Source organism: Sinohyriopsis cumingii, chromosome 10 (genome assembly GCF_028554795.1).
Source record: "Sinohyriopsis cumingii isolate HCF-2022 chromosome 10, ASM2855479v2, whole genome shotgun sequence".
Classification (NCBI taxonomy): Eukaryota; Metazoa; Mollusca; class Bivalvia; order Unionida; family Unionidae; genus Sinohyriopsis; species Sinohyriopsis cumingii.
The window spans coordinates 56,677,327-56,821,505 of record NC_142970.1 but is presented as its reverse complement, the minus strand read 5'-3'; the positions used below and the strand labels follow the sequence as shown (position 1 = coordinate 56,821,505).

Here is a 144,179-nt window from a genome sequence, read left to right as displayed (position 1 = left end):
AAAATGTATAAATTTCAGCGCTTTACTCGACATAAACCTCGAAAACACCGATTTGACTTGTAAAATAAGACGATTTTCTGTACCCGAGTTACGAGTGGATATTTTCATTTTGTTATACCATGATCATCATTATTTTGCTTATAGCTCTTACACAAAGAAGTATTTGTTCTACCTACGAATAGCTTATAGTACTTACATAAAAGAAGTATTTGTTCTACCTACCATAGGTTATCGATCTTATGCTAAGAAGTATTTGGTCTACGTACCATATATTATACCTCTTACACACAGAAGTATTTGGTCTACGTACAATATATTATACCTCTTACACACAGAATTATTTGGTATACGTACCATATATTATACCTCTTACACACAGAAGTATTTGGTATACGTACCATATATTATACCTCTGACACACAGAAGTATTTGGTCTACGTACCATATATTATACCTCTTACACACAGAATTATTTGGTATACGTACCATATATTATACCTCTTACACACAGAAGTATTTGGTATACGTACCATATATTATACCTCTGACACACAGAAGTATTTGGTCTACGTACCATATATTATACCTCTTACACACAGAAGTAATTGGTCTACGTACCATATATTATACATCTGACACACAGAAGTATTTGGTCTACGTACCATATATTATACATCTTACACACAGAAGTATTTGGTCTACGTACCATATATTATACATCTTACACACAGAAGTATTTGGTCTACGTACCATATATTATACCTCTGACACACAGAAGTATTTGGTCTACGTACCATATATTATACCTCTTACACCCATAAGTATTTGGTCTACGTACCATATATTATACCTCTGACACACAGAAGTATTTGGTCTACGTACCATATATTATACATCTTACACACAGAAGTATTTGGTCTACGTACCATATATTATACCTCTGACACACAGAAGTATTTGGTCTACGTACCATATATTATACCTCTTACACCCATAAGTATTTGGTCTACGTACCATATATTATACCTCTGACACACAGAAGCATTTGGTCTACGTACCATATATTATACCTCTGACACACAGAAGTATTTGGTATACGTACCATATATTATACCTCTTACACCCATAAGTATTTGGTCTACGTACCATATGTTATACCTCTAACACACAGAAGCATTTGGTCTACGTACCATATATTATACCTCTGACACACAGAAGTATTTGGTCTACGTACCATATATTATACCTCTTACACACAGAAGTATTTGGTCTACGTACCATATAATATACCTCTTACACACAGAAGCATTTGGTCTAACTACCATAGTTCTTACACTCAGAAGTATTTGTTTTCCCTACCGTAGCTTATAGTTATTACACTCAGAAATATTTGTTCTACCTACCATAGCATATACCTCTTACACGCAGACTGATATGTTCCACCTAACATAGCTTATAGCTCTTACACCCAGAGGTATTTTTTTTCTACTTACCATAGCGTATAGTTCTTACACCCAGAAGTATTTGTTCTACGTACCATAGCTTACATCTGTTACACATAGAACAATCTAATCTACCTATCATAGCTTACAGTTCTTACACCAGAAGTATTCGTTATGCCCACCATACCTCTTAAACACAAAAAATATTTGTTCTACATACCACAGATTATAGGTCTTACACCAAAAGCATTTGTCCTACCTACCATAGCTTATACCTCGAACACCCTGAAGTATTAATTATACCTCTTAGACCCAGAAGTATTAGCACTACCTGTCATAGTTTATATATTTTACACACAGAAGTATTTGTTTTTCCTACCATAACTTATAATTTTTACGCCCAGAAGTACTAGTTCTACCTACTATAGCTTAGACTTCTTAACAACAGAAGTATTTGTTATACCTACCAAAGCTTATAGCTCGTACACCCAGAAGTATTTGTTCTACCTACCACAGCTTATGTCTTACACTAAGAAGTATTAGTTCTACCTACCATTTCTTATAGCTGTTACACCCTCAAGTATTTTTTCTACCTTCCATAGCTTATAGTTCTTACACCCAGAAGTATTTGTTCCACACACCATATCTTATAGTTCTTACACCCAGAAATATTTGTTCCACACACCATATCTTATAGTTCTTACACCCAGAAGTATTAGTTCTACCTACCATTTCTTATAGCGGTTACACCCTCAAGAATTTGTTCTACCTTCCATAGCTTATAGTTCTTACACCCAGAATTATTTGTTCTACGCACCATATCTTATAGTTGTTACACACAGAATTATTTGTTCTACACACGATATCTTATAGTTCTTAAACACAGACGTATTTGTTCTACACCCCATATCTTATAGTTCTTACACACAGAAGTATTTGTATTACACACCATATCTTATAGTTCTTACACACATAAGTATTTGTTCTACACATCATATCTTATAGTTATTACACCCAAAAGTATTTGTTCTACACACCATGTCTTATAGTTCTTACACACAGACGAATTTGTTCTACACACTATAGCTTATAGTTCTTACACCCAGAAGTATCTGTATTACACACCATATCTTATAGTTCTTACACACATAATTATTTGTTCTACCTACCATAGCTTATAGCTCTTACACACAGAAGAATTTGTTCTACCTTCAATAGCTTATAGTACTTACACTCAGACGTATTTGTTTTACCTACCATAGCTTAGAGTTCTTACACACAAAATTTTTTGGTCTACGTACCATAGCTTATAATACTTCCACACAGAAGTATTTGGTATACCTACCATAGCTTATAGCTCATACACCCAGAAGTATTTGTATACGTATCATAGCTTACAGTTCTTTCACTATTGACGGAATTGCTATATTGGATGGGCACCTGCACATATGGGCAAAGGCGGGAGGGATTTGACCTATAACTATGTTTTGGCCTACATTTGTACAATTTAATTGTTGCCACTACATGTTTGCCACCACCTTCCCACGTAAAATGAATTCCGCGGGCGTCCCTGTTTATGTATAACTCATAACTGTAACACACATTGTAGCTTTAATGTAATTATTCTACGTACCATAGCTTATAGCTCTTGTACTCATGGAAGTACTTGAAATATGTACCATAGCTGATAGCTCTATCGCTCATGCAAGTACTTGAAACATGTACCATAGCTGAGAACTCTGTCGCTCATGCAAGTACTTGAAACATGTACCATAGCTGATAGCTCTATCGCTCATGCAAGTACGTGAAAAATGTACATGGCTGATAGCTCTGTCGCTCATGCAAGTACTTGAAACATGTACCATAGCTGATAGCTCTATCGCTCATGCAAGTACGTGAAAAATGTACATAGTTGATAGCTCTGTCGCTCATGCAAGTACTTGAAACATGTACCATAGCTGAGAACTCTATCGCTCATGCAATTATTTGAAACATGTACCGTAGCTGATAGCTCTATCGCTCATGCAAGTACGTGAAAAATGTATCATATATGATAGCTCTATCGCTCATGCAAGTACTTGAAATATGTACCATAGCTGAGAACTATATCGCTCATGCAAGTGCTTGAAACATGTACCATAGCTGATAGCTCTATCGCTCATGCAAGTGCTTGAAACATGTACCACAGCTGATAGCTCTATCGGTCATGCAAGTACTTGAAACATGTACCATAGCCGAGAACTCTATCACTGATGCAAGTACCTGAAACATGTACTATAGCTGAGACCTCTATCACTCATGCAAGTACTTGAAAAATGTACCAAAGCTTATAGCTTTTGTACTCGTTGAAGGAATTGAAATATGAACCAAAGCCTATAGTTATTGTACTCATGCAACGTACTTGATACATGTACCATGCTTATAGCTTTCGTACATCCCGAAAAGGCGTAAAGAGGCATTTAAATGAGTACAAATTTTACAGCCGTGACAGAGACGATTTCTATAAATCTTTCAAAGACTTCATAAACCCTTATCGAATGAAATTGTAATTATTTTTGTAAAACCTTTAGTTTGGTTCTATATACGTTCGTCTAGAGGTAACTATAAGAATATTCAAGAGAACACCACTAGACCGAGAGAAGAGTGAATACCTAGATTTTTGTCACAGGATACGGTTTGTCAACATAATAGCAGAGTGAAATGAATGATGATGTCCTTCAATGCTTGTTTGACAATTTACATTGTATATGTGGAAAAAACGACATTTCCAGAGGTATTAAGAGTCATTCAGTTTGACAAAGACTAGAAGAACATGAACTATAATAACATCATAGCCTGTACGTTGATGTCATGGGATACATAAATCGAGAATATTGTACATGTATCTGTGCGTGTTGTCCTGTTTCAATCTTTTAAATGTAAATATGTTTTACTGTAGTTACTTGTCTTGAAAATCAAAACATTAAACTTGTATAAAAATGTGTTGTGTCCTTCGTGGTAGTTTTAGAATTCTCAAGGCCACGGTTATGACTGCATGCTCCTGTTACTCCGCTTAAAAAAGATTGACGAAATTTAGATTGCCAAGGTTGGAAGGCCTTGTACCATTACCATCGCTTTAACATGTCGATTGCTGGACCCAGTGGTTCATGCAAAACCGAATTTATTGTTAAAAACGTGTGATACAGCACAAGTAACACTTGTCTGATTGTTCATCACACTGTATCGTCTGGTGTTACAGAGAGTGACTGGAAGATGGCAGCGTCGGCTTTATTCGAAGAAATGCTGCTTGGCTCGATTCACTAATTTGAGACTACAAGACTCAGACTCATTAGTCGGTGGTCAATATTGTGTGTATATTCTTCATCGACACAGTCTTGGACAGCACTTAAAACATTTAGCTACTTGTTTTGATCGTAAATGCTCTAGAATCAACAGTATTTCTTATCTTTAACTTAGAAACGAAGTGTGAATCGATGGCACATTTACAGTGCCTTAGATCATTGGAAGTTAAGCTTGATTTCACAACATTGTCATAGTGGTAAATATGTTCATGCTTAACAGTATTTGTTTGTATTCCTATTTTGTGTTAGAGAAGTGTCTCATTATTGAAAATGATGCAAAGATTTGAAGCGAAAATGATGTTGTCTTGTATTTTTATTGTTCTAAAGCCAAATGTATTGCAATGCCCTGTTAAATATCTCTCTGTCGTGTGGGACATGTGTTCCTTCTGTCCGCATACCGAACATAGAGAGATGTATTTAATCACACCAATGCTTTTTCAATGTAAAACGTTCACTAATCTGGCCGCTCATAGTTGACTCGTCAACCGCCTAACAAAACCTCAAAGAATCTCCGATTAATCAAAGAAATGATATCAATACACAGTTTTAGGCATCACGTGATCCGGAAAGGCTGCGACAAGAATCATTTAGTTTTACTGAAAAATGACGTATGGCTTAGTCGAAGACGAAGTTGTCATGCGCAAGGAATTATTCAGAAGAAAGAAGACTGGGAGAAGAGACAACGGGAACAGCAGAGGCAGATATAGAAACATCAACAGGAACAGCATCATCAACAAGAAGTAGAATGCAGATTCAAGATGGACGACCCAACGTCTTATTATGTATTGAATCTCTGTTCGAACACGTATTGTGCTTCTAAAATGTTTTTGCGTTTCTCGTTTAAGTTCTAAGCCCTGCGATTTTGCTAACCTAGACATTACCATTTAGTCAATAGCATTTAATATATTGCCAATTTGCACCCTCATCACCATAATCGATTTCAAATGATTTTTCCCTAAATATCTCTAGTTTCTGGTTATCACCTTTTCTCAGTAACAGTCTTTAATTTACTGCATAAATTAATGTTTCAAGGTTACATGTATTGACTATATGGTTATTACTGAGACCTAAGTCACTGCTAATTGTTTGATACAATTTCATTACTTATGTTTCCGTTTTAGTTTCGAAGTTTAAAGGTTAGCCAAAAAAATAATATACTTCCATACATTCTATAACTATTCTACGTGGCAAAAACAGTTAAAATCCATTTTTTTCCATCTTCATTTATTACGTTATAATCAGTATGTTTGTTATCTGTAATTGTTTCAAACTGCTTAGGCATTGTGCGAAACAAAGTTTCTGTGTAACTCATTGTCAACTGACAAAAACTTAAGTAAACGGGAATAATGGCCACTTGAGAATGTTTTGTGCTGCTGCTTCAGTCTAGGGCAATTTCACATTTGTTTCGCTTTAAAGCCCCCGATAGACTGTATCCAATTCAGCGCATGCGTCTTTATTGACTACTGAATCCTAGCAATTAAGTATTGTGGTATGTTATGTAAAATCTGTAATTGCTATTAAATGTAATTTTAACTTTTGAATAGTGTTTTAAATATCGAACATCAACACTTTCTTCGTTTTTTAAGTCATTTTTGATCATGCAAACTTCTGGAAGGTGGTGTGTTATCGTTTTGCTCATCTAACACTCTATTTACTTAACCTAAAATCTGCTATAAATATTGAGCAAACATTTTATCACGTAAAGTTCTACTGACTATCATGTAGTCTATTGTAATTTGGGCACAATAAACTGGAATAACCAGCTTGGACTCATTCCTAATATCCGTTCTTAATGGAGAACCGATTGTAAACTTTAAGGGTACAGCTGAAGTCGCGTGGCAAAGTGATGTTTTTGTTTCGCTCCACATCTTACTATTTCTATTGGAAAACAATTAACAGACTACGTTTGTTGACAGTGTACGTTTGCTTTTTTAAAATTAAAGTATACGATGCTAACAATTTCTTTAAGTTCATGTCCATGCGCTATAAGATATTTGTGAACTGGCCGAGGTTCGCAAATTATTCATTGTTTATTTTTAATGGTGGATCAATTGACATGTTAAATAGTTTTGAAAAGCATGAGGTAGGCAACTGTGAGAACAGACCTAAGAGTTGCGTGGTAAATTGTACTGATATTTTGTTTTTGTTAGGCAAAATATTATTTATTAAGCATAACAGTAAGCCTACTGGATACAGACTTGTGCTTTATATGATACCATTTCTATCATTGATTCGTATGTTACCGTCATGACTGAATTTTTTCCATGCGAGTTGGTTGATTGTTCATTTAAATTTCCAACGTCTTTAACTACTGTATCTTTAAGACAATGAAAACTCAATATTACATTTGGAGTAAATACTTAAAATTTACAACGTCTTTAACTACTGTATCTTTAAGACTATGAAAACTCAATATTACATTTGGAGTAAATACTTAAAATTTCCAACGTCTTTAACTACTGTATCTTTAAGACAATGAAAACTCAATATTACATTTGGAGTAAATACTTAAAATTTCCAACGTCCTTAACTACTGTATCTTTAAGACAATGAAAACTCAATATTACATTTGGAGTAAATACTTAAAATTTCCAACGTCTTTAACTACTGTATCTTTAAGACAATGAAAACTCAATATTACATTTGGAGTAAATACTTAAAATTTCCAACAGTTCAACCCTACTATATATCAATTAATGTTATTCTATAATATATATTATAACATTATACTGTTTAAGCTGCCTTTCTTCACTTCGTATTGTATTATTCACTTGCTATTACATGTACAGAATTGTGTTCCTTCTTCAATTGTTCAGTTTCGGCTAGTTTGAATGTATGTGGACGTGTGATTACTTGTCTTACAAGTTCAGCTCTACATAAACATTTTGTTGTGAAGTTTATCGTTTTCGGAACCGTCTCGGTTTTCAGAACCGTCTCGCTTTTCGGAACCGTCTCGGAAGCGTCTCTTCATCATTTTTGTCTTGCCCATCTTCAAGTTATGTTAGGGTTACATTCTGAAAATAGATAAACATAAATCTACTTGTGAACAAAATGAAATTACAAGATGACTCGATGACTACTTAGGAGTAGATGAATACTTTGAAATGTAAATAGATAAATAAAAACACAACACGTACTGTATGTAGAACTGAAAACAAATTCATGTAGGTGTACAGAGCTATTGCGAACATTGTCAAATGGTGTTCCTAATATATTGGTACAGAGAAAAACAGCGACACAAACATACGACAACAAACAGGAGAAAGGAAAACAAAGATTAATTTAAAAAATGGACACATGAAACAGAGAGTACTTCAAAGGATGCAAAGATGATAACAGAGAATGCATACTATCACGTGACTCTGATAAGGGCATGTCGAGGTGGAAAATTCCTGTGAAATATATATTTCCATTGAATTTCAAGTAGTCTTGTTTCAATACAATGTGCATAATGCTCCATGTGTATAATGGAACAATTCTGATTATCGGTGATGTCACTTTGTAAATTATAGTATTTGAAAAGAGCTTGGACATTTTCCATCTCTAATATTCATAGGCACTTTTAATTTCTTTTATTTTGCTCGTTGATTATTCGTACTATTCATTTCTTTTCAATCAAGCTTTAATTGGTTATCTGTTTGTATTTACCATATGCTATTGCTTTTTAAGTTCTGTATGTATCACGCAGTGTCAGGTACAGTACCAGGTAATGGTAAATGATAAATGGGTTTATATTTCTCTTGGATAATATCCGTATTATTTTTCCAACTGTTACTTATCCTCTTCGCAATTTAAATAGAAGACCCTTGGGTGAAGATTGTTATGATCTTGAATTGAAAGAACTTGAAAATATTGAATTTTATGACATTGATATAGTAGATATGCGTGCTTAAAGAGGAATTGATGATTATGTTATCTCGTCAGTGCTTTTGAAGACAAAAGTATGGTAAGTGTTAATCACGTACTATATGCAAGAAAACCAAACAAATTAACTCCAAACAATGAATTAAAAGAAATTAAGTCATATTATAGATATTATTAAAACATACTGGCTACGATGTAAAATGAGATTTTGCAAGTAAATACTCGTATACTATGTCTATAGATAGTAATGGTGAATATGACGTAAATTCCATGGACATATACGATAATCTAGTTCAGTTAAAGGTCACTCAAAATCGTGGTGAAAACGTTTCTCACGCAGTTAAACAGAAAGAAAAGGCCAAATGCTCAAGACTGTTTTTTTCAATTTAGAAAATAAAATATGAGAATTTTATTAGAGAATAATTAGAAAATGAAGGTCATATACGAGCCGATAACAATGTAATATATTCCTTGCCATATTTTGCTTGATTAAAACAAAATAAACAAAAGCTAGATCGTGGGGAAATTCCTACAATGCCAAATGTTTAAACTAATCCAGTTGTCTTTGCATCCACAGAAGCAGATATATTTCAGTATATGCTAATAGTCTTAAAGGAAACTGGAGAATATTGGCACGGTCACCTGCCTAGCAGCAGCGAGGGACACTATCCCATTGAACCATACAACCAAAACAAGTACCCGAGGAAATACAAATGCATAAACAATACTGACACAAATTAAAAGTTTGACCATCAAGTAAGAGAGACAGAGACAATGATTGATGATTCCCAAGAAAATAATTAAATGTGAACCAACGCTAACTGTCCGATATCTGATACAGTTAGAGAGAAGTTTCAAAGAAACAACTAAAATAAAATTAAACACAAAAACAATTTTAAAACTATTTTTAAAAAACGATACTATTCAATAAAGACAATTTAAACAATAGCACAAATGTGACATGTATTGCAAATGCAATATCAAAAGATGCCTGTCAAGATAAAAAGTGGTAAGAAGCATTGATTTTCTTACTCCACGTACCCCTTCAACCACAGCTTCAACTATTCCTGGCCATTCCTGCTTTGAAATGATTAATAATGACTTCAAAAATGTACCCAATTATTTGGTTGGCTTCACCAAAAAGGCTACGTCATCGTCATCTAGAGTTTTGATAGGGTGAAAGGCAGGTTATTAAATAAAGTTTTACAGCTTATTTCTTTTCTTGCCGAACGCATTTGCTTTTTCTTTTCACTGCATTGTAGTTTGTAAATAAGCATTTGTAGTCAGAGGTCTTCCCAGAGTGACTAGAAGATTTTAAAGTGATTAAAATATGTCGAAATGTCGAATATAGCACCTTCAGCAGCACCAAGTATCCAAATAACCGATTTTAATTTATTTCATTGTAGATGTTGCTTTTGACATTTCTAAGCAACCACGTGTCTTCTGAATCCTTATAAATGGTGTCAGACTAAAAATTCTCACAACTTTGAATGAGCCTTTTCCCTACAGTAGATCTGAAACTGACATGGGTAGCGGAAGTAAATTTGATTTCTTGATATCATACAATTATTAGAAAAGATAAATGATGAGAGAGAAACGCATATGTATAATTAACTAATATATATATATATATATATATATATATATATATATATATATATATATATATATATATATATATATATATATATATATATATATATATATATATATATATGTGTGTGTGTGTGTGTGTGTGTGTGTGTGTGTGTGTGTGTGTTAGTTAATTAATGATCGTGTCAGAAGCTTGACATTGGTAGCTTCACCAAAATCAACTCAGTCGATAAAAATAATGAATGTATTAATTACAATTTAAGTTAGTTGTAATTAACTGAGTAGAGAAATCGAATTGTGAATATTCCGTAATTATGTAAAGCGTTTCGTATCCTTTGTATATCTTGGAAAAAATAAAAATGAAAATATTAATATAAAACGCTGTAAAGTCGGATGATCCTGATAGCAAATCGTCAACGGTTTATAAATCAGTTTTCAGTACATTATATATTTTATTTCGTAACTATCAATAGATGAGAATATCAGAGCGATATCATCAGCAAAGAGTCTCGCTGCACTCAGGAGGTCATCGACTATATCGTTAATATACACAATAAATAATAATGGACCTAAAATAGTACCCTGCTGTACACCAACCTCAACATATTGGTTATTAGATCCGCTACTATTTATAAATATTGAAGTCTATTTCATTGGAAGTCAGAGAACCAATCAATAAGAGAGATATCAATGCCATTGCATCTTAATTTATATATTAAACCTTTATGTCATATAGATACATCGCTAAAACCACACACGTCATCCTTGTGATCAAGCGCAGTACATATATTATGGTACATATCTACGAGCTGAAATATTGTACAGTTGTTGGGAAGAAAACCGGATTTATATTTAAACATAGGATCGTTTGAGTGAAGGTGATTATAGAGATGCTTTCCCAGCCCAACTTGATAGTGCATCCCTTTTCAAACAATTGTATTACATTCGCGGCTTTCCTTACAGATTATAAGATTTTTTAGTAAGGAACGTATTGAATAGGACATATAATCGTTTGACTATGAATGCAATGGTTCCTTTGAGCATATGGTGACTTATTTTATCCACGCCACAATCTTTGTTGGTTGCATCATAAGAGTCTTGTTCTTTTATTAATATATTAGTTAATTTGTTATATGTTGTCAAGCGTATGTCTTGAACATTGACAACGGTGTGATCAACTTTCGCTGTAGCAGAAGAATAACAATTAAAAAGTACTGCTTTTTCGACCTCTGAAAACGCAAACACATGTAGCATCCATCCACATTAGAGCCCTTTAATGGAGGTATTGATGTTGAAAACGTTTGTAAAACAAAGTGACGCAGAAGTTTCCGATAATTTTTCGAGTCTACCCCAGAAAATTAATAATGTAAAAATCTCCAAGGTATATGCTTGTTTACTCTTTTTTTTATACTTATTCTTGATTTCATACGTAATTTTGTATGTGTTCTCCAATGATTATTATTAATTTGTTTTCATGCAGTCGCGCTTCCTGCTTGTTCTTTGAATTGTGTTGTCGTACAAAACATCTGTTCCACATCTCCCTTATAAATATAAATATACATATAGATTTTATAAATATTGATGTATAGATAGGATTTGTAAGTATAGACCTATAGCCAAACAACATTTGTTCGCAATCGTTGAATGACTCCAGTCCAAAATACATATTTGAGCTCACCCATGTGTACAATCCATCTAGACAATTACGCTCCTCTTCATACACTCGCATTCTCAATGTTCCCACTGTTAAACCGAAGCCACACGGACAACGTTCTTTTCCGTACCAGGCCCCAGCTACGTGGAACGAATTGCCAATAGATTTTAGACACAAGAATACTGTGATCTCATTCAAGAGCGCTCTTAAAATTCACCTAATTTGACTTAAAGAACAGAATTTAAGACTTATTAATGTTTGCTTCCTTAATTATTGTCCTCGTGTTTTATTTTGTAATATGGTGTTTTGTTTCTCGCAATCTTTTTTGTGTGCGTTTTTATGTGTTATCTAATATTCTAAAACACTTAGAGCTTCTAAAGCTTAGGCGCTGTACTATGTCCACATTATATTTCTTGTTACAAACAAGAGATATTTGCTCTGACCGAGTGGTGTCAAACCCTGGCGCAATTCCGATAGAAGTCATAAGTTTACCCTAATCCAAAGACTTCTTATACAACTTCTGTTGTAAATTAGAAAGCCTAATGTGTCCATTCTATAAATAATTTTAATCTAATCAATACAAGACCACAGTTCTCACAACTTTCCAATTGTATATCAACCGCAGATCTGCATGGTTTCTCTTCATCAACTTTCTGTACTGTCAGCAGTTTACGCCGTAACATTATCCCCTAACCCCTAACACAGGGAACTATTTTTTACCACGCCAGCTCAGTCCAGTCAATTCATGGTTTAGAGCCACATTTTGCCTGTAAAATTACATCACATTTGCCACCATGGCGACATAAACGGTATCTGATCTGCGAGTCCCTTCGTGTTTATTGTATTTTTGTAATTTACCAGTCTCCAACTAAATACTGCACCTGCAGTCACACAACCAATGTACACCACTAGATTTTAATAGGGACTATGGAACGACAGGGACAAGCATGCGGTTTTGACCTGAATTCATCAAAAGTAAATCATGTCATCATGAAAACTCATTAACACTTCACTCCGTGATGTTTGCTCCTAGTAATTGGCTAATTATTTCGGGCTAAGGAATATTTCCACTGGACCGAGTTCCAATAATAAACAAATAATCACAAAAATATAAGAATTCCTTACAACGGGTGCTATAACTAAATGCGCATACTCCTAATTTACTATGTTACCCCCGCCTTCAAAAGATCACTCGTCCTCGAGTAGCACAAACGTCACACTTATGTGGGCAAATTGATATTGATTACATTCCCTAAAATCAACCACCAATCCGAGTAAGGATTCCTAAATATGATAATATAAAACTCAAAATCAATGGGCTTGTTTCTAATAACCCATTACTCACATCCTTCAATAAATTTTTATGCGAATTACTGATTACTTATAAGTAAACTAAAGGTCAACAATGAATACAAATTAACCAACGTGACAATGTTCCGACCCTATCTGGTCTCAGACTCTCATACGAATCCTCGGAATACGCCGCAGAAAAGACTTCTCTACACATAGGCCTTTAAAAATATAACAAATGTAACACAGGACCATTCCTGTTTATCCGAAAAACAAAGGTCCGGAGTTTGAGTTTCCAGCAGGATAACGCGTCTCCCAATTAACCTTAGCGCACCTGCGCAAAATATATATATTTCAACTCAGTCTTGGTCAGGCGATCTTATCTTCTTACAAATAACTCACTGCTAATGGACCAATGCTACAGCGACCGAAATAGTTCTAAGAGAACCCACTCCCGAAAGCAAGAGGTTGAACACCATCACATAATCGATTCAACTATTCGGTGGTGTGCAGTAGCACCACTTCATGCAGCTAATTAATTGTCATGTGCTATGAATTATCCTTCCGAACTTCCCAAATGGACACTAATTTTTCAAGCAGACAATTCAAACTATGCATGAAGGAAACCATATTGGACCATTACAACTGTCAAGATGTTATCGAACAGTTTTCAAAATACACTGTATGAAGCAATTTCAAGCTGGCGAGACGCACACATGTCAATGACAATGTCACATGTGAACTTTCCTATTTAAAACGAGGTTAGAAAATGCGTTCTTCAAAGCATAACACGTCTCTTACGAACCTCAAAAACACAGACCAATACTAGACTCGACACTGCCTTCCTTCAACTATTCACCACTCGTACTGACTCTACTGGGACAGAATAAGAAAAAAAACAACAGTCCACCAACATCCAAACAATCATACATAAAACCACCACCATCCCATATCTATTTAGGTCTGTTTCATTCACAGCACAAAGCAAACAAATATATTTAATTTACCAAACTCTGGTTCCAATCAGCAAACAACTTTTAAAAGCTTTTCTGATCTAACATTGCACACGATCAATCTACACAACTTAACCGTACGAACATAACAAGAATTAGACATGTCATTACATAATTGACTCAGCTAGAATCACACTATGTATACAGCCGATGGACGCATATCAATCGGATTTTAAATGCGCGTCTTTTGTACCTCAATCACTTAGACCCTTGGTCATATACCCAACCAAATATTAATAATCACGGGAAAACAATTATTGCCACCTATATTAATTTGTTTTTATCACTCCTCAGTGCTATCAGCACATGAAACAACTGAAATCAGCTTAAAATAGTGTCCGAAACTGAAGACAACATAGTAGTGTTTCCTCGAGGCGCCTCTGTTTGCTCCATTAAATTGGTCCTTTGAGCCGTAATTTGATATGGCGACACTTCTTCCTTCTCGGTTTCATCACCGCTATCGTGTGACTCTTCCTGGCTATCGGTGTGTTCACTCTCAGCTGGCAACAAGCATAGTTTTAGTCGGTTGAAGAGAACAATCTGAATCGCCTTACGATTGCTCCATTCGATCAGGTATGTAACATCCGTTACTTTCTTAACAATGCGCAATGAACCAGTCTATTTGACCTGAAGTTTAGGTTATGTCCATTTCTTTCTAAGACTATGGTGCAACCACACACGGTCTTGTCACTGAAAGATTGACCACGAACCTTGAGATCATAAGCGGCCTTCTGAGGCCGAACAGAGGTGCCTATATTTACCCGTACTTCCTCGTTGACCTCCCACATTGCCTTACTATAATCCAACACAAATTGAGGTAGATTCTTTGGGACCTCGTCTGGTGTTTTGCCAACTAAAGGATCCGTAGGGAGAATCCCGTCTCGAATAAGCATCAGCTTATTCGGGGCGAATCTGGAGGAAGTGTGCTCAGGTGCACGATAGGCCATGCTCGTAAGAGAAAGGTACTAGTCCCAGTTTTCTGGTTTATCATCCACCTATGCTGCTAGCATCTGGTACAAAGTTAGGTTATACCATTCCACCATCCCATTACATTGTGTATGACAAGGGGACGTTCGCGTGTTCTTAATGCCTAATGCTACACAAAGCTATTTGAATACGGCATTTTCAAATTGTTGGCCTTGGTCAGATAACAGTACACGAGGCACGCCAAATCTACAAATAAAACCGTGGTTGCTTCAATATTAGGCAGAGACTCCGCCTCAGTCCACTTAGTGAAATGATCTCCAATCACAATGATGTACTTTTTCCGCCTTTGTACCCAGAACATTGAGGGCTATGGTGCAACGACGAAATTTTTAACTGGCTTGACCGACCTAGCGAAACTCGCACAAGCATCTCGTCTGACATCTCAAATAATTTTTTATGCCCCCATAACGCCTTAATGGTTGCACTATTCCAAGAGATTTCTTTCCAAGTTGGGCATTGCTGTGCCTCAACCCAACTAATTACTCTTGTTAAATTACCATCTTTCCACTTATCTCTCTAAAAAAAAATATCTCACCACTGCCATCAGAAATGTTCTTGTTACAAACCAGGAGTAATTGCTTTGACCGAGCGGTGTCAAACCCTGTCGCGATTACGCTAGAAGTCATATGTTTACCCTAATCCAAAGACTTCTGTACAACTTATGTTTTAAATTAGAAAGCCCAATGTATCCGTTCTACAGATAATTGTACTCTAATCAATTGTCTATCAACCACTAATCTGCAAGGTTTCTCTTCATCAACTTTTTGCACTGTCAGCAGTTCACGCCGTAAAACTATACAAATATCCCCTAACACAGGGAATTTTTTTTTACTATGCCACTTTAGGCCAGTAAATTCATGGTTTCCAGCCACATTTGGCCTGTAAAATTACATCTCATTTGTCACCATGGCGACATAAACGGTACCTGCTGAGTCCCATGTTGTTTATTCTATTGTGTCATTTACCAGTCTCCAACCATAAATACTGCACCTGCAGACATACAACCAATGTACAGCACTATATTTAAATAGGGACTATGGAACAACAGGGACACTAATGCATCTCTGGTCTGAATTTACCAAATGGAATCCAGGTCATCATGAAAACTCACTAACACGTCGGCCAAGTCTGCGCATTGGGTAATTCTGCTCAACAATACGTCATTTCTGTAAAGATTGGATCATGTGTTTTTTTGGAGACAAAATCCATTTTGTTTCAATAAAAAACGATCGCACTTTAATTAAGAAAAGTTATATTCATAAAGTGTACAAAAATATCCCACGCTTCGACTCGAAATGCATATGAAAATGTGATTTCTAAATGTCAACATAAAGACCTACTCCATGACCTTCCTGAACCTGTAACCCAGAACATCCTATTTACTATGTATCTTTAAGAATCGTACCAATAAATACATTTTTTTAAAAGACAGAAATGTATACCATAAACAAAATTTGCGTCCTTATCCAACTTTCCAATTTTGCAAGAAGTCGTCCCATACGTACAAAATCGGCTGCTACCCAACGTGTCAACTTGCCGCTAGAACGGGATTCTCAAGAAATTTCCCGACGTATAGTCTGTTTTTAAATTCTTTAGTAATTTTCACCATATACAAGACACTGTAAACACATTACATCCTATTCATTGTTGTTTCGTAACAAAAAAAAAAATACCATAGTGTCGACAGGATATTGCCACTTTGTATCGTTGATTATATAAACATTGTAGATAAATCCCAAAGAAAGTGCACACATACCGTTAAGGCGAACCATATTATTGTAGGTTACATGGTATAAGTTCAGTTTCAAAGTTTTCATCCAGCCCAAATTCTTTTTTTTTTTCTAACTCCAGATTTCTGCGTATTTTGTCCGTTATGCATGAGATGGGAAGGGGGAACGAAAAACAAAATGATTGCGATGAAATTGTGTACCATGTTAAATTCTTTAAAAAAAAAACGGGCATTGTTAATACTTTTTATCGTTATTTTTATACGTCACTAATGAGTAATAATTGGAAATTGATCATTGATCTATAGGCCTAGAGAGATCGTGGGTTCGATCCCCCGCCGAGTCATACCAAAGACTTACAAAAAATGGTACTAACAGCTGCCTCGCTTGGCGCTCAGCATTAAGGGGTTAGTGTTTGGACTGGTCGGCCTGGTGTCAGGATAATGTGACTGGGTGGGACATCATGCTACATGTCTGCGATGTGATGCCCCAGTGCTAAGCAACACTATAAACTGCCACACTGCAGACACCGTAGCGATATGACTGAAACATTGTTAAAGCTACGTAAAAATCCAAATCACACACACACACACACACACACACACTATAGGCCTAGAATCGACAGAACACAGTTACAAGAATGTTTACATATGCGTATTATTGCGCCATTTGCAGATCACAATTTGTTATACCTATATTATTGGTTTATACGAATACTGTAAACGCCATTTTATTTTTAATGTGTGTGTGTGTGTGTGTGTGTGTTTATATATATATATATATATATATATATATATATATATATATATATATATATATATATATATATATATATATATATATATGGGGGTGGGCGGTGGGGGTGAGTATATGTGTGTATCTGTGTGTACGTTCGTCGTGTGTGTGTGTTATACAAATAGATATAGATATGTTGTTGGATAGGCAGATGTAAAATTTAGGATATGACATATAACAATAATTCTTAGAATTTAGAGGATAGCCCCCACATCATAGGTTAAACGGTTAAATGTAAAACTAAAGAACACGCATAATCCAAAGTTTTTATGGAGCTTAGCGCTATCCGTGATATTAGTAAATTCAAACAGGATATTAATTTTCATTTCTTGGAATAACATCATTTGTAGGCAATACATGCTACCAATAACCGAAAACAATCCGTAGTAAACATTAGGAAAGAAGTTTAGTAAACACAAAGAGGTCGGGTAAAATTTGAGAATGTTCACTTTACAGAAATCAGACTATCAAATTCCTAAAAGAACCTTTAGCATCACATGTATGGAAAAGAGGACATTGCTAGAAAAGGACCAATGAATATCGTGATAAGTATAGCCCGTTAATATTTCTTATGGTATCATTTCTAATTCATATAAGACAGAGGCAACGAAGCGTTTTCTTTCAAAAAGTGACATCTATTCGCTGCTTTATTACTTAATTATTTTTGTTTTCATTGTCTCCTACGTGCCATCAGTATTCTTAACGAATTTTTGAGCCTTCCACAACTTCAATTAAGGAACATAAAAGTTCCTAACAATGGAAGCAATATATAATATATTAAATTACCTCCTATTTTGTGCTGCTAAACGATCCCTAATGGATTTTAGTGCGACAAGATAACGGCAAGAACGATAGTCTGACAATGTTAAAACCATCCACAAGCAATGATAATTTTTCATTCCTGTCATCGATATGCTAAATCATGGAGACTATTCAATTGTAATAATGTATGTGTATGTCAGACAGACTTTTCCTTGTTCCTGTATCTCTCTGCGGACTCGAGATGTAGAATAGGTCATACACGCCCTCCTGTATATCGTAATCACGTAGAACTAACTGGTCCTTTATGACTACCCGTATATCATAACGGGGATGCAGAAAAGGCACTCTAAGTCCTCGGGTATATCGTAATGGGGGTTGTAGAACAGGCCTTACACGGCATAAGGTATATCCTGCTGGAGGGTGTAGAATGGGCTATATACGTCATCCGGTATATGCTAATGGCGGACTTAAAATAGGCAATATACGTCATTAGGTATGTCGTAATGGGGGACGTAGAATAGGCACTATACATAATATGGTGTAACATAATGGGGAGGGGTGGGTAAAGAGAAGGAGTGTGATAGAAAAGGTCATATACGTCATCCGGTATATAGTATTATGCGACTAACACGAGCTGCAGTTGTGCTGTAGTTAGCAAGCCAAACTCGTGACCGAAAGGGTGCGAGTTCGAATCCTACATTAGGATCAGCTAGGGTCACTACCGTGGTATTTTGCTTGGATAAGGCACGTTGTTCCAATTGCCTTGGCAATCAATAACCTATATGTGTTGTTTTGCTTTGAAACACCCATGTAAGCCAATCTTCTTGTGAACAAGGAATGCTTAAAAGAAATGCATTTCTATAAATAAATAAAAAATGAAAACAAAACAATATTATTTTTTAAAAAAGTTCGTAAGATAAGAGTACCTAAAGGCCGCGACTCAAACATTCGTATGTCTATTTTGCCCAGATACACGCCGCTTCTTTCGAAAATGGGATGCTGGGATGAATTATTAAAAAAATTAAAGGAATTAATCCAGTTAAATTATATTCAGATGAAAGACTGCTGCTTTCCAAAGGCTGTTATAGACTGCTGCTTTTCTAAGGCCGTTATAGATTGCTGCTTTTCTAAGGCTGTTATAGAATGCTGCTTTCCTAAGGCCGTTATTGACTAATGCATTACTAAGGCCGTTATAGACTGCTGCTTTACTAAGGTGTTATAGACTGTTGCTTTACTAAGGCCGTTAAAGACTGCTGACTGCTGCTTTCCTAAGGCCGTTATAGACTGCTGCTCTACTAAGGCCGTTATAGACTGCTGCTTTACTAAGGCCGTTATAGACTGCTATTTTACTAACGCCGTTATAGACTGATGCTTTCCTAAGGCCGTTATAGACTACTATTTTACTAACGCCGTTATAGACTGCTGCTTTACTAAGGCCGTTATGGACTGCTATTTTACTAACGCCGTTCTAGACTGCTGCTTTACTAAGACCGTTATAGAATGCTGCTTTCCTAAGGCCGATATATACTGCTGCTTTCCTAAGGCCGTTATAGACTGCTGCTTTCCTAAGGCCGTTATAGACTGCTGCTTTCCTAAGGCCGTTAAAGACTGCTGCTTTCCTAACGCCGTTATAGCAAGAAGGAAAAGCACGTTTTCTACTGATATCAAATGTTCGACTTCGATGAAACTCCCCACTTTTGTATGCACAGTTCTAAATAAATGCGACATTTAGCGTGAGTTTGTTACCTTGTGGCACGTGTTGCTTGCTAATCGAACAGACAGTACCAATAAATAGAATTCGATACGAGTGTAAGGCGTATATTAGTATGAGTCACTCACGCTTCGGCTTTTACTTCGGTGCAGTAGAAAACCAGGCAAACACACCCCAGGGTGGGGGTGGTGAAGGCGAGACCAAAGTGAAATGTAAAAATTGTGCCCTATATTTTGCGGGGCTAGGTAGGGTTGCGAGTGTTGACTAAGATTAAATACAATTAATAATCAAAACAAAGCATGCTAGTTCACACGTTTATGGCAAAGAGACGTAAATTTTATATCAGTTAGGCAGAATGTTGTTGTAAGAACAACTTATAGTACAAGTCACATGGGTCATATATGCGCATTTACTCATTTTATATTAAATAGAAATTGTTCTTTACAAATTTAACACTATTTTTTAAAATACTAAAATCTATTAAATCCTGATTATTGAATGCTCTGCACCTTAACTGTCACTAGGAAACTTCCAGACGAATGTTATCTATCGCTATGGACTTTCACAATGGTGGCTATGTATTAAACTTGGGTCAAAACCAGGGCGGGTCGAGTGGAATCGTCACAGTCGAGGGTAGTACGAATTTGTTTATCAAAATGCGCAGTTTTCATTATGACATCACAGAGCGCGAGATTCAATCCGGATGGTACTGGATCATACCTTTAGGTTCATTTTTCGTCCAAATATGGCTACGTACTTTAACATGGATTTTGCCGTATGGTATCTCTAGGAGCGTCTACATAATTACCTTCCAAAAGAATATGGATCTATACGAATCTAAATGCAGTGAATACTTGCCACTTAAAACTATTTAGAATCAAATTATAAGAAATGACACCCGTTAATGAAATAGTCGGTGTGACTTGTTCTGTATTTTGAATACAACGCGAATCTCTGTTTAACGTCATTTACATTATTACATCATAATGCTGATGATGTCAGCACTTTGTTATGTGATCAGATCAACGTATCCGGCTGATGTAACCTTACTTGAAATGGTGCGAAGTTCTGCCGATTTTTTTCTCCCCTAGTTATTTACTATTTATACTAGGTTATGTAATTACATTGATATACGTAATGGGTGTGCCCAGTTGTCCGTATAAATATCAGGGCAAATTCATCTCGTTCGTTATGTACACAGTTCACCGTTGCACTGATTGAATGAATGCTAAAATACTTGTGACGTCATAATGTTTGCCCATGCTTTAAAAAAAAGAGCTTCGAATAGTGGAAATCCTAGTAACAAACAACATGCTAAGAGTGGTCAATGATGAATCAGTTTTAAAGGAAATAAATCATTATATTAAAGGTTCAATAAAATGAGAAAGAAAATTCTTTCACATCAATATACCAAAATATATGAGTTATTTCTTTTTCATGAGTACCTAAAGGGGAATAAACCTTGCTAGAATAAACGTATAAAGATTTCCTAATAAAACCTAATGTCGTTTTGTCAGCGAAAAGGAGATATTATAGTCAACGTAATGAAAGATATTCGAATAATTCCACCATTTCGCATTTATCGAACACTATGACGTCAGTTTTTGCTTGTGACGTCATGAGATGGTATTATAGTTGTTACATACCGGAAAAAGTTATGACATATTCACATTAACCTAAATAACAAATTAGTCATGTGATGAACTTGTGTGATGCAAACAAAATATCACCATCCCACGTTAAAGGCATTTGGATTACTTCGGTGGCATTAGCAAAAATCATTGCCGATACGAGCCGATTAAAAATACAAGGAAGTGGTTGAAAATCAGTTGATATAAGTCAAACGTTTGGGGGATCTGAGCATTTGGTTGAGTTTATTACTCTGCAGTTTTTAAGAGTACGGGTCAATAGGTCATCATTCTGGGTTTAGTGTAAGTCTGTCTGAGAAATTTGTTGTAACATTGGAAATAAATGTCCTTGTGGTAATCTTGCAAATGGATGCCCTTATTTACGTTGACATTTAAGCATTGTTTCATATTTCTATCCATAATTTAGTGATTATGAGCTTGTCAGCTTTGTTTGATTACATGTGAGCCCACAATGATGTAAAATGATTCGCTTCCCTCCCCGTCCCCCTCCCCGCCCAACATTGATAAAGCTTAGAGAAAATAAACGTATCAGTAAGTTAATTAGAGGACTGAAATGGAAATCTGCATTTTCTTCTAGTTTTAAGCAACCGCGGGAGTATCGTTATCTCGAATTGGATATTAATAAAGATTATTTTTTTTCTTTGCAATAAAATAGTTTTTAATGCAGTAATTTGTGTTAAAACATAAGTAATTTATGCAAATCCCTTTGAAACATATATTATTGTCTCACTGATTTGATGATTACTGAGTTCTACCGTCAGTGAGTGAGTAGTCAGTAACTTATCGGAATAAAGTTTTAATATTTATGCAGATCCAATCGGGATTTACTCACATCACGCGTGTTATAATGAGGTCATCATACAGGGTTTTATTCACAAGTGTTATGATGAGATCATCCTACAGGGTTTTATTCACACGTGTTATGACGAGGTCATCCAACAGGGATTTATTCACACCTGTTTTGATGAGGTCATCCCACAGGGTTTTATTCACACGTTATGTTGAGGTCGTCCTACAGGGATTTATTCACACGTGTTATGTTATGATAAGGTCATCCTACGATTTATTCACACACGTTATGACGAGGTCATCCTACAGGGATTTATTCACACGTGTTATGATGAGGTCATCTTAAAGGGCTTTATTCATACGTATTATGTTATAAGGTCATCCTCCGATTTATTCACACGTGTTATGATGAGGTCATCCTATTGGTTTTTTTTTCACACATGTTATGATGAGGTCATCCTACGATTTATTCACACGCGTTATGACGAGGTCATCCAACAGGGATTTATTCACACCTGTTTTGATGAGGTCATCCCACAGGGTTTTATTCACACGTTATGTTGAGGTCGTCCTACAGGGATTTATTCACACGTGTTATGTTATGATAAGGTCATCCTACGATTTATTCAGACACGTTATGACGAGGTCATCCTACAGGGATTTATTCACACGTGTTATGATGAGGTCATCTTAAAGGGCTTTATTCACACGTATTATGTTATAAGGTCATCCTCCGATTTATTCACACGTGTTATGATGAGGTCATCCTATTGGGTTTTTTTTCACACATGTTATGATAAGGTCATGCTACGATTTATTCACACCTGTTTTGATAAGGTCATCCTACAGGGATTTATTCACATCTGTTTTGATGAAGTCATCCTATTGGGGTTTTTTTCACACATGTTATGATAAGGTCATCCTACGATTTATTCACACACGTTATGACGAGGTCATCCGACAGGGATTTATTCACACCTGTTTTGATAAGGTCATCTTACATGGATTTATGCACACACGTTATGATGAGGACATCCTACAGGGATTTATTCACACACGTTATGACGAGGTCATCTTACAGGGATTTATTCACACCTGTTTTGATGAAGTCATCCTACAGGGATTTATTCACACGTGTTTTGATGAGGTCATCCTATAGGGATTTATTCACACGTATTATGATGAGGTCATCTTACATGGATTTATGCACACACGTTATGATGAGGACATAAAGTTACATGTTTTAATTTTTACTCACGATATTGTTTTGTATCGGTGGTTAGATTTTGTAGTGCCGTATACGTTACAGGGATATTACCGGAATCCTCAACGAAGCATGTTGACAAAGTGTAAATATTTCGGTACAAGTAAAATAAATTTTAATAAAGCGAAGAAAACAAATGAAATCAAGTGCAACATTGGCACTTTTTTAAAGTATCTTTCTGTATTTGTTTTTTCCCAAATATGGTAAATTTTTCACAACATAAGAAAACCCTGTAGATTTATTGCTTAATACCCGTATGGCATGCCGTGAAGTTTCATATAACCGGATACTTACTGCTCGTATGCCATGCTGTGAAGTTCGATATATCACATTGCATTATACTTTGGGGGGGGGGGGGGGGGGGGCACCGTAGTAAAATGCGCTCGTCTTTACCGATCATTGCCATCTCACCACTATCCGCGTGGGTTCGAGTCTCGCGCTTGGCCAATATGGATAAGTAATAAAGCTGGCAGTAGCTTCACATGGGTCATTAGTTCTTACCCGAGTTTTCCCCGGCTTCTTCCTCCACCAGTTATACTTGCCGTCATATATAGCCTATCTTGCGCTGGCACTATGCATTAAACCCCAAGCAAGAACTTTCTACTCGTGTTCCATGCTCTAACGTTCCACATACCACATTGTGGTCAATAAAACTTACCATCATTATGTTTGTATTCCCACTTTTTCCGGTGAACCTTTAAACGGTTATCGCTTTTCTCCCTAATTGATTGTGAAACGAAAACAATCAGCACGCTTGCATTCCGTTTCCTGCCATGGACATGCAAGTAAATTGTGCTTGGAAGTATCGCTAAGACACTATACGGTCTCATATACGTGATACACCGCACGGAACATTCAACAGAGCAAAAGTTTTAAGGCTTTTATTAGCCCCATGCACAATATCCTCCCATTCTAATGTGCCCTTTTGGGCTTACACAATATTGCCCAACAAAATTTTCCCATGAGAACAGATCAGTAGGGAAAGAGAGGGTTTTGATGAGCGTTGTGTGTATCATTTATTGAATTGTCTCCTTTCTTTGAAGTTTTATATTGGGACTTTATCAGATCCCGTTGTATCTGACAATACCCAGCACTATCTTGTATTAGGTCCTTTATACAGCCCATACAACGATACAGCGAAGCGATGTCGACGAGTCTCTAAGACGACAACCTACTCTCTCTTCCAGAGATTTATCATAACAGAATGACTAGCAGGACATGGCCTGTCTCGAAGAGTTGTGACTTTTTTGCTGTACCGACATGATACGTAACACATCTTTGTGGTAAATTGTACTTTGAGAAACTTATTGCATACACAATTTTATAATAAGGTTAATCTAGGATTTTGTTTGACCGCTCCGGTGGCCTAAGTGGTAAAAGCGTCTGCCTCGGATGATATATGTCGCGAGTTCGAACCTCGGCTGAGTCATACGAAAGACTTATAAAAATGGACGCTCAGCATTAAGAGGTTAGTGTTAGGACTGGTTGGCCTGGTGTCAGGATAATGTCACTGGGTTGGGACATCAGGCTACATGTCTGCGGCATGATGACCGAGTGCTAGGCATCACTATGAACAGCACACTGCAGACATCTTAGAGATATGACCGAAAAATTGTTGTTGTTGTTATGTTTAACGCCATTTTTCAGCACACGATAGGCTATGCAAGGCGGTCAGTAATAACGGTGGAGGAAGAACCCTGGATAACCCCGGGAAGAACCACCGACCCACGAGAAGCTACTGGCAAGCTTTCTCACATAGACTCAAACCCACGCAGACAGAGGTGAGATGGCAGTGATTCGTAACAGAGAGCGCTTTAGACCAATCGGCCACTTGGGGCCCCCTGAAAAATTGTTAAAGCTACGTTACAAATCAAAATCACACACACACAATTTAGGATGCTGAAGGAACAACGGACACACACACACACACACACACACACACACACACACACACACACACACAGTGAACCATATCTAGCTTTCTTTGAGGTACGCTTGACATATACTATGAACCTACGACAGCCAAAAAATTTATTTCGACTTTTGATCCCTATGTCTGTATGAAAAAGTCTGTCTTAGTGTAATATTTTCAGTAAACGTTATACAAAGTCGACATTAGCAACTATGACTGTTTGTTGTCCAAAAACTAAACTGTCCATGTAAGGCAAGGAAATAAATGGAAATCTACTGTGTATTTTTATTTCCCGCAGAAATTTTAGAAAGGAAACAGGTTTTGCGAAAGTATTATTCACAGCAAACGCTCTGATGCAGCATAAAATCTATTCCGATCGCCAAAAATTGGCATTTTTAAAATTCGCAATATACCAGACTAATAAACAATATGTCTTAACCGGAATATGCTAAATATAATACACCAAGAAATAACATTTTTATTCTGAATATACTAAATATATTAGACTAATAAATAACATTTTATTAGGAATATACTAAATATACGTTACCAATAATTAGCATTTTATTAGGAATATATTAAATATACTAGACCAAAAAATAACATTTTATTAGGAATATACTAAATATAATACACCAAGAAATAACATTTTTATTCGAATATACTAAATATACTAGACCAATAAATAACATTTTATTCGAAATATACTAAATATACTAGATCAATAAATAACATTTTATTAGGAATACACTAAATATACTAGACCAATAAATAACATTTTATTAAGAATATACTAAATATACTAGACCAATAAATAACATTTTATTAGGAATATACTAAATATACTAGACAGGCAAACATTTAATAACGTTAACCATTTTAACAGGTACAGAACCTAGTGGTAAAAAGGAAGTATTTCTCATTTGACCACAGACCTAAACACATTCTCTTCAACTATGCAATCTATCAAATTCGAATTCCTCCACAATGAACCGAGTTTACGTGCAGGATATCGATTAGTGGTTACAAATAGAATAACTGAACGCAAAACAGAAGGCTTGTTGCCGACAGCCAGATTCCTTAGTTTGTGGTTTTACATTAATCTCGTACGAATATTTGCATCTTTTATAAATCACGTTTATAAAATACATAATACGACTGCAAGGTCAAAATGCCAGAGGTACGCTATAGTGTTAACAAAGAAATACATTCTATACCAGCAGGGTGTTGGACCCTGCTGCCCTTCTAGTTATCCCTTCTGCCCTTACTTAGTGAGATAAAAACATCTTCATTTTGTTTGCTTTTTTCAGATACATATAAATCATTACATGAAAATATATGCAGTTTATCTCAGACGTATTAATATTGTCAGTTGTATGCATGCGAAATATATTTGCTTCTCTGTAAGTAGCAATGTACAGTAATGTCTACATGCCCAGCCGTGTCTCTTTAACGCCATGCCCTGCCGTGCCTTTTTAAAGCTAGCCCTGTCGTGTTTGAAAGCCACGCCCAGCAGTGACTTTTTAGCGCCACTCTGTCCTCTTTTAGAATCTGGAAGAGATCCTACAAATAAAATCCTGTCCTTTTCATATTTTAAGTATTTTGTAATTCGCTCGAGTCAAACTTATATATATATATATATATATATATATATATATATATATATATATATATATATATATATATATATATATATATATATATATATATATATATATATATATATATATATATATATATATATATATATATATATATATAATACAAAGGAATAATTTCCGTAACGCAGTTCACACCTTAATTAAAGCAGATTTTAGATTTCTATTGTTCTCCGCCATTTGTAACGGGGTGACCGACATATACGACCCGCTCAAAGGTAGACGAACACACAAAAAACACAGTGAACATAAATGCTATTCGTTGCGTGCATTTTCTATTTTAGCACAGCGATCATATTACGGTGTTCCTGAGTGCACACGTTTGCCCTTGCAAAAGGGAGAATTTTTTATCCGAGGGTTTCAAAGTGATTCTTGAGTACGCAGGTAAACGTTCCCACAAAGCTAAGCCCTGTGCTATCATAATTATCGAGTACGCAGGGAAGCGTTCCCACAAAGCTAAGCCCTGTGCTATCATAACTATCGAGTACGCAGGGAAACCTTCCCACAAAGCTAAGCCCTGTGCTATCATAACTATCGAGTACGCAGGGAAACCTTCCCACAAAGCTAAGCCCTGTGCTATCATTATTCTTGAATGATCAGCAATGCTACTGAGTAATTTTCAGTAACACCTTTAAAAAAGCAAAAGGAAAACATATCGATAATATTCAAGTGTTCTAGCGCTGTTGACATATGAAATTAAGTTCTTAAATACACGCTGTTCTGATCAGCTTACTGGACAAACGCTACTTTAAATCGTGACCAAGTTGTAACCTATCAAATTCTCCTCCTCCTCCTACAACAACGAGATCATACATTCTTCCAATTTTAGTCTTCTGACACCGCATCCATCGTGTTTACTATTATATACCGTAGAGTCAGTATAAGCAAAGGAACAATGTCCTCACTTTGCAAACTAAAAATATAAATTCCATTCTCGAGTATAGACGTCATAAAATGAGCATGTGTCTAAACATACAAAATGTCACAAAAAAGCATGAGTTTAACCCTACAAAACGTCCCAAAAAGAGCATGCGTCTAAGCATACAAAACGTCACAAAAAAGCTTGCTTCTAACCATACAAACGTCACAAAAAGAGCATGCGTCTAACCATACAAAACATACAAAAAAGCATGCTTTTAAGCATACAAAACATCACAAAAAGAGCATGCATCTAACCATACAAAACGTGCCAAAAAGAGCATGTGTCTAATCATACAAAACGTCACAAAAGAGCATGCGTCTAAGCATAAAAAGCGTCACACAAAAACATGCGTCTAACCATACAAAATGTCACAAAAAGAGCATGCGTCTAAGCATACAATACGCCACAAAAAGAGCATGCGTCTAAGCATACAAAACGTCACAAAACGAGGATGAGTCTAAGCATACAAAACGTCATAAAAAACATGCGTCTAACTATACCAAAACATCCCAAAAATAGCATGCGTCTAACCATACAAAACGTCCCAAAAAGGGCATGCGTCTAACCATACAAAACGTCCCAAAAAGAGCATGCGTCTAACCATACAAAACGTCATAAAAAACATGCGTCTAACTATATAAAAAGTCCCAAAAAGAGGATGCGCCTAACCATACAAAACGTCACATAAACAGCATGCGACTAACCATACAAAACGTCACAAAAACAGCATGCGTCTAAGCATACAAAACGTCACAAAAACAGCATGCGTCTAAGCATACAAAACGTCACAAAAACAGCATGCATCTAAGCATAAAAAGCGTCACAAAAACAGCATGCGTCTAACCATACAAAACGTCCCCAAAAGGAGCACCATACAAAACGTCTAAAAGAAGCATGCATCTAACCATACAAAACGTCCCAAAAGGAGCATGCGTCTAACTATACCAAACGTGGCCAGTCATATTAGCATCTTATTTTGTTTCTCTTTGAGGACGGCTACACGGTTAATGATTGCTTTAATTTTTTTTTTTCGTTCCAATACCTATTTCTGTAATTCTACTCTCCGTCTGTCTGTCTGCAATTTTATGATTACCATATATCGATGGGTACAAATTAGCTAAACTTTGGAAATTCATTATCCCTGCAGTAAACATCTCGCAGGACGGATACAAATAATTTCTCCCCCCCCCCCCCAACCTTAACTATATACCATTTAATATTCTGAGAGGTTGGGTGGTGGACTAGATTTGTTTCTAATAGCTTGAAAAGGAAAATATTCTTGACCTAGTTTGTGAAGAAAAAAATTATTAAAAATTATGTGAGTTTTAAACAATAACACATGCAAAGGAAATCCTAACTTTCTCCATGGAAAATTAAATGATCAGTCTCGGTGTAAATGGTTACAGGATAAATCTAATTTTAAGGTGCGAAAACATCACAAGTTCAACTTACACCGAATTTCAGCTGGATAATTCCTTATTATATTAACCTCAACGTCTGGACCTCAAGCAGACGAAATACGTCAGAAAGCGAAATTTGTGAGTGATCTGTGTAGGCCATAAACCACTCGTCCACACAAGGTTGCCGTTTTGGGAAGATATTCTAAAGTATTTCTATTAATAGTGATGCTTTGAATATTTGACATCACATAGGAATCGTTTGTATATGTCTGACTGGCACTGTTGGTAGAAATCAGACTGGCATTGTTGGTAGAAATCAGACTGGCATTGTTGGTAGAAATCAGACTGGCACTGTTGGTAGAAATCAGACTGGCATTGTTGGTAGAAATCAGACTGGCATTGTTGGTAGAAATCAGACTGGCACTGTTGGTAGAAATCAGACTGGCATTGTTGGTAGAAATCAGACTGGCACTGTTGGTAGAAATCAGACTGCATTGTTGGTAGAAATCAGACTGGCACTGTTGTAGACATGAGATTGGCATTATTTATACAATTGAGATTCGCACCTTTTGAAGAAATCTCGTTAACATTATTCATAAAAGTCAGACTGGCATTGTTTGTATAAGTCAGATTAAAATTGTTTGTAGAAGTCAGATAGGCAATGTTTTGAAGAAATCTGATTAGCAGTCTCTGAAGAAGAGATCTGCATTATTTGCTCAAGTCACATTGGTATTGTTTATAGAAGTCATATTGGCATCACATGTAGACGTCAGATTGGCATTGTTAATATAAGTCAGATTGGCATTGTTTATAGAAGTCAAATTGGCATTGTTTATATAAGTCAGATTGGCATCATTTGTAGACGTGAGATTGGCATTGTTTATAGAAGTCGGATTGGCATTGTCTGAAGAAATCAGATTGGCGTTGTTTGCAAAAATCAGATTGACATCATTTGTAGACGTCAGATTGGTATTGTTTGAAGAAATCAGATTGGCATCATCTGTGGACGTCAGATTGGCATTGTTTAAAGAAGTCAGATTGGCATTGTTTGAAGAAAGGATATTAGCCACATCTGTAGACGTCAGATTGGCATCTTCTGTAGACGTCAGATTGGCGTTGTTTATAGAAGTCAGGTTGACATTGCTTAAAGAAATCAGATCGGCATTGTTTGTAGAATTTAAACTGACATTGTTTGCATAAATCACATTGTTTATAGAAGCCACATTGGCATTGTTTAGATAAGTCACATTGGCGTGGTATTGTTTACGTTAGTCAGATTGGCATTGCTTGTATAAATCACACAGGCATTGTTTGATTACGTTAGAAATTCCTTTTACTTGATACGTTCCGCCAAAATTGGTTAAATTCGGTTTAGCCGTTTCCGAAAATAAATTGTGGCGCCAATAATAATCAAGCATGACTGCATGATCAATGCAAATAATGATGCTGGCCTTAATGTGGTCATTTTCATAGCAATACATGTCTCACAGTTGAACAACACAAATAATGACGCTGACCCCTATGTACATTTTCCTAGGACTGAAATTTATCACAAGGAACAACATACAAATAATGACGAACCGAAATTTATCACAATTAAACAATACAAGTAACGACGCACAGAAATGTATCACAATTGAAGAACATAAATAATGACGGTTTGAAATATATCCCAATTAAAAAGAGATAGCGTGTTATACAAGAGGCTTGGAAGTTTTAGAAAACTATATTTCATCCTCCGTTTTGCTTGCATTGACATTTTGTATATTTTTATCCTCTTAGAATGGCAAGAGAGCAAATGAACAGTATTTATAAAATACCACACATTCTAATCTTATGAAATTACTTTCTAAGCATTACGTTCCTTATTATCCCTCTACATCTGGTGTATAAATAATATATGCGTACAAGTGCACTAAGCTAATACAAAGATAGAAATGGTCTCTGAAAATCCCCATTTTCTACGTTAATTTTCTTACAAATATATTATAGTGCAAAATCTGTATTAGTAACTTGTAACTTTTGGAACAGACGTGCAACGGACAGTATTTAACTTTTTTCATTTGAAAACTAGGGAAATCTAAATTATAAACTGATACTTTTTTTGAAAACTAGGTTGCTTAGTAAATTATAATGTACACTTATGAAAATTAGTGTACTCGATAAATTATTTTATTATACTCTTTCAAAATTCCTAACATTATTACACTTTGTAGGATTCAATATATCAGGAGTAGTTAAGTGGGGCACTATACGTACAATGGAAATTAGCATTACGGAGACCCCTGGGTGAATATACGTACAATGGAAATTTAACATGGCGAAAAATCGTGGGTTAATATACGTACAAGGGGAATTAACATGGGAAAAAATTGTGGGCCGATATACGTACAAGGGGAATTTAACATGGGAATAGAGTTTGGGGGTTGTTTAGGGACAAAGGGGAATTGAATATGGGATTTTTTTTTAAAAAAAATTATTTTTAAAAAAGGGGTAGGCAATGGAAAGGCTATCTCTTTTCGAGAAATATGGCTGGCCCCGAAAAGGGCCTTTGGGTTTATGTTAATGTATTCATTAACATAAATGGTACCGCATTGGTCTTCTTCTTGTCCTTAGGCTACGTCTCACTGTTGGTCCGTAAATCAGCACTCTTTTCAGGCATCCTTGTCTTTCAACGTAGATCCTACGTATCCACAGGCTGGTGTTTGTCCTGTGGACAACGGTCCACTTGGATCGGACATACATGAGCATGTCCGTCCGGAACATCATGGAAGACACAAGCGTAGAAGACTGCACATCGGTCCACATCTTGAAGCGACGAGAACAAGTGAATCAATGCAGTGAACTGCGCTTATTTATAGGTACAGGAAGGATTGAAACGGATTGAATTCATTCACCAATCCGAGCACGCGTTACAAAATTCAGTCAGCTCGCATCCAATCCGAAGAGAGCAGTCTGTGACGTCACGTGGTCTATATAGATTCGTTAGCGCTTGTGTGCAGTCAATCTATGCGACAGTGATTCAACATGACGGAAACTCAGAAAACGATCCATTGGGGTGCACCAGCAGGGGAGACTGCCCAAGGGAACCCGGACTTACTTTCAGAAGAGGTGAATTGGGATTTTGTGGATTTTCTTACCTCGCAAGAATTTGTTCCGGAACCTTCGTTACCTTCTTCATTACCGCAAGTGGAGAATTTTAGACAGAGACAGAAAGAAGAATTGGAGAAATTTATGCAACGACAAAAGGAAGCGGAACAAGCTTTTCTCCTACAGCAACAGCAACAGCAACAAGAAGAGGTAAGAAAAAAAACAACAGCAACAACAGCAAGAAGAAGTAGCAGCAAAGAAACAAGAGGGTGAAAATCAAACGGCTACGGTACTGTTGGACATTTTAGCGGAGTTAAGAAGTCTGAAACAAATGTATCAGACTTCTTTATCACGACCGAAGAGAATACGACCTTCCCGAGCTAAACACGCCAACCCTGTGACTGAGCCTGTCGTACCACCCTTAGTGATTTCAACCCAATCATCAGAAGTAGGCCTTGGCCGTGGCAAAGGCTTAAGGCAGTTAAAGTTGATTGGTTAAACTCACCCCTACACCAAAATAAAAAGGCCCTTTTCAGGGCCACCCACATTTCTCGAAAAGAAATACAATTTCAATTTGCCAATAACTCAAAAATAAACCCCACCCATTTTACCCTTATAGTACGTGTCTGTGTATGAGTGCGTGAGTGTAGCTTATTTTAAAATCAAAACTCAAAGACACTTACCTTATATCATTCATGTATTCTTTTATCCATTTTTTACAATCCAATTCACAACACAACACTTTAATTAAAAGTTCATTGACTTCTTCTTTCTCCTTGTTTAGTCTCTCTGTTTTTTGAATTTCTTCACCGTTTTTTCCTCATTTTCTTCCCTTCTTTTATTCTCCTGTTTCTTTGCTTCTTTTAAATAGAATTGTCTTCTTTCTTCCTCTGAAGAATCCCTCTCTTCTTCCGAAGAATCCCTCTCTTCTTCTGAAGAATCCTTCTTTTCTTCTGACTCCTCTTGTTTCTTTTTTGGGCAATCTGGAGACCAATGTCCTTTTTCTTTACAATAATAACAGGTATCTTGACTTTTGTCTTTTTTAGCCCCTGTTTTTTTTTCTTTTTTGACGGTCTGGACACTCTGAAGACCAATGCCCTTTCTTCTGACAGATATAGCAAGTATCCTGACTCTTATCTCGAAAGGAAGGAGAGTAGTCCGTCGGCTGGTCTGAAGAGAATTTTCTAATGACCCCTCGCAAAGCTCTGACGAAACGTTCCATCTGAGTAGTCTCTTCCATCGTTCTCCTCGGTTTGAGAGTGAAATGAATAGTGAAAGGACAAGACACACCCTTTTTATATACGCTGGTTTGCCAAGACTATAAATTAGTCTATGGTGTTTAAACTTGAGTCATTTGACGTTTTGCACTCAAGATGAAACGATCCCATTCATTCGAGAAGAAAGAAGAAGAAGAAGAAAGTAAGAGGCAGAAACGTGATCTATCGCCTCGTACCAGGGCTGAAATCTTGGCACAAATTCATGCCAGTGATTTTGAAGAGGACATGAGTGAACCAGAATCCGAACCCTCTAAACCAAGTTCACCACCCTTAGTCAACCCTGAAAAGTACTATTCCATTCGAGAGACGGAAAAGCGCTCCTCTAGAAAATTTAGAACCACGGCTTACACCTACACGGTGAAGTTTAAAGATTTCAAGGCCGACGTACCCTTGGAGAAAGCAGAAGGGTTTATCACCGAGATGTGGGATTCTTTGCTCACCGCACTCAAGCGACAATGTCAACCCAAAGAAGACGATCGCTTGACACTATCCATAGATCACGACGGTTTGAAATCCCCTGTTTGGATCGAGTTTAGCAGACCCGCAGAACTAACCCCTTCCAAAATCATGGACAAGATTCAACACGTACAACAATCTAATGACCAGTTTGACATCACCGATGGTAAAGCCACGCTGAAAATGGCCCACGTCTCTCTTCCTCAAGGGACAGGACGCAAAAAGATGTTATTGGTGAACGAGCTTCGCAGCATTAAGCGTAGTCTTGTCCAAATTCACAATCCTCATGACCAGATGTGTTTAGCCCGTGCCATCGTGGTGGGACGAACCTATGCCAACAAGAACGACACGACAGAATGGAAAAGAACCTGGAACACTATTCAACGATCCGATCGAGCCAAACAACGAAACGAAGCAGAACTCCTGTTGCAACAAGCTGGCCTGTCCAAAGACACACCCTGTGGCATTCCTGAGATGCAAAAATTGCAAGATGCCCTAGCTCCACGCTACACCTTGAAAGTGCACCCTCAAGAAATGCGCGGGTCTCTGTTGTTTCGAGGCCAGGATTTTAAGGACGGAAAATACATTCACCTTTATTATCACGATGACCATTTCGATACCATTACCAGTATCACCGGATTCCTGGGATACAGTTATTATTGTGAGAAATGTGATTATGGTTATAACAATCGAGAGCAACACAAGCATTGTGGATTGAAATGCCCAGGATGTTTGGCCTCTCCACCCTGTCTGAGCGAAGAACCAGTGCCTTGTTCAACTTGTCTGCGCACGTTTGTCAGCCCTGCCTGTTACCAGCAACATTTGAAAACACAAGGTTCACAGAAGAAATGTGCTTGTCAACTCCTGAGATTGTGCCCTACGTGTGGACAAGGCATACTTACCAACAATGCCAAGGCACACGTATGTCGAGGAAAGAAAAAATGTCACATTTGTCACCACATCGTGGACTTGGAACACCAATGTTACGTGCAAAAATACCAACCCCCACCAGAGAAAGAGGACGGTCACAAGAAGAAAGGCAATTTCATCTTTTTCGATTTCGAATGCATGCAAGAGACCGGCATTCACATTCCTAATTTCTGCGTGGCTCATCGAGCGTGCGAGAAGTGCATTCAAGAACCTATCTTCAGTCATTGCCCTCACTGCAGCAAGATTCCCGGAGGGCGTGAAAAAATCTTTCGGGGACCAAACACGTTAGCCGATTTTGCCCGATGGGTCTTAAACCCCATCGACAAGACGTGGAGCCAAGAGGACATCGAACGTTACGGAGATTGTCATCGTCATGCCACGGTGATGGCTCACAATTTCTCCGGATACGATGGACAGTTTCTTTTGAGGTACTATACGGAACATGGCACCGAACGTCCTAAAGTGATTTTGAACGGAGCCAAAATCATTTTCATGCAAGTGGGACAAGTGCAGTTTAAAGATTCAATGAGTTACTTGGCCATGCCTTTGAGTCGAATGCCTAAAACGTTTGGAATGACAGAAATGGCTAAAGGGTACTTTCCACACTTTTTCAATACGGAAGCCAATCAGCACGCCGTTCTACCCCATTTGCCTGAGGCTCACTATTACGACCCCGACAACATGCGTACCGAACAACGAGAAGCTTTCTACGCTTGGTACCAGGCTCATGCCTCGGACCCCTTCGACTTTCAGGAAGAAATGTTAAAGTATTGTCGTTCCGACGTGGACATTTTACGACGTTGCTGTGGAAAATTTCGAGAACTGTTCATGGAACACGGAGGGGTCGATCCTTTGAAAGAAGCTTGCACCATTGCCAAAGCGTGTTCCTTAGTGTACCGCCAACGATTCATGCCTGAAAACACCGTGGCTGTCATCAGTCCTCAAACGACCCACTATGTCAAGCGTCAATACTCGGTCAAAGCCCTACGTTGGTTACATTACTTGTGCGACAAGGAAGACAAATGGATTCAGCATGCCCGCAACGGAGGAGGCGAAAAGACCATCGGAACGTATTCGGTAGATGGCTGGGACTTAGAAAACCCCAAGATCGTGTACGAGTTTAACGGTTGCTTATTTCACGGATGTCCCATCTGTTACCCTGACCGTGACACTAAAAATCAGTTTTTGCAACGAACCATGGAAGACTTGTACCAGGACACTTGTCAGCGACGCCTAAAGTTAGAACAGCAAGGATACCAAGTGGTGGAAATGTGGGAACACGAGTACGATCACCGTTTGAAAACCGATCCCGAGTTTAAACGCCTCGTGGAAAGTTACCAGTTCATGGACCCGCTGAACCCGAGGGATAGTTTGTACGGAGGAAGGACCAATGCCACCTGTTTGCTGTACCAAGCCGACGAAGAGAAAGGAGAAGAAATCAAATACTTGGACGTGTGTTCGCTGTATCCCTACGTGTGCAAATATTGTCGCTTTCCTGTAGGGCACCCGCAATTGTTCACGGAACACATCGACCTGAAAAACATTCGACAATACGAAGGCTTGATCAAGTGTAAAGTTTTGCCTCCCACGAACCTATACCATCCCGTCTTACCTCACCATTGTCAAGGCAAACTGATGTTTCCCTTGTGCCGTACTTGTGCCGAAACGTGCAACCAGGACCAACCTTGCCATCACAGCCAGGAAGAACGTGCCTTGACGGGAACCTGGGTTAGCGTGGAATTGTTCAAAGCTCTGGACATGGGATACCAACTGTTAGAAGTGTACGAAATTTGCCACTTTCCCAAGACACAACAGTACCACAAGGGTGACCCTACTCAGAAAGGCATTTTCGCCGACTACGTGGATGCCTTTTTGAAACTGAAACAAGAAGCCAGCGGCTATCCTTCCTGGTGTCACACTCCCGAAGACCAAATACAATTCAAAGAGAAATACTACGCACAAGAAGGCATCTCTTTAGACCACATCGAGAAAAACGAAGGCAGGCGATCGTTTGCCAAAGTGATGTTAAATTGATTGTGGGGTAAAATGGCACAACGACCGTGTTTACCCAAGACGGAATATTTGACAGAACCTTCCCGCTACTTCCAGATGATTCACGATAAAACCAAATACATGAAACACGTGGACGTCGTTCGAGAGGATTTGATCTTGGTCATTTACGAAGAAGATCTGGACTTTGTACAAGAAGATCCTTTTGGAAATGTCATCATTGCGGCTTACGTGACAGCTCATGCTCGCTTAAAATTGTACGAAGCTTTAGAACTGTTAGAAGAACGCGTCCTGTACTTTGACACGGACAGTTGCATTTACATCCATCACCCGATTCAACAGCACCCTGACATCGAAGGAGACCGTTTAGGAGCCTGGACAGACGAGCATCCCGACGACAAGATTCTAAGTTTCGTCAGTGGTGGTCCCAAAAATTACGGCTACGAATACCGGGACAAACAAGGAGAAGTGCACACGACGTGCAAAGTGAAAGGACTGACTCTGAATCATCGTACCAGTCGAGTGGTCAACTTTGGGGTATTGAAAGAAGCCTTGCAATCGGGAGAGGATGGAAACTTTAAAGTGACCACCTATCAACCGAACAAGATTGTACGTTTACCCACTCACCACATCGTCAGTCGACCCTTGGAAAAAGTCTATCAAATTGTATACCAGAAGCGAGTGCGACTTCCCAATCACTTCACCTTACCGTACGGTCACGTCGGTATTGGTCTGTATATGAGTTCATTGAAGTAACTTACCATGTCGTTGACGAAGAAGAAACCAGATTGGTTAGGAGTCAAATGTTGGATATCACCGAGACCAGGGTTTTGAGGCTTGGACACAAGAGGTGGCCCAGTATGCACGAGAGTTATTCAAGGAAAAAAGTTACTTTTCAACCTGTGCTAGTGACGGTGCCAGAAGAACCCGTCACCCAGGACAGGACTGTCGTGGACAGGCCTGAAAGACCCTTTCGGGAGGACACTTGTGTGACCTTACCCCTACTATAGAACTGGTTAGAACTTTACCCAAAACATGTTGTACAGACACTTGTGTTTATTCCACGTTCATGGTTATCATGTGCCTTTTATTCTTGTACTTAAGCCTTTGGCTTTTATGCATTTTTGTCTTTCGTATTCATGTTTGAAAAAAACATTCAATAAACGTGTTCTGAAAAAGTATATAAACTCTTGTCTTGTTTGTTTTTCGTGTCACAAGTGACATTTCTCACACCATGGCTACCTCTGCTGTCTCTGCTCCCTCTTCCTCTACTGTCAAAGTCATCGACGAACACTTAGATCGTGCCAGTTGGGAGGCTTTGTATCTTCGCCATCCCTTTACCATGCTCATTGCTGGACCTAGCGGTTCAGGCAAAACCGAATTCGTCAAACGTTTGATTGAACATAAACATCATTTGATCGATCGACCCCAACGAATCGTGTGGTGTTACAAAGAGTGGCAATCGGCGTACAGCCTCTTGCAAGAAAGTCAAGGCGATTCCATCGTGTTTGTGGAAGGCATTCCTAAAGAAGACGATGGGATCGTCTCTGACTCCCGTCTAACCCATTTGGTCATTTTCGACGACATGTTAGGAGAAGACGAAGAAGAAATTAAACTGTGGTTCACGCGTAAAGGGCATCACCGTAATGCCAGTGTCGTTTACATCACCCAAAATTTGTTTCAACAAAGTAAAGCCCATCGCACCATCAGTCTCAATGCGCATTACGTGGTCTTGTTTAAAAGCCCTCGAGATAAATCGCAAGTGCAAGTCTTAGCCAAACAGTTAGGAACGCCTTGGTTGACTCAGGCGTACAACGATGCCACTCAAACTCCACATGCCTATTTACTCGTCGATTTGAAACCTACGACTCCCGAGGATTTGCGATTTCGTACCCACTTGTTTCACCACTGGTGCCAAGACGGAGGGCCTGTCCTGTACACGTCTCCGTCCTCGACTTCATTTCACTCCCCATAAAAAAATCTATAAAAACCTCAGACCCTTTTTCGTCTGTCTCACTCTCAGTGCGAACATGACGTCCCTTCAGTCGCATCTTCCCGTCAAATTGATTCGTGCCTTGTATGGCATCAGTCGAGAAAAAGATCCACAAACACGAGCTCGTGTCTTAGAAGCTAGTCTCAAAGAAGTCTTACGATGGTTCACGGTGACGGCACGTCAATTACTCCAAGGAATCATTCAGATTCCTCATCAAACCCAACGCTTTTTCGATCGAAACAAAGTCGCTTTGGTCCAACTGGCCGATCCCCGCATCGACACTCAAACCAAAAAACAAATCATTTTGAAACCTGGAGGGAGCGGTACTCTAGGAGGGGTCATCATTCGCTCACTCTTAAGATGGGATCCTAATGCCCCCAAAGTTATCCCCAAGACAAAAGTCCAACGAAGCCCCAAGAAGAAAAAGACCAGGTCCCCAAGGAGAACTTCTCCAGTGGCAGGACCCTCTCTGACCAGACACCACCACCACCCCGAAAAAAGAAAAGAAGCCCCCAGAAAAAGAAAAGTCGACAGAAAACTAGTCGCAAGAGAGGCACTTCGGCCAGGACGCAACCTTACACTCGCAAACCACGACCTGCCACGGCGGTGACTGCGTCTCCGGCAGCTTCACGTTTGTCCACCTCTCCGTTAATGACACCCAGAACTGAAGAGTACTTGGAGACGTTGATCACACCAAGAACTTCTCCGTTGAGGACCCCCAAAAGAACTTCCCCAGTGGCAAGACCTTCCAATTTAGTGGCAGTGGCTGCTGCTCACAAAGTACCTTCTCCCAAAATCAAAGTTCAAGAAAGATCGGGTATGTTACAAAGTTTACTGGATTTGTCCAAGCAAGAACTGGCTCGATTTAGTCCGTTACGTACCCCTGCACGACGTGTCATGCCTGTCCTCAAACTAATACGACGTAAAGACAATCAGTGGCGACGCGTTCCAGTATAAAAAAGGCCTGTGACCAAGTCGGGTATCAGTGTTTTTTGGTGCTCCTGAAGACTCAAAGATGTCACCCTCCAGAAAACCCCAAGGAAAGAAAAGGAAAGGACTGCCACCACGTTTAGCCAAACATGGGGACATGTTATCTGTCCTGTCCAAAGCTTCTCCACCCCTACGAAAAAAACTCATTCAAACAGCCTCCAAAGAGGTCATCGATACCGTGTGCGAATGTTGTTTGAACGTTTTGAAAGTCACGATCCCTTTGTCCAAACAGCAGAAACAATGCTTAAGCAAACATCGTCACGTTCTTCGCCAAATGGTTCAAAAGAAAATTCCCATTCGTCAAAAAAAGAAGATGTTAGTGCAACGTGGAGGTATTTTACCTCTCTTGTTAGGCCCCATACTGAAAGGAGTCTTGGGAACCATGTTGGGAGGACTGGTGGGAGCAAGATAAAAAGGCCTCGGAAGTTCCAAGATCTCAGAATCGACCCCTGACAACCCCATGGAAGGACGAAAACTAGCTTTAGTGCCTTACAAACGATGGATGGAATACCATCGGTGGCAAGAACAACACACCCCGCATTTACCTCCCAATCCCCATTTGAGCGAGATGTCCCAGTTACAACACGAATTGCAGTCCTTGATGGATCGCCAAGATTTGTCCGAAACAGAAAAATCGCAAAAGTACGGTCAACTCTTGCAACGACTGCAACTCTTTCACCAGAAAGCTTTAGACGAAACAGCTCTACCCACTCTGAAAGATTTTAAGACCTTGATGAAAAGTCCAGCACCATCACCAGTACCAGTACAAGTACCAGTGCCACCAGTACCCGTGACCAAGACAAAAAAAGGAGAAGAAGAGGAAGGGTTTCAAACTCCACCAGAAAAAGTACGCAAGTTAACAACACCACCTACCTCCAGAATTGGATGGATTAAAAAGATGATGGCCACCCCTTCTTCCTCACAAGAGAAAAAGAAAGTGAAGACAGAAGTGAAGACAGAAGTGAAACAAGAACCGATATCCCCCGCTCAGACATCCTTCTCCTCTTCGACACCTATTGCTGGCCGCACATGCAAAGCATTGCAATCCAAGAAAATACCCCAAGAGAAAAAAAGTAGCATCCTCCAAGAGTGGGTGTCTTATTAACACACCAACCAAAAAAAAAAAAATGGAAAAAGTCTTAGCCAGCATTTACTACGATCCCTCCCATCCTGCAGGATACGCAGGAGTTCAAAAATTGTATCGTGCTGCCAAAACGCGACTGAAAAGTCTCCGTTTACCTCAAGTGCAACGATGGTTACAAGAACAAGCTACCTACACTTTACACAAACCCATTCGACGCAAGTTTTCCAGAAGTCGCACCCGAGTGGAAGGCATCGATCATCAATGGCAAGCCGATTTAGCCGATGTCTCTCATTTGGCCAGCTACAATCGTGGCTACAAATATTTGTTTTGTGTCACCGACGTCTTTTCCAAATTTGCCTGGGTCGTGCCCTTGACTTCCAAATCGAGCAGCGAGTTAGTGCGAGCCCTGCAACGGGTGTTGAAACAAAGCGGTCGTCACCCTCCTCGATGGCAAACGGACAAAGGCACCGAATTTCTGAACCAAGCTTTCCAAAAAGAATTAAAGAAACGTGACATTCATTTTTTTACCACTGAGAATCCCGAAACCAAAGCCAGCATCGTGGAACGTTTTCAACGCACTTTGAAAGAACGCATGTGGAAATATTTTACGCATCACCACACTCTGAAGTACATCGACATCTTACCGCACCTGGTGCAAGCGTACAACCAATCTTACCATCGAAGCATCGGACGTGCCCCGCAAGACGTGACTCCCGACAACGAAGTGTTGGTGTTTGAGCGTCTGTTTGGTACGTCCCCGACAAGGGCTGTCCCCGAGAAAAGTGGAATGTTGCCGTAGGAGATTGGGTGCGCATTGGCAAAACCAAACGCACTTTCGACAAAGGTTACTTACCTAACTGGACGACCGAATTGTTTCGCGTCACTGGACGAGTGCATGGCCGTCATCCTGCCGTCTATAAATTGGAATACATGAACGGAGAAGTGCTCAAAGGAACGTTTTACTTACCCGAGTTACAACGTGTCACCAAAAAAGAAGACGACGTGTACAACATCGAAAGCATTCTCGAACGCAGAACCCGTAAAGTGGGCAAACGACGTGTCAAAGAAGTCAAAGTACGTTGGAAAGGATATCCACCCAGTTTTGATTCTTGGATCGACGCTTCGCAAGTCATCGACTATAAAAAGAAGTGACCATCATGCCCTTTCACACAGCAGACGCAGCTACGTCGACCACTCCTCCTTCACCTAGTTCTTCTGTGCAAGATTTACAAAAACAACCCTTGTGGGTGTGGTGTGGAGAACGTGTGCCTAAAACGCAAATCGTCTTTTTCTGCCAAATCTTCGTGGAGTATTGTGTCATCGGGGCAGCCATTGCCAATTTGAGTTTGCAACAAGGAGACAAACAATTGTGGACCATTTTATTGAGCAGTTGCATCGGTTACCTGCTTCCTAATCCCTCCCTGAAATTCGCCTCGAACGGGAACCCCGGGAACCTTGTGTCCAGTGCCAGTGCCAGTCACCACTTCAACCACAATCAGAACCCCATTTTAGACGGAGACACGCCTCTGACGTCCAGTAATATCCCCTCGGACAGCCACAGAACTCTGGAATTATGAGTCACCAAAGCCAATTTTACTTAACTTTACCCAGTGACAGTTCCATGGAGGTGTTTCCCAAGAACACGTTGTGCTGTTACACGGCCAAATTACCTCAAGCCATCCAGTTAGATCACGAAGCCCATTGGGAAGTGGCTTTAGTAGAAATGATTCACCCGAGCCAAGTCCTCAATGTCCTTCCCAATCAAAATTTTTTTGATGTGGAAGTTCATGACGAGCAAATGCAACAGTGGATGGATAGCAATGTCAAATATGACAAGAAAACCCGTACACAAAAGTACACCACCTATCACTTGTTCATTCCCCCAGGCTATTATTTTAGTGGTCAACATTTGGTCAGCACCATAGCCTCCAGGTTTAATGTCGTGTTTCTGAAAGCTTTGGAGCATGTCAACAAAAGTGTCACCATGGAGTACCACAAAGCAGCTCGTCGCTTCTTGATGAAATTTGAACGAAGTAAAATCGTGTCCATTTTATTTTGTCCTGAATTGTTTGACATGTTGGGCGGAGACATGGACATGAGAAAGGCCATGCTCAAGAAAAACGAATTACCCATCGTTTACGACAACGAGTATTTTAGCAAGTTATTTCGTGCCCCGGTAGAACTGAACCAAAGACTGAATTTGATGTTCGTGTATTCCGATGTGGTGGAGTACAACGTGGTGGGACACACCTCCGTACCGTTACTGCGTGTCATTCCTTTCAAAGTGGATTCTGCCACGAACACTGACGAGGAAGGTGGAAACACTTACCACGTCCACCGCGAATTTGTACATCCTCACTATTTGCCTGTCAGTAAGTCGTATTTGGACACGGTCAACATTGCTATAAAAGGAGATCTGGGACAAAATATTCCATTCACCAAAGGAAAAGTCACGGTAAAACTCCATTTTCGAAAACGGTTCTCTCACGACTCTTAAGTCATGTATCCAGTGTACCGAGGGGTTGCTCGACAGCGAGGACACGGCTTAGGAGATATGTTAAAATCGGCCTTTCGTTCGGTGGCCCCGGTGTTGAAACCGATGGTGACACGCGGATTGCACGTCTTGAAAGATGCGGCACTGACGCAAGGCAAAGAATTTCTCCAAAATGTCATCATCGACAAACAAAACCCTAAAGAAGCCTTCATGAGGGCAGGCAAAAATGTCTTGCTGCAAACGGGCAAAGACATTTTAGGCCAACGAGAAACACCTATAAATGCCCTGCACGCTACCGAGTCAGGCATTCAGCAAGGACAAGGCAGAAAGAGACGACGAAGAAAACACCCTTTCACCAGACTTCAAGCGAGAAAGGCCAAGAAAAGAAGAACCGTTCGAGACTTAGACGTTTTCGATTATTGAGAAAAGAGACAAAAAAATGATGCACCGAGAATCTTGCGCTTGTTCCAAGACGGAACTGGATCTGTTTGCCATGCCCCCCCCCCCCCACGATGATGACGATGGAAGAATCCCAGTGGGTGGAATTTCACCCCGTCTCCTCACTGACCGATTCCGCTCCCATCGAGTTTGAAATCAAAGGACAGCCCGAAGATTACATCGATCTGAATAGCAGTTACTTGTACCTGAAAGTCAAAATTCTAGATAAGACTGGAGGTGCTATAGACGATGAAGCAGTAGCTCCCGTCAACAATTTCATGCATTCCTTGTTCAGTGGAGTGGACTTGTACTTGAATAACAAACTGGTCAGTAGCAGCATGGATACTTACCCTTATCGTGCCTACCTGGAAAATCTCTTGACGTACGGAATAGATGCCAAGAACACTCATCTCAATGCATGTGTGGTATGGGAAGCTGACGAACCTACCAAGTTTGAAATATTGGAAACTGATGAAAAGAAAGACAACAATGATGGATTTGTAGAACGAAGAAAGAGAATCACGGGAGCCGACACAAGTTTAGAACTGATGGATCGTTTGCATCTGGACATGTGGTTGCAAGAAAAGTATTTGCTGAACGGGGTGGATGTCCGCCTGAGACTGAATCGTAGCAGTGCCGCTTTCCATTTGATGGCTGATAGTGACGGTTACAAAACCAAAATCCTAGAAGCCAGACTCTACGTACGCCGTGTGGAAGTGTTACCTAAAGTGGGAAACGACATCAGTCAGACGTTGAGCAGAACGACTGCCAAGTATCCCATACGACGCGTGGAAGTGAAAACCTTCACCATTCCCAAGGACAGCGATCCATGATCGAAGATCATCTGTTCCAAGGACAGTTACCCAAACGTTTGATCGTTGGTATCGTCGAGAATACAGCCTTCAACGGAGCTGCCGAACAAAATCCTTTCTACTTTCAACACTTTGGCGTGTCCAAAATCGAAGTCAGTCGCGATGGCAAGACCTTGTGTACCCGACCTTTCGAACCTGACTTTACCAAGAAGAATTACTTGAGATCGTACTTGTCCCTGTACGAAGCCACCGGACAGTTAGGAACCAATACCAGTCACGGTATTACGTACGAGGATTATGCAGGAGGCTACGCTTTGTGGGCTTTCGATTTCACTCCAGACCAAGGCAGCGACGAGGGACATTTCCACCCTATAAAATCCGGCCAGATTCGTGTGGAAATTCAGTTTAAAGACCGAGGCCCTGATGAAACGGTGAACGTCATCCTGTATGCAGAATTCGATAATACCTTAGAAATCAACAGTTTGAGAGAAGTCATCCTAGATTACTAGAAACCATGGAAGACTGTTATCCCTCTTTACCTAGTGGAGAAACTTTTAGTGTTGCATTGTTGTTAAAAAATGTTAGAGTTGTTGTTTAGTGTTAAGTGATTTTTGAATAAAAAATGTTGTGTTTTGAAAAAAAATGCCTTTGTCTTTTGTTTAGCTATAAGAATGTTGGATTGATGCTCTTTCATTTCTTACTATCCCTCTCATGACACTCACTAAACGTTGCGACTCAAAAACCGTGTGGGGATGTTTTCCTTCACGTCCGCGCTTTGACTTTAAGAACCGGGTTGTTTCCAGTCTAACCATCCATTGTCGACTCATCCTCCTAAGAAGATGTGCTCCAAACTAGCTAAACTCAACGAAGCCTACGTGAATTTGCATAGGGTCAGACACAGTCTGATACCGAAGCCAGAAGAAATAGAGAATGTGAGAATGTTAAAAATCACTGAAGACCTGATAGAAGAGCTCTTCAATGAAGAAATGAACAGGGAAAAAGAAGAATGGACAGAGAAGTACAGACATCAGAGACAGCAGCAACAACAACAACAAGAGCAGCAGCAGCAACCTGAAGCTGACAGAGGCTTTGTCGATTGTCGTATCGACACCAAAGAGTTCTTCTTCTCTTTCCGAAGAAGCAGACCTATCGCCAGAAAGTCTATCCTCAGAGGACATCGCATTCTTAGAAACTAAAAAGAATGCCATAGCAAACAAAAAAAACAGCCCTTTTCAGGGCTACCCAATACTCTAGAAAAGAAATAACAATCGATTTGCCAATGTGTGTAGGTAGAGTAGTGTGAAAATAAACACTAACTCTTTTTTAAAAAATGTGAGGGTATGTGTTTGTGTGTTTGTGTTTGTAAGTGGTTAAGTAAGTTGGTATGGATAGTAGATTAAAATGATGTCTTTTTTTGGTGATTGAGGTGTAAATTTGGGGTTAGATTGGATTGCTTTGCGTATGTGGATAGTCTATTGAAGTGATTTATAAAAAATTTTAAAATAGTGATGGGTAGCATAAAAAGTGAGTGAGTGTTTCTTTTAGGTCCGCGCGTTGTTGTTTTTTTTGGTTATGATCTAGTTAAGATCAATTTTATGTTTTTAGGGGGATGTTTTCCATCACGTCCGCGCTTTCACTATAAATTGAAACTCGCTGGGCAGTCTAGCTACCCTTGTTGATTGATCAACACAAGAATGAATAGCAGAATAAGCAAACTTCTTGAACTCCAGATACATCTGGAATATGTCAGGCGCCTGTTAAATGAACTGGCCGCGGAGGCTATAGTAGAAGAGGAAAGAATGAAGAACAAAGAGGAGGAGAGAAGACAGAGGGAAGAGGAGGAAAAGAAACTAGAAGAGAGGATGTCGTACAATATTCCCGAGACAGAGGATTGGGGTGTTGAAGCGAATCATCCTCCCTCTGCGCTCCCCAGAAGAAAGGTGAAAGGAGACTGGGGAAGAAGATGCGTGTGTGGCGCCAGGCCAGGAAGGTGCAACCATTAGATAGGTGCATCTGGAGTTCAAAAAAAAACAGCCCTTTTAAGGGCTACCCAATACTCTAGAAAAGAATTAACTATCGATTTGCCAATGTGTGTGTGTGTGTGTGTGTGTGTGTGTAGGTAGAGTAGTGTGATTATAAACACTAACTCTTTTTTCATAGTGCGAGGGTATGTGTTTGTGTGTTTGTGTTTGTAACTGCTCACGTAAGTTTGTGTGAATGGTAGATTATGGGTTTCTTTATTGTTTCTTAGCGTATGTGAAGAGTATAGTTTGGGTTTTGTAAGCGCTCACGTACGATTGTGTGGATAGTAGATTATGGATTTTGTTTATTGTTTCTTAGCGTATGTGAAGAGTATAGTTTGGGTTTTGTAAGCGCTCACGTAAGATTGTGTGGATAGTAGATTATGGATTTTGTTTATTGTTTCTTAGCGTATGTGGAGAGTATAGTTTGGGTTTTTATTATATGAAATGAGAAAGTATAGTTTGGGTTTTATTACATGAAATGAAAAAGTAGGGGGATGTTTTCCTTCACGTTCGCGCGTTGTTTGGTCATGATCTAGGTAAGATCAATTTTACGTTTTAGGGGGATGTTTTCCTTCACGTACGCGCTTTAAGTATAAGAACCCACAGTATTCGTCGTTCAAACCATTCTGCAAAGAATAAAAAAAGAAGATGGCTTCTAACCAAATGGACAAAATACAAACATTACAAGACGTTTTAGACAACTTAGGAATGATGGAGCAGATGTTAATAAGACTGGTTGAAGACCATTATTCCTATAGTCCCCATCGTGTAAAGATGGAAATTAATAACTTAAAAAAGGTAAAGGACAAGATTAGTGGTGTCATGAAAGAGATAAAGGAGGAGAAGGAGGATGAAGAGGAAAGAATAAGAATAAGCAAATGGAACGAAAAGATTGAAAAAGAAGAAGAAAATGAGAAGAGGAAGAAAGAAGAGGAGGAAGAGAAGAAGAAGAAAGAAGAGCAGGAGAAAAAGAAAGAGAAGAAGAGAAAGAGTGTTGGAGATAAAATAAGAACTTGGTGGAGAAAAAGAAGAAATTAGAAGCAGAAGAAGAAGAAAACCCAAAGGCCCTTTTCAGGGCCAGCCATATTTCTCGAAAAGAGATAGCCTTTCCATTGCCTACCCCTTTTTTAAAAAAAAAAATTATAAAAAAAAATCCCATATTCAATTCCCCTTTGTCCCTAAACAACCCCCAAACTCTATTCCCATGTTAAATTCCCCTTGTACGTATATCGGCCCAGAATTTTTTCCCATGTTAATTCCCCTTGTACGTATATTAACCCACGATTTTTCGCCATGTTAAATTTCCATTGTACGTATATTCACCCAGGGGTCTCCGTAATGCTAATTTCCATTGTACGTATAGTGCCCCACTTAACTACTATCAGGTGTTAAATGAAAGATGTGATGTGATGTGATTTTGATTTTTAACGTAGCTTTAACAATTTTTCAGTCATAAAGCTACGATGTCTGCAATGTGGCAGTTTATAGTGATGTCTCGCACTGTGACATCATACCGCACACATGTAGCATGATGTCCCACCCAGTCACATTATCCTGACACCAGGCCGACCAGTCCTAACACTAACCTCATAATACTGAACGCTAAGCGAGGCAGCTGTTAGTACCATTTTTGTAAGTCTTTGGTATGACTCGGCTGGGTATCGAACCCACGACCTCCCGTATCCGAGGCGGACGCTCTAACCACTAGGCCACCGGAACGGTTTTAAATGAAAGAATAATCCTCAGCAACTCAACATGGCACAAGAGTGGCTGTTACTTTAGATACTATAAAACGGTTATGACCTTTGGCATTTATTCTGCTTAGGATAGTACTAGAAGGACTGTCACCTTGAATACTGTAAAAAGTTCATAATCTTTGTCTGGCATTATACTGGTTAGAATGACACACATGTGGCTGTCACCTTGGATACTGTAATGAGATTAAGAACTTTGTCATGCAGTACACTGGTTAGGATGGTACAAGAGTGACTCTCACCTTGGATACTGTAATGAGATTAAGAACTTTGTCATGCAGTACACTGGTTAGGATGGTACAAGAGTGACTCTCACATTGGATACTGTAATGAGATTGAGAACTTTGTCATGCAGTACACTGGTTAGGATGGTACAAGATTGACTCTCACCTTGGATACTATAAAGAGATTGAGAACTTTGTCCTGCATTACACTGGTTAGGATGGTACAAGAGGGACTGTCACCATGGATACTGTAATGAGATTAAGAACTTTGTCATGCAGTACACTGGTTAGGATGGTACAAGAGTGACTGTCACCTTGGATACTGTAATGAGATTAAGAACTTTGTCATGCAGTACACTGGTTAGGATAGTACAAGAGTGACTGTCACCTTGGATACTGTAAAGATATTAAAAACTTTTTCATGCATTGTACTGGTTAGGATGGCACAAGATTGACTGTCACCTTGGATACTGTACAAAGAGTATGACCTTTGGATGGCACAAGGTTGACAGTCACCTTGGATACTGTACAAATAGTATGACCTTTGGCATTATACTGGTTAGGATGGCACAAGATTGTCACCTTGGATACTGTACAAAGAGTATGACCTTTGGATGGCACAAGATTGACAGTCACCTTGGATACTGTACAAATAGTATGACCTTTGGCATTATACTGGTTAGGATGGCACAAGATTGGCTGTCACCTTGGATACTATACAAAAAGTATGACCTTTGGATGGCACAAGAGCGACTGTTATCTTGGATACTGTGAAAATAGTATGACCTTTGGCAATATACTGGTTAGGATGGCACAAGATTGACTGTCACCTTGGATACTGTACAAAGAGTATGACCTTTGGATGGCACAAGATTGACAGTCACCTTGGATACTGTACAAATAGTATGACCTTTGGCATTATACTGGCTAGGATGGCACAAGATTGACTGTCACCTTGGATACTGTACAAAGAGTATGACCTTTGGATGGCACAAGAGTGACTTGTATCTTGGATACTGTAAAAATAGTATGACCTTTGGCATTATACTGGTTAGGATGGCACAAGACTGACTGTCACCTTGGATACTGTACAAAGAATATGACCTTTGGATGGCACAAGAGTGGCTGTTATCTTGGATACTGTAAAAATAGTATGACCTTTGGCATTATACTCGTTAGGATGGCACAAGAGTGATGGTTACCTTAGATACTGTAAAAAGATAATGGCCTTTGTCATGTATTATGCTGGTTAAAATGGCACTAGATTTGTTATCATTAGGTACAGTAAACAGGCTATGTCCTTTGTAAGGCATTATACTGGTTAGGATGGTACATGAGTAACTGTCACTTCAGACATGGTAAAAAGATCTGCTAAAAAAGTAACAACTTTTGAGTCATGCTCTAACCAATGCAATCAAAATAGTCTTTATGATGATGATCGTATTAAATAGGGATGAAGAATAAAATAAGTAGCCCCTGGATTTTCATCACATAAAAATATGTCAAAAACTGAAATCAAGCACACGTTTCATGTTTTCAAGTTCACTGGTCATTTTTAATACAACTGCTGTGCTACATGTCCTGTACAGCATGTACTCTTGTACCCTAATGCTGTACAACTGTACAATATATGTATATATATATATATATATCTATATATATATATATATATATATATATATATATATATATATATATATATATATATACACTCAAATGTACCCTATATACTGTGTTACATGTGCTTTAATGCTGTACTATATATATATATAGTGCTACATGTATACTAATGATGTTACATATACTGTGCTATGTGTACCCAATTATCGTGATACATGCCATGTGCCACATAAACTCTAATGCAGTTCTACATACACTTTAATGCAGTGTTGCATGTTATCTCAAGCAGTGCTAAGGCTGTGTAACATATACACTAATGCAATGCTGCTGTACTCTAATGCAGTACTACATATACTCTAATGCTGTATTGTATGTACACTAATGCAGTGTTGCATGTACATTAGTTAGTTTTAAATTTTATTTTTATTCCGTTACATGCTATTTTAATGTAACATTGTTTACAGGATCTGACATTGTTAAGAATTGATTTTTAAAAATAACGTAAACAACTAATAATAGAAACATTGTATCTAGTTGCTGACCTTGTTCCAAAATCATTGACAGTTTTGGTAAACAACTTTTTTATTTTTTTATATATTATCTTTCTCAGAGTAAGAATTATGAAGTTGAGTAAAGGTCATACCTGGACTACATGTCATTAAGCATGTGTCAATTAGTGAACAAATTTCTATTATTTTCCAAAAGGATGAACTTTTGACCCCCATCTGGGAATCTGTTTTGCATCTTAATCAGTGTATAACTGATGTTCTGATATAAGTTCTATTAGTTGTGCTTTTAAACATTTGACACATTAAGTTGTATTATATTTTGACACGTTTGGACTAAATATTTATTTTCTTCAGATTATTGAATTCAAGTGATTTTTTTCTCTGGAAATGTATAAGTGCTCTGATATAATTCTTGGACAAAGATATTCACTGGAATTTATACAGAATTCAAAACTGGAATAATATTTTCTGTGATTCAACAAGAGACTGACACATCAGTACAATGCTGCTGTCATTGCCTTCCATCTTGAATTTCATCAGGATCTGAACCGAGATTCACTTAGAACTTTTCATTGATAGGACTTGTGGTTTTTAATTTTTGGATTATTTTTGGATTTAGTTTGTAAAACTATGTTCATTGTTCTCATTTTTCACTTTGTATTCCAGGGAAATAAATTATGTTTTGTTATTTATTGTAAGAGGATAGACTCATAACACTATATACACTTAAAATACTGTGTTGCAGCTACACTACTGCAATGTTGCATGTACATTTATGCAGTTACACACTTTAATGTGTATTTGTTTGATTTGGATTTTCACATAGCTTTAACAATTTTTCAGTCATACCGCTACGATTTCTGCAGTGTGGTAGTTTATAGTTATGTCTAGCACTGGGGAATCATGCCGCAGACATGTAGCATGATGTCCTACCCATTTGCATTATCCTGACACCAGGTGGACCAGTCCTAACACTAACCTCTTAATGCGGAGGGCCAAGTGAGGCAGCTGTTAGTACCAATTTTATAAGTCTTTGCATGACTCGGTCGGGGATCGAACCCATGAACTCCCGCATCCCACTTTAATGCCATGTTACATGTAGTCTAATGCAATTACTACACTACTGTAGTGTTGCATGTACTCTAATGCTGTGTTGCATGTAATCTAATGCAATTACTACACTAGTGTTGCATGTACTCTAATGCTGTGTTGCATGTAATCTAATGCAGTGTTGCATGTACACTAATGCAGTGCTACATACACTTTAATGCTGTTACATATAATCTAATGCAGTGTTGCATGTAATCTAATGCAATGTTGCATGTACACTAAAGCCATGTTGCATGTACACTAAAGCCATGTTGCATGTACACTAATGCCGTGTTGCATGTACACTAAAGCCATGTTGCATGTATGCCAATGCAGTGTTGCATGCACTCTAATGCCATGTTGCATGTACACTAATGCTGTGTTGCATGTATGCCAATGCAGTGTTGCATGTAACTAATGCCAAGTTACATGTACACTAATGCTGTGTTGCATGTATGCCAATGCCATGTTGCATGTACACTAAAGCCGTGTTGCATGTACACTAATGCCATGTTGCATGTATGCCAATGACGTGTTGCATGTACACTAATGCTGTGTTGCATGTACACTAAAGCCGTGTTGCATGTATACTAATGCCGTGTTGCATGTATGCCAATGCAGTGTTGCATGCACTCTAATGCCATGTTGCATGTACACTAATGCCATGTTGCATGTATGCCAATGCAGTGTTGCATATATGCCAATGCAGTGTTGCATGTAACTAATGCCAAGTTACATGTACACTAATGCCGTGTTGCATGTATGCCAATGCCATGTTGCATGTACACTAATCCTGTGTTGCATGTACACTAATGCCATGTTGCATGTATGCCAATGCAGTGTTGCATGTAACTAATGCCAAGTTACATGTACACTAATGCTGTGTTGCATGTATGCCAATGCCATGTTGCATGTACACTAATGTCGTGTTGCATGTATGCCAATGCAGTGTTGCATGTACACTAATGTCGTGTTGCATGTATGCCAATGCCATGTTGCATGTACACTAATGCTGTGTTGCATGTACACTAATGCCATGCTGCATGTATGCCAATGCAGTGTTGCATGTACACTAATGCTGTGTTGCATGTACACTAATGATGTGTTGCATGTACACTAATGCTGTATTGCATGTACACTAATGCCGTGTTTTATACTTTTACAAAAAACATTTCACAGCTTCATGTTGTGTAAACATATTTTATTTTCACAGCAGAAACAAAAGCAGCAGGTAAAATAAATATAGAACCACTCAGCACTCAACAACTATGAAATATTATCAAATAACAAAATTAGCACAAGTACAAAACAAAATTTTCTATACTTGCAAGTCTAACTGCAAACAACACAGACACTGATCTGTCATTGCATTATACACAGCAGTTTCTAATTGCAAACAACGCAGACCATGACCTATCATTGCATTATAAATGGCAGTTTCTAACTGCAAACAACATGGACCCTAATCATCTATCATATTATACACTTGCAGGCCTAACTGCAAACAACACAGACCCTAATCTGCCATCTCATTATACACTGGCAGGTGTCAAAAACTTATTTTGCTACAGAAAGGCATCTTTGCTTAGTCTCATACAACACCATATCCTCCTAAATTACCTGGTGGCATCAGTATTATTGCAGTGCTCTCAGTCTATCTACAACACCATACCCTCCTAAATTACCTGGTGGCATCAGTATTATTGCAGTGCTCTCAGTCTATCTACAACACCATACCCTCCTAAATTACCTGGTGGCATCAGTATTATTGCAGTGCTCTCAGTCTATCTACAACACCATACCCTCCTACATTACCTGGTGGCATCAGTATTATTGCAGTGCTCTCAGTCTATCTACAACACCATACCCTCCTAAATTACCTGGTGGCATCAGCATTATTGCAGTGCTCTCAGTCTATCTACAACACCATACCCTCCTAAATTACCTGGTGGCATCAGTATTATTGCAGTGCTCTCAGTCTATTTACAACACCATACCCTCCTAAATTACCTGGTGGCATCAGTATAATTGCAATGCTCTCAGTCTATCTACAACACCATACCCTCCTACATTACCTGGTGGCATCAGTATTATTGCAGTGCTCTCAGTCTATCTACAACACCATACCCTCCTAAATTACCTGGTGGCATCAGTATTATTGCAGTGCTCTCAGTCTATCTACAACACCATACCCTCCTAAATTACCTGGTGGCATCAGTATTATTGCAGTGCTCTCAGTCTATCTACAACACCATACCCTCCTAAATTACCTGGTGGCATCAGTATTATTGCAATGCTTTCATTCTATCTACAACACCATACCCTCCTACATGGCTTGGTGTCATCAGTGATATTGGACTGCTCTCAATATATCTACAGCACCATATCCTCCTAAATTACTTGCTGACATCAATGATATTGGAATACTCTCAGGCCATCTACAACACCATATTCTCCTAAATTACTTGCTGGCATCAGTGATATTGCAATGCTCTCAATGTATCTAAAACACCAGATCCTCCTCAATTACTTAGTGGCATCAGTGATATTGGAATGCTCTCAGTCTGTCTACAACACCATATTCTCCTAATTTACTTAGTGGCATCAGTGATACTGAAATGCTGTCAGGCCATCTACAACCCATATCCTCCTCAATTACTTAGTGGCATCAGTGATATTGGAATGCTCTCAGGCTATCTACAACCCATATGCTCCTAAATGACTTTTTGGCATCAGTGATATTGGACTGCTCTCAATATATCTACAACACCATATTCTCCTAAATTACTTAGTGGCATCAGTAATATTGGAATGCTCTCAGGCTGTCTACAACCTATATACTCCTAAATTATTTAGTGGCATCAGTGATATAGAAATGCTCTCAGGTTGTCATCAACCCATATCCTACTAAATTACTTAGTGGCATCAGTGATATAGAAATGCTGTCAGGCCATCTACAACACCTTATCCTCCTAAATTACTTAGTGACATCAGTGATATTGGAATGCTCTCAGGCTTTCTACAACCCATATCCTCCAAAATGCATGAGGTGTAATCCATTATTTATGCACTTAACTGTCAGCATCGATCTCATATTTCTTGAAATCAAAATGGCTAAAGGTACAACAGTCGTCAATGAAGTCAAACATTATTAGAACTTTTTATTTCTTCACGAAAAATATGTACTTAAGATAGTATAATATCATAGGACTTTTTCTCAAAATCTTTTATAATCATTGAAATAAAGTTAACACTGGATAGACAGCAAAGAACTCTTTGACTGCAATCATGGTATCTATCCGACATTGATTGCACCGAAGTCAATAATATATAGAAATGTAAATTAGTTGCGAAAGGCTCCATTTAACGCAGCTTTACGAATCAGCTCCTTTAGCACGTGTTCATCTAACTTGGCAAAAGCTTCGGTCTGCGTGACAGCTGTCATGTGATTCAAGGCAAATCTGAAGCAAATATCTTCCAACTCCTGAAGCAGAGAACAAATTTGGAATCAGCACAAAGTGTTGATAAAATGAAAACAATCTCACAATCATATAGTATAGTAACATCTCAATATCCTACATCACGGTAGTAGGGATTTGTTTGATTTTTCTGCATTTGCTTAAAATCTCAACCCATGCCATCAATTAAAAAAAAAAGTCACATTTTTTCAAATTTTTTAAAAATTCAATGCTAAACAATAAAAAAAATAAAGAAGACTTTTGCTGTTATGAGTGAATGTGTGCTTGTGTGAATAAGAGAAATGGATTATATAATAAAATGTCTGTGCATAAAGTCATGTCCACCCACCATAGTGGATTACTTTGAAGCTGTAATTATGGTGTGTTCCAAGGCTATGGTGAGAGATGAAGCGGTTACATGGCAATTGTAATCTTTGCTTCAAATTAATATTGTTGTCTTTCTTGTGTAGTAGGTGGCATGTTATATTTCACCATCAATTAACACCTCTACAGAAAATATCCATTCCTCTATTAGACCAACTGTCACATCATACTCAAAAACCACATGGCTATGCTGGGCTATTACATGCAAACTAAATGTGCCTAGCGTTCTTGTTCAACTATGAATAGTTTGACTACTATCCAGGTAATTCTAGTCAAGGCCAGACTGAGTGTTTTTATTATCGAGGTAATTATAGTAAAAGTCAGACTGAGTGTTTTTATTATCCAGGTAATTATAGTAAAAGTCAGACTGAGTGTTTTTGTTATCCAGGTAACTCTAGTCAAGGACGGACTGAGTGGTTTTACAATCCTAGTAATTCTGGTAAAGCCTCAATTGGGAGATCAATGGTTGTACTAAGTAATTCTATTAAAGGCCAGATTGGGAGATCGATGGTTGCATTCTCTAGGTAATTCTATTAAAAGCCACACAGGGAGATCAATGGTTATACTATCTATTCTAGTAAAAGCCAGACTGGGAGACCAATGGTTATACTAAGTAATTCAAGTAAAAGCCAGACTGGGAGATCAAGGGTTCTATAATGCTAAGTGTGACGGATGGTCATTCTATGTGTTAAGTGTGATGGATGGTCATTCTAAGTGTTATGGATGGTCATTCTAAGTATTATGGATGGTCATTCTAAGTGTGATGGATGATCATTATAAGTGTGAACACAATTATCAAATTGCTTTATAAAGGTAAACTTGGCTGATACGGATTCTATTCATATCTGTACTGCTAAACAGAATATGACTGTAGGGTCCTCCAATACAAACTTATTTGGTTAAGTGTTAGAAAAGGATAGGACAATGCGTTTTGCTTTGGTTGTCTTAAAATGTCTGCCTCAACACCAAATAAACATTGTATATGAAGACACTAACCATGTAATTTATTTATCCTACAACCTTAAAATATAGATCAAAATAATCAAATTCATTTCTCCATTTAATTTCCAATTAGCTTTATTTTGGCACTAATATCCAATGGCTGTAACCTGGTGTGCACAGGACATTTTATGTTAAACAAGTTACACATATGTTCATTGGCAGCTAAGGCAGTATTTTTGAGGTGCTTTTATGATCAATGGCCGAAAAGCAGATATGTGTTCTGCTTACTGCGGTCACACAAGGCAATAATGGGGTACTAAACCAAAAAACCTTAGGTTTACTGGATATAATGTATTGTTTGTATACAAGCACTATTTGCAGGATAATAACTTTCACCACCCGTTAAATCACCATTGATGGACAGATAATTACACAGGTCTAGACTACAGAATGCATTGGATTGACAGATAATTATATAGGTCTGGAACAAAGATGCATTGGATTGACAGATAATTACATAGGTCTGGACTACAGATGCATTGGACTGACAGATAATTACATAGGTCTGGGCCACAGATGCATTGGATTGACAGATAATTACATAGGTCTGGACAACAGAAAGTGCTTGAGTTGCTTGGGACTTCTGTGTGAATATGAATTGGCAGTTAATTATGCAGGCCTGGACTAAAGAATGTGTTTCACAGTTAACTACAAAGGTGCCAGACTAAAGAAAGCGTGACTGACACTTAATTACAAAAGCTGGATTATAGAATACATATTAATTCCATAGTCTTGGGCTACAGAATATTACATAGGCCTGGATTGCACAATGCATTTGTTCATAGAAATTACATAGGTCTGGACAACAGCCTGCATTTAACTACCAGTAAATACATAGGACTGGATTGCACAATGCATTTGTTGATAGAAATTACATAGGTCTGGACTACAGCCTGCATTTAACTACCAGTAAATACATAGGCCTGGATTGCACAATGCATTTGTTGATAGAAATTACATAGGTCTGGACTGCAGAATGCATTGGATTGACAGACATTACATGGGCATGTGCTATAGAACGCATTTAATTGATACCTTAGGAGAGCTACTATCTTGCAAATCCAGTGCTCCCAGGCTAAAACCCTTTAACATAAAGCTAAAAGATATCTGCCCATCTCTGTGGCAGTTAGAATGATCTCCCCTTGATTCAGTGATTTGTGCCAAATCCCATGAATTCATCAGTTACTACTGATCTGAAAGCACAATCTCCATATGGAGGCAACCATGGGGAGGCTGGGTGGGTGTATGTGTGTATTATGATCATATTTCACAAGAACAAACTGGTTTCATCTTCAAATACATTACCTAATCATAATACCTTAGGAGTATAAGTAAGTGGAGGAAGATACATCCCCTTACCTTGGAGAGACCATCTCCAGTCCCCTAAGGTATTTTAGAGAGCTTCTAGATAACAAGACTGGAGAACAGAACCTTAATCAAGCTGTTGATTGCCCCAAGAATGTAATCTATTCTGCCATGTCTATAGATCCCACCAGATCATGTGGGCTCAAATCTCCATCCCATGGCATGGATTTTTTTGTTGTTGTTTTTGTTGTTGTTGTAGGGTTAAATGCCATTTTTCAGCACACGATTGGCTATACATAGTGGCCAGTATTAATGGCGGAGGAAGAAACCGGGGAAACCCTGGAAAGAACCACCGACCCATGAGAAGCTACTGGCAAGCTTTCTCACATACCCACACTGGCTGAATTTGAGACTCGAACCGGCGAAGACAGAGGTGAGACAGCAGTGATCCGTAACGGAGAGTGCTTTAGACCACTCGGCCACTCGGGGCCCCCCCCCATGGCATGGAAAATAAGGGAACGGTTTTGCCCAAATGCAAAGTTTGTGACAAGTGCCCTAACTTTATGAGCTGAGATGTGAGGCAAATTTATTTGGTCAAGAGTTATTTTCCAATCTATGTGTGCTGATATATCTTCATTTCCCTGTGACCAGTAAGAAAAGTCAAGACTTTTACCAGTACCATTTCAGGGCTCGCATTGGGTCTTGCAGATGACCTTGAGATGAAGTATCCAGAGTAGATAGGAATTCATTATAAAATTGTGATCCCCCATGAATGGGAGCCTGTTCTTGGCAATGGCCATCAAAGCAGGGACTGTCATGAGCGATACTGAACCATCTTGTCGGAAAACCATGTAGTTTGGGCACACTGATAAGAGTATGTATTTCACAGATTCTGCCAGCCATTCACTAGTACTGTGAGGAAGCAGGTCTTATCTGAGAACAGTTCAAATGGGGTCTTGTTCAGCCAGGTTAGTACCCATTATAGATTCCATTTTAAACAAATAGTCAACATCACTAGACATGCATAATCAAACTTTGACAGAAGACTGGATAAGTCATTACATTGATATCTTCTTTTCCAGGGATGAACATAGTGACAGTTGTGGAATGGTAGCCTTTAATTGTGCCTGGTGTTGACTGTTTTCTATCATAGTGCCATAGTAGGAAGTTATTGATGTATTGAACATGAAATGGTATAAAGTGTTCTTGTGCACACCATTATGTGAAAATATTTCATTTGCCTTCAATGTGGCAGGCCATCTTGCCTGAGTAATATCTCCACCATTGGTTGTCTGAACTGTTTGTTCCTGAGGGCTTGTTCAATAAGATCCAGAGATGCAGCTTACGCCTCTCTGGGTTGGAATGACACATCTGCCATTGTGGTTGCTTGTTCAGATGAGGGATTATGGAATATCAATTTTCCTGGAGATTATTTTGCGAGGCTGATGAGGTCACTGATCTAAGATTTTTCCCATTTGATCGCAGCGATCAGGATGAGGTGAACATCTTCTAATTCTCTTGCTTTTTGTATCACCTTGGTAACCAGAGGCATTGGAAGGTAAGCATATACATCTAGGCTTATCTAATCTACAGAAAGAACATTGACTGCTCAGGCCTTTTGGATCCAGGACTGGCGATACATAGATTGGGAGTTTGGCATTCCACTTGATCTGATCCATCACATACTGAGTGAAAACTGGGATCAAGACCCATTCTGCTTGTATTAATTTATTCTTCCAGGAATATGAGTCTGATAATACATTTAGCAATCCTGAAATATCATGAACTTGGATACGAATCGTCACTGAAGACACCACCTTAGAAAATCTCAGAGAATACAAAGGTCTGGGTACTTGGTTCCACCTTGCTGTCTGATTCACCACAGTGTAGTTGTTGGTCAAAAACAACTCATATCCCATATATATTCTCCTGCCACGAAAGAAAAGCTTCAAAATGGCTTGCATCTTGAGAATGTTGATAAGTAAATGACTATCATAAGGGGGCCACACTCCGCTGGCTTCCCAGAATGATGGCAGGATGAGGAGATATCTTAGGAGACTGGAGATGGATGGCACAATCCCCCAGTCCTCTATGTTCGCATCCATACAGATTGTGATTTCTGTAGGTTGTACTTGCGGAGGTATCCCCAACGTGAGTCCAGTGAGGTTTCCCCATCTTTGTGATGGAACCTTATAGTGTGCAGATTGTCAAGAAGCTGGTCCAATGTTTGACCTCCATTTGGACAACAGAAACATTTATAATGAGTGCATTAGAGAAGACTAAGACGTCCAGTGCCGCACTGACCAAACCCAGCAGGCAAAGGAATTCTCTGTTCCACATTAAGCAAGGAGGCCTCATTACTAAGAGAAACATACTCTGTTACTTGAGTGTTGAACTCCAGGCCTAGATGCCCAAAATCTTATGACAGTATGAGGTCAGATATGTCCTTGTTGATAAGGAAACTGATGCTGAGAAGGAGAGCAACAAAGGATATCATGTTCTGCTCTGCTGTTTTTGTAGAATGTAGCCTCTGAAGGCCGATCACTGGAAGCCATGTGAAATGAGAATGTGAAGCCATATATCTCACAAGTGAATACTGATTGCAAAGTCTTCATATTGGACAGCATTTAGAACCAGTCATGGTGTTCCATCTTGAACCAAGGGGCTACAAATGAGTTAAGTGCACTTAGGTCATTATGGCACTGACCAGAGTATCTTCAGCCAATCTGTTTAAGATGTGGGTCACTCTAGATACAGACTTCCATGTACGTCCTTTGGGATTCGTGGTGGAATAAGATAAGCTGTGTTTTGCCTGTTGAAAGGCTGCCGTAAATACTAGATCCAACATAGATCTGAAGGCCATGATAACATGTACCAGCTGTTGTGTATTGTTAAAACACATCCAATGCATGCATACACAAGATGGCTTTGTCATCCCCAAAACTGTAATATCTTGGTCAACTACTGAGTATCCAGATGGAAAATTGCTCTGTGGGACTTGCCATCTAAAGTTTGAGGGACGGCATCTGTGAGAAGGAGCATCAGCTGAAGGTTGGGACTTGTAAATGTGATGTAAACAGCCCAAAATGGCACTGCCTGTGCCAGACTGGAAGTAACTGAAATCAGAGTGGTCCTTTAATCAATAATCACCCAATACCAGAACTGTATACCAGGCTGTAGTTGTGCAGGGAGTTGGACAGAACTTAAATGGCAGTGGACAGAAAACTTCTGATGATGTTACTGACTGGCAATAGTCCTGGCAATAGTCCGAGTAAAATACATAATGTCATTCCATACAAATGTCTTCACAAAAATGTTGAAAATTGAACTTGGTCTAGATCATCTTAATATAATGTTTCCAACCAAAATTGGTTTTAATCCACAAAGTCATTCAAAAGTTTCTAAGTAGAAATGAAATTCATGATGGACTCGACAAGATGTGAATCACACATTCAGAATAAGAAGTGTGATGTTCTAACATGAAATAAAATTGAAATAGCATTTTACAACCTTAAATGAAATCAATTCATACATTAAAGATACCACTAATTTCATTAAAAAGCTATTGGATAAGTCAGTTACCTTTAGAAGTAACATCACTATATCACAGCATACAGCATATTGATGGCATTGAGTGAAGATATTTGTTAAATAATAAAACATATCTTGGAATTGGAAAATGATTGTTTCCAATTTAATAGTACAATTTACATCCAAATAATGGGTACAGCAATGGGTAGTTATGTGGCTCCTTCACACGCTTCCCTTTTCATGGGTAAATTAATCAGAAAAATATTTTTTTCAAAATAAAAAGCTTAATCCAACTGTTTGGTTTAGATTTTTAGATGAAATCTTTATGATATGGAACCACTGAGAATAAGCGCTGCAAAAATGTACTGATCCCCTAAATCATTTTCACCTGATGATTAACATGTACTGAATCTAGTATTCATGTTTCATTTTTAGATGTAAATGTAATGAAAACATTTTGAAAATACTTTGTCTACAAATGTTCATGTCATAGAAAATAATATTCACTAATATGTGGAATAGTCTTCTAGTCATCCCAGGTCACGTAAAAATAGTATGCCACAAAGCCATGCCAAAGGATACAGACACATTATTTCAGATCGTTGTCAAGTACTGATTTTTTTAATGAATTAAAAATGTATTTCCAAATATAAATTAACCTATACATAATACTGAGTCAATTACAGATTCTTTGAATGAATTTAAAACTACAGATTCTTTGAATGAATTTAAAACTACAGATTCTTTGAATGAATTTAAAGCGTATTTCCAAATATAAATTAACCTATACATTATAACTGAGTCAATTACAGATTCTTTGAATGAATTTAAAACGTATTTCCAAATACAAATTAACCTATACATTATAACTGAGTCAATTACAGATTCTTTGAATGAATTTAAAACGTATTTCCAAATACAAATTAACTTATACATAATACTGAGTCAATTACAGATTCTTTGAATGAATTTAAAACGTATTTCCAAATATAAATTAACCTATACATTATAACTGAGTCTACAAAGCTCATAATCTTACTCAACATGAGGCTTTAAACCCTGCAAAATGTACAATAGAGACAAAAAATAGTTCCCTTCACACTGTAATACAATCCTTCATTACCGAATATTGGTCTTGTAATTAATATTCGAGTCTCCTCAATTCATCAAATAATAACACTAAAAATACACTTTACAAACGCAAATAAATTCCTGCTTGTTGAAGACCCAATAATTTGTAATGTGTTTTTGATTAGAACTCACCCAACAGAAAATATAAAAAGAGGTTTATCAGAATATAAATTTAACAGACATCAGTGCTCTCAATGTATAAATATAAGAAAAAATACTTATTTTAGTAGCTCCAATACAAAAGAAGTGTTTTCTCTATGCTATAACATTGTGTATCATGTGATGTGATTTATTTGATAACCTGTACAAAAAATGTAATATGCAAATGTAATAAACACTTCAACTAGTTTCTGAGAGAATGAATAATCACCACTTTCATATAAAAAATTGTATGGAACCTCAGTTCTCCTCTAATTTTTCAATTCATTTTAATACAAATAATCACTATTTACTAAAAATTTCTTTCATGCCAATCGATATTGCGCATGGAGAGATGAAAAGACTAAAAAAGGAAAGTTACTGGATTCATGGGTTAGATACTTTGTATCCCAATGGCCTTAATACCAAGGCACTATATAAAATTGTATAAAATTTTAATAAAAGAATTGATATGTTGTATATATTTTATATCAATGTATGTATGACTGTTGTCTCTACTTTATTATTTCACTACTTGACAGCAACATGAAATTGCACATTAAGAATAGCAACAGGTGTGATATCCTGACATGAAATTGCATGTAAAGAATAGCAACAGGTGTGATATCCTGACATGAAATTGCACATTAAGAATAGCAACAGGTGTGATATCCTGACATGAAATCAGACATTAAGAATAGCAACAGGTGTGATATCCTGACATGAAATTGCACATTAAGAACACAGCAACAGGTGTGATATCCTGACATGAAATTGCACATTAAGAACACAGCAACAGGTGTGATATCCTGACATGAAACTGCACATTAAGAATAGCAACAGGTGTGATATCCGGACATGAAACTGCACATTAAGAACAGCAACAGGTGTGATATCCGGACATGAAATTGCACATTAAGAATAGCAACAGGTGTGATATCTTGACATGAAATTGCACATTATGAACACAGCAACAGGTGTGATATCCTGACATGAAATTGCACATTAAGAATAGCAACAGGTGTGATATCCTGACATGAAACTGCACATTAAGAATAGCAGCAGGTGTGATATCCGGACATGAAATTGCACATTAAGAATAGCAACAGAGGTGATATCCTGACATGAAATTGCACATTAAGAATAGCAACAGGTGTGATATCCTGACATGAAATCAGACATTCAGAATACCAACAATAGACTCACTTTATATTGTACCCACCTTTTATTTATGAAGAAAGTAAAAAAACTTCAATACTGAACTTGTATATAAAAAAAACTTTAACAATGATACTGACCCAGGTGTTGAGGAATGAACAAATATAATGATTGGCATTTAGTAGTTTACTATGCCATGATGGGCTAAAAAAAAAGTTTCCTCTCAAACATATCAATGATATCGTTTGATAAATGTGATTATTTAAAGATGTTGATACCTTTGCTGAAAACTTGATGGCAGCAGCATACAACATGGCAACATTCTCGACGGTGATCCCCTGGCGTATGATCTGCTGGCAATGCTTTTTCAAGGTCATTTCACAATATGCATTTGCCAGGTCCAGGAGACCTATCACAAAATGGAGAAGATTTCAAATAAGAGTAAGTACAGTAAGTAGCATATTTCATTTGGGATAAGGCATGTAAATTTGTGGTTCCAACAGTTTTCAATTGAAGAAATTATGTGTGCCACTTGACAGCAGTTCTTCTAATTTGTATACAGCCATGCTTGTTTGCAGCATTTTACAAAGGATTACAGTTTTTAAATCAGCCTATATGCCAAGGACATAGGAATACAGTTTTTAAATCAGCCTATATGCCAAGGACATAGGAATACAGATTGTAAGCCAGCCTCTATGCCAAGGACATAGGATTACAGCTTGTAAATCAGCCTATATGCCAAAGACATAGGATTACAGCTTGTAAATCAGCCTATATGCCAAGGACATAGGAATACAGCTTGTAAATCAGCCTCTGTGCCAAGGACATAGGAATACAGCTTGTAAATCATCATATATGCCAAGGACATAGGATTACAGCTTGTAAATCAGCTTATATGCCTAGGGCACATGATACATTCGTCAGTCAGATGATAGTAATACACAAACACATCAATATACTCTCTTGTCTACAGGTTAATATGCTTTTAAGGTCTTAGAAAAACAGATGTAAAACTATTGCTTTTTAAATCAGATTATATGAATTTTTTAACGTGCTCCTCTTGTGATAAAATATTTATATGTTTTACAATAATTTGTTTAAATGCCTGTTACAGGAATAATTTAGATTTTTAATGGGTTATGAATGGTGCCATTGAAATTATAATTGTTTGTTAACAACAACTGTATTGGCCTTTGTGTTTTGCTAAGAAAAAGAGTGCATTCACTTAAAAACAGAATTGTAAAAGAAATAGTTTAAAAAAACTATTAAAAGTGGTCCTTCATTTTGCATGTTGCTGTAATTCATCAATAACTGATCGCTGGTGCAAATTGTTTTATTAATATTCTTTGTTGTACCTGGTGTAAATTCTTTTCTGATAGAAATATACATAGAAATATATATATATATATATATATATATATATATATATATATATATATATATATATATATATATATATACATACACGCCTATGCCATGTGGAAGTAGGTACGAAATGAAGATATTACTAATATTATCATTCTTTACAGAAGCAGGTTTCCAGTAAAGATTGATACAAGATAAGGTCTGGTCCACATGTAAATAAACAATTCCCAACCTTAAACATGAGAGCTAATTTTGAAATTGTACAGATTTTCATGAATACTGGAAATGCTGTAGAAGAAAAGTCTGCAAAATAATTATATATAAATAACAGTGAGGTAATTATGCCCAAATAGTAAAACATAATTTATATAGTTTTCAAAATTCTAACATTTGGCTGAACAAGGAAGGAACAAGCAACTGTTCCAACTATGGCTTCACATTCTAAATTGTCTTATGTGTTCCTGCCGATATTTTAACTTTGCAATAAATTCATGTTCCTATATTCTACTTCAACATAATTTGCTTCTTTGCTTTTCTCCGATATTTATGAATTCCTATAATCTTATTACTATCATCTATATCACCTGTTCATCCTAGAGTGGGTGGGTAATAATTTTATTGTCACTGTTTGCCAGTGATTATTCTGGAACTGAAATTTAGATGAGAAATTACAAGATCTTTATGAGGAAGAGGTAGAAATTTTATAATATAGGTGGGATTTAACGAAGAAATAAGGGTGGGGCTTGCAAATATTCTGCCCAATGTTTGCTCATTTTATTCAAGTTTTGTGTGATTTTCTTGAAATTACTGTCACAAGATTACCTGCAATTGTGCTCTGTACAATTGACCCTGTGTTTGCATCTATAAATAAAGAAAAAAAGAAGGGTTGCATGGGGTTACTGTCAAAGAAAAAGAAAAAAATACAAGGGTCGCATGGAACTACTGTCAAATAAAATGCACAAATATAGGGCTGCATGGGGTTACTGTCAAATAAAAAACACTAATGCAAGGGTTGCATGGGGCTACTGTCAAATAAAAATCATGAACACAAAGGTTGCATGGGGCATTACTTATAATAAGCACAAATAAAAGAGTTGACTAGAGCTGTCATTAACAAAATGCACACAAATACAGAGGTTGAATGGGCCTACTGTCAAATATAAAATACAAATACAAGGGTTGCATTGGGCTACCAACAAAAAAAAGCACAAACAAACAGGCAGGGTCATGTGGCCACCCCTAATTCTTGAAAAGTATAAGATAATTTCTGTATTCTTGCAAGAATTTTGTATCTGGTCTTGTGTACCACATTGTCTTCTAACACAGCATAAAAAAATTATCAAATTAAGCAAACCAGACATCACCTCTTATGGTACTTCATTAAACTATCCTCACACTTTTCTTTGTTCCACGGAGAGGTACCCAACTAATTGCTGAACAAGATATGAACTTACCAATTGCTTCATCTGGAGGGAGATCAACTCTGTCTGTGTAAAGGTATCGTAGGAATGCTTTGTAAACAACATATGAGTAGTCAGAAATCTCTATGGTGCTGCAAATATATGATACATTTTAAAGTAAATATGAACATTTGACATTAAAGATTAATTACTGGTTTTTATGGGTTAGCAAAATCTATTATTTGGTACCCTTAATAGGACTCCAGTCAGTATGCTTAATAGGACTCCAGTCAGTACCCTTATTAGGACTCAAAGTCAGTACCATTAATAGGACTACAGTTGGTACCTTAATAGGACTCCAGTCAGTACCCTTAATATGTCTCCAGTTGGTATCTTTAATAGGACTCCAGTTAGTACCCTTAATAGGACTACAGTCGGCATGCTTAATAGGACTCCAGTATCCTTAATAGGACTCCAGTCAGTACACTTAACAGGACTCCAGTCAGTACCCTTAATATGACTCCAGTTGGTACCTTTAATAGGACTCCAGTCAGTACCCTTAATATGACTCCAGTCGGTACCTTTAATAGGACTCCAGTCAGTACCCTTAATAGGATTCCAGTCAGTATCCTTAATAGGATTCCAGTCAGTACCCTTAATAAGACTCCAGTCAGTACCCTTAATAGGACTCCAGTCAACATGACATAATATGAGAATTATGTGAGAAATCAACTAAAACACAAACAATGACCTAAGTCAATAAAGTTTAAAGTTTGAAAATAATGTAACTCTTATCAATATTTTACCCCTTAACATAAATATTGTGTATAAATAATTAATACTTTAATACAAGTCCATGACAAATAATTAATACTTTAATAAAAAGTCTACAACAAATAATGAGTATTTTACTACCAAGTCTAAGACAAATAATGAATACTTTCATAACAAGTCTAGGGCAAAAAATGAATATTTGAGTACCACGTCTAAGACAAATAAAGAATAGATTAATACCAAGTAATATGTCAGTTCAGTACAACACATAGATCACAATGACCTAATTTTTTTATAGAGGCTAGTCAAGTCAATTAGAGATAAATCTAATAAGAATAGAGCTGAAAAGACTCAGCAATATTTTGTACAGTACATAGATCGCAGTGACCTAATTGTGATAAAGTGGCTAGTCAAGTCAATTAGTGATAAATCATAAGAATAGAGTTGAAATGTCACATTAGTTTACAATTTGGACATGTCTACAGTATTATTTTAGCTATGGACACAAGTGGTTCAAATGCCTACAAGACTGTATGCATGTATTGCACTCAATGAAAAGAGTGGGTACAAAATTGTATGTATATTATGCCTGTAACTCACTGACTGAGAAGAATGACCACAGAATGGAGTAGATGTTACACCTTTATTTCACTGCCCAGATATTCCAGCTGTAATTCATTGACTGAGAAGATCCAGTACATAACTGTATAGGCATTACACCTGTGACTCACTGACTGAGAAGATTGGGTACATAAATGTATAGACATTACACATGTAATTCATAGACTGAGAAGACTGGGTACATACATGTATAGACATTACACCTGTAATTCACAGACTGAGAAGATCCAGTACATAACTGTATAGGCATTACACCTGTAATTCACAGACTGAGAAGATTGGGTACATAAATGTATAGGCATTACACATGTAATTCACAGACTGAGAAGATTGGGTACATAAATGTATAGGCATTACACCTGTAATTCACAGACTGAGAAGATTGGGTACATAAATGTATAGGCATTACACCTGTAATTCACAGACTGAGAAGATTGGGTACATAAATGTATAAGCATTACACATGTAATTCACAGACTGAGAAGATTGGGTACATAAATGTATAGGCATTACACCTGTAATTCACAGACTGAGAAGATTGGGTACATAAATGTATAGGCATTACACATGTAATTCACAGACTGAGAAGACTGGGTACATAAATGTATAGGCATTACACCTGTAATTCACAGACTGAGAAGATTGGGTACATAAATGTATAGGCATTACACCTGTAATTCACAGACTGAGAAGATTGGGTACATAAATGTATAGGCATTACACATGTAATTCACAGACTGAAAAGATTGTGTACATAAATGTATAGGCATTACACCTGTAATTCACAGACTGAGAAGATTGGGTACATAAATGTATAGGCATTACACATGTAATTCACATACTGAGAAGATTGGGTACATAAATGTATAGGCATTACACTTGTAATTCACAGACTGAGAAAACTGGGTACATAAATGTATAGGCACTATGCCTGTAATTCATAGACTGAGAAGATTGGGTACATAACTGTATAGGCATTACACCTGTAATTCACAGACTGAGAAGACTGGGAACATAAATGTATAGGCATTACACATGTAATTCACAGACTGAGAAGATTGGGTACATAAATGTATAGGCATTACACCTGTAATTCACAGACTGAGAAGATTGGGTACATAAATGTATAGGCATTACACCTGTAATTCACAGACTGAGAAGATTGGGTACATAAATGTATAGGCATTACACTTGTAATTCACAGACTGAGAAAACTGGGTACATAACTGTATAGGCACTATGCCTGTAATTCAGAGACTGAGAAGATTGGGTACATAACTGTATAGGCATTACACCTGTAATTCACAGACTGAGAAGATTGGGAACATAATTGTATAGGCATTACACATGTTCACAGACTGAGAAGACTGGGTACATAAATGTATAGGCATTACACATGTAATTCACAGACTGAGAAGATTGGGTACATAAATGTATAGGCATTACACATGTAATTCACAGACTGAGAAGATTGGGTACATAAATGTATAGGCATTACACCTGTAATTCACAGACTGAGAAGATTGGGTACATAAATGTATAGGCATTACACTTGTAATTCACAGACTGAGAAGATTGGGTACATAAATGTATAGGCATTACACCTGTAATACACAGACTGAGAAGACTGGGTACATAAATGTATAGGCATTACACCTGTAATTCACAGACTGAGAAGACTGGGTACATAAATGTATAGGCATTACACCTGTAATTCACAGACTGAGAAGATTGGGTACATAAATGTATAATTATGTTACATTAGTAATTCAAAGACTGACAAAACTGGACACAAAACTATATAGATGACACACCTGTAATTCAGTGAATGGCAAGATGTGGTACAGAACTGTAAAGATATGACACATGTAATACATTGATGAAGACAACTATGTATAAAACTGTCTAGATATCAGAACTGTAATTGAATGATGAAGTGTACAAAACTGTCTAGATATCAGACCTGTAATTGACTGATGAAGATGACTATGTATAAAACTGTATAGATATCAGACCTGTAATTGACTGATGAAGTGTACAAAACTGTCTAGATATCAGACCTGTAATTGACTGATGAAGTGTACAAAACTGTCTAGATATCAGACCTGTAATTGACTGATGAAGTGTACAAAACTGTCTAGATATCAGACCTGTAATTGACTGATGAAGTGTACAAAACTGTCAAGATATTAGACCTGTAATTGGTTGACAATGATGACTGTGTACAAAACTGTCTAGATATCAAACCTGTAATTAATTGATGAAAACTGTATAAAACTGTCTAGAAATCAGACCTGTAATTGATTGATGAAGACTGTGTATAAAACTGTCTAGATAAAAGACCTGTAATTGATTGACGAAGAGGACTGTGTACAAAACTGTCTAGATATCATATCTGTAATTGATTGAAGAAGACTGTGTATAGAACTGTCTAGATATCAGACCTGTAATTGACTGATGAAGACTGTGTATAAAACTGTCTAGATATCAGACCTGTAATTGACTGATGAAGTGTACAAAACTGTCTAGATATCAGACCTGTAATTGATAGACAATGATGACTGTTTACAAAACTGTCTAGATATCAGACCTGTAATTGATTGATGAAAACTGTATAAAACTGTCTAGAAATCAGACCTGTAATTTACTGATGAAGATGATTGTGTACAAAACTATCTAGATATCAGACCTGTAATTGATTGATGAAGACTGTGTATAAAACTGTCTAGATATCAGACCTGTAATTGATTGACGAAGAAGACTGTACAAAACTGTCTAGATATCAGACCTGTACTTGACTGATGAAGACTGTGTATAAAGCTGTCTAGATATCAGACCTGTAATTGACTGATGAAGTGTACAAAACTGTCAAGATATCAGACCTGTAATTGATTGACAATGATGACTGTGTACAAAACTGTCTAGATAACAGACCTGTAATTGATTGATGAAAACTGTATAAAACTGTCTAGAAATCAGACCAATAATTTACTGATGAATATGACTGTGTACAAAACTATCTAGATGTCAGACCTGTAATTAATTGATGAAGACTGTGTATAAAACTGTCTAGATATCAGACCTGTAATTGACTGATGAAAACTGTATAAAACTGTCTAGAAATCAGACCTGTTATTTACTGATGAATACCACTGTGTACAAAGCTATCTAGATATCAAACCTATAATTGACTGATGAAAACTGTATAAAACTGTCTGGAAATCAGACCTGTAATTTACTGACGAAGATGACTGTGTACAAAACTGTCTAGATAGGAGACCTGTAATTGACTGATGAAGACGACTGTGTATAGAAATGTCTAGATATCAGACCTGCAATTGAATGATGAAGACAACTGTGTACAAAACTGTTGAGATATCAGACCTGTAATTGACTGATGAAGACAACTGTGGATAAAACTGTCTAGGTATCAGACCTGTAACTGATTGATAAAGTGTACAAAACTGTCTAGATATCAGACCTGTAAATTTGATTGAGACGATCAGGTACAGAACTGTAAAGATGTCATACCTGTAGCTGATTGATTGACAAGACTAAGTACCAAACTGTAAAGATATCACACGTATAATTGATTGACTGACAAGACTAGGTACCAAACTGTAAACATAGCACACCTATAATTGATTGATTGACAAGACTAGGTACCAAACTGTAAACATAGCACACCTATAATTGATTGATTGACAAGACTAGGTACCAAACTGTAAAGATATCACACCTATAATTGATTGATTAACAAGACTAGGTACCAAACTGTAAACATAGCACACCTATAATTGATTGATTGACAAGACTAGGTACCAAACTGTAAACATAGCACACCTATAATTGATTGATTGACAAGACTAGGTACCAAACTGTAAAGATATCACACCTATAATTGATTGATTGACAAGACTAGGTACCAAACTGTAAAGATATCACACCTATAATTGATTGATTGACAAGACTAGGTACCAAACTGTAAAGATATCACACCTATAATTGATTGATTGACAAAACTAGGTACCAAACTGTAAACATAGCACACCTATAATTGATTGATTGACAAGACTAGGTACCAAACTGTAAAGATATCACACCTATAATTGATTGATTGACAAGACTAGGTACCAAACTGTAAACATAGCACACCTATAATTGATTGATTGACAAGACTAGGTACCAAACTGTAAAGATATCACACCTATAATCGATTGATTGACAAGACTAAGTACCAAACTGTAAAGATATCACACCTATAATTGATTGATTGACAAGACTAGGTACCAAACTGTAAAGATATCACACCTATAATTCATTAATAAAGATGACTGTGTATAAAACTGTGTAGATATCAGACTTATAATTGATTAAAAAGATGACGTAATTGTAAAGATGTCCCAACAATTTCTGGGACAAAATTTAACTTAAAAATATCATCAAAGCTGGATGAAAAATATCCAAGTTTTGAAGAATGAATTTATACAGGTTATATAATCAAAACTGTTGAGGTGTCTTAACCCCACACCTGAGAGCACTTGCAAACAACAGCCATCTTAGTAAGTATGCAAGGATTCACAACTCACAAATAATATTACATTCAAATTAGTTTGTGATCTGCACAGATATGTGAAAAGTATTATGTAACTGACAGCTACTGAAGGATAAATTGATATCGGTTGTAGATAGGTAAATTGGTTACAATTGTTTAAATTAATCTCCTTTTAATGATGTTCTGCCTTTGAGTTTTTCAGAAATGTACTCGTATCTCAAATTAACTTGTACCTTTTTCAGCAGAACATTAAGGCTAATTATTCTGCATACAAATTTGATAATTTGAAGGGACATAAATGAATGAATAAAGGAAATAAGGAAGTAATAAAAGGAAATGAAAATAACTAATTAACATGCAATTGAATACAGGAAAGGGACGGAGAGGCAGAATGAATGAAAAAGCTTATTTTCTATATATACACGAGTCATAATCAATAATACAAAGTACACAATAAAATAATTTTCCTCACTAGCAATGTGTAGGCAGACAACATAAATGTTTATTTTGGCTCTGCACTTGATGGTTGTATTGGCATAGATTGTTCTAAATTTTGTGAACAGCAATTTGTTTTGATGCAAATTTGAATTTTCTAAGACAACTTAATAGATAAGCCACTGAATCAAGAACTCATTAAAGCCACTAGGCCACAGCTTGTTAACAAACACACTGCAGACCTTCTTTCACAAGCAGAAATAAACCATCTGAAACCAAGTTGTGGCCAAACCTGTTTTTCAGCTTGATATTAATATTTAATTATGATTCCAAAGACTGACTATAATATGTCTGTAGTACATAATTTTCAGCAATACTGACCTCATGTTATGAAAAATAATAGGTTACAATGTTAATGAATAATGTCTGTAGAATTATGTAGCAATGAACAAGCCCACACAACAATATTAAAAACAAAGTCCTACATTATTAGAATAAACATAATCTAAAGTTTGTGTTTGTAATTTTTTAAAGTTAATTCCATTGAACAACACAATAATCATGTTATACAATATTGTTAAATTCATTTCATACAATATTCTTCATGTCAAACAATACTGTTCAATTTGTTAAATGATACTGTTCAACACATATTTGGGGCCCCGTGTGGCTGAGTGGTCTAAAGTGCTCTCTGTTACGGATCACTGCCATCTCACATCTGTCTGCGGCGGTTCGAGTCTCGGATTCGGCCAATGTGGGTATGTGAGAAAGCTTGCCAGCAGCTTCTCATGGGTCAGTGGTTCTTTCCAAGGATTTCCCGGGTTCTTCCTCCACCATTAACACTGGCCACCATGTATAGCCTATTGTGTGCTGAAAAACTGGCGTTAAACCCTACAACAACAACAACAACAATCAACTCATATTATACACTATTGTTCAATTCATGTCATACAATTTTGTTCAAGTCATAATATTGTTCAACTCATGTCATACAATATTGCTTGTGTCATAATATTGTTCAACTTGTGTCATACAATATTGTTCAATTCATGTCATACAATAATGTGCAACTCACATTATACATACAATATTGTTCAATTCATGTCACATAATATTGTTCAACTCATACGTCAACTCATGCCATACAATATTGTTCAATTTATGACATACAATAATGTTCAACTCATGTTATACAATCTTATTCAACTCATTACATAAATTTACACTTGTGTAACATCCCCCATTCAGTTTTCATAAATAAAAAGTATCACATTTTCATTTACACTTGTGTAAGGTCCCCCATTCAATTTTCATAAAATAAGAGTATCCCATTTTCATTTTCATCAGTCACATTTTAATTTACAACACAAAATACCACCATTTTAATTTACATCAATCACAGAGTACCCCCATTTTAGTTCCCACCAATCACAAAGTACCCTATTTAATTTACATCACAGAATACCCCATTTTAATTAAAAATCACAGAGTACCCCATTTTAATTTACACCAGAGTATCCCATTTTAATTTACATCTACTACAGAGTATCCCATTGTAATTTACATCAATCACAGAGTATTACATTTTAATTTACATCAAATCACTGAGTATCACATTTTCATATGCAATGAACACTCATGATAGATCTAAATTTAATTTATATCAATCATAGAGTATCACATTTTCCATTTAATTTACATCAATCATAGAGTATCGCATTTTCCATTTAATTTACATCAATCATTGAGTATCACATTTTCCATTTAATTTACATCTATTATAGAGTATCATATTTTTGATTTAATTTACCTCAATCACTGAGTATCACATTTTCCATTTAATTTACATCAATCACTGAGTATCACATTTTCCATTTAATTTACATCAATCACTGAGTATCACATTTTCCATTTAATTTACATCAGTCATAGAGTATCACATTTTCCATTTAATTTACATCAATCACTGAGTATCACATTTTCCATTTAATTTACATCAATCACTGAGTATCACATTTTCCATTTAATTTACATCAGTCATAGAGTTTCACATTTTCCATTTAATTTACATCAATCACTGAGTATCACATTTTCCATTTAATTTACATCAATCACTGAGTATCACATTTTCCATTTAATTTACATCAGTCATAGAGTTTCACATTTTCCATTTAATTTACATCAGTCATAGAGTTTCACATTTTCCATTTAATTTACATCAGTCATAGAGTTTCACATTTTCCATTTAATTTACATCAATCACTGAACATCTGATTTTCATATGTAATGAAGACTCATGTTAAGATCCCCCATTTATCTGTAACAAAAATCTATTTCCATATCAATAACATGCGTTTTTCTTATTTTTCTTTTCTTTCCAAATATCTTAAGTATGTTCAAAACCTGATGTTAAAGACCTGATGTAAAACAGATGTGAAAATGATGATAAAATTTCATGTTGGGTAACTGGTTGGGAGATTGGTATGGTTTCAATATTAAGTATTGACTTCAAAGGTTCTAATTCTTGTGAGTCAATACCATTTAGAGGCTTTAAATATGAAATGAAACACATGTCAATACAAAATTAAATGACTCTGGGAAGTAGTCTTATGGTTACACAGCAGAATTAATATTCATTGTGTCTTTCTACTTTGCATCCACCATGAAAACCACAAAAACTGTAAATTCTTAATTTTGTTGTGGACCTGTGTTTGTGTGGTGTGCCCATGTTTGTAGATTTCATAATTAGTACAAAGCACACATTTTCAGTGACAATAAATAATGTTCCCTTTTGAGAAAATAACAGGACCACTTTCTTAATACAAATTTAATACCAAACCAAAATGTCATTTTTATTATAAAACCACAAACGCTGAGACCCACAAACAATAAATGATTTCAAAGTTTTAATCTACATTTGTTTTGCTTGAGAAAAACTTACTCTTTTCCTGCCTCATCCCAGCTCTCTGAAAACATAGACTTGTAATAATCACACCTGAAAGACAAAAAAAAATGTTTTAAGAATTCAATTTATGGAGTAAACAGGTTTCTTTGAAAGTATTTACCAGATCATAGTATATCATCAGTCCTTCCACTACCCTGATAATCAACCCCTCTTTAAAGGGATGGAGTTTTAAAAGAAGAAAAAAAATTGCAGAGTAACAAGCATTGCTATGAAGGTGCTGAGTGACCTGTGAAGGTAACCAGTCATACTGTTGCTATCAGGCAAAACAGCCTTTTGGGATGAAAGGTATATCATAGAAAAATTTGTTGTGTACCATACTGGACAGCTAACGCAATGCTTAAACAATGTCAGTCTATAACAATTTCATGGAAACAAAATTCTTGTAGTCACGAGTTCATACACATAAGAAATTCCTATGGTCTTAGATTAATCCACTGTAGGCTGAATGGACAGTAAAACAAATCCTGGATTTAAAAACTGAGCAGAAATATTATCCTTTCCTTCTTTGAGTGGAACAACAAGCACTATCTGCCCCTTCTGACTGACTGAGTAAATTTTAGGAAACAATTTATTGCCCTTACTGGATGCTAACAAAGCCTTCGGGAAGAAAGGTCCAATAAATAGAGCATGTTTAAAATGAGATGGATTTTCTCTAAGTGGAAGCTTGCTCTTTGCAATGAAACCTGGAAGAGAAACAGATTCCTGAAGGAACTAGTTGAGCATTGGGTGACACGGAAGCAGATCTCACAAGAGAGCTGAATGTGAAAGGCTTTCAACTGGAAGGCTACTTTAACCACATCAAAACAATTTCAAGACATTCATAAGAGAGATGTTTTTCTACTTGTACCACATGAAGACTGTCCATTTTCTCAAATAGGTTTCATTTGGTTTTGTGGAATTTAATGGCTTATACCTGTACATGACAGTCAATATATGGCAGCCCGTATATTTGGTGGAGGAAGAAACCAGGAGGAACCTCTGACCAGAGAGGTACTGGCAGGCTTTTTCATATACACACATTGGTATAGCTGAAATTTGAACTAATGTGCACAGAGGTGAGATTTGTGATTCCTTGGATAGGCTTTTAAAGTGGCAGGCCTTCTCATCCAAGCAATTCTATCCTGCAGAAATGTTTCTGTGTGCTTGTTCGATACAATCCAAGTGTGCACATTAAGCATTTCTGGGTTAGGATGACAAAATGCATGCAAGGTTGATTTAGCATTTGTGTAAATGTCAGGATTTCCATGGTAATCTCCGGTGCTAGAATCCGGGGATTGTTCATTCATGATGTCACTCATGTGTTAACACACTAACCCCTAGCAACGACTTTACAGGGCAGGAGGTAGTAGCCTACTGCCGAGCTCTGTAACGTCATGGTCATGCATGATACACTAACATGGATGGTATTATAGAAAGGTAGACAGATGTAGCTCTACAATGATACCAAATAATCTGGAATATCTAGTTGCACTACAAAATAAAGATAGAAAAACCTCATTTTTTGGACCTGACCTTTTTTTTACACAAAAATCGCCAGTGGTTGGAATCCCATTTTGTGACCGGATTTTAGACTTTTTGGTCTCAGATCTAAGGCAAACCGGTATGAACTGCAAGCAGACAGATGAGCCTTTGCAAAAAGTAGGATGAGATGGGCATTTGGAATAAAGAGTGGTCTCCATACAAAAATAATGGCTCCGTTTAGCAAAGAAAAAAAAAAAAAAAAAAAAAAAAACAAGTCCAACTTTTACCCTTCTGCACATGTGCGAGTCAAGTAGCCAACGAAAAACGATGTTTCTAACACAACTAGGTAGTATGTTAATGAAAGATGACCGGGGATTTGGTGTTTTCGAGTCTATTCAGAAATAGCTTTCAAAATGTGTTTCCTACTCGATTTTCAGGCAAAAATGGCAAAAACCTCCAGGGGTTAATGTGTTAAAGCATTATGAATTAGTCTCCACCTAGATTCTAACACCCATTGAATGTCCTTGGAAATCAGATGGGTAGGAGGAAGGGAATGCAGAATGAGACTTCCAGGTCATAACAAGTGATCAGGCATTTTAATTTCAGAGCAACAGCAGACAACACTGAAGCATAAAGTCATTTATCTACACATCTGGATAGCACAAGCATGGCATTTTAGTTTCAGAAGGTTAGAGTACGATTTATGGGATGGTTTTCCCATTGATACTGCCTCTGTTTACTCTTGGGAAATAAAATCATTCTGTGGGCTGCTGGTCCTGCCTGAGGCTTGCCTCTTTATCAGCCTGTTTCTTGATCTCCATGTGGCCACTGAATAGGGAATTGGAAGACAAAGTCTGAGGTCTGTGGACCACGTTATAGTGACCTCAAGCAGATGAAATATGGATAGGAAAGCATCTGTTGCTCAAAGCTGGAGGTAAATGGAAGCAGTGATGAAATTAGAAAATAAGTGCTGAACTACCCATCTAGTACACAAATCATATGGAAGACTGACTCTCAAGTGTCTGTTGTCAGGGTGTCATTGCTGAATGACAGCCATGGAAACCTAATCCAGCATGGAAACTATAACTAAGATACTGCAAACTAGATGTTGAATGTCTTCGAATGGATTTACATCCACATGTACATAACATTGCTTTGACATTCACAGACCTGTATAAAATAGTGCTTATTTTTAAAACCTTCTTCAGCTGGAATCTTTTAAGTTCAGCACACAAATAGCTTCAACCAAAATTAGAATCTGTACATAGATAACTTCAACCAAAATTAGGATCTGTACATAGATAACTTCAACCAAAATTAGAATCTGTACATAGATAGCATCAACCAAAATTTGAATCTGTACACAGATATCAAACAAAATTAGAATCTGTACCTAGACAGCATCAGCAAAAATTAGAATCTGTACATAGATAACATCAACCAAAATTAGAATCTGTACACAGATAGCATCAACCAAAATTAGAATCTGTACATAAATATCAACCAAAATTAGAACATGTACCTAGACAGTATCAGCCAAAGTTAGAATCTGTACATAGATAGCATCAACCAAAATTAGAATCTGTACCTAGACAGCATCAGCCAAAATCAGAATCTCTAAACAGATATAAACCAATATTAGAACATGTACCTAGACAGCATCAGCCAAATTTAGCATCTCTAAATAGATAACATCAACCTAAATTAGAATCTGTACATAGATAACATCAACCAAAATTAGATTCTGTACAGATAACATCAACCAAAATTAGAATCTGTACAGATAATGTCAACCAAAATTAGAATCTGTATAGACAACATCAACCAAAATCAGATTATGTACAGAGATAGCGTCAACCAAAATTAGAATCTGTACAGATAACATCAACCAAAATTAGAATCTGTACAGATAACATCAACCATAATTAGAATCTGTGCAGGTAATATCAACCAAATTATGTACATAGATAGCATCAACCAAAATTAGAATCTGTACACAGATAAAATTAGAATCTGTACACAGATGGCATCAACCAAAATTAGAATCTGTACAGATAACAACAACCAAAATTTGAATATGTACCTAGGCAGCATCAACCAAAATTAGAATCTCTAAATAGATAACATCAACCAAAATTAGAATCTGTACACAGACAGCATCAACCAAAATTAGAATCTGTACATAGATAACTTCAACCAAAATTAGAATCTGTACATAGATAGCATCAACCAAAATTTGAATCTGTACAGATATCAAACAAAATTAGAATCTGTACCTACACAGCATCAGCCAAAATCAGAATCTCTAAATAGATAACATCAACCAAAATTAGAATCTGTACACAGATAGCATCAACCAAAATTAAAATCTGTACAGATAACATCAACCAAAATTAAAATCTGTACAGATAACATCAACCAAAATTAGAATCTGTATACAGATAGCATCAACCAAAATTAGAATCTGTGCATAGATAACATAAACCAAAATTTGAATCTGTACATAGATAATGTCAGCCAGATTTAGAAGCTAAAAATACATGAAGACCTGCAACATCTTACCTTACTTTCAGTACAGCTTTGTGTACATGTATTTCCCTTCCATTCACAATGAACTTGACATCACTTGTATTCTATGAAAAATTAAAAATATAAAATATTGGAATTTGCTGGAAAAAAGATGCAAAAGAATTATCAGTAAATAAAAGTACTGATGGTACAGATCTGAACTAGCAAGTGAATGGTGGAGAGGAGATGAAGAAAGAGAGTTGCCTTGTGACGTGTCATGCAATTTCCAGTATTAAGCTGCATAAAAATAGTCTCTTTATATACCTTTTCAGTGGAAAGCTCTTCCATATTTACCTTCCCCTGGACATCACCTATGTACTACATACAGGATACTTGTTTGCTATGAGTGAATAATGCTACTGAATTTTTTTTGATGCAGATTCTGAAAAACAAATTCATTTTTTCTATTTTTATCCCATTCATATATGTGGTAATCATTATACACGTATTATGATTTACTTAATTTAATATATAAACATGACAAAAATTAAAAAAATATGAATGTGATAAAAATGAAAAAAAATTAATTTGTTTTTCAGAATCTACAGTTCCTTTACCTGTTTTTAATTTTGTTGTAATAAAAGTCCTCTTATTATACTATACATAGTGAAAATTTCCCAATACAGTGAAATTTTATTTCATGATGAATGTTACAGTCTTTTTTAAACATTTATTATCAATTTATACAGCCAAAATAATTTATATCTCTTACATTAAGATTTGACCCTAATCTGATTCAGTGTACTGAACATGGGTTTTATTTATTGATCAATATAATTACTTGATTCATCGTATGTTAATATATTCATTTTGGGTTTCTTTTTCTGTGCTCATATATTTTATCTACATATGTGACATTTTAAAAAAGTGAAGGCACCGATATTAAGAAATATGCTAGCTGATGTGATTGAGGCTCTGAAGAATGGCAAGTAATTTGCTTATGTAAATATAACCCCACAATTCAAACACCTGACCCCTACACCCATGATATAAATAAATGTATAAAATATAACCTTGCCATTCCCACTACCAACTCATTCACCCATAATGGAATGAGCCTATTAAATATATCCCACCATTCCTACATCATACTCATATACCCATGATGGAAATAAGTCTGTAAAATATAAAGCAATCATTCCCACATCACATCCCTATACCCATGATGGAAATAAGTCTGTAAAATATAAACCAATCATTCCCACATCACATCCCTATACCCATGATGTAAATGAGTTGATAAAATATAAACCAATCATTCCTACATCACATCCCTATACTCATGATGTAAATGAGTCGATAAAATATAAACCAATCATTCCCACATCACATCCCTATACCCATGATGGAAATAAGTCTATAAAATATAAACCAACCATTCCCACATCACATCCCTATACCCATGATGGAAATAAGTCTGTAAAATATAAACCAATCATTCCCACATCACATCCCTATACCCAAGATGGAAATAAGTCTGTACAATATAAACTAATCATTCCCACATCACATCCCTATACCCAAGATGGAAATAAGTCTGTAAAATATAAACTAATCATTCCCACATCACATCCCTATACCCATGATGTAAATGAGTCGATAAAATATAAACCAATCATTCCCACATCACATCCCTATACCCATGATGTAAATGAGTCGATAAAATATAAACCAATCATTCCCACATCACATCCCTATGCCCATGATGTAAATGAGTTGATAAAATATAAACCAATCATTCCCACATCACATCCCTATACCCATGATGGAAATGAGTCGATAAAATATAAACCAATCATTCCCACATCACATCCCTATACCCATGATGTAAATGAGTAGATAAAATATAAACCAATCATTCCCACATCACATCCCTATACCCATGATGGAAATGAGTCTTATAAAATATAAACCAATCATTCCCACATCACATCCCTATACCCATGATGGAAATAAGTCTTACAAAATATAAGCCCACCATTTCCAAACATTACCCTTACACCCATGATCAAAACTAGTCTATAAAATATAAACCGATCATTCTCACATCCCATCCTTGTACCCATGATGGAAATGAGTCATAAAATATAAACCCACCATTCACATGTCCCATCCCTATACCCATGATGGAAGAATCAAAACATATAAACAAACCATTCCCATCTCCCATCCTTATACCCATGATATAAATGAGTCATAAAATATAAACCCTCCATTCCCACTTCCCATCCCTATACCCATAATGGAAATGAGTTAATAAAATATAGCACCACCATTCCCACTTCCCATCCCTACACCCATAATGGAAATGAGTCATAAAATATAAACCCACCATTCCCACATCCCACAATTACTGAAATGAGTCTGTAGTCAGAAATAGGGGATGGCTCTGTTTCTTCTGAAAAAGTAGCAATGACAACAGTACAAGTACAAATATTGGTCAGAATGTATATCTTCTGATAATGAATAAAATATGCACTATGTTTTACAGCAATCCACTAAAAACTACAAATGCACCCAGTCTGAAGTCAAAATAGGCAATAACTCTTGCAACTAGAGTTCCTCAAAGGGACTGAGGCTTTACTGGCTGAAAGGAACTTCCATGAATGAAAGATATCATTATTTCTCCTGTTCATATATTCTTTTTAACTGACGAGTACTGAAAACTATGATTCTGTTCCCAAGATGCCACAGCATACCAACGTCAGTAACAAATATTTCCAACATGCCTGATTTTACATATAAATTCTTTGTTGTGACCTTTGACCTTGAACCTGATATGGACTACAAATCTCTGTCGCTGAACTTGTTGCAAGGTCAAGATATACTCGCATGCAAAGTTTGGTTAAAATTATAATATCTGTTGTGAAAGAAAAAAAAGAAATTTAAGTGGCATCGTTCAAAGTAGCCATCTAATATATCCATAAAGTGGGTTTTATAAAATTCATTCCTACTTGTTTGTGCTATTCTGCAGGAGCCATAGAAGCCAAAAACCTAAGTGAAGATCAATGACTTTAAAACTAATATCTGAGTACTGACCATTAACTTTAATCAGCAAACTGCAACTAAATACAAAGTCTGGTCAAAATTCAATTGTATATGCACCCCCCCCCCCCCCCCCCCGTGTGTTCATGACCTCAATGGAGTGTTTGTAATTTGGATTTTTGATGTAGCTTTAACAATTTTTCAGTCATATCACTACGATGTCTGCAGTGTGACTGTTTATAGTGATGTCTAGCACTGGGGCATCATGCTGCAGACATACAGCATGATGTCTCACCCAGTCACATTATCCTGACACCAGGCTGACCAGTCTTAACACTAACCTCTTAATGCTGAGCGCCAAGCGAGGCAGCTGTTAGTATCATTTCTGTAAGTCTTTGGTATGACTCAGCCAAGGATCGAACCCACGACCTCCTGCATTCGAGGCGGGTGCTCTAACCACTAGGCCACTGGAGCAGTTCCTCCATGAAGTACAAGATGCAAACAATAACCTCTGACTGGACCATAATGTAAATTAGTTCGCCTTCAAAACTTCTCCACAAATGATGGAATGTTAGTGGTCTGAACTGCAGCATTTTCATTCAGGATCAGATAAATATTGAAGGATGTGTCTTAATAAAACAAAATTCCATGTCAATGCCACCAATCATTCAAGCATAGTAATAATAACCATATATTCAAGACGGCCACTAGGGTACCATGTATGATGTAGAATGGCAACTAGGGTACCATGTACAATGGCAACTAGGGTGCCATGTACCATGTAGAACGTTTAACCAAACTTAGCATTTGAGTATATCTTGACATTGCAACAAGTTCATCGATTAGTAGTCAAACAAAAATATAATTTCCTTGCTTGATTCTACCAAAATATAATTTCCTTGCTTGATTCTACCAAAATTAATTTCCTTGCTTGATTCTACCAAACTGTAATTTCCATGCTTGATTCTACCAAAATGTAATTTCCTTGCTTGATTCTACTAAAATGGAGTTACCTTGCTTAATTTTACTAAAATGGAGTTACCTTGCTTGATTTGACTAAAATGGAGTTACCTTGCTTGATTCTACCAAAACATGTGACTTAAAGTGCTACAAATAAAAGTTTCTAGAGAACTTACTGCATCATCAAATGCACTTCCTATGCTTGCTGCTACACTGCAACCCCGCATACTGTCTGGAAAGGAAACCAATTTTTTCTAGTAAAATATATATCTTCAAAAGTACTTACCCAATCATAAACCCTTAACTACAACATACTCACAAATTCAGCCCTCCTAGATACTACTTTCAGCTAAAGGGAGCTAAGAGTTGTCTGCTGACCCATGTGGCAGGTGGCCAGAGTACTCTCCCCTAAGGTATAAGACTTGGCGGCAAAATCTAAGAACCCTTCAGTTACTGCTGGAGCGGAAGGCATGTTCTCTATGGATGTATCTGTGGGAAGGCCAGGAAGGTGTATGTGTATTATGACTGCATAAGTATTCTGAAAAAAAACATTTTACTACAAAAAATTGGTTTCTTTAAATACGTTACTCAATCTAAATACCTATGGAGAATAGCAAAGAGGTGGAGGGAGGTACATCCCTGCACCCCAGAGATACCATCTCCAGTCCTCTGAGTTATTCGAGACAGCTTCCAGGTAACCCTACTGGAGAAGACTCCATCTGTTGGGTTTCAAATACAGAAAAATTCCCAACCCTGCAAATCTGGTGAAAGTCATGGTAAGAAGTCTTAAGAAGCTGTCTATCGACCTGGAAGGGTGATCTGTTGAGCTACAGGTATAGGTCCTATGAGACTGAATTGGGCTCTCTGGGATGAAAGATGTCAGAGATTTGTTAAAAATGTGGACTCAAATTTTTTACCCACAGCCTGAATGATGTCAGTTATGGGAAAAGTTCTGGTCTAATACTAGGCTGGTGGTAACTGCTCTAGCCTCAAAGCTATAACATGTAATAACTTCATCTGAGCTTGGTTTATTTCCCTGTATGCTGAGCAACAATCTCATTTAATCCAGGAGAAGATAGTCCATGTTGATATATCCTCCTGTCCTGTCTTGAGAGGTAGAAGGAAGTGCGATTTTGCTCGACACAGTGGCTCTGTTCTATTAAGGAACCAATTCCAAGCCCGAATTGGGTCTTGTAGTTGGCCGTAAGTTGATGTATCCAAATGAGACAGGGGTTGCATGATGGTTACCTGTGGAAGGAAGGAAGGAAGGTGGTTCTCAATGAAAGAGGATGACCTCATAAGTAACACTGACCTATCTTGTAATTTGGGTCTGCTGATAGGGCATGTAGTTTGCTAATTCTGCCTGTATTCAATAATACCGTGAAAAAGCAGGTTTTATAGAAAAGGTGTGCCAGAGATGCTCTTGAAATTGGTTCAAAAGGTGTCTGGTTCAGCTAGGCTAATACCCAAGATAAGTTCCACTTCAGCATAGGATTAATATTCTCTTCTACGTATACGCAAAGTTGGCGAGTAGGCTGGCTAAGTCTTTGTTTTTGTCCAATATCCTCTCTTCCATGATGATGGAAGGTGTCAGTGATCATGGAGCAGTAACCTTTTCTTATCCTCTGTGCGAACTTTCTTAGAAGGGTCAAAGGAAGTTAGCTATTTGCAGTACAGATGCCTGGAGAAGTATGAAGTGGTTTGTTTGCACATCACTGGGTGAAAACATATCATGTGCCTTTGTATACTTTCATAGTGGAGGGCCTTCTTGCTAGAGTGATTCTCTCCACAACTGGTTGTGGGAATTGTTTATTTCTGGGGCTTGTTTAATAAGATCCAGATGTTCAGGTTCCATAGCTCTGAGTGTCAATGAAATAAAAGCCATCAAGGTTGTTTGAGTAGATGAGAGAAAAATCTTAATTCTCTGAGGAGTTCCCGTTGCGAGATTGATGAGGTCATGGATCCACTTCTTCCATCTGAGTGGTGCAATGAGAATAACAAGACACTCTGATTCTCTTGCTTTCTGTATCACTTTCGGAATCCAATGTGTTGGAGGGCAGGCATATGCAAACAAGCCATTTCCAAACAATCAATAGAGTGTCAACTGTCCAGGCTTTGAGTCCAGGACTGCAGATATGTAAGTTGGGAATTGGTATTCCACCTTGTCGCAAACAGGTCCACCAAAGGTTGGTCCCATCGGATACTTATATGCATGAAAACCAAGGAATGAAGAGACCATTCCATCTGTATTAATTGATTGTTCTTGGACAAAGATTTGGCTAGGACATTAGGAGTCCTGGGATATGGTGAACTTGTACATGGATTTGTTGCTGACAACACAACTTTAGAAAGTCCCACACCAGGACACAAAAGTTTTGGGACTTGGTTCCTCCTCATCATTTGAGACACGTCACCACTGTAGAGTTGTCGGACAAAATGAAAAAACAGTTGCCATGCAAATTTTCTTGCCACCAGTCAAAGGCTTTCACAGTGGTCGTCATCTCCAGAATTTATTAATATGAAGGTGTCATTCCTGGGGATAGCATGTACTGCTGGTTTCCTGAAAGTGAGAGGAGGGGGATGTGGGCCAAGTTAGTTTACCCCAATTCAGCAGATGTTGCCTCAAATGTGTGCAGATGGGGAGAGGATGGTCCAGTGGACAAACTTTAGGCTTCCATTTGAGCAAAAGAAACATTTGCAATGGGCAAATAAGAAAGTGACCCAGGACCATGAGGTCCACTGCCAAGTTGAGCAAGCCTAGTAGGCAAAGGAATTTCTGTGTGGGTAGAATTCCTTGAAAGTAAAGGTGCTACCATGGTTCGGATTTCAATGCCTGATCCTGAGGCTGCATTAGATGTGTCAAAGGACTTAGTGATTAGATTAATTCAGGCTGCAATAGATGTGTCAAAGGACTTGGTGATTAGACTAATTCAGGCTGCAATAGATGTGTCAAAGGACTTGGTGATTAGTGTGTGTAATTTGGATTTTTAACATAGCTTTAACAATTTTTCAGTAATAGCACTACGTTATCTATAGTGTGACAGTGGATGCTCTAACTACTAGGACACAGGAGGACATGGTATTTAGACTAATTCAGGCTGCTTTACATGTGTCAAAGGACTTGGTGATGAGACTAATTCAGGCTGCAATAAGGCTTGGTGATTAGACTAATTCAGGCTGCATTAGACATGTCAAAATACTTAGTGATTAGACTGATTTGGGCTACAATCGAGGCATCAAAGGACTTAGTGATTAGACTGATTCAGGCTGCATTAAATGTGTCAGGATTTATTGATTAGACTAATTCAAGGAAAATCAAATGCGTCAAAGGAATTAATGATTAGGCTAATTTGGGGTGCATTAGATGCATCAAAGAGATCAGACTAATTTGGGGTGCATTAGATGCATCAAAGAGATTAGACTAATTTGGAGTGCATTAGATGCATCAAAGAGATTAGACTAATTTGGGCTACAATAGACGCATCAAAGGACTTAGTGATTAGACTGATTCAGGCTGCATTAGATGTGTCAGGATTTATTGATTAGACTAATTCAAGGTGCATCAGATGCATCAATGAGATTTGACTAATTTGGGGTGCATTAGATGCATCAAAGAGATTAGACCAATTTGGGGTGCATTAGATACATCAATGAGATTAGACTAATTTGTGATGCATTAGATGCATCAAAAAGATTAGGCTAATTTGGGGTGCATATGATGCATCAAAGAGATTAGACTAATTTGGGATGCATTAGATGCATCAAAGAGATTAGACTAATTTGGGGTGCATTAGATGCATCAAAGAGATTAGACTAATTTGGTGTGACTAATTTGGGGTGCATTAGATGCATCAAAGAGATTAGGCTAATTTGGGGTGCATCAGATGCATCAAAGAGATTAGACTAATTTGGTGTGGCTAATTTGGGGTGCATTAGATGCATCAAAGAGATTAGACTAATTTGGGGTGGCTAATTTGGGATGCATTAGATGCATCAAAGAGATTAGACTAATTTGGGGTGGCTAATTTGGGATGCATTAGATGCATCAAAGAGATTAGACTAATTTGGGGTGCATTAGATGCATCAAAGAGATTAGACTAATTTGGGGTGGCTAATTTGGGGTGCATTAGATGCATCAAAGAGATTAGGCTAATTTGGGGTGCATTAGATGCATCAAAGAGATTAGACTAATTTGGGATGCATTAGATGCATCAAAGAGATTAGACTAATTTGGTGTGGCTAATTTGGGGTGCATTAGATGCATCAAAGAGATTAGACTAATTTGGGGTGCATTAGATGCATCAAAGAGATTAGACCAATTTGGGGTGCATTAGATGCATCAAAGAGATTAGGCCAATTTGGGGTGCATTAGATGCATCAAAGAGATTAGACCAATTTGGGGTGCATTAGATGCATCAAAGAGATTAGACCAATTTGGGGTGCATTAGATACATCAAAGAGATTAGGCCAATTTAGGGTGCATTAGATGCATCAAAGAGATTAGACCAATTTGGGATGCGTTAGATTTATCAAAGAGATTAGACCAATTTGGGATGCGTTAGATGCATCAAAGAGATTAGACCAATTTGGGATGCATTAGATGCATCAAAGAGATTAGACCAATTTGGGGTGCATTAGATGCATCAATGAGATTAGACCAATTTGGGATGCGTTAGATGCATCAAAGAGATTAGACTAATTTGGGGTGCATTAGATGCATCAATGAGATTATACCAATTTGGGGTGCATTAGATGCATCAAAGAGATTAGACCAATTTGGGGTGCATTAGATGCATCAAAGAGATTAGACCAATTTGGGATGCATTAGATGCATCAAAGAGATTAGACCAATTTGGGGTGCATTAGATGCATCAAAGAGATTAGACCAATTTGGTGTGCATTAGATGCATCAAAGAGATTAGACCAATTAGATTACATGGCTCTGTTTGAGTCTCACAGTGATCAAGTAATATCATATTAAATGAGCGTGGAACATTTCACACTTGTCCCAATAGCATGATTTGTACTTCATAAAACATGGTCTGAGCTTATGGCTTGAGCAATATGTTGTAAAATATGGATTTAAAAGCACAACTTAGCTTGGTATTTTTATTTTAAACCAGAACAATTTTTATTGAGTTTTAGTCATGTTTTACTTAAAATTGCAAACAGCCTGCCTATCTTGTACAATAACATTTTTATTGTCATCGTTTTGCAAAAATATGCTTTCCACAGTAAACCAAACATCTTTTATATTTCTGGTGAAGTTTTCTATAGAAACTTTCACTGAAAATCAGTTTTTTTGATGGATAAGAATTCTTATATCAGATTTTGATATGCCTTAATTCATATGTGTCAAACTCAAGGCCCGCAGGCCACATCAGGCCTGGCGTACAATTATATCAGGCCCGAGAGGTCTTGACTGGCGTACAATTATATCCGGCCCAATAGAGAATTTTAGGCTATGGTGTTTCCCAATGCATACTTTGCTGAAAAACTTAGCTTACTTCGCACCGAGTTCGCACGGCGCTTTAGTGACTTTGAAGCACAGAAAAGTAATTTCGAGCTGTTTCGTAACCCATTTGCCATAGACGTGGAAACTGCACCTGTAAATTTGCAGATGGAACTAACAGAGCTGCAGTGTAATGGGACACTAAAGGCAGAGTACTACACTGTGGGGCCTGCACAGTTCACTCGTTTCATTCCTGAAGAGATGCCCCAGCTTCGTCTACATGCGGCTCGAACCTTGAGCATGTTTGGTAGCACATATCTGTGTGAGCAGCTGTTTTCTGTGATGAAGATTAACAAAACATCACACAGGAGTCGTCTCACTGATGAACACTTGCAGTCCATCATGAGAATCTCAATGACACAGAACATTACTCCCAACATAAACGAACTTGTAGCCAAGAAAAGATGCCAAACATCCAGCTCTGACAAATTGGCATAAGAGCGAAAATCAGTATGCCAATGATTTTTTATTATTAAAACTTTTTTCTGTTTTAATTTATATTAATGTTTAAAAAAGGTTTAATTTTCCGCTTATTGAATGTTTATCCTGTTTGGCCCGCAACCTTACATGTGATTTGAGTTTTGGCCCGCTAAGCGGTTGAGTTTGACACCCCTGCCTTAATTCATAAACAATAAAGAGAAACTCACCAACAATATACATTCTCCATGTTATAGCTGGTGCTGAAAAAGCTGCAAATACATCATCAGTACAAGCAAACCGTGTGACAGTGGGTGTAGTAATGGACTGTCCTCGACACTGACCCCACATGTATACCCTACCCGTCTCTGTCATGGCTGCAGAAATGTGGGCATAGTGACTAGCAGCAACTTCTATAAACCTACAAACATTGAGGAATGATCATTTATTGTAAGACATGGACATAGAGACTAGTAGAAACTTCTATAAAACTACAAACATTGAATAATGATCACTTATTGTAAGACGTGGACATAGAGACTAGTAGAAACTTCTATAAAACTACAAACATTGAATAATGATCACTTATTGTAAGATGTGGATATAGTGACTAGTAGAAACTTCTGTAAAACTACAAACATTGAGGAATGATCACTTACTGTAAGACGTGGACATAGAGACTAGTAGAAACTTCTATAAAACTACAAACATTGAATAATGATCACCCATTGTAAGATGTGGACATAGAGACTAGTAGAAACTTCTATAAAACTACAAACATTGAGGAATGATCACTTATTGTAAGATGTGGATATAGTGACTAGTAGAAACTTCTATAAAACTACAAACATTGAATAATGATCACCTATTGTAAGATGTGGACATAGAGACTAGTAGAAACTTCTATAAAACTACAAACATTGAGGAATGATCACTTATTGTAAGATGTGGACATAGAGACTAGTAGAAACTTGTATAACCAAAAAAACATTGAAAGACGTGGACATAGAGATTAGTAGAAACATTGAGGAACAATTGCTTATTGTAAGATGTGGACACAGTGACTAACAGAAAATCCATAAACCTACAAACACTGAGGAACAATCGCTTATTTTAAGATGTGGACATTTTGACTAGTAGAAACTTCTATAAACCTACATTTTGGAAAGATCACTTATTTTAAGATTTTAGGTTCATGCCCCAGTTTTAGGAAAAATCTAAAAATCTAAAAATTTTCTTCCTCCAAATGAGATCTGGTTGGTAGAGAACATTATTCACCAAACATTAAGGAGGCTTTATTACATAAAATGTTGTCCTTGAACTAATAATTTTCCTGGACACAGTTGTTTTAGAATTTCCTTAATTCTTTTTTTAGAATAAAAGATTCCAATGTATATATTGTAACTAGATTTGTGTTTGTGAAACACTGCACACTCTGCAGATGCAAAATATCAGTTCTCCAACAATTCAGAACTTCAGAAAATGGAAAAAATGACAGCTTTCTTGCTGTTGTGGGTTTAAATACCATTTTCAGCACATGATAGGCTATACATGGTTGCCATGATATCTGGCCTTGGGAGAACCCCTGGAAGAACCAGCTGAAATTAGTGGCAAACATTCAAAAATATCAATGTTGGCTAAGCCTGAGACTCTAACCCAAGCATATTGAGGAGAGATTTCAGTGATCAGTAATGCCAAGCAACTTGGACAACTTGGCCACCCACGCCACCACCCCATGACCAAAAGGTCTTGTTGTTGTTGTGGGGTTTAATGCCATTTTTCAGCACAAGATAGGCTATACATGGCGGCCAGAATTAATGGTGGAGGAAGAACCCAGGAAAACCCCGGAAAGAGCCACCAACCCATGAGAAGCTACTGGCAAGCTTTCTCACATACCTACATTGGCTGAATCTGAGACTTGAACCAGCGCAGATAGAGGTGAGATGGCAGTGATCCATAACGGAGAGCGCTTTAGACCACTCGGGGCCCCATCAAAAAGTATAAAAATGAAATTGTATCATATATTTATGCACACAAACATGCACATCAAATTTCATTCACCTACCTTGCGTGAGTTTTGCTCAATTGTGCTATCAAAGCTTTCTTTATAAGTAAAGACTAAAATGTAAAACAATGTATAAATATTAAATTATACTGACCAATCAAGTCATCTAAATACAACTATAAATATGGCAACCACATTTCTTCTAGTGGTCTTTGTTTAACTGTGCTAGCACATTTTTTGTCCACAAAAAAAGTGTATGTCCAAAAGGCAAAAAAAATTTTGAAACCCTGCTGTAATGACCAGAAAAATCTAATCAGATCACCCTCATATAAAATAAATTTAAAAAATATCATCCGAATCAAATGAAAAGATTTTATTCCTATTCCTTACAAATGAACAAAATCAGACAGAACTATCAACAACAAGGAAACATGAGAAACTGTTATACTTTAATTTCCAACTTTGAGTTGCCTCCCTTGACCCACCTTGCAGTTGGACACCAATGCTAGTACATGATACATGTTTATCTAAGCTTGCCATGGAGTTCATTATATACTGAATATCAAATCTGTGATATTAATACCAGTGAAAAGTTCAAAACATCCGTGTATTACCTTTCTCCATCTGTTGATACATTAGATGGTGTGACAAGGTTTGCCTTGTTCCCAGTTCCCAGCTGACCGTACGAATTAGCTCCCCATGAATAGAGTGCCCCCTCATCTGTCAGTGCAAGCGTGTGAGCATAACCACATACAATCTGAAATATGTAAGATCTAGACTGCACCCATGCACATTTACCTATATAATTATAAAATAAATCTATTTCACCTCAAAAAGGTGTAATTAATACTGCTTTATGTCATTTAACTGTTCATTATCTATGTTGACTAAAACTGTCAAAGCAACGTTAAAAAAAAACCAATCCATCTACGTTGATCATACATTGATTAGATAGTAAACAAGAAAATACACAACCAGAGAAGAAAAAAATTGCAAGGAAATATATATGTCACCTGTTCCCCTGCGTGATACATGTACAGTATTGTTTCTTTACCTTCAAAGGACTGTGAATATGGTCAAATGGAGCATGGGGTACATGAATTATTAAACAGCAGAGCATCCTGGAGTATGATAGACCAATGATATTATAAAAAATTTGTAACAAATTTAGTCACAAATTTCAAGTGATATTAACCTTGCTTCAGGGATAGTGGGAGTGTAAGGAGTTAAAAATACCATGCTTGCTGATAATGCATTCCCAGTAAGACAGAAATCCTAGAAAGGCATTGAACTTGTTACCAAAGAAAGAAACTTTAACCAAAATCTTTAGATAGAATCTTAAAATACTTTGAAATTGTCTGGAGGGGTATTGGGAGGGTGTGTAGAGATAAAATAATGTAACTTACAGATTCCTGTATATGGTCAAAGTACACAATAATTCCTCAATGGATTAGGAACTTGTAACTATATATAATCCCTTGATGGATTAGGAACTTGTAACTATACATCATCCCTCAGTGGATTAGGAACTTGCGACTATAAAGAAAGTCATCTTCAAGGTCCAAGGAAAATCAAGCTGCATACCCAATTCAGCTAAAACCCAATTGTTCCCTGTAAAGTCATTTTACAGAAACTAACTTGTTTCTAAATAGACAGATATGGAGCTTATTTAATGGATAGACAGATGTAGAGCTTATTTAATGGATTGACAGATGTAGAGCTTACTGAATGGATAGACAGATGTAGAGCTTATTGAATGGATAGACAGATGTAGAGCTTACTGAATGGATAGACAGATGCAGAGCTTACTGAATGGATTGACAGATGCAGAGCTTACTGAATGGATTGACAGATGCAGAGCTTACTGAATGGATTGACAGATGGAGAGCTTACCGAATGGATTGACAGATGGAGCGCTTACTGAATGGATTGACAGATGGAGAGCTTACTGAATGGATTGACAAATGGAGAGCTTACTGAATGGATTGACAGATGGAGAGCTTACTGAATGGATTGACAGATGGAGAGCTTACTGAATGGATTGACAGATGGAGTGCTTACTGAATGGATTGACAGATGGAACGCTTACTGAATGGATTGACAGATGGAGCGCTTACTGAATGGATTGACAGATGCAGTGCTTATTGAATGGATTCACAGATGCAGAGCTTACTGAATGAATTGACAGATGGAGAGCTTACTGAATGGATAGACAGCTGCAGAGCTTACTGAATGGACTGACAGATGTAGAGCTTACTGAATGGGTAGACAGATCTAGCACTCATTAAATGGACTGACAGATGTACAGCTTATTGAATGGGTAGACAGATGTAGCGCTTACTGAATGGACTGACAGATGTAGAGCTTACTGAATGGATTGACAGATGTAGCGCTTAATGAATGGATTGACAGATGCAGAGCTTACTGAATGGATTGACAGATGCAGTGCTTACTGAATGGATTGACAGATGCAGAGCTTACTGAATGGATTGACAGATGCAGTGCTTACTGAATGGATTGACAGATGTAGAGCTTACTGAATGGATTGACAGATGCAGTGCTTACTGAATGGATTGGCAGATGTAGAGCTTACTGAATGGATTGACAGATGCAGTGCTTGCTGAATGGATTGACAGATGTAGAGCTTATTGAATGGATTGACAGATGTAGAGCTTATTGAATGGATTGACAGATGCAGAGCTTATTGAATGGATTGACAGATGTAGAGCTTACTGAATGGATAGACAGATGTAGAGCTTACTGAATGGATTGATAGATGTAGAGCTTACTGAATGGGTCTTATTGAATGGATTGACAGATGTAGAGCATATTGAATGGACTGATAGATGTAGAGCTTATTGAATGGATTGACAGATGCAAAGCATATTGAATGGATTGACAGATGTAGAGCTTATTGAATGGATTGACAGATGCAGAGCTTATTGAATGGATTGACAGATGCAGAGCTTATTGAATGAATATACAGATGTAGAGCTTACTGAATGGATTGACAGATGTAGAAATTACTGAATGGGTTGACAGATGCAGAGCTTATTGAATGGATTGACAGATGTAGAGCTTATTGAATGGATTGACAGATGCAGAGCTTATTGAATGGATTGACAGATGCAGAGCTTATTGAATGGATTGACAGATGTAGAGCATATTGAATGGATTGATAGATGTAGAGCTTATTGAATGGATTGACAGATGTAGAGCTTATTGAATGGATTGACAGATGCAGAGATTATTGAATGGATTGACAGATGTAGAGCTTACTGAATGGATAGACAGATGTAGAGCTTACTGAATGGATTGATAGATGTAGAGCTTACTGAATGGGTCTTATTGAATGGATTGACAGATGTAGAGCATATTGAATGGACTGATAGATGTAGAGCTTATTGAATGGATTGACAGATGCAAAGCATATTGAATGGATTGACAGATGTAGAGCTTATTGAATGGATTGACAGATGCAGAGCTTATTGAATGGATTGACAGATGCAGAGCTTATTGAATGGATATACAGATGTAGAGCTTACTGAATGGATTGACAGATGTAGAAATTACTGAATGGGTTGACAGATGCAGAGCTTATTGAATGGATTGACAGATGTAGAGCTTATTGAATGGATTGACAGATGCAGAGCTTATTGAATGGATTGACAGATGCAGAGCTTATTGAATGGATTGACAGATGTAGAGCATATTGAATGGATTGATAGATGTAGAGCTTATTGAATGGATTGACAGATGTAGAGCTTATTGAATGGATTGACAGATCAAGAGAGGTTACTAAATGGACTGACAGATGGATGAAGAGATTATTTACTGAATGGATGATTAACATGGTTACTATAGAGCTATGCCAACATCGTTATGTAGGGCCCTAAAAATATATATTGTCATTGCTTTGCTTACAAATCTTTCAGTCAACTTTTTTATTTTATATTATGCAAGTCTGTGACATTTTAATTTTATTGTATATTTTCACATGATATACATAAAAGTACTTCCATTTAAATTACAAAAAAGTATAGATCTTTGGCAGCACTGTTATCCCCACTTATTCATTAGCATTATTCCTAATAATTATAAGTTCGATTAATTTTTTCCAAGCTATCCAAAGAAAAGCATTATTATTTTTATTTTGTGCATATTTAATGGATTTCAAATGGCGAACAAGCTACATTTCATGGTTCCCACGCTTTTCTAAAGATAAATTTCCAGGTCATTTCCAGGGTTTTTCCAGGATGAAATTAATATTTTCAAGGTTCACATATGACCATTACTGAATGGAATTAAAGGACATTTTAGATTATAAAACATGCATTTTATAATCTAAAGATGGTTCTCTTTCAAGACTCTCCAAAACATCTAAGCCAGAAAAGATCATGTACAAAACCACAAAATGTATCACATGAAACAAGTTTGATTATATTCCTTTAAATTGGCATGTAAAATCATTTCAATGTACAAAATAAAAATTCTAACTTTATTTTGCTTATCTGCATTATGTTGCTAAGTGGGAACAACATAATGAACATACATTAGTTTATTTCCTTTCAAACCTTTAATTCTAAAGAATTCTATAGCAATATATATATGCATCTTATAGAAAGTAAACATTTCCTATTACAGTATAAAAAAACAATAAACACAAATAATTAGAATCTTGTCTTGCAACAAAGAGAGTTTAACCCTGAATTTATCTGTGCAAATAAATTCCCAAGCAAAATTTATCAGACACCCAAATCTTCTTATGAAGAACTGGTTAAAAATCCATCATTTAAAAAACATTTTCAAAAGAGCTGATTTAAATTTTGACAAAAGACCTTCTAAATTATATACTGTTGTATAAACAAGGACTGAATTTTCTGTAAAATTAACTTGTCTTCTTATAATTCATTAAACCAGTCCCCAAACCTGTACTGACACAGGGACTCAAATAGTTTTTTAATATATAATACAAGGGACAACAATTTCTCATTTCAGCTCTGAGATTCAACAATTTGGACTATAAATTTGGATTAAAACGAACAGCAGTCCATTTTCTAATCTGGGTTTCCTCCAAATATTCTCACCCAAGTTTTCATATTGGGAACATTTAGGTTGGGGTCTGGGGGTCGTTGCAATTGCATATAAAAAATTTGGAATCTGCCGCCATGTTGTGGTAGCAATATATGGTAGTCGCTTACCAGCGGGCCTGGAAAATTTAAACCTATGTTATATCAACTTATATCTGCATGAAATCAATAGAAAAATGATTCATTTTCTCGTTATGTCTTTATTCCGCTGAAAGAATAGACCAAACAACAACAATGATGAAACCTGACCTGGTACTCACCATTTGCATCACTAGTCACTTCACAAATCTCAAACGACATCAGAAGTCCATCAGTCATGTCATATCAACAACAAACTCCATTTTGATGTTGTTGTAGAGAAATTCAATTATATTAAATGAAAGTCAGATACTTTTTGTAAAATCCAGAATCTGTCCAGTGTGATTTATCAACAGAGAGCACATGTCAACGTGGTAGTCCTGTGATGCAACAAAAATCCAGAAGCTGTTCTCGGAATATAGAAATATGGAAAACTTTGTGTTCTCTCGTTTTTGTATTTTGATTACAACCAGTATACGACTTTCATTTAATATTTGTTTTTATTTTTTCTCTACAACATTTGTAAATGTGGGTTGCTAGATTTGTGTCGTCACACGATTTGCAATGCAAATCATGAATACAGGTCACATTTCATCAGCTCCGATTTTAATACTCACAATTTCTGAGACAATAAGTAATTTTCAGATCCATTTCATGCATGTATCACTCGAGCTAACAACATTTAAAGTTTGCTAGGCCATCCTGTAAGCGGCTACGCTTTGCCAACATGGTGTTTGCCTCTTTTGATGCTAGACTGGTTTTCATAGCTTCCAAGTAAGGAAAGATATGGATATCAAGATAACTTTGAAACTAAATGTCTACTAGACGAATCTAATCCACTGAGCATTTGGATTAACTCAGCATATATGTTTATTACAAGCACCCAAATAATACATACTGCACCCTCTGAATATTCTAGTTAGAACTCGATAAATGTAACTCAAGGTCAGTTTAGTTATGACTCAGTTACGTGATTGTTTCGGGCGTCAAGTGGTGGCGGAAAATTCCCAGGTTTTTCCCCAACTTTCATCAATATATGCGAAATTCCAGGACTTTTCATGGTCGGGAAAAAATTATCATTTCTCCTGACTTTTTCCTGACCTCTTGGTAGTGTGGGAACCCTGTATATTTCCGAAGATAATATTTTCTTACGGTCTGATTTGCAAAACTTCCAAAAATGTGAATGAAAAGAATTATACACACAGCAAACTAGATTACTGTACAAATCACTGTATTTGGACAGAAGCAGAGGTAAGTGTCCTAGAAGAGCAGAGAGACACAAAAGGCAGAAGAGGAAGAGGGATAACTCTTCTAATTTTCTAAAAGTTGGATCCCTGTTTGAAATGTACATGAAGTAGGCCATGGCCCGAATGATGACTCTGCCTTCAAGATTTTGTAAATTGGTATTGTACACACCAAGATGTTTACAGCTATCATGTCATATGACTCTGGGCCAACCACAGTTGAGAAAATTATTGCATTACCTTACTGAGTATAAAAAGTTTTGAAACTGATGTTAATCTAGGGTGTGGATGGACACAGAAAATTATGAAAACACATGGATACCAAAGTGATTGCTGTATCAAGCTTCTGCAAAGGCAGGCTCCAATATACAATTGACTGCTTACCTGAGATACAATTATTCCATTCTGCATCTGAACTTTGCAAGGGTTTGGTGAATTCACATTGTTGCCAACCCCCAGCTGGCCATTACCATTGTAACCCCAGCCATATACCTGATAAGAAAGATTATCTGAATCAGCAAGAAGGTTCATGTTTGAAATATAAATTCAATCCATAAATTTGTTGACAGTGTTCCCAAAATGGGTGCTGAAAAGTGATATCTATCGCACGTATAGTTAATTGTAACCTGAAATAAAAGGCATGGATTTGAACATTCATTCAAAACTCCTTACACAGCATTTCTAACTGCATCAAAACCATTCTGGTCAAGCATGTAAATGGGGAGATACAGATATCACATTACAACACCTGTGATGGTGATGATATGAACACACATTACAACACCTGTGATGGAGATGATATGAATACACATTACAACACCTGTGATGGTGATGATATGAACACACATTACAACACCTGTGATGGAGATGATATGAACACACATTACAACACCTGTGATGGTGATGATATGAACACACATTACAACACCTGTGATGGTGATGATATGAACACACATTACAACACCTGTGATGGTGATGATATGAACACACATTACAACACCTGTGATGGTGATGATATGAATAAACATTACAACACCTGTGATGGTGATGATATGAACACACATTACAACACCTGTGATGGTGATGATATGAACACACATTACAACACCTGTGATGGTGATGATATGAACACACATTACAACACCTGTGATGGAGATGATATGAACACACATTACAACACCTGTGATGGTGATGATATGAACACACATTACAACACCTGTGATGGAGATGATATGAACACACATTACAACACCTGTGATGGCGATGATATGAACACATATTACAATACCTATGATGGTGATGATATGAACACACAAAACCTGTGATGGTGATGACATGAACAATGTTTTACAAGCTGAGAGAAACATGTTTATTTTAGCTAAGACAAGCACACATGGCTCTCTAGTGAAGGCATGCGACTCATCACCAAAACGACGCAGTTTGATTCTAACCACTGCATCAGCCTCAATTGGTTACTATGGTCACACCTTGGACAAAGTACATTACATGAATGATATAATGTTCCTTGTTGCAGTGCCTTAAAATGCCTAGCTGTAGTCACATGTAAGTTCTTTCCATCTGCAAACAACATAACCCCTGATCTGCTGTTGCATAATGTGCTGGCAGATCAAGGTCTATGTTGTTTTGTTCTATTGATTATTTATATAGTAAATATCATGCTGGTCATACATGTGCATTACCCAAATTAAATATAAACTGGGTTTTTTTAAAAGTTAATTTTGTTTAACCAAAGTTTAATTCTGATTATTGAATGCCCTGCATCTCAAGAAACTTACAGATAAAAATTATTGATCACTATGGACTTTTACAATGGTTGTCATATCCTAAACTGGTTGCCATATACTAAACTGCCATATACTAAACTGGTTGCCATATACTAAACTAGTTGCCTTATACTAAACTGGTTGCCATATACTAAACTGGTTGCCATATACTAAACTAGTTGCCTTATACTAAACTGGTTGCCATATACTAAACTAGTTGCCTTATACTATACTGGCTGCCATATACTAAACTAGTTGCCTTATACTAAACTGGCTGCCATATACTAAACTAAATGCCATATACTAAACTGGTTGCCATATACAAAACTAGTTGCCTTATACTAAACTAGTTGCCATATACTAAACTAGTTGCCTTATACTAAACTGGTTCATGAAAAGAGCATGTTGAGCCTAATCATCTATAGGATGGAACAAATCTATTTATCAACAGACAGTTTTCACTGTTACATCATATCGCATGTCATTCAATCTGGACTGTACTGGATCACACATTTAAGTTGATCTCGTCCAAAAATGTTCATATATTTTAACCATTTTGTCATATGTCCTTCTTTGGGCATGTAAATAATGACCATGCAAAGGAATATGGATATATAAGAATCCAAATGAAGTGAATAATTGCCATTTAAAGGTATGTATAACCAAAATACAAAAAATGACATCCATTAATGAAATAATCAGTGCTGAACATCAATATGACATGTGTGACTTTTATTATAATAAACTGCATCGACCCAGATCTGTTGGTACATTATGTGATGGCAGACATGAGTCAATATAGTTTTGTGAGTATATACAGTAATATACATTGAGCAGCTTAGTTTCAGTTTTAATGATGATCTGTATGATTCCTTTCTCAAGATAAAATTTCTCTTTTTACCACATAAAATAAGGACATAAAATTAAATACTGCGTAGGGTTAATTTTGCTACAGCTGTTCTGCTGAGCCCTCTGGTTCACATCGGATATGATTCAAGAAAGATCAAGTAATCGAGCGGCCCCGAGTGTCCGAAAGCGCTCTCCGTTATGGATCATTGCCATCTCACCTCTGTCTGTGTGGGTTCAAGTCTCGGATTCAGCCAATGTGGGTATGTGAGAAAGCTTGTCAGTAGCTTCTCGTGGGTCAGTGGTTCTTTCCAGGGGTTTTCCTGGGCTCTTCCTCCACCATTAATACTGGCCGCCATGTATAGCTTATCGTGTGCTGAAAAATGGCGTTAAACCCTACAACAACAACATCAAGTAATTGAGTCCTAAAGTGTCAAGAAAGCAAGGACGACTTCTTAACTTTGCATGGACTTGGTACGCACCTAAGATATTTCTATGCATACTAAAGCATGGTTCTCCACAAGTACTCATGGATTTATAGTTATTTCAAGAATGCATAATCTTATATTGCCACAAAAAATTGTGGGGAAATACAAAGTATTTCTTCATACCTCTCCATTATCCATCAATGCCATGGAAGATGTCTGTCCACAAGCTATGCTTACTGCTACCCTTGAACCTGTACAATTAAAAGACTATACAGATGATATTTTATTTTTATAAGTTGATACTATCATTCTATAAGCCTGTGACATCTCTAAAATAGATCTTATTATTTTTTAAGATTATTTCCATAGTTTTTATTTCACACATAAAAAATAAATGTTAAACAAAATGAAAAAATGAAATTTTCAAACTTAATGTACTAAACTGAGGAATTTCTCAAATTAGAGATTAGTCTCAAAACTGATTCTTTCTTTATTAAACTAAAACAATTTTCATCAGTGTCTAGATTCCCGCAAATGTTTTATTAGCTTCTTCTTAACCATGTCGATACCAGAAACAACACAGTCATGGTCAGTTCATTTGCAAGAGTGTTTGGTAATAATCTGACATTATTTCTTCTAACCTCATCTAGTAATACATATCACAACATGTATCATATTGGCACCTCTGTACCTATAATGTATCCTGTACTGAAAGCCCAAATGATACACACCACCAAATATCCTGTTTTGAAACCCCAATGATACCTGCCCCCCCCCCCCAATTGTTCAATGATATTTCCCATTCATACAGTCTTAAAAACTCCAATTTATTATTGTATATTTTTCTAAAATTCATTTGGTAGGGTGTGATCATGGTTAGGAGAGAAGTTTACAAATGAAAGTTTGGTAAGTTTTCAACTTCTTTTAAGCTGCTGAACTATGTATTTTTCAAGTTCTGTATATCTGGTGACCTATTAAAACAAATTTGAATACAATATAATCTATATGAATATTTTTCTAAGCATAAAATACAACAAAAAAAATAAAATACAGGCAAGTATGTATACATACCTATAACAGCAATTACTTTCCTTGGTGTTGGTTGGTTAGTGGTGGTTCCTGAACCAACCTGTCCACAGTTGTTTTGACCCCAAGCATAAATCTGAAACACAAATTTAAGGGTATATTGATAATGAATCACTTCCACATATACCAATTAACCAAATGATAAAATCTAATAAAGCACTTCCACATATACCAATTAACCAAATGATAAAATCTAATAAAGCACTTCCACATATAACAATTAACCAAATGATAAAATCTAATAAAGCACTTCCATATATAACAATTATTTTGAACTGAATGGTAAAATTAATCAGCTTCTATAAAATCAAGTAGTTTTATTCATAGTCAATCAAAATTCCATCCTTCTCTCTTCTGTCTATGATTCAAACAACATAAAAGCAGCAAACATTTGACTACTATAAACCGAAGTACTGCAGTGATATCCATTGTACACAGTGCAGAAAAGAAAACAATTTTAAATAGTATGTAAAGACCAATCCATATGACAGGGTCTAATCTAGTATATGAGATTGCTTGACTTCCAATAATTTTACAAAATCTTCCCGAAAAAAGAACTAAAATTGCAAAAATATTGTATCATACTTGCAAACAATTTTGTTTAGTTTATTAAATCTACCATACATTTAAACAGTCAATTATAAATTAACATATATAATTTTTTTTTAAATATTAGGAAATATTTCAAGAGTAAAATGTCAAATATTGTATTGTCACGAGTGGCAAGGTCACAAATGACAATACAAAATGTTTCGACTTTACGAGTGAAATATTTCCTTATGACTTTAAAAAAAAAATAGCTTTATTTTTAACAAATAATTTTAAGGCAAAAACATTCAATTTGCATCCACCTGTTTCTCCATTATGTGTCAATACAATTAACAATTGCATTCCTCCATCAACAAAATGCAGTTCTACAATTTTACAATACCTTCTGGACATTACTTTTAACAAATTTATATTGTGCATATAAAGCTTCAAACATTATTTTGTCAAAATAATGACTGTATCTATATGAAAATAGAGACTGTATTTTTATTAACACATTTCTTGCACAAACCGACACAAAGAACATTACTGTGGTGGGGTTAATGTAGAAACAAGGCAGAATGATCCCAAAGACTTCATAGTGTAACATTAAACAAAAACTTGTTATGATTGTGAGCTTAGTTTTTAGGATTTTGGTTTCTATACTAGCTTATTTCTGCATTCAGAATAATTTTTTGGGGTTGGCAAGGTTGTGATCTATTTTGGTAACAAGTGCTGCACCCACATTTCAACTGTCACTTAATTTCATTTTCAACTGACATTAATCCATTGATTTTTCCATTGTTTTCAGACCTGGTTATGATTGTGATGACAGTAACAAAATGTTATTTGTTGCTGCAATCTTAGTATATTTACTCAATATATATATATAATTTGTTGTTGAAGGTAATGGGTATAAGATGGTATGGGTGGCACAACTGGTTTGTACCAAGTTCAGTTACTGACAATTTGCGTGATTCATGTATACAAAAGTTATTAACATAAACCAACATTTCATTTTTTGAGGTTCATTTGTAGGTATTCTTGACATTAGTGTAAATATTGAGTAGTATTGAAATCAACAGTACTAGACCATAGAGTCCTAACATTAGTGTAAATATTTAGTATTGGAATCAACAGTGCAAGTACATAGAGTCCTAACATTAGTGTAAATATTGCATAGTATTGAAATCAAGTGCTAGACAACGGAGTCCTAACATTAGTGTAAATACTGAGTAGTACTGAAATCAAGTGCTAGACATAGCCTCCTAACATTAGTGTAAATACTGAGTAGTACTGAAATCAAGTGCTAGACATAGCCTCCTAACATTAGTGTAAATATTGAGTTGTATTGAAATCAAGTGCTAGACATAGCCTCCTAACATTAGTGTAAATATTGAGTTGTATTGAAATCAAGTGCTAGACATAGACTCCTAACATTAGTGTAAATATTGAGTTGTATTGAAATCAAGTGCTAGACATAGCCTCCTAACATTAGTGTAAATATTGAGTTGTATTGAAATCAACAGTGCTAGACCACAGAGTCCTAACATTAGTGTATATATTGAGTAGGGTAAATATATTTGCCTCATTTATGACTGTACGATTCATTGCATGATAAACATTATATGTCACTTTTTATGTTTACAATTTCCTACATATCTTCACATTTTTTATGCAAAAAGTAATGCTGAGAGCTTTTATCAAAAACAGATGAGAAGAAATGATTTGATATTTATTAAAAGATGTAAATATTTCATCGTAACAATCGGTACCACTGTCTATGTCTACTTGTCAGTATCGCCTCCTACGCTGTTAACGTTGTGGATTGGGAACTTTGGGATATAACAGCTGGTGGTTTGCAAATGTGCACAATGGTTGTAAAATTCTAATACAACATGGGGGAGGGGGGATTGGGGAGATTAAGTTGGCGCTATACAGTTTCGCATTTTCCATAGGGTTAGGATTTTAAAGAAAAAGAATTTTCCCGGCTTTCCTCACTGGTTATACTGGCTATTTAAAAAAGACCTTGTATATCTTGGGTATAATTAAAAGAACCTTTAATTCCCTTTATTTTGATGTATGATTGATGGGTGTACTATGGGTTATAGAGTATACAGCTTGGCCTTACTTCAAATGTGCACCTTTCAAAAAAGTGCTAGCTCTGCTTGGTCATTTTCACTTCCTGAACTTCAGAGGTAAATTGTATAAAAAAGAGCCGATAACTTTTTTTACATTTATATATTTGGTAATTCATTCATTGCACTTTCAGAAGCTGGTATTGTCTAGTCTGGCAAAATTCATTTTCCCTATTTTAATAGCTGCTATGTATAGTGTACTTAAGACTAATTCAGCTGATTTTTTAACACAAGGGAGCAGTCCTTTTAGTTAGCAGTGTGCTTAAATCACGTAAAATTTCCAAAAGTACAATATCCAAAGAAATATCGTTTACATTACATTACTGTAGCATATAGGTATGCCAACATTCTCTCCATTGTGCATGTTTTAAATGCAAACTACTTCACCTTACATATGCCACTCTCTCTAAAGTACATATTAATTGGTGAGCGCCCCCTAATGGCAAAAGACAAGATCTGGAACAATATGTCATGTCTGAGAACCATGTGCCTTGATCATGTTATCAGATTTCAATACTGAGAATAAAGATTGATGAAAATGACAACTGTCAAGGTATTTAGAACAGTGGAGGGTTAGATAAATACAATACTTTAAATATTGATGAATGTAATTTGTGAAATTGTTACTTTTTTATGATCATATGCAAATACCAGTATCCCTATAAAAACATGAAAATTGAATTTTAATTTCTCCTTTTTTCTTCTCTCTTACAAAGTATTGATAAAACAACAAATAGAATATATATTTAAACTTTTACATCAGAAGCTGTCATACATTCAGTGGTGGTACTGTTGTTATTATAAACCTGAGTTATGTCCCTTTACAATACTAGACTTACCCATAGAAGGTTAAAAGGCCAATGCAGCTAATTATAGAAAAGTGCATGTTGTTAGAAACACGAACGATTCTAGTAAATGAAAGAAGATGGCATGTGACAGAGTTGAGAGGGATAAATCCCTCAAAGTTAAATACAGTAGTCCCCCTCTTGAACGGCCCCCCTGACCAGCGGCCACCCGCTCCTTACGGCCAGAATCCGTTGGCACCGACGAGTTTGTGTTCAAAAGTACCCCTCGCGAAAGGCCACCCGGCTAACGCGACCAGCGGCCAGCATATTAGTGCAAAATCATAAAATTTACCCCTCACAAGCGGCCTCATTTTATTTGAATATGTATCCAGAACCAGTATTGTATTCATAACGTGTGTTAAATAATCCAATTTCTTGTTTCCCGATGTCAGGTTTTCGTTACTGAAAGAAGTGTTGAGTAAAGTACATTTACCACTAAGGTTAATATTATATCATTTACGCCTCACAAGAAGCCAAATTTATTCCATAAAAACCGAGAAAGACTCAAATTTTAATCCATACAAAAGGGTACGTACATGTAATCCAATTAGCCTTACTGCTGTGTTATCATAAGATGTCCGGTTTAGTCATTCTGATAATTGTTAAGAATACAATTATCTAACAGTAGTAACAGCTGAGAAGTGGCCGTATCGATGTACAATACCCAAGTCAGCAGGAAAATGGTTTAATAGCCTTTATGGCTTCCCATAGTAAGATGCTGAGCTTTTTCACTTTGGTAATCAGTGGCCATTACTACTGACAATAATTGTCCAAATTACGAATCCTAGCAGTCGCGAGGTCAAATCTGCGTGATGTTAATGGTATATATCGAAGCCGTTGTGGCTTCTCTCACCTAGTTTCAAGAAATGTATAAAAACAATAGGGTACCAGACTGCGACTAACGAATCACGTGACAAGATCACTTCCTTTAAAAACACACGGTAATTTGTTTAGATGCATACAAAATTGTTTTATCAGTATTTTAGTTGGCAACATGAATAACTTACTGCAAAAAGATCAACATGTCATCAAGGAAAATAAAAATTCTCAGTCTAGAGGAGAACGTGAAAGTAATTCAACTGACGGCGAGGGGGGGGGGGCATCGAGGATCCTTGCAGAAAACTAACGTCGGGAAGACTCAGATAAACAATATCGTGAAAGATAATTAAACAATTCTGCAGAAGTGGAAAAGTGAAATGGACGCAGAAAGGAAGATTGTTTGAGCCAGGAGACGTTTGTATCCTGATTCGAAAGACAAGAAAAAGCAAAAAATTTGTCAGTTGAACTGGGATATGACGACTTTACCGCAAGTAACGGTTGGTTGCACAGATTTCAAGTGCGACACAATAATAAGTGTTCTGTCATTAGCGGCGAATCAGCTGAAGTTAATAATGAAATTGTCGAAGATTGGAACAAAAGACTAAACGATATATGCAGGGGATATGACAGCGAGGATATTTTTAATGTGATGAGACTGGTTTTGTTTTTTAGACTTGCCAACAAAGTGACGTGATGTGAACTGTAACATAATTATAAAGACAGTTTTAAAACTGTATCAATGGTTATTCATAGCATTCTTTTGCATATGATGACAAAGTTTGTTTTACATTTATTTCACATCATGCAGGTGATTTTTTAATTAAAATATTAAATATTTAAAATTAAATGTACTTGTGACTTTTTTCATATGTATTTACTATTCACATATGTCATCCCCCTCTAGAAAGGCCACCCGCATTATAAGGCCACTTCCCTGCTGCATTAGGGGTGGCCTTATAAGAGGGGGACTACTGTACTACACTCTTTCTGCAAGGAAACATGACACAAACTAATCCCACTACCTCGCCTTCTGTGGTAAGCGCCATAGAATGATGACTCCCACAAGCAACTTTGCACACTTTGTGGCTTGGCAGATTAGAGTTGATTAGAACAGGAACAATTCCTTGCACTGAGCCTCCATTTCCAAGCTGGCAATACCCATTGTGACCCCAACTGAATACATCCCCACCTGAAAAACATCAAATACTGGGTTAATTATTTTAAATATAAAATTAAATGAATTTTCAAAACGTTTCCAAGACTCTTGCAATAGTTTTAAATAAACACATACCAGGAAATAATTAATTGGATAAAGATGGCATTAATTTCCAGTTCATCTGCATCTCATTCACATTTGCAAGTACTCTATAACCACATCATTTTGTTTATGGTATATACATGTACATTCAATCCTTGTGCTGATCACTTTCATTTGGCATTTAGTTTCACTTTTTCCTCGGGGATGAAATGGAAACGCATTTGCCATGTTTACAGGTTTTCTAATTTATAAAGTTATCTATAGCTTTTGTGATCTTTAACACATTAACCCCTGGTGACGAGTTCAAGTGGCGTTAAGGTAGTAGCCTACTGCCGAGCTCTGTAGTGTCAAGGTCATGTATGATACACTAAAGTGGGTGGTATTATGGAAAGGTAGACAGATGTAGCTCTACAATGATACCAAATAATCTGGAACTTCTAGTTGCACTACAAAATACAGAGGGAAAAACACTATTTTTGGACCTGATTTTTTTTCTACCCAAAATTTGTCCATGGTCGGAATCCGAATTTCTGTCCGGATTCTAGACTTTTTGGTCTCAGATCTAAGGCAAACCGGTATGAACTGCAAACAGACAGATGAACCTTTGCAAAAAGTAGAATAAGATGGACATTTGGAATAAAGAGCGGTCTCAATACAAAAATAATGGGTCCGTTAAGCAAAAAATAAAATATTTAAAAAAATCCAACTTTTATCCTTCTGCTCATGCACAAGCCAAATAGCAAACACAACTAGGCAGTATTGTATTGGACGATCAACTGGAAGTTGGTGTTCTCAGATGTATTCAGAAAAAGCTTTCAAAATGTGTTTCCTACTCGAATTTCAGACCAAAATGACAAAAAACCTGTGTTAATACAAATTTTATGTCATGTATTATACAGCTTTAAATTTATGACAAAATATAACTGCACTACAATAAGATAAAAAACTTTGGCATTTATTGGCAAAATGTATTTTTTGTTTCATTCAGAAAAAGCTGTAAGATAGGCCACTCATGACAGTGTCTCGGATTAGAAGACAGCGTCATTTATTACAAGACAATGTCACGGATTATAAAATGCTACAAGTGTTAAATATTCTGGCACTGAATTATCATGTACAGGGACTTTTGACCATAATGTTTGCACACAATTTTCCCCAAAATACATTCTTCATTATATCTGCATTCATTAATCATTTCATTTCTATTACATCTGCATTCTGTCTTTATTCCATTGGTAAAATGATCACTTTCAGGATCTATCATTTATCACAAGGCATAATGTGTCTTTCAAGGACTATATTTATAACAAGGTATGTGTCCATTTTAAGGTCTACATTTATGACAAGGCATAAGTCCATGTGATTTCTTTGCACATACTCATAAAACAACAAATTATGGATCAATGTGTATCTGTTATTCTTAACTGTGCTTTGGTCAACAATTAATCCTAGTAAGATGCACTCAATACAATTTATTAATAAGATCCCAAACGTTTCTAAAATTTATCTGAGCCATAAATAAGCATCTTCTAATATTTAAAGTATTTTATAGCGCTTTTTAACATGAATGGTAACTTCAAACTATTTTCAACACCAAGATTTTTTTAAATTTCAGCACACTGATGGATGTGATTTGTCATAATTACAAATTCAAGCACTTTCAAGTTTATCAAGAACCTGTATGAACTCTTAAAAAGAGACCAAATTTTCAAAAAATTAATGCTAATTCATATCTTTAACTACTCTGAAATAAACATTTTCCACAACTTGGTTTGACACCTTTTTTTTCTTCATACTGGTGCAATAAAACATTTCATAGAAGGTAATGTACAACTAGTGCAAATGTTAAGTGAACATAGCTATTTTTTCATTGATGAATTAACCAGTGTGTAATCAACAACTACAAAGCATGGCCCTAAGACGATCTTACTAGTCTCCAGAACCGGAGATAGTTTGGGTCTATCAACATTGAACTCAGTAAACCTGCAATCCAAAGCCAAGACTATCAACAACCATTTTTTGCATGATATGTTTTGACCATGTTTTTTTTTTCCTTCAGTTATATCAAAACCCATGAAAGATCCACCTGGGAAACAAGGTAAGTGGCCTGGGCTGATTAGAGTCAAAATTAGTCAGTAACTCGAAAAGATGCTTACTGTCTCTTACGTTCCCTCTACCATGATGTCTGAATGTGTTTCAAGTCAGAAATCATGAACCTGTCATCTTTCATAGCAATTGGAAACATCTTCTTGAAAGGCCTGAGAAACCAGAGTGTAATGAATTATTACACAGGCCAGATAGACAAAGCTTTTAGTAGTTTCTAGTACATATGGTGAACATTAAGTATCATGCAGAATATAAACTCAAACCTTAAATGATCTCTACAAGATTTTAAAAATAGTTAAAGGTCATAATCTAAACACTAATACATAATCTATTTAAGTAAAACCTAAAATGTAGGTTGCAATTACCAGCTTTGGTTTAATGGCTGTACACCTATTACAGGCACGAGATGGGCGCAATTCTAAATATGATCTGAATACTGAAAGGGAGTCTAGATGTCCTCTCCCAGCAGGGAATACAGGGGGCAAAACCTTTATTTTTGGTCATAAATCATCATGTAATACTGATGAGGATGAATGTAACACTGATGAGGATGAATGTAACACTGATGAGGATGAATGTAACATTGATGAGGATGAATGTAACACTGATGATGTCAAATTTTACACTGATGAGGACGAATGTAACACTGATGAGGACGACTGCATCAAAGATCAGACCAAACTGTTTTTACCATCAGATACTGCTAGAACATGAGGTCCACTTCCAAATGCAATTTCCACAATCCTTTTTTTACAAAGGGCTTCTATCTTCCTGGGCTCAAGTCCGCTCTGAGTATCTCCTGAAAATGTATTTTGAACAAATATAGAGATCAGGGCTATCAATGGAGAGGTCAGGCATCCAAAACTCCCAATGTAATTTTCTCTGGTGCTGGACTATTCTCTTTTTTAAATTTTCAAAGTTCTCTCTACATCCCATTCCCATGCCCCACCTTTCATCTCCACCACATACATATTTTGGACACAAAAAGCAAGAAACAGCAAAGCTGATGGTATTGTTGGTATTGTCTACTTAATGTTTAGGATTTTGTGACCCCATACCTAACTTTGCAGCAAAGGTGGATCGGTTGAGAAAAGAAAGATGTAGCATTTCCATGTAATCCTAATTCATATACCTGACTCATTTTTCTTTTTGACAAATAAGATACTGGTTTTTATTTGTCAACTTCTACTGATAGCTCCAAAACAGCTTTTTCTCCAGGTTTCTTTTTGAGTGATTACTTGCTTATAAAATATCAAAATCAAATGAAATTGGCAATGAATTTCTTTAAACTTCAATACATATTCCATACTAGTATTTACTGTTGCAAATATATTTTAGTTTTTCTCACGTTCTTATTCAATATACATGTAAGATTTTCCAACTCCACCACAGTTGTTTTCTTTAAACTGTTACATAGTTGTATAAAAATGAAATAAATTTGACATTTCATTTTGGTCATTTCAAAAGCCAACCTTTCAATCTGGAATGATCAGCAGTTTAAATATTTCATTTTCTTGTACATATATTATGTTCTTTATATATATATATATATATATATATATATATATATATATATATATATATATATATATATATATATATATATATACATATATATATATATATATATATATATATATATATATATATATATATATATATATATATATATATATATATATATATATATATATATATATATATATATGACTTGCACATCAATAGTACCATCTGACATTGTCACCTTCACTGACTTGCACTTACAGTACTATCTGACATTGTCACATTCACTGGCTTGCATTTATAGTACCATCCGACATCATCACATTCACTGGCTTGCATTTATAGTACCATCAGACACTGTCGCCTTCACTGATTTGCATTTATAGTACCATCAGACACTATCACATTCACTGACTTGCATATAATTAGTGTCAACACAGTCACTTTCATTTATAGTACCATTAGACAATGTCACTTTCACTGACTTGCATATAATTAGTGTCATCACTTTCACTGACTTGCATATAATTAGTGTCAACACAGTCACCTTCACTAACTTGCATTTGCAGTACCATTAGACAATGTCACCTTCTCTGACTTGCATCACTTTCACTGACTTGCATATAAATAGTAACATCATACATTGTCACCTTCACTGACTTAAGTGCTCAGTGTAAAATTGTAAGATATTTTTGAATTCCTCATGCTTAGAACTCTATCAAAGCACAAGATATTCTTGATGAGAAGCTTGCCATTAGGTCAGAGTGATAAAATCAAGCATCTTGATAACTAGAGAAGCTTGCCATTAGGTCAGAGTGATAAAATCAAGCATCTTGATAACTTTCCAGTTTTGTATACCCCTTGTATCAATCATGGATTTGAACTTGAATTTGATTGCATGCAGCAGCTTACCACTACATCCAAAGACCTGAAGCACTGATATATCAGATTGATACACTAAGGTGTAGAGAGGTTAACATGTCAGAACCTTTGGCAAGTGAAGATGGGTCTATAAGTAAGAGGAAGTCTGCAAACGAGAGTCTAGAAAATTTCTTAGTAGTTTTCATAATTTAAACAGTTTCATGGCAGGTAAATTGTCAGGTGTTGCAATTCAGCTAGTGAAGGACTTGTGTGGATTCTGACTGATTAATACATTTCTCAATTCTGAGTCCTGAGTCTTACATTTTACACTGAGTACTACAGAGAAAATTATGATAAATTCTAGATATTAAACTTGACTGTATTTGCAAGGCCTCTAGAAAGCGTGTGTTGATCAAGTGACCAAGCAAGAGGGGATTTGTAACCAATCCTTCTGATGGGATTTGTAACCAAACCTTCTATACAAATGGAGACCACCAACTCTTTATGATGACATTTCAGCATTTTTCCTGCTAAAACAAGAAAAAGCATTGAAAACATCTTTATTAGTTTCAGAAGTAGTTTACGTACTCATTATGTTTGATTAGGCAAGTCACATGAAGAAGACAGATTTTCTTAAAACTTTACCCATGATTACTGTATGAGGCAAACCCAAAAATTATAAATCAGTATGTCTACAGAGCTGCCAACTCTCCAGACTTGCAATTAGGGAAAAGAGGGATACAAATTAGTGAATTCTGAACACAATTAATGAAAAATTATACCATGACACTAGCTCCTTACATTTTGATGGTCAGTACTGCATACAAATCCTGAGAAAAAAAAACTTAAATATTATTTACACTGATTACAAGTACAAATTTATTTGCAGCCAGATTTACTGATTTACACCAACTTCACAATATTTGTCATATACTGCTGTGGCAGTCTTGAACTTCCTCAATCAGCCTATAGTAAATTTGTTTTCAAAACAGTTCAGGCTTCTTGCCTACTGGTTAATCTTGGTGAATAAAATTGTTGCAAATTTTCAGCACCTAAGGAGGCACTAAAGTCTGTCTAATTTTCCTAACAACAGGAAATACTCTTTCACTGTCACTGTTGTTGATCTCCAACTGAGAAAGGCAGGTTATATTCAACAAGAAAACTCACAAAACAATGCTTCAGCATTGGTAGCTTGCAGGATTTGAGTAGGTGGCTTAAAATACTTCAAAGCTGAACTGTGCTGGGTGCTCTTCATTTTTCCAATATCTATGTGCTTTTTGCAAGCTGTGTGCTTTTTCATCTCATTCTGCCACATGCATACAGCGGCTTATATCATTACTTACAATTCATGTCATACATATATTATGCAGTACATATATGACAGGTAAATTGTAAGTAACGATATGAGCCTATGTGCACAATCCAAATTCTAAAATTTGCAGCATAACACTGTACGAAAAGCATAATGTACATCAATGTTTGATGGCTGAATGCAATGCCAATTTTTGGTGTACTCCAATCTATAGTTCACTTTTTGTGGAATACATATCTTTTTGGGTGGAGGTGAAAACATTTTAACTGTTGTGTAGTTTAATTACAAACTGGTATTAATCCACAAGATAAAATGTCGAACAATTAATGATTAGTGGTGTCGGCGCATGCATGAACTCAAGCAAATTACAATACACACTAATCTTTCAATATCTCAAAAATCACTACACTTGAAAAAGCTGTCTTCATTTGGTGTTTGTTTAAAACAAAACTTCAGTTGATACAAGTATGTACATCTGCCATTTAAAAAGAAAACAGTTGGGCCCCTGTTTTCTTCACAAAGTATTTGTATAACTTCTGTCATAAATATAGAGTATGTACTTTACAAGGCTTGCTACAGGGCAAACTGTAACAAGTAATATAGTTCTATTAACACAGTGACTAGCAATACATGACAGTTTTGGGTATCAGTGACCACTGCTGCTATTTTGACTTGCACTTAACAGGATAAAATTTATTTTATTCAAGATTTAAGCCAACTGAGAATTCTGGAATTTGTGACTTTTCTGCATGTCATGTGAATCAGTGAATCGCTATCTCGAGTTATGAAATTCAAGCCTGAATCATGAGGGTTGCCAGGTCTGTGTCTATTCAGAAAAGTCTTTCCTTTCACAAGCAAGGCAGGTGGTACGGCCACATCAAAACAGTGCACTACTTCTAAACCCTTCTAACATTTTGTTGTTAATAGCCAATGACAAGATAATGTAGTGCTATCCTTTAATTTTCATCAATCTGTCCATCTGCCCATCTGACACAGCTTGGTCAATTTTTACATTTAGTTTATGTTCAGGCACTCATGTCTTATAAGCACATTTATAACTTTTTCGGGTTCCAGTCTCTGATTCGGCCAATGTGGGTATGTGAGAAAGCTTGCCAGTAGCTTCTCGTGGGTTGGTGGTTCTTTCCTAGGTTTTCCCGGATTCTTCCTCCACCATTAATACTGGCCGCCATGTATAGCCTATCGTGTGCTGAAAAATGGCGTTAAACCCCACAACAACACACAGCTTTTTCTCACATTAAAAATCCTGTACAGTTCTTGAATCAAGCATTTGAAAAAATGTGCCTCCTTTCAAAATCTTACCGAGACCAAGGCAGCCACTGCAGTTTGATCCTATGGCATAGACATCGTCGTCTTTGGTGATGTATATGGCTTCATTCCCTGAACTACCAAATACGCAGACTTTCTTAATCTGATCAATATCGTCAGGCTCAAGAATGCTGAAAGTTGGCCATTTGCTGACATCCATTACCGCAATCTTTGTCAATCCCTTATACAATCACGTTGCATACGTCAGCTATAAAATATAAAAATATCATATACACAATCATTCTAAAGTATTACTATGCAATAACTGGTAATATGACTGTCTTAAACTCAGACAAGAGACTCATGTAATCTTGACATCACTCACCTGCACATATTTTAAATGCAGTATGAATAAGGCCTGTCACTTGGCTTATGAGATACCCAAGACAGCCTCGTTTTGAGCTATCTGGTGGAAACTTGCCAAGGAGTATTTTGGAGCAGATGTATCAAAACGATATCAGTGACCTCTGGAAAATTGTCCAAAACAGTCACAAAGATCAGTTTCGCAACATATTCGAGCTGACAAGGCTAACGATGAACATGCCCCTTCCGAAGGAAGCACAGAATATTCATATAGAGATAAAGAACAGAGTAATGCTTAGAAATAATTAACAGATTCATGCTTATACAATCAGAGGTGACATTTTTTAAAGATGTTGACTTCAGTAGAGCTCTAAGAAAGTGGAGCAGGAAGAAAGAGAACAGATATTGAAGTGTTAAGTAAATATTGAACTATGGCCACTTCTTCCTTTTCCTCCTTTTTTTCCACTCCCCATTACTCCTTGATAAAGGAAGACTCCCTTAAGAAAAAAATCCTGGCAGTATCTCTCCTTAAATTGTACCTGGGGGCAAAATCTGGAATTTCTCTTTTTATAAAGAGAAATTTAAGCAGCGAATGGAGGTGCTGATGGAATAAATAAAATAGCAGAGAATCAGCAATGAGGCAAATTTCAAACTGCTGAACATTATCACCTTGTGTAAGTTAAAAAATTATATTATAGGACTGAGTGCTCCTTCTTCACAAACAAATACAAGTACCTATTGCTGCAGCAGTCTTTTGCATCTGCAATAAGTAAAATTTGACAGATTTTGTTGGAATTCCCATGCCTGGATTTGTTCTAGATGAGATTTTCTTTGCATGAGGAAACTGCAATATCTTTTCTGTTTTAAAAATAATATTGTAGTGTCTACTACGTTTACGAGAGACATAAAATTGGTAACAAGATGTTTTCAAAGCATTGATGCTGTGCAAAACAATGGGCCTGGTGGCTAAAGTGAGATAAATGGAGCCACCATTAAGTGGCCTAAAATGCTGAACAAAACACACTTATAGCCAACAGGTAGTCAGTTTGAAATTATCTTCGTTATCTTGTCATCAATGAGAATAGCATATAAATGTATGATAAGTACATGTCTATCTGTAATGTGCATAATGGAAATACAACCAAGAATGTCAACATACATATAACAGCACAACCTACCTCCCTAAGATGGAAAGATCATCAAGTTCATATGTCCATCAATATGTGTCATATTGCTGGCTGTGTATCATTTCACCCATAGTGTACATAGAAAGTATATACATCATCTGCTTCCAATATTTACAATGCTAAATCAAGCAAAGGAAATGAATGATAACTACAAATTTGCCTTTCATGTGGATTTAACATGCAGTGTATTTTCTATGTACATGTGTGCAAACGGCCATAACTCCCAACTCTCAAGCTTATGGTAATTTAGAGAATTATCTGGTCACAGTCAGGTTAGAAATTATAAATCAATGAATGAAATGATATAGGTTCATCTCATTTATGCTTTTCATTATTTAAATTGGTGAGGGGGGTTATAAACAGAGAGGTATATTCAGACTACAGCTTTTGCTGTTGTTGCTGTTCTAGGGTTTAACGCCATTTTTCAGCACACGATAGGCTATACATGGCAGCCAGTATTAATGGTGGAGGAAGAACCCGGGAAAACCCTGGAAAGAACCACCGACCCACGAGAAGCTACTGGCAAGCTTTCTCACATACCCACATTGGCTGAATCCTAGATTCGAACCCACACAGACAGGTGAGATGGCAGTGATCCATAACGGAGAGCGCTTTAGACCACTCGGCCACCACAGCTTTTGCAACTAAATCTGTTCCAAAATGAAGACTACTGTACGATAATTATAAGAAAAACTTGAGGAATGCTAAATAATTTTTTTAAATGAATACCTATCAACTCATGCCAGGAGAAAAAAACCTGGATTTTTGGGGTCGTTCAATGTTAACCTCCCAATCTCATCATATCTCCTGATTTTTTGCAGAGAACTACCTATTATTATGTCTGTTTTCATTTCACAAAAGAAAAAACTACATAAATAGATATATCATATACAATTCACAGAAGCCATGTTATATTTTATCACCTGTGAATATTGTTGTGACGAAATAATATCACACTAAAAGTATTTGTTTTTCAGTAAACAGAATTTTAAGTTTAAACATTATTCACGTAAATTTAAACATTTAACCCATACAACAATACTGGTCAAAAAATAAAGTTTATTGCTTGTGTGCTTAAGTCTAACCTTTAGTTACTGTGCAGTTTAGCCACAGCTGAACAGAATATGAAAAGGGGCATGTCCGCGGGGAAAATAAGGCATACCAGGGAAGAAAAGGCACATCCCATGGGTGCTCGCACATTGGGGCAAGGGGGTGGGGGCACTAGTCCCTCCACAAATGTTACCTTTAAACATGTTTAGGCCTACATCCGCAAAACTTAATGATTGACCACTACATGTTTGCCCCCACCCCACCCCACGCGGCGGGTTTTTTGAGACTTGCACGTGTATTGAACCAGGAACTTAAAAAGTGCCGCGTAAAAACCTCCCGATTTTAGGTCTAAATCTCCACATATTTTATTCAATCTCCCTACTTGGCTTATGAAACATTGACAGGTATAATCTTTCCAATACATCGGAGTTATTTATGTGCTATTAACGTTGCTGTACAATACTTTATTTTCTCCATAGCATGTGTACAGTGGTGGAACAGGAAGAAATAGACGTGACAGGTGCGTCAAACTTGGTGACGAAATACAGGATCTTTACGAAATGGGATCGTCTTAGGACGAAAGTTCACTAAAAAGGGTAGGAGGAGGGAATATATAATTGTCATTTCTAATCTATACATTGATAAAATACCTAACGTTTATAAAGTAATTTGAGATATAAAAAAGAAACAATCTGAAAAGGTGAAAGAAGTGCTTACCCAAGATAAGTGTCAAAACCCAGGTGAGGAGTCTATATTACAGAGCGAGAACTGTTATGTTTTGCGTACTCTACTAACGCATTCCCATGTTATAGTATATCCAGTTGAAGGGGCCTCTCAAAAACACATCATGAAATGAAAATGCTGTCCCTTATTTTAGAGCTAAAAATTCACACCAGCATATGTAAACAAAATCCTTGCTGTATGAGGATCCGGCTGTAGCTGTAGACTGGTCCCCTCATTTTCTTCCACATATCAGCGGTAGCAATAAATCGGTCAGGAGCCAGGCTACAACATCTGACAATATGAGAACCAGTCTTCTAGAGAACAAACTCTAAATTCGGAGAAAGGTTGCTCTCACTAGTTAATATGTACTTTTGAGAGAGTGACGTATGTAAGGTGAAGTAGTTTGCATTTAAAACACGCACAATGGAGAGAATGTTGGCATACCTCTATGCTACATTAATGTAATGTGGATGATATTTCTTTTGGATATTGTACTTTTGGAAATTTTACATCATTTAAGCACACTGCTAACTAAAATGACTGCTCCCTTGTGTTAAAAAATCAGCCTGAATTAGTCTAAATTACACTATACATAGCAGCTATTAAAATAGGGAAAATGAATTTTGCCAGACAAGACAATACCAGCTTCTGAAAGCGCAATGAATGAATTACCAAATATATAAAATGTAAAAAAAGTTATCGTTTTTTTTTTATACAATTTACCTCTGAAGTTCAGGAAGTGAAAATGACCAAGTAGAGCTAGCACATTTTTGAAAGATGCACATCTGAAGTAAGGCCAAGCTGTATACTCTATAACCCATAGTACACCCATCAACCATACACCAAAATAAAGGGAATTAAAGGTTCTTTGCATTATACCTAAGATATACAATGTCTTTTTTAAATAGCCAATATAACCAGTGAGGAAAGCCGGGGAAATTCTTTTTCTTTAAAATCCTAACCTATGCAAAATACGAAACTGTAGAGCGCCACCAAAGCTACGACGTATTCGAATTATTTAGAATGAGAGGAATTATGTATTTAAATTATCCATTGTAATGAAACTAAAACACTGCTTTGGGATTATTGAGGATTCGTTCAAAGACATAAAGAATTAATTAGGAATAGTCTATATTTTGGGCTTGTGATAGAATCTTTACAAATATTTTAGTCCTATTTTAGAGCACTACAAGTTCCATTTACAATTTAACTTTGCATTCAAGGAAAATAAAGTGTACATTGTTTGTTGAATTTTTTTAAAAATCTTGTTGGTTTTGCATCTTTTTGTTACATTATTTAAGACCATATCGTCGTAAAAAGAAGATATATATGTATTTATAAACATATACATATAGATATATATATACATATATCTACATATACATTTACATGCATACATACATACATACATACATACATACATACATACATACATACATACATACATACATGCATGCATGCATGCATGCATGCGTGCGTGCGTGCGTGCGTGCGTGCGTGCGTACGTACGTACGTACATACATACATACATACATACATACATACATACATACATACATACATACATACATACATATATACATACATATATACATTTATAGGGGCCCCGAGTGGTCGAGTGGTCTAAAGCGCTCTCCGTCACGGATCACTGCCATCTCACCTTTGTCTGCGTGGGTTCGAGTCTCGGGCTCGGCCATTGTGGATATGTGAGGAAGCTTGTCCGTAGCTTCTAGTGGGTCGGTGGTTCTTTCCGGTGTTTTCCCAGGTTCTTCCTCCACCATTAATACTGGCCGCCATGTATAGCTTATCTTGTGCTGAAAAATGACGTTAAACCCTATAACAACAACAACAACAACATATACATATGTATATATACATATATATATATATATATATATATATATATATATATATATATATATATATATATATATATATATATATATATATATATATATATATATATATATATATATATATATATATAGATGTATGACCATCAGATCATATTATACGAATCAGATAAGACACCTTTATATTTCCCTTAAACCATGCAAATATCCGTGTATAATTCTGGTGTGTTTTGGTGGAAAAAAACATAAGGTACTAAAAACAAAACTGAAGGAAATTGTTTTCTGGTACATTCTTTTCATACCCTACAACGAGTTTTTAATTGGTCCATCCCAACAACAACAACAATAATAATAATAATAATAATAATAATAATAATAATAATAATAATAATAATAGTAATAATAGTCTTATTATTACTTTGGTCTTTCTGTTGGTTTTTTTTTTTTTTTTTTTTTTGTATTTATTAATATGCCATGCCGATACTATAGATTATAATTACTTCAAGCTGCTAGTAGTTTCCATGGTTACATTATCGTAATGATTATTAGGGAAAACATTGAATGAACTAACTCTAGAGCAAACTATTTTTGGTGAACTATAGAACTTCACACAAAATAGACCAAGATGAAAAAGAATTTCAAAGATATTTTCAAACAACCCCTATACGAGTAGCAGGAAGTATATGAAACAAATATATTCACACCACAGTCGACATGTATTCGAACACTTGTGTTAAATGTGAGTAACCTCAGCTTTGTACCTGCATATATAAGGGCTCAATTCCAATCCTACAACATGAAATTAAGGACACTGACATATTTTCCTACCGCAAGCTGACCGCAGATTATTTGTACTACAACAAGGGCAACTGCACTAAGGCACAGACTCTCCTCGAGGCACTAAAAACAATTAGAACACCTAGATAAGAGCAAAAACAACTAGAATATATAAGGTCATCTAAAAAGCCCAAGACCATCAGGACCCGCTGCACAAGGCGGCAAAGTCTATCAAGATAAGAAAACTTACTATAACCCCAAAATGAATACCTATAATTTGGAACGAACCCCAAGGACCATCAGGCCCAGCTGAACAAAGCGGCGCACCATTAAGCCTAGGCAAGTTTAAATAGCCATACTCAAAAGGGAGAACCCAAATCAAGAACCACCGCACCCAAATCAAGAACCACCGCACCCAAATCAGACTTAAAAGATAAAATTTAAATAACCCTATAGACTATCGCTAAGCGGTCACTGGTGCGGAACTATCTTTATTAAAAGCAGCAGAGAATAAATCTCAAAAAATCCGTCAAGACGATAATTCATTAACCTTTTCGCAAGGGAGTCAAAAAATGTATACCATGGTAAACCGAGGTGCCTTCCTAGTGGGCATGAATAGTGAAGTGGGGCGGTATAGGGTCTATGGGAATTAGCATTAAAAACACCCCTGGGTCACTATAGGGTCTATGTAAATTTAACATGGACAAAACCCCTGGGTCGATATAGGGTCTATGAGGAATTAGCATTACAGACTTCCCTGGGTCTGTATAGGGTCTATGTAAATTTAACATTAATTACCCTGGGTAAGTATAGGGTCTATGTAAATTTAACATGGACAAAAACCCCTGGGTCTGTATAGGGTCTATGTAAAATTGAAACAGGGAGGGGTCTCTATTTTTAAAAAAAATAAAAATTAAAAAAATAAAAATAAAGGGGTAGGCAATTGAAAGTCTATCTCTTTTCGAGAGATTGGAGTGGCCCTGAAAAAGGCCTTTGGTTTTCCTCTTCTTCTATTTCCTCCACTTCTTCATCCATCCCCTTATCTTTCCTAATAATCCTTTCTTCTTCTTCTTTATATCTGACTCTGGTAACCAGTCAGGATGGCCCAACTCTCTAAACTTGGTCTGTATCTTCATCCAATTCTGATTTAGCCTCTCAAACTCTGTCTGTTTCTTTTTATTTTCCTGATCTTTTCTTTCTTTGCTCCATGTCTCTTTAATCTTCTCTCCTTCTTCCTCCATTACTTTTCTCATCAGATCTTCCCCTTTCTTCATCTTGTCCAAACCCCATTTTACATTCCTCCACTCTGTCCAATACAATATCTTTTCTAGGAAGCACGGACTTGGATGACATGATCCAGTGCTTCCCACTCTGAAATAAGGTGGGTCAATGAAGCCTCTTGACTTATTGACTTCTTCTTCTATCATCCCTGCGATGATATATCTGGCTGCCTTTAGACCTTGAACTTGACTGGTTACCAAGTCTTTCATATCTCCATGCCTCCATTCCTTTTCTATTATTTCCACCACATATTCTACATCCATCATCCAAAAATAGATGTCTCTCAATAGATTAAATAAAGCTGATACTTGAGTCATTTTGTCTCATTTATTCCGTAGAATGGTGTGAACGACGAATACTGTAATTTATATTACCTAGATCACGACCAAACAACGCGCGGACGTGAAGGAAAACATCCCCTACTTTTCTCATTTCATATTATCTACTATCAACATACGTGAAGCAGCAATAAACAAACACCAAATCTACTATCCACACACGCAAAGCATTAAAATGAAACCCAAATCTACTATCCACACAAACCAACTTAAGCGCTTACAAAACCCAATAATCAACTATTCACACAAACGTACGTGAGCGCTTACAAACACAAACACATACAATCACACCAGAAAAGAGTGAGTGTTTATATTCACACTACTCTACATACACACATTGGCAAATAGATTACTATATTTTTTCTAAAGGTTTGGGTAGCCCTGAAAAGGGCTGTTTTGTTTTGAACTCCAGGGCACCTGGTTAATGATGGCACCTTCCAGGCCTGGCACCAGACACACATCTTCTACTCCAGTCTCTTTTTACTTTTTTTGTTGGGAGTGCAGAGGCGGGATAAGTGGCTTCAGAATCCCAATCTTCTGTCTCTGGGATTCTGAAATGTCCTCTCTCCTTTTCCTCCTCTTCTTTTTTTCTTCTTTCCTCCTCTTTCCTCCTTCCCTCTTCTACTATGGCCTCCGCGGCCAGTTCATTTAGTATGCGCCTGGCATATTCCAGGTGCATCTGGAGTTCAAGAAGTTTGCTTATTCTGGTATTCATTGTCTTGTTAACGAATGAACAGGGTAGCTAGACTGCCAAGCGATTTTCAATTTATACTAAAAGCGCGTACGTGAAGGAAAACATCCCTCTAAAACAAAATTTATCTTACCTAGATCATAACCAAACAACGCGCGGACCTAAAAGAAACACTCATTCACTTTTTTATACTACCCATCACTATTCTAAAAATATTTATTAAACAAATAATATAATATAATATCCACATACTTAAATCATTTAAATCAAACCCAAATTTACTATTCCCACACTTCAAACAACAAAAAAACATCATTATCTACTATCCACACAAACGTACTTGAGTGCTTACAAACACATACACTCACACCTGAAAAGAGTCAGTGTTTATATTCACACTACTCTACATTGGCAAATCTATTGTTATTTCTTTTCTAGAGTATTGGGTAGCCCTGAAAAGGGCTGTTTTTTTGTGTGCGAAGTTGAAGCTAGGGCGATCTTTTAGTTTCTAAGAATGCGACGTCCTCTGACGATAGACTTTCTGACGATAGGTCTGCTTCTTCGGAAAGAGAAGAACTCTTTGGTGTCGATACGACAGTCGACAAAGCCTCTGTCAGGTTCAGGTTTCTGTTGCTGCTGTTGTTGCTGCTGTTGCTGCTCTCTCTGCTGTTTCTGAAGTCTCTGTCCATTCTTCTTTCTCCCTGTTCACTTCTTCTCTGAAGAGCTCTTCTATCAGGTCTTCAGTGACTTTTAACATTCTCACATTCTCCGTCTCTTCTGGCTTCGGTATCAGACTGTGTCTGACCCTATGCAAATTCACGTAGGCTTCGTTTAGCTTAGCTAGTTTGGAGCACATCTTCGTAGGAGGATGAGTCGGCAATGGATGGTTAGACTGGAAACTACCCCGGTTTTTAAAGTCAAAGCGCGGACGTGAAGGAAAACATCCCTACACGGTTTTCGAGTCGGACCGTTCAATGAGTGTCATGAGAGGGATAGTAAGAAGTCAAAGAGCATGAATCAAGATTCCTATAGCCAAACAAACCACAAAGGCATTTCTTTTCAAAACACAACATTTTTTTTATTCAAAATCACTTAACACTAACAAACAACTATAACAATTTTAACAATAATCCAACAATATAACATCAAACATTTTTTTTTCAAATTACAAACATTTTTTTCAACTAACACATTATTTTTGACAAGGCTGACAACGTTGTGAATGAAATTGTGATTTCCACTGATGGAAGTCATTAGGCCATTGATGGACACTACGTTTCCTAGCTTGAGACAAAAGATAAGCATAATGGTCACAAAACCATTTATCTACTTTCACATCGTTTCTAGAAGAACGAGGATCAAAATGAGTCACTAAATGTTCTAAGGAATAACCCAGGCTGCGATGATGCAGAAAATACACACAATATTGTCCACACACCAAGGAATCTGTGCCTTGTAATTTCACATTATTGAATCGGGTAGTCTGAGCATTTCTTCTCATAAAGTCGATGATAACGTCTTCCAAAGGGGGCAATCCGTACGAATCGAAATATTCCACACATCCTTCTTGAGGAAAGTAGACGGCTACCCAGTGGGTTCCTGGGAGATGACTGTCGTCCGTGTTGATCACGTAAGCTTGATGGTCTTTAGGTTTGCGAAGAGGGAGTTCATCTTTAGCACAGACGACAGAATTCCAAGAAGCCGTATACGAACTATGGTTCAAAAGGTAATAAAGTTCCCAGGAATCCATTGATTTGTGTGTTTTTTTTTCTTCACAGGTAATGATAAGTGATCAATTAGATCCTGACTTTTTGCTTGAAAATGTCTGACAAGTAAAAGGCGTTTAGCTCCGAATTCTTACTCTGGTCCAAAAGAGATTCGATGCGACGGCACTCCAGAGACGTTAATGGAGGAGAAGAATGTTTATCCATGCCTTTATACCACTCGTTCAACACGAATTCTATTTCGATGTGACCCCAAGCTTTGTCCAGATATTCGTCCAACTTTTCTTCTTGACTTAACATCAGGCATTTGTCGTGTTGAATTTGACTGGGATGATCGTTGTGACATCCATAGCACTCTTCCTTGATCAATTCTTTCATTATATCTGCCAGGAATGTAGCAAAACAGGAGACTAAATGGGCCTCTTGTTCTGGCCATCTTGACTTCATCATGATAACGTCTTCTTCCACAGTCTCCTCACATTCCATCTTCAAAGTTTCTCCACTAGGTAAAGAGGGATAACAGTCTTCCATGGCTTCTAATAATCTAGAATGACTTCTCTTAAACTGTTGATTTCTATGGTATTATCGAATTCGGCATACAGGATGACGTTCACCGTGTTATTTACGGGTAAAGGTTCTGCAAACTGAAGTTCCACACGAATCTGGCCAGATTTTATAGGGTGGAAATGTCCCTCGTCGCTGCCTTGGTCTGGAGTGAAATCGAAAGCCCACAAAGCGTAGCCTCCTGCATAATCGTCGTACGAAATACCGTGACTGGTGTTGGTTCCTAACTGTCCCATGGCTTCGTACAGCAAGAAGTACGATCTCAAATAATTCTTCTCCGGCTCAAATTTAGGTTCAAAGGGTCGGGTACACAAGGTCTTGCTGTCGCGACTGACTTCGATTTTGGACACTTTGTAATGATTAAAGTAGAAAGGATTTTCATGGTAGGCTCCGTTGAAGGCTGAATTCTTGACGATACCAACGATTAAACGTTTGGGTAACTGTCCTTGAAAGAGATGATCTTCGATCATGGATCGCTGTCCAGCAGGAATGGTGAACGTTTTCACTTCCACTCTTCGGATCGGATACCTGGCGGTCGTTCTGCTCAACGTCTGACTGATGTCGTTTTCCACTTTAGGCAACACTTCCACACGACGCACGTAGAGTCTGGCTTCTTGAATGATAGTTTTGTAAGTGGCATCATGAGCAGCCATCAAATGGAAAGCAGAAGTGCTACGATTCAGTCTCAGGCGGATATCCACCCCGTTTAGCAAATACTTTTCTTTTAACCACATGTCCAAATGCAAGCGATCCATCTGTTCTAAACTACGACTTCCAGCAATTTTCGTTCGTCGTTCTACAAATCCCGTTAAATTTGAAGTATCCCCAGCAATTGCAATATTCTCGAACTTAGTCGCTTTGTCAGGTTTCCATACCACGCAAGCATCCAGATGAGTGTTCTTGGCTTCTTTTCCGTACGTCAAGAGATTTTCCAGGTACGCTTGGTAAGGGTAAGTATCCATGCTGCTGCTGACCAGTTTGTTATTCAAGTACAAGTCCACTTCGCTAAACAAGGAATGCATAAAATTATTGACGGGAGCTACTGCTTCGTCAGCGTCTAGGTTAGCGTTGGGTGGTTCGATCACTTTCGCTTTCAAGTACAAGTAACTACTATTCAGATCGATGTAATCTTCGGGTTGTCCTTTGATTTCAAACTCGATGGGAGCTGACTCCGTCAAAGAGGAGACGGGATGAAATTCCACCCACTGGGATTCTTGCATGGTCATCATCGTGGGGGGCATGGCAAACAGATCCAGTTCCGACTTGGAACAGGCGCAAGACTCTCGGTGCATCTTTTTTTCTCTGTGTCTCAATAATCGAAAACGTCTAAGTCTCTAACAATTCTTCTTTTCTTTGCCTTTCTAGCTTTAGACGTGTGAAGTCTGGTGAAAGGGTGTTTTCTTCGTCGTCTCTTTCTGCCTTTTCCTTGCTGAATGCCTGACTCGATAGCGTGCAGGGTATTTATAGGTGTTTCTCGTCGGCCCAAAAGGTCTTTACCCGTTTGCAGCAAGACATTTTTGCCTGCCCTCAAGAAGGCTTCTTTGGGGTTTTGTTTGTCGATGATGACATTTTGGAGAAATTCTTTGCCTTGCGTCAGTGCAGCATCTTTCAAGGCGTGCAATCCGCGAGTCACCATCGATTTCAACACCGGGGCCACCGAACGAAAGGCCTATTTCAGCATATCTCCTAAACCGTGTCCTCGCTGTCGAGCAACTCCTCGGTACACTGGATACATGACTTACGAGTCGTGAGAGAACCGTTTTCGAAAATGGAGTTTCACCGTGACTTTTCCTTTGGTGAATGAAATATTTTGTCCCAGATCTCCTTTTATAGCAATGTTGACCGTATCCAAATACGACTTGCTGACAGGCAAATAATGAGGATGTACAAATTCGCGGTGGACGTGATAAGTGTTTCGACCTTCCTCGTCAGCGGACGTGGCAGAATCCAATTTGAAAGGAATGACACGCAGTAACGGCACAGAGGTGTGTCCCAACACGTTATACTCCACCACATCGGAGTACACAAACATCAAATTCAGTCCTTGGTTCAGTTCTACCGGGGTACGAAATAACTTGCTAAAAGACTCGTTGTCGGAAATGACTGATAATTCTTTTTTCTTTATCATGGCCATTCTCATGTCCATGTCCCCGCCCAACATGTCAAACAATTCAGGACAAAATATAATAGCCATGATTTTACCTCCCTCAGGAAATTTCATCAGGAAGCGACGAGCTGCTTTGTGGTATTCCAGGGTGACACTTTTTTTGACACTTTCCAAAGCTTTCAGAAACACGACATTAAATCTGGAAGCTATAGTGCTGACCAAATGTTGACCACTAAAATAATAGCCTGGGGGAACGAACAAGTGGTAGGCCCACTTTTGCGTTCTGTCATCATAGGTTTTGTGATTATATTTGACATGGGTATTCAAGTACTTTTGCATTTGCTCGTCATCAACTTCCACCGTAAAAATATTTTGAATAGGAAGAACATTGAGGACTTGGGTCGGGTGAATGATTTCTACCAAAGCCACTTCCCAATGGGCTTCGTGATCTAATTGGATGGTTTGAGGTAACTTGACCTTGTAACAGCACAACGTTTGTTGGGAAACACCTCCATGGAACTGTCACTGGGTAAGGTTAAGTAAAATTGGTTTTGGTGACTCATAATTCCAGAGTTCTGTGGCTGTCCGAGGGGTTACTGGACGTCAGAGGCGTGTCTCCGCCCAAAATGGTATTGTTGTTGTTGGAGTGGTGACTGACACTGGTACTGGACACAAGGTTACCGTTGTTCCCGTTCGAAGAGAATTTCAGGGAGGGATTGGGAAGCAGGTAACCGATGCAACTGCTTAATAAAATGGTCCACAATTGTTTGTCTCCTTGTTGCAAACTCAAATTGGCGATGGCTGCCCCGATGACACAATACACCACGAAGATTTGGCAGAAAAAGACGATTTGCGTTTTAGGCACACGTTCTCCACACCACACCCACAAATGCTGTTTTTGTAAATCTTGCAGAGAAGAATTAGGTGAAGGAGTGGTCGACGTAGCTGCGTCTGTGTGAAAGGGCATGATGGTCACTTCTTTTTATAGTCGATGACTTGCGAAGCGTCGATCCAAGAATCAAAACTGGGTGGATATCCTTTCCAACGTACTTTGTCTCCTTTGACACGTCGTTTGCCCACTTTACGGGTTCTGCGTTCGAGAATGCTTTCGATGTCGTACACGTCGTCTTCTTTTTTGGTGACACGTTGTAACTCGGGCAAATAAAACGTTCCTTTGAGCACTTCTCCGTTCATGTCTTCTAATTTATAGACGGCAGGATGACTGCCATGCACTCGTCCAGTGACACGAAACAATTCGGTCGTCCAGTTAGGTAAGTAACCTTTGTCGAAAGTGCGTTTGGTTTTGCCAATGCGTACCCAATCTCCTACGGCCAACACTCCACTTTTCTTGGGGACAGCCCTCGTCGGGGAAGTACCAAATAGGTGCTCAAACACCAGCACTTCGTTGTCGGGAGTCACTTCCTGCGGGGCACGTCCGATGCTTCGATGGTAAGATTGGTTGTACGCTTGCACCAGGTGCGGTAAGATGTCGATGTACTTCAGAGTGTGGTGATGCGTAAAATATTTCCACATGCATTCTTTCAAAGTGCGTTGAAAACGTTCTACGATGCTGGCTTTGGTTTCGGGATTCTCGGTGGTAAACAAATGAATGTCACGTTTCTTTAATTCTTTTTGGAAAGCTTGGATCAGAAATTCGGTGCCTTTGTCCGTTTGCCATCGAAGAGGGTGACGACCGCTTTGTTTCAACACTCGTTGCAGGGCTTGCACTAACTCACTGCTCGATTTGGAAGTCAAGGGTACGACCCAGGCAAATTTGGAAGAGACGTCGATGACACAAACAAATATTTGTAACCGCGATTGTAGCTGGCCAAATGAGAGACATCGGCTAAATCGGCTTGCCATTGATGATCGATGCCTTCCACTCGGGTGCGACTTCTGGAAAACTTGCGTCGAATGGGTTTGTGTAAAGTGTAGGTAGCTTGTTCTTGTAACCATCGTTGCACTTGTGGTAAACGGAGACTTTTCAGTCGCGTTTTGGCAGCACGATACAATTTTGAACTCCTGCGTAACCTGCAGGATGCGAGGGATCGTAGTAAATGCTGGCTAAGACTTTTTCCATTTGTTGGCTTGTGTGTTAATAAGGCACCCACTCTTGGAAGATGCTACTCTTTTTCTCTTGGGGTATTTTCTTGGATTGTAATGCTTTGCGTGTGCGACCGGCAATAGGTGTCGAGGAGGAGGAGGAGGATGTCTGAACAGGGGATATCAGTTCTTGTGTCACTTCTGTCTTCACCTTCTTTTTCTCTTCTGATGAAGAAGGGGTGGTCATCTTTTTAATCCATCCAATTCTGGAGGTAGGTGGTGTTGTTAACTTGCATACTTTTTCTGGTGGAGTTTGAAACCCTTCCTCTTCTTCTCCTTTTTCTGTCTTGGTCACTGGTAGTGATGGTAGAGGTGATGGTGCTGGACTTTTCATCAAGGTCTTAAAATCTTTCAGAGCGGGAAGAGCTGTTTCGTCTGAGGCTTTCTGGTGAAAGAGTTGCAGTCGTTGCAAGAGTTGACCGTACTTTTGCGATTTTTCTGTTTCGGACAAATCTTGGCGATCCATCAAGGACTGCAATTCGTGTTGTAACTGGACATCTCAGTCAAATGGGATTGGGAGGTAAATGCGGGGTGCGTTGGTCTTGCCAACGATGGTATTCCATCCATCGTTTGTAAGGCACTAAAGCTAGTTTTCGTCCTTCCATGGGATGTCAGGGGTCAATTCTGAGATCTTGGGTCTCCAGAGGGCCTTTTTATCTTGTTCCCATCAGTCCTCCCAACATGGTTCCCAAGACTCCTTTCAGTAATGGGCCTAACAAGAGGGGTAAAATGCCTCCACGTTGGACCAACATCTTCTTCTTTTGGCGAAGGGGGATTTTCTTTTGAACCATTTGGCGAAGAACGTGACGATGTTTGCCTAAGCATTGTTTCTGGTGTTTGGACAAAGGGATCGTGCCTTTCAAGACGTTCAAACACCATTCGCACACGGTATCGATGACCTATTTGGAGGCTGATTGAATGAGTTTTTTTCGTAGAGGTGAAGAAGATTTGGACAGGACAGATAACATGTCCCCATGTTTGACTAAACGTGGAGGCAGTCCTTTCCTTTTCTTTCCTTGGGGTTGTTTAGAAGAGGGATGTTTTCTGGAGGGTGACATCTTCAGGAGCACCAAAACACTGATACCCTACTTGGTCACACACCTTTTTTTATACTGGAACGCGTCCCCACTGATTGTCTTTACGTCGTATCAACTTCAGGACAGGCATGACACGTCGTGCAGGGGTACGTAACGGACTAAATCGAGCCAGTTCTTGCTTGGACAAATCCAGGAAACTTTGTAACATGCCCGATCTTTTTTGAACTTTGGTTTTGGGAGCAGGTACTTTTGTGAGCAGCAGCCACTGCCACTAAATTGGAGGGTCCTGCCACTGGGGAAGTTCTTGGGGTCATCAACGGAGAAGTTCTTGGTGTGATCAACGTCTCCAAGTACTCTTCAGTTCTTGGTGTCATCAAAGGGGAAGTGGATGAACTTGACGTTGCAGGAGACGCGGTCACCGCCGTTGCAGGTCGAAGTTTGCGAGTGTAAGGTTGCGTCCTGGCCGAAGTGCCTCTCTTGCGACTAGTTCTTTTGTGGACTTTTCTTCTTGTGGGGGACTTTGTCTCTGCTTCTTTTTCTGGGGGCTTCTTTTCTTTTTCCGAGGTGGTGTCTGGTAAGAGGAGGGTTCCGCCACTGGAGAAGGTCTTGGAGACACAGGTCTCCTTGGGGACCTGGTCTTTTTCTTCTTCTTCTTGGAGCTTCGTTTGACTTTTTTCTTGGGGAGATCTTTGGGGGCATTAGGATCCCATCTTAAGAGAGAGCGAATGATGACCCCTCCTAGAGTACCGTTCCCTCCAGGTTTCAAAATGATTTGTTTTTTGGTTTGAGTGTCGATGCGAGGATCGGCCAGTTGGGTCAAAGCGACTTTGTTTCGATCAAAAAAGCGTTTGGTTTGATGAGGAATCTGAATGATCCCTTGTAGTAATTGACGTGCTCTCAACGTGAACCATCGCAAGACTTCTTTGAGACTAGCTTGTAAGACACGAGCCCGTATTTGTGGAATTTTTTCTCGACTGATGCCATACAAGGCACGAATCAATTTGACGGGAAGATGCGACTGAAGGGACGTCATGTTCAAACTGTGTGAGACAGACGAAAAGTGTCTGAGGTTTTTATAGATTTTTTTGTTGAGTGAAGTTAAGTCGAGGACGGAGACGTGTACAGGACAGGCCCTCCATCTTGGCCCCATTGGTGAAACAAGTGGGTACGAAATCGTAAATCATCGGGGTTCATAGGTTTCAAATCGACGAGTAAATAGGCGTGTGGAGTTTGAGTGGCATCGTCGTACGCCTGAGTCAGCCAAGGCTTTCCTAACTGTTTGGCTAAGACTTGCACTTGCGATTTATCTCGAGGGCTTTTAAACAAAACCACGTAATGCGCATTGAGACTGATGGTGCGATGGGCTTTACTTTGTTGAAACAAATTTTGAGTGATATAAACGACACTGGCATTACGGTGATGCCCTTTGCGCGTGAACCACAGTTTAATTTCTTCTTCGTCTTAACATGTCGTCGAAAATGACCAAATGGGTTTAACGGGAGTCAGAGACGATGCCGTCGTCTTCTTTAGGAATGCCTTCCACAAACACGATGGAATCGCCTTGATTTTCTCGCAAGAGGCTGTACGCCGATTGCCACTCTTTGCAACACCACACGATGCGTTGAGGTGATCGATCGATCAAATGATGTTTATGTTCGATCAAACGTTTGACGAATTCGGTTTTGCCTGAACCGCTAGGTCCAGCAATGAGCATGTTAAAGGGATGGCGAAGATACAAAGCCTCCCAACTGGCACGATCTAAGTGTTCGTCGATGACTTTGACAGTGGAGGAAGAGGGAGCAGAGACAACAGAGGCAGCCATAGTGTTAGGAATGTCACTTGTGACACGAAAACAGACAAGACAAGAGTTTATATACTTTTTTCAGAACACGTTTATTAAATGTTTTACCCATGAACACGAAAGAAACAAATACATAAAAGCCAAAGGCTTAAGTACAACGATAAAAGGCACATCAAAACCATTAACGTGGAATAAACACAAGTGTCTGTACAACATGTTTTGGGTAATGTTCTGACCAGTTCTATAGGGAGTAAGGTCACACAAGTATCTTCCCAAAAGGGTCTTTCAGGCATGTCCACGACAGTCCTGTCCTGGGTGACGGGTTCCTCTTCTTCTGGTACCGTCACCAACACAGGTTGAAAAGTAACTTTTTTACTTGAACAGCTCTCGTGCATACTGGGCCACTTCTTAGGTCCAAGCTTCAAAACCCCCTTTTTTCCAGTCACGGACATCTGTCCAATGGGGGTGTAAGTAACAACCTACACACACATCGTCATACACGTTTTGGGTAGCTAAAAGTTGACGAATCTTTTTTTCCCGTAGAGGTCGAGAAGTATCCAGATGAAAACGCAAGGCTTTGAGCAAAATGAGTGTCTCGTGAATATTTAAAGGCACCACATTCATGTTGAATGGGGTGGTAAATACTGTTCGTAAAGAGTCCACAAGGAATCGGCTGGTAAACGAAATCCCAGAAAACAAGTCACTAAGACACACACTATGCGTCGTCCCAAATTGAACGGATACAGTTCTTGTAATAATTGATGGTAATGATCCACGGTTTGAATATGGTCATTGAGTTCCTTCCACGGAATCTGTTCAATCACTTGTGAGATAAGCCGTGGCATGGATTCCTGATTTTATAGTCTCTTTATTTCGAAAGCAATAAAGGTACTTTCTAACTAGACATCTTCGTTCTCCAGTGGGGAATCTAAATCTTGCATACTGTAACCTACACTTCAGAGTTTGTTTAGATGTTTCCTCTTCCGCTAAGCAGATTCCACGTAAAATATGTTGGTAATCCTTTAACTTGTCTTCCTCAATGCGTTGCTCTAGGTGAATCTCGAAGTAACCAAAATTACAAACATTTCGTTCATTCACTAACTCAAAGTGTTGAACAAGGTCTGACCACTGAAACAATTTCTGACGAAGCAGTTCTTTTATGCCATTCAGGTACCAGTAGTTCAAACACCGGTGACGTGAAGGTGGACATTCACCTTTAAAACGAAACCCAGTAAAGTGTCCAAGAGGACGAGTGGAATCGCTTTCGCATCCCTCAGGTTTGACACGCACAGCATCACTTTCCATGATAGGGGTAGTGAGAACAAAGTTCCCATGATGCTTTACGGCATCGCTAAGGTCACAGCGTACAGCATCGTTTCCATCGCAAGGCTCACAATTGCATTCCACTTCTGAGCCCCCAAACTTGAATTGTGCCTTTCTGAACTTGTTTTGTGTTTCTCTGAAAGTATTCATCTTGCTCGCTTGGTCTTGGTAGTCACAATGAACTATCGATCTTGCCTAGGGTTCCTTTTTATATACAGACCAATACCGACGTGTCCATACGGTAAGGTGAAATGATTGGGAAGTCGCACTCGCTTCTGGTACACGATTTGACAGACTTTTTCCAAGGGTCGACTGACGATGTGGTGAGTGGGTAAACGTACAATCTTGTTGGGTTGGTGAGTGGTCACTTTAAAGTTTCCATCCTCTCCAGATTGCAAGGCTTCTTTCAAAACCCCAAAGTTGACCACACGACTGGTACGATAATTCAGAGTCAATCCTTTCACTTTACAGTTCGTGTGCACTTCTCCTTGTTTGTCCCGGTATTCGTAGCCGTAATTTTTTGGACCACCACTGACGAAACTTAAAATCTTGTCGTCGGGGTGCTCGTCTGTCGAGGCTCCTAAACGGTCTCCTTCGATGTCAGGGTGATGTTGACTCGGGTGATGGATGTAAATGCAACTGTCCGTGTACAGGACACGTTCCCCTAACAGTTCTAAAGCTTCGTACAATTTTAAGCGGGCATGGGCTGTCACGTAAGATGCAATGATGACATTTCCGAAGGGGTCGTCTTGTACAAAGTCCAGATCTTCTTCGTAATTGACCAAGATCAAATTTTCGCGAACGACGTCCATGTGTTTCATGAATTTGGTTTTGTCGTGAATCATCTGGAAGTAGCGGGAAGGTTCGGTCGAATATTCCGTCTTGGGTAAACACGGTCGTTGTGCCATTTTTCCCCACAAGCAATTTGACATCACTTTGGCAAACGATCGCCTGCATTCGTTTTTCTCCATGTGGTCTAAAGTGATGCCTTCTTGTGCCCGGTATTTCTCTTTGAATTTTATTTGGTCTTCGGGAGTGTGACACCAGGAAGGATAACCTCTGGCTTCTTGCTTCAGTTTCAAAAAGGCATCCACGTAGTCTGCGAAAATGCCTTTCTGAGTGGGGTCACCCTTGTGGTATTGTTGTGTCTTGGGAAAGTGGCAAAGTTTGTACACTGCTAACAGTTGGTATCCCATGTCCAAAGCTTTGAACAATTCTACGCTGACCCACGTCCCCGTCAAGGTCCGTTCTTCCTGGGTGTGATGACAAGGGTGATCTTGGTTGCACGTTTCGGCACAAGTACGGCACAAAGGAAACATCAGTTTGCCTTGGCAATGGTGAGGTAAGACGGGATGGTACAAGTCCGTGGGAGGCAAAATTTTGCACTTGATCAAGCCTTCGTATTGTCGAATGTTTTTCAGGTCGATGTGTTCCGTCAACAATTGCGGATGCCCTGCAGGAAAGCGACAATATTTGCACACGTAGGGATACAGCGAACACACGTCCAAGTATTTGATTTCTTCTCCTTTCTCTTCGTCGGCTTGGTACAGCAAACAGGTGGCATTGGTCCTTCCTCCGTACAAACTATCCCTCGGGTTCAGAGGGCCCATGAACTGGTAACTTTCCACGAGCCGTTTAAACTCGGGATCGGTTTTCAAACGGTGATCGTACTCGTGTTCCCACATTTCCACCACTTGGTATCCTTCCTGTTCTAACTTTAGGCGTCGCTGACAAGTGTCCTGGTACAAGTCTTCCATGGTTCGTTGTAAAAATTGATTTTTAGTGCCACGGTCAGGGTAACAGACGGGACATCCGTGAAATAAGCAACCGTTAAACTCGTACACGATCTTGGGGTTTTTTAAGTCCCAGCCATCGACCGAATGCGTTCCGATGGTCTTTTCGCCCCCTCCGTTGCGAGCATGCTGAATCCACTTGTCTTCCTTGTCGCACAAGTAATGTAACCAGCGTAGGGCTTTGACCGAGTATTGACGTTTGACATAGTTGGTCGTTTGAGGACTGATGACAGCCACGGTCTTTTCAGGCATAAATCGTTGTCGGTACACTAAGGAACACGCTTTGGCAATGGTGCAAGCTTCTTTCAAAGGATCGACCCCTCCGTGTTCCATGAACAGTTCTCGAAATTTTCCACAGCAACGCCGTAAAATGTCCACGTCGGAACAACAATACTTTAGCATTTCTTCCTGAAAGTCGAAAGAGTCGGAGGCATGGACCTGGTACCAAGCGTAGAAAGCTTCTCTTTCTTCGGTACGCATGTTGTCAAGGTCGTAATAGTGAGCCTCAGGTAAATGGGGTAGAACGGCATGTTGATTGGCTTCGATATTGAAAAAGTGTGGAAAGTACCCTTTAGCCATTTCTGTCATTCCAAACGTTTTAGACGTTCGACTCAAAGGCATGGCCAAATAACTCATCGAATCTTTAAACTGTACTTGTCCCACTTGCATGAAAATGATTTTGGCTCCGTTCAAAGTGACTTTAGGACGTTCGGTGCCTTGTTCCGTATAGTACCTCAAAAGAAACTGTCCATCGTATCCGTAGAAATTGTGAGCCATCACTGTGGCATGGTGATGACAATCTCCGTAACGTTCGATGTCCTTTTGGCTCCATGTCTTGTCGATGGGGTCTAAGACCCATCGGGCGAAATCGGCTAGCGTGTTCGGCCCTCGAAAGATTTTTTCACGTCCTCCAGGAATCTTACTGCAGTGAGGGCAATAACTCAAGATAGGTTCTTAAATGCACTTTTCGCACGCTCGATGAACCAAGCAGAAATTAGGAATGTGAATACCGGTCTCTTGCATGCATTCGAAATCGAAAAAGATGAAATTGCCTTTCTTCTTGTGTCCATCCTCTTTCTCTGGTTGGGATTGGTATTTTTGCACGTAGCATTGATGTTCCAAGTCCACGATGTGGTGACAAATGTGACATTATTTCTTTCCTGAACATACGTGTTGCTTGGCATTATTGGTACGTATGCCTTGGCCACACGTAGGGCACAATCTCAGGAGTTGACAAGCACATTTCTTCTGTGAACCTTGCGTCTTCAAATGTTGTTGGTAACAGGCAGGGCTGACAAACGTGCGCTGACAAGTTGAACAATGCACTGGTTCTTGCCCTTCGCTCAGACAGGGTGGAGAGGCCAAACATGCTGAGCATTTCGATCCACAATGCTTGTGTTGCTCTCGATTGTTATAGCCATAGTCACATTTCTCGCAATAATAAACATATCCCAGGAATCCGGTGATAGTGGTAATGGTATCGAAATGGTCATCGTGATGATAAACATGAATGTATTTTCCATCCTTAAAGTCTTTCCCTCGAAACAACAAAGGCCCACGCATTTCTTGAGGGCGCACTTTCAAGGTCTAGCGTGGAGCTAAAATATCTTGCAATGTTTGCATCTCAGGAATGCCACAGGGTGTGTCTGTGGACAGGCCGGCTTGTTGTAACAGGAGTTCTGCTTCACTTCGTTGTTTGGCTCGGTCCGATTGTCGAATGTTCTCCCAGTCTCTTTTCCATTCTACCGTGTCGTTCTTGTTGGCATAGGTTCGTCCCACCACGATAGCCCTGGCTAAACACATCTGGTCTTGAGAATTGTGAATTTGGACGAGGCTACGCTTAATGCTGCGAAGGTCGTTCACCAATACCATCTTTTTGCGTTGTCCGGTCCCTTGAGGAGGAGAGACGTGGGTCATAAACAGTGTGGCTTTTCCGTCGGTGATGTCAAACTGGTCATTGGATTGTTGTACGTGTTGAATTTTGTCCATGACTTCGGAAGGGGTCAATTCTGCAGGACTGCTAAACTCGATCCAAACAGGGGATTTCAAGCCGTCGTTTTGTATGGAAAGTCTCAAGCGATCGTCTTCTTTGGCTTGACATTGTCGCTTGAGTGTGGTGAGCAAAGAATCCCACATCTCGGTGATGAACCCTTCTGCTTTCTCTAACGGTACGTCGGACTTGAAATTTTTAAACTTCACCCTGTACGTTTAAGCCGTGGTTCTAAATTTTCTAGAGGAGCGCTTTTCTGTCTCTCGAATGTCATAGTACTTTTCAGGGTTGACCAAGGGTGGTGAACTTTGTTTAAAGGAAGACTCTCTGGGCTTGAATTCTGGTTCACTCATGTCCTCTTCAAAATCACTGGTATGAATTTGTGCCAAGACTTCAGCCCTGGTACGAGGCGATAGATCACGTTTCTGCCTCTTACTTTCTTCTTCTTTCTTCTCAAATCAATTGGATCGTTTCATCTTGATAGCAAAACGTCAAATGACTAAAGTTTAAACACCATGGACTAATTTACAGTCCTAGCAGACCAGCGTATATAAAAGGGTGTGTGTCTTGTCCTTTTACTATTCATTTCACTCTCAAACCGAGCACAACGATGGAAGAGACTACACAAATCGAACATTTCATCAGAGCTTTGCGAGGGGTCATTAGAAAATTTTCTTCAGACCAGCCGACGGACTACTCTCCTTCCTTGCGAGATAAAAGGCAAAATACTTGCTATATCTGTCAGAAGAAAGGGCATTGGTCTTCAGAGTGTCCAGACCGTCAGAAAAGAAAAAAAAGGGGCTAGAAAAGACAAAAGTCAAGATACCTGTTATTATTGTCAAGAAAAAGGTCATTGGTCTCCAGATTGCCCAAAAAAGAGACAAGAAGAGTCAGAAGAAGAGAGGGATTCTTCAGAAGAAGAGAGGGATTCTTCAGAGGAAGAAAGCAGCCAGGTAAAGAAAAAGAAACAGGAGAAGAAAAGAAGAAGGGAAGAAAGTGAGGAGAAAGAGGAGGAAAAGACTGTGACGGTGAAGAAATTGAAAAAACAGAGAGACTAAACAATGAGACAGAAGAAGTGTATGAACTTTTTAAAGTGTTCTGTTTAGAATTGTGAATTGTGAATTGGATTGTAAATATTTATAAAAGAATGAATTAGGTATAAAAAGGTAAGTGTCTTTGAGTTTTGATTTTAAAATAAGAACGTACACTCAAACACTCATACACATACTATAGGGTAAAATGGGTTGATTTTTTGGGGGTTTTTTTGAGTTTGAATGGATGTTGGCAATTGAAAGTCTATCTCTTTTCGAGAGACATGGGTGGCCCTGAAAAGGGCCTTTTTTGGTGTAGGGGTGAGTTTAAGCAATCAACTTTAACTTCCTTAAGCCTTTGCCACGGCCAAGGCCTACTTCTGGACTGCGTACTGTTGATAATGATGATGATTTGGTTGAAATCACTAAGGGTGGCACGGTAGGCTTAGTCACAGGGTTGGAGTGTTTAGCTCGGGAAGGTCGTATTCTCTTCGGTCGTAATAAAGAAGTCTGATACATTTGTTTCAGACTTCTTAACTCCGCTAAAATGTCTAATAATACCGTGATCGTTTGATTTTCACACCCTTGTTTCTTTGCTGCTGATGCTTCTTCTTCTTGTTGTTTTTTTTTCTTACCTCTTCTTCTTGTTCCGCTTCCTTTTGCTGTTGTATAAATTTCTCCAATTCTTCTTTCTGTCTCTGTCTAAAATTCTCCACGTGCGGTAATGAAGAAGGTGACGAAGGTTCCGGAACAAATTCTTGCGAGGCAAGAAAATCTACAAAATCCCAATTCACCTCTTCTGAAAGTAAGTCCGGGTTCCCTTGGGCGGTCTCCACTGCTGGTGCACCCCAATTTATCGTTTTCTGAGTTTCAGTCATGTTGAAAAAAAAACTGTCGCATGAATTGACAGCGCACAGGCGCCAGCGAATCTATATAGACCACGTGACGTCACAGACTGCTCTCTTCGGATTGGATGCGGGCTGACTGAATTTTGTAACGCGTGTTTGGATTGGTCAATGAACTCAATCCGTTTCAATCCTTCCTCTACCTATAAATAAGCGCAGTTCACTGCATTGATTCACCTGTTCTCGGCGCCTCAAGATATGGACCGACGTACAATCTTCCACGCTTGCGTCTTCGATGATGTTCCGGACGGACATACCCATGTATGTCCGATCGAACTGGGCAGTTATCCATAGGACAGACACGAGTCTATGGATACGTAGGATCTATGTAGAACGTCAAGGATGTCTCAAAAGAATGTTAATGTATGGTCCTACAGTGAGACGTAGCCAAAGGACAAGAAGAAGACTAATGCGGTGCCCTCTATGTTAAGGGATACATTAACATAAACCCAAAGGCCCTTTTCAGGGCTACTCCAGTCTCTCGAAAAGAGATAGACTTTTAATTGCGTACCCCTTTTTTTAATTTTTTTTATTTTTATTTTTTTTTAAAATAGAGACCCCTCCCTGTTTCAATTTTACATAGACCCTATACAGACCCAGGGTTTTTTATCCATGTTAAATTTACATAGACCCAGGGAAGTCTGTAATGCTAATTCCTCATAGACCCTATATCGACCCAGGGGTTTTGTCCATGTTAAAATTACATAGACCCTATAGTGACCCAGGGATGTTTTTAATGCTAATTCCCATAGACCCTATACCGCCCCACTTCACTACTGGCATGCTCCTCCCTGACCGAACCTTCCTCCTCGCCAGCGCCGGACATTAAATTAATAAACGTGCATAGCACATATTAAATACATGAAGGGAAAGGCACTTTTTCCTCTCTTTATGAACAATTAATTAACCCTCCACATGGGAATAAAAACCTAGGTGTCCCGATGTGACGTCATAGTGGCGACCAAACGCTACTGGCGCTACATACTGCGTGGTTGACACCTAGCGCAGCTAATGCAGACTGAATTGCTACCTTTAACACGAGTGAGTGCTGGGTCTATCCTTACTAGAGTATAGCCTTACAGTCAGGTCGCTAGGGTCTATGAAGCCAGTCATACTGACCCAAGACCTGACGGCTCAATTAAATAGTGCCTTTTATGCACAGTAATGTCTGGGGGATGAGGTTTTAACTCCTTCCCCCGGGATCAATTAAATAGTCCGCTTATGGACATTAACCAGACGTACATGCCCGTATGGGCGAAAACGTCTATAATTTAAATGATGATGATGATGATCTAATGTGTATATTTTCGACTTCGTCATTTTTTAATCAAGCTAAAGACATTAACAATAAATAATTATATGTGTGTTCTAGTAGAATTTTAAAGATTTAAAAAAAAATCTATTAACAATTACCATAATGTAATTTTGGTACAACTATCATTTCGAATTAAATACAATTGCTCAGGACTAGCTTTTATTCTCTTTTGAATTCATTTGGTCGAAATATATGATTTAATTATAAAAGTTATGGATGTTAACGTTAAAATAGATTACTCGTACGCTGGAGCTCAAGGTGGCCGAGTGGTAAAAAGCGCTTATATTTATCGATCTCTGCCATCTCACGTTTAACATAACACGGTCATCATGAACTAGTATCATCGCATGATGATCAAATCAAGGTATGCCGTTTGTGATTCTAAAAATCACACATTTTCACCGGTAGAGCGCAGTCTACTCTGTCAATCAAAACGCAGTTTCTTTCGTCAGTGTCAAATGAAGTCGTGTTGCCTTAAGTGCAAAACCAAAACGGAGAGTGTCGACCACTTCGAGGTGGTCATAAAGAATCATCGCCTCATGATCAAATCGAGGTATGCCGTGTGTGATTCTTAAAATCACACTTTTTTACCGGTAATGCGCAGTCGACTCTGTCAATCAAAACGCAGTTTCTTTCGTCAGTGTTACCGCCACCTGAGGTCACTTAGTGTCTTGGCTCTGTATAATAAATGTATCACTGTAGGCTCTGTTATCTCATCATGAGCTGCTAATATCTACGCGTGGAAAGAAATCTGTGCGTAGGAGGAACGTTCATCGTGGATGAATTTGATAAAAGAATGGATGACAGAATGCCCAGTAAACTATAGGTGGAACACGGAAGCAAATTTTAAAACAAAACCGTCTCAGACTGGCTCCAACACAATACATTGACCTGTACGGTACACATAGTCCCATCAAAGCCGTCGCCGTCGAGGGGTTTAACAGAACTCTCAAACAACGCATGTGGAAGAAATTAACACCAACCGATACATATATTTTTTTCCAGATATCGTCGACCAATATAATCACACTGGCATCGCAGCATTAAAAGGACTCCCACAGAAGCCTCTTCGACTAACCAGAAACAGTAGGTCACAGATGCCTTATTTTTTAAATCCAAATTCAAAACAGAAGACCACCTCCGACAAAAATCCACGTTCAGAAAAGGATACACTCCCAACTGGACTGACGAAGTCTTCGTCGTCGATACCGTTCAAAAAAAAAAACATTCTGATCACGTACACGTACAAGGATGCCTCAGGAGAACCCATCCAAGGCTCATGTTACAAGCACCAATTACATAAAACCAAACTAAAAAAATCTCTCGTCAAGTTGTTTGGTTATCCTGAACAATTCAACTCGTGGATTCTCACGGCCTCGTTGATTCCTTTGACTCAAGACTCCGACGACAACGCCTCAGAAATAATCTTATTGTACTACTCGCCCATACTCTTCTTGGACCGTCTTACATATCGATGCATGCTCGTGAAGACCTTAAACAAATATTCAGATTTTATAAATTTCACACGAACCACCAACTGAACGTGAGTCACCCTATTCAGCGAATAAAAAAAAAACTGATTTCGCTGCGACAGTGACAAACTAACACGCTTCTGCTTATTGTTTCTGTAATATTGCTGATTGTACCGCTGTACGGGACGCTGATGAGTACAAACTACGTCTCATCCTCTCCTCGTTCTCATGCTCATTTTCGCTCTCCTCACAGTAGATCATCTCGGGCACATAACTCAAATCTTTATTCGTACACGCTATCGGCTCCATTGCACCCATCAACCACTCCATAGACTCCTCTTCACCTAAATCTATTATTAGAATATTACCGCTAACCTCCTCACCAAAGCTCAATCGGTCGAAAATTCAAGGAATAAACGGAAGATAGATCTTCGCTATACTACAACCACACCTCTTACACGATGCAACCAACGTGAGCTAGAAACCCCATCCATCACCACGATGATACACAGATCCAGAGGGCGGGGGCTCTCTCAGACATATAGTGATAAAAGTGATCCAGAAACACACACCCCTATCCATCACCACAGTAGTATATATCAAAGATGGGGTGGGGGGGTTCTCGAACACTCTTTAGCACGTAGCGATAATAATGAACCAGAGCCACCATTTCTATATGCTACTAACACTATGCTTTTATGACTTAAGTAATACAATTATATACTTTACAACCGTTTCTGCAATAATTTTCCCATTAACAGTTTTAAAACAATGTAAGGCGATATTTCAGTCTTAATTTCCATACCTTAAACATTTTCAGACCGTTAACTACCTTGGTATTTGCAACCAGGAAACCATATAC

General features: G+C 37.7%; 1 protein-coding gene across 2 annotated transcripts; it reads right to left on the bottom strand.

The window, feature by feature from the left end:
• Window positions 1-53,753: 53,753 nt before the first annotated feature.
• LOC149790195 (RCC1 and BTB domain-containing protein 1-like) lies at window positions 53,754-119,476 on the bottom strand. Of its 2 annotated transcripts, XM_089972188.1 has the most exons (16): window positions 119,207-119,476; window positions 115,944-116,157; window positions 111,639-111,746; window positions 108,606-108,772; window positions 103,239-103,329; window positions 102,351-102,418; window positions 99,494-99,601; window positions 93,312-93,454; window positions 90,923-91,113; window positions 84,940-84,995; window positions 80,813-80,883; window positions 76,766-76,819; window positions 67,494-67,591; window positions 66,862-66,900; window positions 64,953-65,083; window positions 53,754-56,051 (listed from the first exon to the last, which is right to left on the bottom strand). In XM_089972188.1, exons 2-16 carry the CDS (start codon window positions 116,107-116,109, stop codon window positions 55,911-55,913), a joined length of 1,632 nt encoding a protein of 543 aa, XP_089828314.1. In that variant the 5' UTR covers window positions 116,110-116,157; window positions 119,207-119,476; the 3' UTR covers window positions 53,754-55,910. The 2 variants fall into 2 exon arrangements, with proteins under 2 accessions (XP_089828314.1, XP_089828315.1); XM_089972189.1 differs by lacking the exon at window positions 66,862-66,900 and having other exon boundaries at window positions 119,207-119,473.
• Between the last annotated feature and the right edge of the window lie 24,703 nt (window positions 119,477-144,179).

What these genes read in the sequence shown, in the direction of transcription:
- LOC149790195 (XM_089972188.1), bottom strand. Translation starts at nt 116,109, where the DNA reads ATGGATGTCAGCAAATGGCCAACTTTCAGCATTCTTGAGCCTGACGAT. An exon ending in CAGTGGCTGCCTTGGTCTCG is followed by an intron (nt 111,747 to 115,943) that starts GTAAGATTTTGA and finishes ATACATTTTCAG; the next exon opens with GAGATACTCAGAGCGGACTT. An exon ending in CGCTTACCACAGAAGGCGAG is followed by an intron (nt 103,330 to 108,605) that starts GTAGTGGGATTA and finishes TTTGTGTTTCAG; the next exon opens with ATTTATGCTTGGGGTCAAAA.